General features: G+C 38.8%; 1 protein-coding gene across 1 annotated transcript; it reads left to right on the top strand.

Moving 5' to 3' along the window:
• The first annotated feature begins 40,319 nt into the window (after window positions 1-40,319).
• On the top strand, window positions 40,320-129,350 carry LOC142383555 (uncharacterized). Its single transcript, XM_075469191.1, has 4 exons — window positions 40,320-40,746; window positions 47,698-47,958; window positions 127,402-127,716; window positions 127,787-129,350. Exons 1-4 carry the CDS (start codon window positions 40,320-40,322, stop codon window positions 128,197-128,199), a joined length of 1,416 nt encoding a protein of 471 aa, XP_075325306.1. The 3' UTR covers window positions 128,200-129,350.
• Window positions 129,351-132,320: the final 2,970 nt, after the last annotated feature.

The following is a 132,320-nucleotide window of genomic DNA, read 5'->3' as shown; positions in this document are numbered from 1 at the left end:
GTAGAAATATTCCGTTTTTTTTGGATGAAAGGAGGAAGCCGGAGTACCCGAAGAGAGCCCAGACTTCACACAGATGGGCCCCAGCCAGGATTCAAACCAAGAACTGGTGATTTTTATATTATATGAAAAAAAACAAAAAAACACGGTAGGTATCTAAAACAACAATATTTCAATGAGTGTTTAAAGGAATTGCCTTGCTTAAAAGACAAAATGTCATGGTCTTTTGTGGCGTTTGTTTTTTCTCTATCAAAATTATTTTTGCCTGGGTCACGTGGAAACTTTGTATATTACATGCTGATGCAGACAAACGTCATATCATGTTTGATATTGATTCAAAACATTAGGCATGTGATGCAAGCAAATATTTCAAACTATGTGGCAACTGAAGTGTCCTATGTCATGTATCTCCTCCTATAACACAAGATACTGTTTGATTAGAAACTAACGATGACAGAGAAACCTGCTGAAAAGGACATCCTTTGTTTTTTTATCTTTTTGTTTGATGGACTTGAATTAGCTCATTAGCTACTTGTGACTACACCCTTCATCACACACTACCAGTTCTCTTTCACATTTAAGCCATTACTCTTACGGTAAGTGTTCAAGTGTTTCTCACCTAAAGCAGAATCCAGAGCAACCAAATAATGGCTCTCGACTGCTTCTGTGAAGGGACCAGCTCACATCAGTGGGGGAAAATGCTAGATGAAAAGGTCAATAAGCAGCACGGGAAACTTAATATGAAGTAGACATATGAATTCCATCACATGGATTAGTGCCCCAGGCAAAGTGCAAGACTGACTGACACTGCTGAATCAATTCATAAATATCCAATGTCTTGTGTGTAAGACACTTGAGTGCTAAGGGGACCTTTCACTAAATGCCACCCGGACTTTTAAAGCAGTTCCATTCACCCACTTTATCTCGAGTTATTGATCTTTTTTTCACTTTACATGTTTGTCATGAAGCTGTAGATTAGAGTATCTTAATTTGTTGTCTCTTTACTAGTTTCTCAAGATTATTTCCTAAATTGTATTTTTTTGTACATTCATTATGTCATTAGTTGGTAAAAATGCATTCACATTCTCATTTTTTTTAGTTCTTTTCTTTGTTCACATAAACACTCGAAAGCAAAGGATCCTGCTGAGCACCTTGAGTTTTGCCTGTAATTTGTTATATCGGGGACTAATGAGAATTGTTCTCCCAGTATAGAAAAGAAGAATAGATTATTCTAACAATCAATACAAAAAGGTATATTTTTTTACATTGTTGGCAGCTCGCCACAGAGGCCATCAAAGAAAAGATGTATTGGATGAAAGGAAAGACAGATAGCTTCATGCCTGGACAATAAAAACAGGAAACGCTTCTGACTAAATGGGAGGAGGGGACAGGAAGGTCAATATTAGGGTAACAGAATATGACTTTTGGGACAAACATCTTAATACTGAAGCAGTTTGTCCTTTAGCAGAGCTGCACTATTCATCCTTTGCTCTAATATCAATTAAGTTTGTCATTAATAACCAAGCTTTACCACACCATGATTTTAAAAATGTTCTTCAGGAAATATCCTGAGATATATATATATATATATATATATATATATATATATATATAAAAATGTAAAGTGGGGTTGCAAACATATCAGTACCCCCACACCCACCAATTACTTTGCTGCATGATGAATCCTGAATCACACTGAAAGGAAAAATAAATTAGTGGGACAAATCATTAAATTTACCTTTAATAGCTTGCGCTCTTATCTGCTATATTTGCTTACTTTGCTAGAATAAGAACACAAATGACATTTTCAAGCAATTATGTGATTCAGCACCAGGAGTGCAGGCTGTCTGTTTGGTATTTCTTATCAGCAGTGCTGCTGTCTTCAAACAGCTTGTGCTCGCTATGGTAGAGAAATGCACAAAACCCAACTGAATAGAGATGCATTCACATCCACATAGACATAGACTTGATGCTTTTATATTAGCAAAGTCTCACAAGAAAACTTGTAAAAGTTGTTTGTCCAAAAACATAGGAGTGTCAATAAAGGGTCAGTGACTGTAAAATAATACTAAGTTTTTACATTCCTGTATCTTTTTTTTGCGATGCTATCTTGCAACTATGTATTTTTTAATATGCCTCACCATAGTTTTTTTTTTTTTAAATCTTTCTTCTGTTTCAGTGTGTGTTTTGTTTTAATGTAACCAACCCTGATGAGCAACAAAGTTCTCAGACAGTATGTGTCAGGTGAGTCTTAAACTCGGATCTCTTGTGCAATCATCTGTAGCGTAAAACCACCCTCCAGGCCCTCCTACCTCTTCTGAGGCATTTTTGAAAATGTTATAGTTGTACAATAATTCTATGTGACAGTTACATGCATTGCCATGCCAATGTGGGCATTTAACAATTTGAAAAAGAAAACATAGGCATGTAATATTTTGGGAGGCTTGAGAATGTAGTAATTTTTCAATGTTTGAGCCTTTATATTAAAACTGCAAAATTTAGTAATGTGAACCAACATAGCAAATGCACCATTTGGTGTCAAAGGGTCTTTTTTTCCCCAATATTTCTATGATACATTTACTGTGTAACTAGATAGTTCCTCTTTCTGTCAACAGTATTGTGTTGGCGGCTTACTTAAAATTCTCTTGGATGAGGAATGCTTCTAGTCTAAACCACTTCACTCAGATGACTGAAAACTTTAGTCCTGAAAGTCAGTACACCAGAGAAAATCTGTAGACATTTGTCCACTGGCTCCTTTTCAAAGTCTCTGTTGTGGTCAAGCTACTGGCTTTAGCATGGTGCAGTATGTGCAACAATGGCTGCAGGCAACTTATGGTTGGATCAAAGCTCCGAGCCTCTGTCTTCCTCCCTTTGTTTTCAAAGTTGATGGAACTCCAGTATGAACACAGCAGTGGGTATAATGCAGGGATGTCGGCCCCTTTCTGAACTCAGAGACACAGCTGACAAAGGCGATTAAAGCCTCTGACAGCTTGCCTGCATATGATTAGACCATCCTTTGGAGCTTTGAACCCCTACCCCCACCCTCAACAATCCCGAACTTATCCACTGAAACGCAAGCGAAAAATGAATTACGCATCAATGACAAGTTAGACATGGAATGATCAAATACAAATCAGCAAGAGAAAACGAACAATAGCTTGCTAAATAATCAGAGTAACAGACAGAGGCCCTCTACTCAGCTAATGGCTACTGCAAATAAAATGGGCCTTGGGGGATTTAAAGGGTTGCAGCTGACAGTTAAAGCAGTCTAAAGCTGATCTACAAAGTGGGAACGTGATGCTTCTATACAGCACCAATGTCGGCAGGATGAAAAGGTGTAAATAACAGGCACTCCCCAGAGATGTGTGCCACATAACACAAAGACTCCCTGGTTTGGGTGTTTGATTTGTTTGAATGCTATCTGACATTTACTTAACTAACTGCTGGGAAATTACCATTTAGAATTCTCCATTTTGGATCAACAGTGGAAGTAGCTATCTACCTTTCTTTATTTGAGGCACTGGAACACATACTGTATCTGCTCAATCAGGATGTGGTACACATTATGCATTATGCTCTGATAAATTTTTTTTTTGCCTGTATTTGGATAGTTATACAGCTTTATATTGAAAGCAAATCTAACACTGAAACACTGCCTCAAGATAAGCATTTGAAGTCACAATTGAATCATACTAGTCCGAGGTCATCCAGAAAACAATAAGGAAAAAATACAATAATCTGTTTCCATTCATGCCTCTTTTTTTTCTTATCTGGTCAAACATCCCTGACATCACATCTCTGTTACCTTAATGGAAAACATTAGAGATGCCCTTCTAATGTTTCACTCTTCAGAAAAACTGCTCTCTTAGTCTCTGCCTCTCTTTGTCTCCCTCTTCCTCCGGACCACCCAGACATCCAGCTTGTGACGTGAGTGAGTAGCTATGCATGTGTTACACAACTGAGCTAGTATTACAGTTCACATCACAGCCCAGTGCACATCTGAACATCCCGGGCTCAAGTGCCCGTTGAGTGACAGAAGGACAGTGAGTTGATGTCTCAGATCCGCTGTGTGACACAATGTACCTGTCACCAGTGTACAATGAGGTGTCACATTGTACATCACGTTGTAAGGATATGAGCTCAGGCAAAAGAATCCAGCCAAATCATTTGTTTTGTGTTCAAATTTTTGTGTAAATCTCAATTGACTGATGCATCGATTTACTCATCAAATAACCGCTCAATAGATTATGCTATTGATAAGATGATTGATTTATTTTACAGCTTGATATAGCCCCAAGTTTCTTATTCCATGTTGGCTACTGAGATACATCCATATTTCATTAACAAAGAACAGGCATGTGCATTCATTAAAAATGAGAGACCAGAAACAAGAGAGCATAGGAAATGAATAGCTTGACATTACATTACTCTGTGTTTCGAACACATACCGTCTCCTACCAACTTAGCAAAAGTAATCTATCCCATAAGCCCATTACTACCAGAAGGAGGTGGAATTATATATCACCGAAGAGATAGAGTCAGTCCATAAAAATTTTAGCATTTGAAGGTTGATAGTGTGCAAAATCATAGCAGAGAAGTAAAGCCCACCAAGGATAGACAGTGCTGATCAGTTGAAACAGATCAAAAGAAAATATAAAGAAATATTTTCCTGAGAAATATGAATGTTCTAGGCAATTTCCAAGATTTTTACTTATTATTATATTCTACCAGAGGTTGTAATATGAAAGGAGCTCATGTAGAATTATTCTGGTGGAGTTACAGCTTGTCTAAAAAGGAAGCTCTATATCCACAACAATCATAAAAGAAAATCACACCTCAGAACATCTTGCCATATGTAAAAAAGCACACATATATTTCAAATACAACAACATGGCACAACAAGAAATGATCATTAAAATGATGTATGATGCTAAAAAAGCTTTAAAAAAAAAAACATATTTCACTTATCAGGTTTCACATTTATCATTTCCAAAGTCATTTGACATGCAAAAATTCTTCACAGGGCCAGATGGTTCAGCCCTGACGTACATGAACCGTTAAATTTCAAAGGTTGAGATGGTGCCATGGGTGGAAAAGCTGCATCTGGCATGTTACTGAGAGGCCTGTGTGGTATCTAGACCACATCCATTCCTGATGGCATCATCCAGCAACATAGGGGCACTCACTGATGCCCAATGACAACTCAGAGGATAAAGAGATTAACTGCGCAATTCCTGCAAAATGTCAAACAGAAGGATAAGTAACAAATGTTTCCTATGAATTCAAAATGTTGCAAGAAATGTCATAAAACCACTTGGGCTTGATTTTAGGTGTTATATGAGCGTGTCAGTGTGGACCTGCACAGCCAGATATCACAAATATATCTCTGTTAGACACAATGACACACCCAGCAACCTAAAATAATTTACACTGTCTGGAAAGCCATGCAGCTGTTACATTTTTTATAGATAAACTCCCAATTCCACAGACCTCCAATGTAATGGGTTGGTAGCATGATTCCTCCTGGCAGAGATCCCCAAACCTTGGCACCTACAATTCCAACTAGCTGCATGGCCAGAGCTTACTTTTAAAAGGTAGGGCATTGTGTTTATTTCTGATGTGGGTGTTCTGACATAAATTGCAGCTTTTACTGTACACCTGAGTGCCAATGAAGCATTTGTTTGGCACATTAAACAGAGTTCAAGAACTTTTCCTCAGAGAGCAGAGTGCACTCAACAGACAACTGCTTGTTGTCACACATAGGTTATGTAGGCCAGGATATGTAGACTGGCGAGTACAAAGGAGAGCACTCAGCGCCACCCCCTAAAAAACCGCTCATAAATACTGCAGGGTGACGCTTTGTCTTTCTGCTGCACTGAGCCTAACCTCACTTACAAGACAGCTGTGCTCGAGCAATGTGCTTCCCATTCGTACGCACAGCTCACAGTCTGACAGCCCCCATATATTCTGACGTATTGTTGTTAATGTTTAAATGCTTTTACTGCCATGCCAATACAAAACTCAGTAATGTACTTCCTCACAAACATGAGCTGTGGAAATGGAAAAATAAGATGTGTGAAACTTTTGGAGCTAGAAGTTGGGATGTGACTGATCAGACTCAACCGCCCTACAAATCTGACGTTACGTGTGAGGTGTCAGCCTTTACTGACATTATTTATCTAGTTTGCACAGCTGACAGCATAAAGCTTTGCATGTGTCGTAATGCTCTGTGGTGGAAGTGGGGATGTTGTGCTAAGCTCTTTAAGGTCATGGTGGTTTTCAACAGCAAAGAAGGTGAATCAAACACCAGACACACCTGATTAAAAACTTAAACCTCTTTGCGGTTGATGTTTCTTCGTTAGAAAAGGTGTAATTCTGAAAATATAAATCTGATCTTGACAGGTGAATGTTGGGGAGGTTTGCTTTTCAGCACGAAGCCTGACACTTGTTTACGTAGTAAATTCAAACCTGTCCAGCTTACAACTTGATGTAGCTGCTTACTTGCATGAAAAGCATCGCTATAAAAACCTTAATTTTTGCATAAAACCTTTGATTTAACACAGATGAATGCACAGGAGAAAGCAACAGCCGCTTTGTTGAGATTAGAAGAGTTTATTTGTCACATTAGTCAGAATTACCTGTGTTGGTGTCAGCTGTGTGCAACAGGAGCAGCACAGGAGGCTTTGTGAGAGGAAAGGTGAATAGAGGAGCAGAGCGAGGACTAGACACTGCAGGGTAGATACAAAAAAAAAAGAATATAGGAAGAAAGAGATGCATTCATTCGACACCTCATTGCCTCATAAGGTGCTCCCTCACCTTCTCCCACTGATAATAACTATCTTTGCACACTGCGAGCCACAGGAGAGAGGGAAAGCTCCCTTTGCTCCTGCTTCCTTCTTCCTGGGAGGGCTTGATGTGTTGCAGATGTCCCCGACAACTCTGTTAGACTGAACCTCTTCACCCCTCAGTGTGGTGGCTGGAAGGATGTCTACTATGACAGCTGGTGGCCTGTTGTGATGAAGAAGGGCTGTGGAGTTAGATAAACTACCCGCTGATGTCTGCTTTAGAAGACATTGGTGATGCTGGCGCCCATACAAAAACACTGAGCTCAACAGAAAGATAGGGAACGAGATTAAAGGGGCAGGATGGGTGACAGGATCATGTTGACCATATGCCATCTTGATGTTTGGTGTAACCTCTGCTCTGTGTTTGGATTATGTGTCTTACTGCTCTCTGTACCACAATCATAGAGGTCATCTAAAACCCACCATGTAAACAAATTGAACGGAAAGGAAGAGTGAGGGGGCACATAATCAACCAGTCAGCCTTAATTCTCATGTCATTCTTGCTGTTTTGTCCAGGAACAGATGCTAGAACAAATTCACAATATATGACATTGAAAAGGGTCAAGCTAGTTTGGCCCCTCTGCGAAATAACTTTTTGTGGCCAACATGGCTAGAAACCAATGTAGTGATTACTGTCATTTATTTATGTTCTTATTGACTGGGTGTTTTCTTTCTTTTCTGTATGAAGAACAGAAAAAAAAATCTTTTGGTCTTAACCTGGAACTAGGCTCACCCCTGAGTCCTCTCTTTATGCCACAAAAGTCCAATTTTCGCTTCCTGGTACTCACTGCTGTGTCATTATTACTCACTTCTTGCAGACAAAACCTTTTCCAGCACCTGTTTATTTTCACCTCTTCCGTCACGGTCATTTGGATATCCAAGCTCTGCTTACACAATATGAAGGTTTCATGATAATTTTCCATCTCTCCTTTTGCTGGACATGTTTTTGTTTGCCTCTGGCTTAGACCTTTGCCTAGTGTTGTGCAAAATAAGGAAGGCTAAACACTGCTAAGCTAATAAGGTTATGCACCATGCTGCTGATCGCACATGCTCACCCTACCTTCTCTCCATCCTATTTTGGTCGCCTTTTCATTTTCTTTGTCTTAGCTTCTCTCAGCTTGAAACCCCTCTTGCTCTTTTCACTCCTCTCCCAGCCCTCCCTCTCCTTTATTTCTTTTCCCCTCATTCAACTCTACAGCCTCATCTTGCTATGCTTCATGAATTGCAGTTCTTTACTGAAATTAGAGAAACATGCCGCCTCTTATCCAAATATAAGTATGTGGCAGGCCTCCGCATATAGTTGTCAGTCAAAACTACAAGCCTCCACTCATCGCAGTGTCATAGGTGTTGATGAGAAAAAGACTGTAACCTCTATTCTCATACACGCATTCTGCAACAGCTCGGCAGCTCCATCAATCCCTCCTCCATCAGCCTGACAGAACCGTAATAACACAAATCGCTATGACTTTCAAAATGCAAAATGAAGGCAAATCAGTAGTCTGCTCACATCTGCTGCCATTCTCACTCTGATACAAAATATTTTAAAAAAATCAGGCGCTGTGATGATCTGAATAACAAAATGTTCTTTTGTGGTTACAGCATAATATCCAAGAAGAGCTCAATGTTTTTTCTTTCAATGATTTTCTAAAGTTGACTTAATATGTGTTGATGTAACAACTACAGCAGGCAGCTTAAAGCTGGAGAGCCTGGAAACGACTCTGGATTTTACACTCTCTCTTTAGAGATGAAGAGTGGTATTCACGTAAATTTTTATCATCACTCCGCATCTGGCAAATATTCAGACAGAATTCTGTTTCTCTAACCTTGACCCACCACTGGAGTCAAATGTAGACAATCGTATTAGGAAACCCATCAAAGCTTGTTTTGAAAAGGTGTTTAAAGGCTGGATGCTGAGATTAGGTCATGCAGTGATGGTAGATGTAAGACAGATCTGCAACAGAGATCTATTTGTTGGCTCTGTCTCTCATTTGCTTGAAATTGAGTTTTTTTCACTCCCTTTTATGTCAATCACTGTATAATTTCCCACTGCAGCATCCTTTCATACCATCTTTCTTGTCATGAGGGGCCTTTTTTGGTCACTAAACTTAAACTTGAACAAGTTTTCAGCCATCCACAGTTTTCTGTTGTTCTCTTTATCCTTGTGTATGAGCATATGTGTGACAGATCCACCCCGGGGGGCTGTCCTTGGGTTATTTTATCAGTGCTGACTATCTTAAACTGATTCTATCAGTGCAATAGAAGCAGTCTCTCAAAATACTTTTTTTATACAGTTGATATTAACAGCACATATATACGGTATGAAGTAATAGAACTTCTCTACTCATAAAGTACCATCACTGCAAATTGCATGCAAAGAACCCGTGTTCTTTGTGATTGGTCTCTTACTCAAGACTTGACTGTAAACTCGAGTAAAATCCAGCTTTTTTTCAAACTAAACACACACTTTTACTAGGCTGCCATCCATCCAGACTGTAGCATTTACTACATGTTAGAATGAGCCAGGCAAAATGATCAGGGTTGAAGCTAGTTGAAAATGCTGCAGCTCAGCTCAAGAGTGATATGTAAGTATGAAAAAAAATCGGTTATTGTTACACTGGCTTCATATTCAGTATTTTGATTATGATAAGTTATATTCTTACTACATAAAAATGCTTGAATAAATTAGGTTAGACTTATTTGTCAGACCTGCTGCTAGGTTAAGTTGCTTTGTTAGGTCTGTGGACCCACAGGTTTAAGGAGTTTGGGTTGTCATGTTTGTGTTTTGTTTCGTTTTGCTTTTTTGTCAGTTATATATATATGCACTTCGTGTGTTGAAAACCTGTATCCTAGTGAGCATTTCAGTGAGATTTTCTCCTCTTTGCTTCACACCTGTATATTTAGCTGATCACCTCACACCACGTTCTGTTGGTCGTCACTCACCTAGCCAGATTGTTTTTATAGCAGCCATTTGTTCTCGTGTTCTCTTGTTGAGTGCAGTCTTTCACGGCTGTTGCCTTATCTTTTCTGACGTTATTTTTCATATGCTTTTGGATTGCACATTAGGTCAAAGACTTGAATATTTTATTTCTAATTCAAAATACACACAAAAAATACCCATGTCTCCAAGACAAGCTGTGAATCACAGAAGGGGCTGCATGGGCTACAATCACTTCCATGCTAGTGCATTCCTTAACTGGAGTAATGACTCCATCTTTCATTTTTATAGCATGATAATGTCACATAGCACAATGCTACAGCTGGTCAGGAATATGCCAACAAACATGACAAACTCTGCTTCCTTCTCAGTCAGCTGATCCCATTGAATAAGCAGCAGGCTGCATTTAGCAGGGATGCAGCCCCACAACTGTAGAAACATCAGGACCTTGGGCCCAGAGGCCACTCCTCTGGAATTTTCTTTTTAGCTGCAGAACACCTCAGATGATCCGAAAGCAGGAAAACAGAATAATGGATCTTTCTATGACATTAGCATGAAATGACAAAAACTGAGGATGATGGTAGTGTTTTGCTGACAAAAGATGAACTTTAAGATGCATCAGAACATGTTAGTTCATACAACAATGTACAAAATTAAGGTACTCAAACCTGGGCATACTCACCCTCATGATGTGGTTGGGGATCCAATCCCTCCTCTGTGTGCATACTCTGAAAAAGACTCAAATGGGCAAAGGCACTCCACATAGAAACCTGTGTGTATACATATATATGTATAATTTTTATTAATTTATTTGATTTTCTTTATTAAAGTAATACAATGTAACTTCTCAAAAAGCCCATTATGGAGCTCCCCCTACAGGCTTGGATAAGCTGTTTCGAGAGCAACTCTAGTGCGGCCTCTCTCTTTCTCTTCCTTGCTTCATCAGTCAACGTCTTCTTCTGTTTTTTCGGTGCCTCTGCCATGATGATCGTACTGACAATGTTGCGCTAGCTTAGCCTTATACCTGGGAGCGTGAGAGGGGTCTATTTGTTTTTGCGGTAGATGTGCCAGAAAGCAAGTCGAAGTACTTCCGCTCAGCTCCCGGGCCGGTCCAGCAAAGTTACATAGCACAGTTTTTCCAACTCAGACCCCCGAAGAGCATAGGAGACAGGCCAATCGTAATATTAAAACTCATTCTAGCCGCACAATTGTTTTCAAGCTGTTATTTTAAGGTAGAAATGTTACATAGTATTGCTTTAAGACTCACAGTGTGCAATCTAAGTTTCACATGATCTCATAGTATAATGCCTCTTAGTCTTGGTAAGTTAAACAAAAAGCAGATAAATAAATGTATGCTGTTTGTATGTATGAAAAACTCAGAATATCACCATTAATATGTAGCCCCATTAAATCCAATGTTAAAAAAAAATGTAAGAAAGGGTATGGCACCAAAACAAACCTGCCAAGAAAAGGCAGACATCCAAAACTCATGCATCATGCAAGAGGAGCATTAATCACAAACGTTACAAAGGAAAGTGCTCAAGGAAAACGCAAAATAGGTGAAATCTAAACAACTTTTATCAGCTCAGAAGCATGGGAGTGGCAGCATCATGTTTGTCTTGGGCCTGGGAAATTGGTCAGAGAATAATGGATGGTACAAAATCCAGACAAATAAAAAAAAAAAAATCACTTTCAGTCAAAAAGTTCTCCAGTTTAAATGACCATATAGATTGATTGTTCATACTCTTAAATATGACCTCTAATGGCATCTTGTGAAATAGAACCCCTACAAGTGGCCGGAGAGAAATATGACTCCAATGAACAGAGCACACATTATTCTCAAGTGTTTCCTTTAATAACTACATGTAAATATAATAATATTTATAGGAAAATATAATTTCCCTTTGGGAAAAATAAATGATTTTCTAACTTCATTTTCATTTAATTTCATTAAGAAGCAACAAAACCCTCATAAGGGATTAGGAAAAATTTAAGTTATTACGCTTAGCTTGGGTTTAAGATATAACATCACCTGGTTAAGGTTAGAATAAGATCAGGGTTAGGCCTAAGCCGTGTTTCAGTCTTCCGGAGACTTGGGAGGAAAAAGTTCAACTTTCAGTATCAAAAAGACCTGGGGCCTCATGTACAAAGGGTGCATACGCACCTTTTCACGTCAACGATCAGATATATCAAGAGCGAAAAGACTGCGACAACTTCAGGGCTGGCGTACGCACGTTTCTGCAGCTGTTGATTCTTTGGCGACACCAAAGGTGATGTTGGGGAACTGTTATAATAAATAAATGTGAAAACAATTAGTCCTCAGACAGTGATGTGCACATTTGAGATAGATGAACAATTAATACTGATAAACAATTAACACACCGATGTGTCTGCAATTACACGAGCGGATATAAAAGTATGCTCAAAGTGCTTTAGCGGTATTAGAAGACTTTGCAAATGGTGCGATTCGAAGAGAGCGTGTGTTCACTAGACAGAGAGGATGTGCTGGCATATGATGGTGACTGACTCATTAGCCGTTTTGAGGGAAATCCTCCTAGAACTGTGCGCAGAGCTGCGGCCGGCATTGGAGCGCAACACAGCGAGCAGCCATGCCTGTGCTCACAGGTGATGTGCACACTGGGGTTCCAACCGGGGCATTCCAGAGGCATTCTACCCTAAGCCGAGCCATGCCAGCCACATATATCAAATTCCCATAGCCTACAATGCAGTTGAACAGGCCAACATTAAAGTTCAATTTGAAGCGAGCCGGTTTTGTAATCGGAGCTATCGACTGCGCACACATTGCTATAAAAGCGCCATCACATGATGAATTTGTATGTTAACAGGAAACATTTTCATTCGATCGATGTACAGATCATATGTGATGTGTAAATGCAATTAACCAACATTGTGGCGAGTTGCCGTGGTTCAACGCACGATTCATACATTCTGAGTAACAGCATCGTTGGGAGCAGACTACAAGGTGGCACTGTGCGTGATGGTTGGCTTCTTGGTGAGTAACTTTATTGTGTAATTGTCCTAATATTATTCCCCGTGACGTGCATTGAGTATGTGCGCCCCCAATTTATATCCTGTCTTCACAGCATCATAGTCGGTGGTTAAAGTTAGTTTCTTGCTGTTTTTTGCTGGTTAAACTTCAGCTTAAGATCTTTCTAACAAGCCCCGTATCGTCTCTGTGGGCAAATGTTAATAACCCCGCGTTTAAAGTGTGAAATGTCTTAATCAGCCTCACCTTTACCCCGGCGCACTTCTTCACGTTACTGTATGAACACGTTGTTGTGAGTTACGCAAAAACATGGGTATTTAGCTTGGGGGTAATCAGTCACCCACATGAGCTCCCACCACCCCAGAGAGAGCAGTGTCACCCATAGATGCGCTGACTCTCTGTTCAAACAATCGGTCACCCCCTCACCCGCCTGTTTTGGCCACACTGCAGCGGTGGGCAGCCAGTCGCCGCTTCACATCCACGCTCTAGCATGGTTGCCGCGTCTGCTAGCGCGAGCGGTGTTGATGACGTCACGATTTCGTGCCCGCCATGTATAGTGGCACAAGTCGATGCGCCAGTAGTTGCAATTTTCTCCATCACAGAGGTGGCGCTGCTACGTGACGGTTACCTCTACTCTACAACCACGAAAGTGGAGAAGAAAACAATGCCGCTGTCAAGAGCAGGAACACTGTAATTAATGATACTGCTGCAGTTTTCGGATCATTTTAAGTTTTTAATTCAGTTAATAGAGGTGAAGGTTTGAAGCCCCCGGCATCAACAGAGTCTCTGTCCTCTTCTTTGCCTTCACGTATCTGTCCCGTAGCTTCTTCCACACATTCTTACAGAACTCTCCCTCTTTCACCAAAGTTCTGCCAATCTCTGTGCACGGGTTTTGGGAGTTTGTGTGCTCCCTGTGCTGTTTCCCTGCAGTTTCGTACAGCTGCCTGTACAAACGCACTTCCTCACTGAGCCGGTCTCACATCGGTCCATCCGGTTTTTCGTTGGTGGCGCCGCCAAGTTACAAAAATCGACTGGTGCACGACAACGCGCTGCGCCGTCTGTTCAAGGGAAGCGCCAGGCCTGAAACGTCATTTTGACGTCACGGTGCGACACTGCCATGACAGACGCGGCAACCATGCTAGCGCTTTTAATGTGGGACCACTTCTTCTTCACCTCTGCTTGTGTCCGCTTCTCTGACCCCACAGCATTGACAGCATTGACAGCCTCGCACAGGCTCTCCCACCCACTCCTCGCTTTCCGTGAAGTTCTTCTTTTTTCCCGTCTTATTCAGTCTTTTTCCTTTATGTTCTGATCGTGGAGAGAGGGGAATCACAGGTGCAGGGCTCATTTAAATATGATTTGCATATTTAAGTAGGGGCGTGGACAGGGAGGAGTCGGGTGTCCGACGTCCGCTCAATTCCACGTTGATTGGGATGTACAAACTAAATGTGCTTGGATTGATGCGTGCGCACAGATTCATACATCCGATGTTGGAGGGCATTTGGGTTTGAGCATACGCCATGTTTCAGTAGGAAATCCACGCAAGTCTTTGTACATGAGGCCCCTGGGCATTTAGCATTCTGCTAAAGTAACTCTTGGGTGGTTTAAAACCTGTGGTATGGTTTAGGAGAGGTGTAGGAGAGGCCATCCAGCCTAAAGGACCTGGAGCAGTTTTTGTTGTGGGGAATCGGTGTAAAATCCTAGTGTGTAGTTGTGCAAAGCTCATAGAGACATACCCAAAGAAAAATGCAGCTGTAATATGGTGAAAATTTCTGGAGTGATTACTTGCGCAAATTTAAGCTTAGTTTGTTTTCTGTCTTGCGTGTTTCACAATTCCAAATTTTGTGCATCATTGTACAAATTGCCTCCATTTTGTGTTGGTCAAACCCTGTAAAATTTTTTTTTAATTTCTGGTTGTAAAGGGGATAAAAGGCCGAAGGGGTATATTTCATGAACCTGCATGTGTATTTGACATTTTCATCACCTTGTACCATTTGCAGAGCTGTTACCAAAGCGTGTTTGGAAGACGAAACAAAGTGCAAGTCAATGTTAAAAGATTGTCTCCCATTTTTGTGTATTTTGTAGATACAGTGATACACATGTTGCATCATAAAACATCTGCCAGTAATACTGAGATAATCACTTAGGCTAAATATAGAAAGACCTGTGTTGCCAGTTTCTACCAGCAGAGAACTATCAGGGGAGAGAGGTGTTTAAGGGAAGTTTGCCAAATGTGATTTCAGATAGAAATACACCAGGCCAACAATTTAGATTTAGAGTGCACAAAAAACAGCAGCAGATGAATCAAATTGCATTAGCTTAATGGAATCACTGAGCTGTTCTTTATTTTGAAACACTTCCCTTTATTTGACATATTGTGTTTTCAAATCTATTATCAATGTACCATACCTCCTGTGTACCACATTGGTGGTAAATATCTGAATAACTAGATTTTCTCCCCTTATCTGTGCATGAAATTAAGACAGCAGAACAAACTGGGAATGCCACCTTGGACAGTTGTACTGGAAAATTATTGAAAAACACACGTTTAAAGTGTCTACCTTGCAATCATCTTGGGTCAAGAGAAACAGTGTGGCTTCCTTCTCTTATTCTTTGTTCTAAATCTAAACAAGTTATGTCACAGACGCATACATTCAAAGAGGCTATCTTTGGTAAACAAGAGCTGAAGCTTTAAAGCATATATGGTTTATTTTTTTCAGATATCCTTAAATGGATTTTGCCTTTGTTTGACACCATAAATGATCAATCAACCCTTGCAAATCAGCTATAAAATCAGAACACACATCATGACAAAGCATGTGAGTGTGCACGGAATAATTAACACCACAAGAGATCTGTTTTGAAGCAGACTTTGGAATATGCAAGGCCATTTTCTTCAACGTTATATTCGCTGGGCAACTTTATCTTCCAGATCTGCACAGATGTCCACAGTATAACTACCAGACCAGCAAACCCTGATGCTGGGTTTATTAGGAAAAAAAAATAAACTGGAAAAAAACATGTCCAGTACATTTTTATTTTGTATTTGTTATTTGGCTGCAAAGTCCATCCTCTTGTGAAAGTTACACCTCTTTCAAATGAAAAAAATGTTTGTTACTCTGTTGGTCAAGCTGGCAAACAGCCGATACAAAATTTCGCCAAATCAAAGACATCATTTTTTGGCATCTCTATTACCCGTCAACCGAGAGGTTGTTGATGTTTACAGGGTGCATTTGCCAAACTCATGAGCAAGAACAGCTTTAATATGTTTCAAAGTAATAGCATTTTTGCTTTAGATGTGTAAAGCAGCATATGGTGCAGGTACATATTCAAATGAATACTTGATCTAATCTACGGACAAACGCTCCAATAAGACAAAGACAGATTATTAACTGTTACATCTCATCCTTTAAAAGACACTTCATACTGGCTTTGGATGTTTAATTTTGCACTTTTGTTCATTGCAATATATCTTCAATAAATCTAGAACAAATCAATATATGGTGTGAACGCCCCTTGCTTTTGAAAGAACTAACCCTAACGCTGCCTCCTGTTGTGTTGAGTGAAATGGCTACTCTTCACAGTGAATGTGTTTACTTGCAAAGCATTCAATATTTATCTTTCATCCTTTGGCAAGAAATTGGCTCAATGTGTCTTTTATCTAGTGTCCATGTATATCACTGCATTTCAGGTGCTGTTCTACTTAAAACAAATATTTAGCACACGGACAATTAAAATTTTTTAAATTGATTGTATGAGAGACAGATATTTTGAATTCCACGACCAGTTAGCCAACAATAGTAGTTTCAATTCAACCTTAAAGAGGTATAAGACAATTAGACAAATACTTTGTAAACTATGTGCGGCTCTTTTTTTAATCAAATACCACACCATGCCAACACCTCTCTGTGAGAAGTGAGAACCTCCAGAAGCTATTCAAAGCATCCTGTACACATACAGTAACTGGCAAGAAAATACCAGCCTCATGCTGTTTTAAGGCCAAGGCAAAAGTATTAAGGTTATAGAATACAATGTTAATATAAATTTAACACAGAGAATAAATATAAAACAAGATAATATTGACATCAGTACAAAATCATGAAAATTGATTTGTAGAAGTCCCCCACCACTCTTTTGTACAGATTCTCTGCAAATACTACAGGTGCAAGTATTCCTTCATATATTACTTCTTCCGTACCATGCAAGCAATCAATAGAGCAGAGTAACATACAGGATATTGATCAGAGTCTGGTGAAAAAGCCCCCTGTCTGTCTTACACAATAAATGTTCAATTTAATGATAGCTACTTTAGAGCAGTGCAGTGTGAAAATCAAATGCACACAAAACACATTCGAAAATACACAGCAGTAAATCTGGACCTTTGGAAAAGGCAACATAACATAGCATATACAGTATAAGGTTTAACATCAGCCTGCAACAGCCAAGCAGGCTGGTGAATCTGGCCCCATCAGTCCAGTCCATCTTGTCCTGGGCTTGCCCAGTTAAATCAGTGTCTGTCTGGCCTTAGCAAGTACAGGCAGTTCCCATGGTCATCTAAGCAGATCAGTACTTTGGTTTCTATTATAGTTGTGAAATGTTGAGTTGTAATCCTTACATCTGTTTCTGAAAAACAATTTAAACTTTGCAACCCTCGATGAGCTTCCAGCTACATTAACCATCCCCTTTACGCCAACAGGCTGCATTCACTGTACAGCAGAGAACCTCAAATCAACAGGCCATCTGTGAATAGATAGAAGGGAGGGCTGGGATGGAGCGGCAATAATTCTCCATTCCAGATGTGACCTTGCGCCAAGCTTGGCAGGATGAGGGCATTGATTCAAGGGGAGGGATTGGAAGGTGATTGGGCTTGCATTGAATGGAGAAGGGCTGACGAGTTACATACACATGACTTACAAAAAGAGGGCCTGGAAGCATACAACGTCTGGTTTTACAGGCGATGTGGCAACACAATAAGGGCTCAAAGGCAGGCAATCGCTGGTTGAAAAAACAAACTTTGGAGACTGAGGTGGGAAGGCAGATGGGGCGGGAGCCAGGGCCAGCCAAGGACAGCCATATGTGAAAGGCAGCTGATGTGTGAAGTATTATACCCGGCAGTCGTCTTCTCTACACACTGCTGTGTGTGAGGGCACCTTGGCCCCCTCAGAGCCACAGAGATAAACACTATCCAAACCTCCTCATTTACAGCTTTTCATTAGTTTAAGTGGGGTGGAGTAGGAGAAAGAGAGCAAGCCTGCCCGTAACCCTGGCACTCCTATTGGAATGAATCAGTACGTTTTATATCGTGTTGTGTTTTAAGGTAATATTTTATTTCAGTATTTCCTTGGCCTCTACATTCTTAGTGGACAAATGCTTGGAAAGAGGATTTTAAGATAGACCTTTGAAATGTCCATCAGTCAGCCTCATTGTCATTCCTACTAAAAATACTGCAGAGGAACATTCAATTGTTCGCCCTTTGAAAAATGTCCTTGTGATTTTTCTATTCTCCAAACAATCTTCCAGACTGGCTGGGCAAACTTTCATTCTTTTATTGTCCTTTTTTGTTCTTTATTTAATAGCCCTTAAAATAGCACTTTAGAAAATTGTTCATCTTTATTTTCCGGGACCATATGTCAGCAACAGGCACTCACTGTGTTAAGAAAGGCTTCTCATACTCTCATGATTTATAAAAATCTGTGATAAACCTGAAACCTCTGTATTAGATGGAGGCTCTTTGCCCCGTCACAGCCGTCCCAGGTTCGAGTCCAGCCTGTGGCCCTTTTCTGCATATCTTCCCCCTCTCTCTCTCTCTCTATACCCTGTTTCCTGTCAAGCTACTTTCAAATAAAGGCCACTGGAGCCCAACCCCCACCTCCACCCCAAAAAAAACATCTGTATTAGATTTTAAACATTCAAATCCATCACAAAGTTAAATTAAAGGCTTTAATTTGCTAATATGCTCTAAGATATTTGATGTTTGTATGCCTAAGATTTACAAACTCTTTGCCAAATAGTTTCAGTCAAATAGATTAATAATTTGCAAATGTAATATAATTTAAAAGCTTTAATTTTGCAATCTGCATTTCTACATTTACTTACGCAGAAGAATCACAATTACTATAGGTTGTTAATGTCCTACTCCCTGTGAGAAGAACAGGTTTAACAAAGGTAAGTCATCAGCACTTATCTCCTGATTCCCATGTAACATCAAGGTATCGAGAATTGTTAGTTTTTTCAGTGTGTCCTTGCTTTATTATGTACACCAGTGCATGTATTGCTTTTAGCATTCCAGAAGCATAATAAAACTTGTTTTGATTCTACATGGGCCTTCTTTTTGAACAATTTAGTTGACAGTGCTACACCTTCAATGTGTTCAACACTGGACAAGGTTGTTCCTTTGAAAAATAAGGTAATCAGTCAGAAGAGGCTGGCTCCTTTGTTTAACCCACTGCTGCAAATTATAAAGCAGACTTTGGAAAAGCTGGAAAAAGTGTCCTGCTAATCTTAAAAGAATCTCAGTCTGGAAAATAGTCTAATAAGTGATAATAAAGTCTTTGAAAAAGCCAGAACTGCTTATTATTCATCATCGATAGAGGAGAACAAGAACAATCCCAGAGTCCTACTTCTGTTAATCAATGTGTTCTGACTTCATAACTTAACCTATACATTTAGAATCAACTTGGGAGCCTGATTGAGACTCCTGTGTTTGGACTCCCTTCGAGCTCCCTGAGTTAAAAACAGCAATAGCTTCACCATCACCCTGTATTTTAGATGCGGTCTAGGATGTTTTTCCATTAATTAACACTTCCACAAGTAATTTAATCAATCTATTTTTACTGACATGGTATGTACAACACACTTTTAAGGTTGCTGTATTTATACTCGTAAGGTTGAAACCTATTCATGATATAGTATTAGCCAATCATAAACCAATATCCAAACTCTATTTCTAGAATTTCATAAAACATTGTTGCTACTCAGCTATGTGATCATTTGCACAGAAATGATCAGTTTCAAGAGTCAGGATTCAGAGCACATCATAACACATAAACAGCAGTAGTGAAAGTTAGCAACGATCTCATCATGATCTCAGACATGAGATTCATGTCCAATATTGTCTTGTTCAACTTCAGCGCTGTGTTTGATACGAAATCAACATTTCATTAAAGGGATAGTTCGCCTCTTTTGACATGAAGCTGGATGACATCCCATATTAGCAATATCATTTATGAACATGTTCATAAATGATATTGCTAATATGGGATGTCATCCAGCTTCATGTCAAAAGAGGCGAACTATCCCTTTAAAGAAGCTTAAACATGGTATTGTGATTAAAGGAACCAGATTAGGCAGGTTTGGATATTCCAGTTTATTGATGCAAACAATGAGTCCTCTTCAATCACCAGAGCTAGTAAAGGAGTTCCTCCTGGTTCTGTTAGTGGACCATTTTCTTTCACTTTGTATGTGCTTCTGTTTGGATAAAGCATAGACTTCCATTGTTATGCAGATGGGACTCAGCTATACTTATCCATGAAGCCAGATAAAGTCATCTAGTTTTTGGACTGCAAACATGTGAAAAGACAAAAAGGACAGGATGACTCTTAACTTTCTGCTCCTGAATTTAGGTAAGACTTGTGTTCTGCTTCTGCTTTTAAATTCAAACAAACTTACTGTCTTTGAACCTGAGAGCCTCAGGAATGGACTTTCTAGCCACGTAATACCTCTGGGTGGCAGCACATTGGCTTTCTGATTTACTACGAGGAACCTTGGGAGATATTTTTGACCAATGCTTTAGCAAGAGGTTGGATGAGAACTATAGTATTTATAAATATTATATTTATAGTTCCTTATTTTCCAATAGAACACTTGGCTCTCTGACTGCAGGTAATTTGCTGTACCCAGAGTTTCCTATTTAGCTTCTGGTTAAATAGACAGACACTCTCTCTACCTTTAAGATCAGGCTTAAAACTTTCTGAGAAAGCTTATTGTAACAGCTAGTCTTGTGATCCTGAGCAACCCCTTTAGTTACACTGCTATTTGCTTAGACTGCTAGAGGACCTTCCATGAAGCACAAAGCACCTCTCCTCAATCTGCTCTCTTTACTCTCCATGTCCCATTATTGCTATAAAAAAAATATATGTTTTTCTTTATTGCTTCCTAAAGCAGATATCCCTGTCCTTGTGTTATGGTGTTTTTGTACCTCTCTGGACTTGTTTCCTTCATGGAATACATCCCGAGACCATTTTTGTTGTGAATCGTCTCCAAATAAATTAACTGAATCAGTCCCACACATTGTTTGGCAGCAAAGCCATTTTTCAGATGTGAGTGAGATGAGTGAAAGGATATAACAAACCATACAAAGCAGCAACTCACATGATTTTGAAATAATGTGTAGGGAATGCATACCATGCCTCTAATAAATAAAATAATCTCCTTTAAACAGGGACGTGCACAGGAATCTTGAAGGGCTGTTGCTCTAACCTCAAGAAAGGGTACCCCCAAAAAAAAAAAAACAGCAACAACAAAACAACCTCACAGGATTTTCACTATAAGCACACTGTCTTTATTGAAACATTAAGCAGTGTAACAGTAACCGTGTAGCGGTACGCAGTGTAAGGTGTTAACAGTGTAGCAGTGTACTTTAACACTAACAGTGTAAAAGTTCAAAAAAGGAGGCGCCTATTGGGAGCCATGTCAACAAAAATCTTCAGCACCTCGAATTGTCTGCATTTTAACACAACATTCAGGTGAATAATTCGAATTGTGCTTTATTTCCATCATTCATCTTGCTTGATCTTGCTTTGGTAGGCTACCACAAAACAACCTGAGCCATGTAAAACGTTCGCTGCAAGCTATTTTTTTTGCTACCTAAACGTGGCACAGTAGCTGTCAGATTACTTATGATCACTAAACGTCTTAAACTCGACATCGGATTTTTTGGACAAGTTGATTGTGATCATGTCTTGAAATACTGTGTAGGCTACATTTCAAGCTCACCTTTTCAGGAAATCAGAAATCATATTAGCCTAGGTCTATATTATTTTTCTGAGCCATGTAAAAAGTTGACTGCAAGCTAGCTGGCTGTTGGTGTTTTTTTTTTGCTACCTAAACGTGGCACAGTAGCTGGCTGTCAGATTATTTATGGTCACTAAACGTCCTAAACTCGACATTGGATTTTAGAGAAGTTGATTGTGATCATGTCTTGTAGCCTAGGCACTGTGTATACATTTCAAGCTCACCTTTTCAGGCCGTCAGGGCAGTCGCTCTACTCCCACGGCATCTTTAAATCCTGTGTCTCTGCTTGGCTCGCGTGCGCGCTTGTTTTTTTATTTTTCTAGTGAAGCGTGCTGCTTGCCCTCCGCGCCCCTCCCTTTTGCCTAAATCTCCAGGGGCCTCATGTACAAAGCGTGCGTACGCACAAAATAGTGGCGTACGCACCTTTTCACGTCAACGATCAGATGTATCAAGAACGAAAAGACCGTGGAAATCTGCGGTGCCTCACGGCAGCTTCAGGGCTGGCGTACGCACTTTTCTACAGCTGCTGATTCTTTGGCGACACCTAAGGTGATGTTGGGAAACTGTTTTAATAAATAAATGTGAAAACAATTTGTCCTCAGACAGTGATGTGCACATTTGAGATAGGTGAACAATTAATACTGATAAACAATTAATACACCCATGTGTCTCCATTTACACGAGTGGATATAAAAGCAGCGCAAAGTGGTGCAATGCATACCATTAAAAACAATGGCTGCTTTAAAAGTATTAGAAGACTTTGCAAATGGTGCAATTCGAAGAGAGCGTGTGTTCACTACAACAGAGAGGATTAGCTGGCATATGATGGCGACTGATTACTCATTAGCCGTTTTGAGGGAAACCCTCCTAGAACTGTGCGCAGAGCTGCGGCCAGCGTTGGAGCGCAACACAGCGAGGAGCCATGCGCTGCCTGTGCCACAGGTGATGTGCACACTGGGGTTCCAACCGGAGCATTCCAGGGGACTGTGCCAGTCTACCCTGAGCCGAGCCATGCCAGCCGAGTGGGACAGAATTATCCGCATCTCAGCCACGTATATGAAATTCCCAACAGGCCAACATTAAAGCTCAATTTGAAGCGAGAGCCGATTTTGTAATCGGAGTTATCGACTGCGCACACATTGCTATAAAAGCGCCATCACATGATGAATTTGTATGTTAACAGGGAACATTTTCATTCATCATATGTATTTTCATACATATTTTCATCAGATCATATGTGATGCGTAAATGCAATTAACCAACATTGTGGCGAGGTGCCCTGGTTCAACGCACGATTCATACATTCTGAGTAACAGCATCGTTGGGAACAGACATACAGGGTGGCACTGTGCGTGATGGCTGGCTTCTTGGTGAGTAACTTCATTCTTGTAATTGTCCTAATATTATTCCCCGTGACGCGCATTGAGTATGTGCGCCCCCAATTTCTATCCCATCTTCACAGCATCATTATTATGTTATATATATATATATATATTAGTCAGTGGTTAAAGTTAGTTCCTTGCTGTTTTTTGCTGGTTAAACTTCAGTTTAAGATCTTTCTAACAAGCTCCTGATGGTCTCTGTGGGCAAATGTTAATAACCCCGTGCGTAAAGTGTGATTTGTCTTAATCAGCCTCGACTTTTCCCCGGCGCACTTCTGCACGTTACTGTATGAACACGTTGTTGTGAGTTACACAAAAACATGGGTATTTAGCTTGGGGGTAATCAGAGTCACCGACATGAGCTCCCACCACCCCATGAGAGAGCAGTGTCACCCATTGTTGCCCCGACTCTCTGTTCAAACAGAGTCGGTCACCCCCCCCCCACCCGACTGTTTTGGCCACACTGCAGCGGTGGGCAGCCAGTCTCCGCTTCACATCCACCTTAATGTGGGACCACTTCTTCTTCACCTCTGCTTGTGAGGCTTCTCAGACCCCCCAGCATTGACAGCCTCAGGCTCTCCCACCCACTCCTCTTGCGTTTGCTGCTCATGCCGGAGGACAGCGTGCCAAAGAACAAATTTTTGCAGGCCTCCTCTTCAGAAAGTAGCACGGACATCTCGCTTTCCATGAAGTTCTTCTTTTTCCCGTCTTATTCAGTCTTTTTTCTTTATTTTCTGACCGTACACAGAGGGGAATCGCAGGTGCAGGGCTCATTTAAATAGGATTTGCGTATTTAAGTAGGGGCGTGGACAGGGAGGAGTCGGGTGTCCGACGTGCGCTCAATTCCACGTTGATTGGGATGTACAAACGAAATGTGCTTGGATTAATGCGTGCGCACAGATTCGTACATCCGACGTTGGAGGGCATTTGGGTTTGAGCGTACGCCATGTTTCAGTAGGAAATCCACGCAAGTGTTTGTACATGAGTCCCCAGGTGTCTGGTGAATCTGAATGATTGACTCTGAAGACTTTATTTTAGGAAACTTCAATCAAAATTACGAATTATACAGAAAATCATGTTGAAATATGAAATCATATTTGCCTATATTATTTTTTCCCCTCCCTCCGAAGGGCAGCATCAGCCAAGGACGGCAAAAAGGGCGGTTGCCCTAGCAACTTGGGCCATTTCCATGTGCACGTCACTGCCTTTAAAATAGAATAATATCATCAAGAGCAAGATTATCTTCATGCCATATCTGAAGATTTCAATATTCCTCTATTGTGAGCTTTTACATGACAGCTATTTTGCCAAATACCAAATGTATTTTTATATTTTTACATATACATATATATATAACTTTTTTTTTTACCATTTAACAGATTGATGCATAGGTCATGACACTCCCGACCTGACAGACTGTATGAGATGTAAAGACTATGTACTGATCATTTTTCCATGAACTTGACTGTGGCTTTGTTTCACCAAGCTACAAATAGTTTTTTCTCCTCAAATAACCTCTATTTTGCTAGTGCTCTGATAGCACACGTTCAATGTGGTATTGCCAGTAGTGTAGTGCCTCTTCACAGAGGTAAACAGTGTTTCATGCATTAGGAAACACCTCACCTTGGACCATATAAACAGGAGAACTGAATGTGTCAAGCACCAAGCTCATTAACTAAGTTACATTATATGCAGTCAGGATGTATCCACATGTATTGAGAAAAATGTCCGTAATGGAGTGTATTGCTTTTATTAGGCAATGAAAATAGGTGAGTTACCAGCCAAGGTTGATGTCAACCTCTACCCCGCTCACTGATTATATATTCATCCAAATCTCACCCTGTGAAAAGTTTTCCCTCTGGCCATGGAACTACAACACGCACAATGTGTGTCCCTGCCTGCACAATTTATGCAGAGCAGCGCAGCCCTGGGATGTTGGATTCTCAGGATAGTTGCACATTCAAACAAGCCAATCACTCATCACATGAGATCACCTTTTGACCTTGTCTGAACACAGTTCCGAAATATCTCAAGTCCCTTGAAGGATATACTGTTTCAAAGCACATGCAACCTGCACTGAAACTAATGAGACTACTTGTTACCTCTGATTATTGTTTCAAGCTCAAACCGCTGGTGTGTGGGTGATGATGTCGCTTTGTTTTGTTCAGGCTTTTTAGAGCTCAATGTATTTCAAAACTATAATCTCTCTCCCTCTCTGCAAATGAAGAGGCATGTATGACTGATAAAAAAAAATGTGGGTAATTTTGTGAGCCAAGGGAAGCATAGATTTGCAACACTGTTTAGAAGCAGTCTGTGGATAAATATAAAATACAGATGTAACATACGGCATGTGGATTCACTATGCTGCATAATGATGCAATATGTTATTCAAAGTCAAAAGGAAACACAACAAGGTGAATGGCTTGCACTACCCTATTGATGTTGGACAAAGCTGAGACTTGCAGTATCTAAATAGAGTTTCAAGCTATGAAGTACTGGGATCTACAACATAATTATTAAAGTTATGTACTGAAATGGCTATAATTAACATATACAGATGAACCATTGGATTAAAAACACCTGGCTCATATTATGTTAGTCATCCTCATGCTGCACGGCTCTAACTTGTTGGATATAGGACCTCTGGAGGTTTTTGGCACTGGAACTTTGACAGGAAATTTTTAGGATCCTGTTAGCTGTAGGGTGGGGTCTCCATGGATTTGTTTTTTTCCAACTCATCCCTCCAATGCTAAATCATACTGAGATCTGTCGAATTAAAGGCCGGGGGTTAGAGAATAGGGGGTGCTTACTCTGCAGCAGTGTGCAACATCCACATGAATGTCAAGACTTGCAGGTGTCTGATGAGGTTCCTGAGCTGAGCATTACACTGTAAGAATGCAACAATGTTGATGAAAAGACATTTGCACCGTTGTATTTGATGAAGATTAATTTGTAACTGTTATATTCACTGAATCATCTAATCTTATCCAGTACATACAAAACCACCACATGTATAGTTGCCACTGCTGCTAACCTGTAAACATGTACACTGCATGTGGCCTCCTGATTAATTTTCCTACCCATCAGTGTGCTGCTCAGTCAAGCAGCACATGTGTGAACTGACTTTGAATGAAACATGTGATTGGTTCAACTTCATATTTCCACTTTCATCAATTGATTTTGTGTCAGATGTGTAAGACATAAACAGCTCTGCGGGAGTTCACATCATTGATTAGCTCCAGACTCATGCTGTGCACTTTTACTTCAGTGACAGACAAGTGGCAGAAAAAACAAGCCTTTCTTACAGTGATTAAATACCTACATTATGAAAATAGACCTTGTCATAATCATTAAACTACAATCATTTAAATCCTGCAGAGTAAAAGCATCTGTAATACTTGTGACAAATCAAGGCACTCAAATAATGTCAGAGTCGTTCATTTACGAGGCAGCTTACATACTTGCCTCTGGATGGTCCACAAATAATGAAATATGTTTAAAATTAAACTCCTGGTGTTACTTTAAATATCACAATGCAATTCTTAAGTGTGTTACTGGATTGTGTCACAGCTTGAACAAATGACTTTTAATTAAGCAGCGTGAACAGAGAATGAACCTAAATGAAACCTTGTATATTTTTCGTCCTCCATTTCAGACCTCTGAAACTGTGTGAATGTGATGCCATTTAAAGAATTTATCTCAGCCCTTTTCCACTTAACAGGTCTTTACTCTCAGTCGTTACAACTCAACTTAAGTGTTTCTTAAAGCTAAAAATGCAAGGGAATGCACTGTTAGTAAAGATTCCGAAACAGACTGCAATCTCAGAGTCTACCCCTACTGAATCTGTACCCATTCATTCTCCTTGTTGCAACAGTATTCCCAGAACTATGCTGCTGATTGTGCCACACAGGCAGCAGGGTCTAGATGTACCTGCAGATGCAATTTAAACCGAGCTAATAAATCTATATCAGCTGCTTTCTGGCACTCTCAAGAGTGTCTTAAAGACATATATGTATCTCCTCTTGTCAGAGCCCTTGGTAAATCTGCTTTGGTCCAGTCAGAGCACAACGTCTCAGTAAGACATTAGAGCTTAATGACGTATGAATGTACCTAATGCACGTGCATGCTGAATTTATTGCTACTCTACTGGTTTGTGGATACAAACATTTAATCTTTTTAAATGTTGTATCCTTGACTTTAAAATTTTGTGTTATGGTCACAAACACAATTTAATAATTTGTTGTTCTCTACCAATACAGTCTAGTTGGCTACACTCTCAGATTATTGGGACAATTTCTAACAAATATCAGAATTATATGAAGAAGTGATTGACAATTCAGAGCATTTTCCCCAAAATTCAGGATTTGTTCTGACAAAGGGGAGGGGAGACATGAAGGCTGCATTATTTGCACGGCTTGACCTTGTTGTTCTGCCTGAGCAAAGGTTCTGTGGAACAAACATTTTCAGTTTGATCACTGCAGTTTCTCCCCCCCTGTCATTCAAGCTCTGCTCGTAAATGATTAACCTGAGATCATTCATACCTGCAAATAATCATGGCCAACATCATTAACCTGGTTGACCTCCCGTTCCCCGTCCAGCTCATTTTTCTCTCCTGCTGAGCCTGTTCTTCTGCCATTCATCACTCCACCTTGACATGATCTCTAAACACAATGAGAGGAGAACAGCGTGTCTTATTGATCTCCCGTCAATGCCCAGGATTGACCAAGAAAAGAGTGATATAACGCTCACACTTTGGTAATAAACATACAAGTGGAGAAGAGGAGGAGATGGCACTCTGTTACTGAAAATAAATGTTCACCTTAGCGATATTGAATAAAAATATATATCATGGTCCATTTATGTAACAAGTCACTTGCCTGTAATATTAAACCCCTTCCACAAAACTACACTATTCTGGTTTTAACACTAGCTCTAAAGTTACTTCTAAACATATAAGATAGAAAATGAACACAGGAGTCATGCTAATAGAGTTGGTGTAGTTTAAGCTTGAAAGAGAAGCTCATTTGTCCCTGGCAACATTTTGGAGGCTTGTTTCTTTGTCCCTTCTTTGCTTGGTTTTCTCTCACAAGAAGCTGGCCTACATTCTTTGTCCTGCCCATTACGAAACTGTCTCCTGCTTTTAACGAGAATAAAAGGAACCGATGTGATGAGCCATTACTTAAAATAAAGCTATACAATCTTAAAGCTTTATATCCTGATGATTCTGCCAGGGCTTTAGTTGTGCCGTGCTCAGCCAGATACACACAAAAAGTAATATAAAATTAAAAAAGAATGAAAGAAATCTGTATAAAAACAGAGGCACCAACCATATTATACTGTAGTGAGTTAGTTTATTCTTTTCTTTTTTAATGTAGCTAAAAAAAAAAGCATCTGAAATTGGACTGAATGTTCCAGAAATGTTTTAAGTTGATGTTTAAACCTTGATAAAAAGTAATATCATTAGTTTTATCGTTTGCAATTGGCAAAAACTAATTAAATGAAAATACCTGTGTTACACACAGGTATTTTCTGTATTAATACTTTGCGCAAGCTTTTCTCAATGAGTGCCTAGTCCACCCAGTCTCACGGCCAAACATCAAGTTGTCACGAAAATCTAATCTATTTATGTCAACATAAATTGTTTTCCTTCTGGACACAAAAATAATAATATAGAGAAACTTAGTATCAATGCATTTTGTGACATGATCATCAAAGAAGTATTGCATCACTTTTAACAAGTGAAAATGTGTGAATTTGGAGGTCAGAGGGGTTGGATGGTGGACTTGCTGAGCAGTGATGTTTGAAAGTAACATTGCTCTGTGATGGCATTTTTGTATTTACTTGTTGCTGTTTTACAATTTGAAAAATGACCTAATCAAGATTAGGAAAACATCGCTGCATTGAAACAGACAAGTAGAAACAAGTCACGTAAAAATATAATTTGTTTTTCTCTGTTACGTCCTTCCCCCTTAGCTACATAAAGTTAGTATGACGTGCATGCCATACTAAAATACATTACCTTGAAAGTCAAAATACAGATTTAGTATTCATCAACACAAATACAAAGTGTTATGTGCCATAACTATTTTGCCCCAGATGGAGCTGAATCAAAGCAAGATACAGCTCACACTTGTGGGGCTCCAATAACTGCTGTCAGTCAGAATGTGTATTAGAAAAAAACAACCACTTTACTCTACTGATAAAAGCAAGGTTAACTACATTTATAATCTGCTTTGTACAGAGGTATGTAGTATGAAACTATTAAGCTGACATATTCTGTAGCATTCCCCTTTGAAGAATTGCCCTACAGGAATTAAAAATAATTACATAATTAATGAAAAAGTGAACACATTTTTTACAAATGCAAAGCACCACATTGGCAAGTTCTTTGTTATATTAATTTTGTGCAAGAATGACACGAGCCATAAATGTAGTTCCCCTGATGCTCCTATATTGAAAGCACAACTTATTTTGGTCCTCCACTGACCACTTAAGGGTGATGCTGTCTAACAATTCCCAGTACAACCACATACATCTATGTATTGCATGTTGGCCAAAGCAGTTAAAAATCCTCCTCTATCTACTGGTTTTCAGCACATTTGTTAATGTTCTGCATTATGTTTGCATTGTATGTGATATATAATTTTATATATTTCTAATGATTTAAACTAATTTGCAGCTTTTCCATCCCCTTTCCTTTTTCTCTTGTTGAGTTTAACACACATGACATCATTTTAAGATTAAATGTATCGCTTTCTTCATATTTGTTCCACTGCGTAACACATGATTACCCTCCTCCTTGAAAGACAAACTTCAAACAGGACATCACACTTATCTCCATGCTCCGTGGTAATGCTGATGTTGATGTTTTAATTTCCTATGACAGCAAAAATAAAAATACACAAAAATAACACTTGGTACCATTTGTGGTAGACCAACACAGAACGAAGAATATTCTTCCAGGACTACTATTTCTGATGCATCTCAGTTGAAATAAGAACGTTATCTGTTGTCATACAGTGACAAGAAAAGGCAGATCTCTGTGGAACAGTGCTTCAAGATTTACATTACATCCTTCAAAACTTCACAAAAAGAACCGTTCGTCAAAAAATTAATTTGTCAGTGGTTGAGCTCTTTAGTGGACTGAAAAACTATGTAAATCCAAGTGTTAGCTGTGGTTCCAAATTGCGATGATAATGACATAATTCCACCTTAGCCTTTCAGAGGTTGAAAACCAGAACTGTGCCTTCTTCATTTGCATAAAATTCACAATAAAGCTGTCAACCTTTGTCACAGTTTACAATCTATTATCTATTTCTCCTTCACTCAAGTCTTCAAACAGAGCCTGCGTGGGAGTGAATGTTACAGAGAGTGAAATAAGGATTGTGTCATCAAGTCATTAGACTAGGGGGGCGATTGCTGTTCCTGGACATCAGTGTCTTGGGTTGAATTAAAACACGTTTTATGGCAGAGCCATTGTATGATATATATTAATTAGTACTTACTCATTGATGCCACCTGGCCATTGCATTCATTGCATCGTCCTGCATTATATTTGTCAATGTGAAGTACCTGTGGTACTGTACCACAGTAGAATTTCTTCTTTCGTTACAGATACTCAAACCTCAAAAACCTCATCTCTTTTTATATCATCAGACTGCTGTTTACTTTTCTTTAGACCCGTGCAGTCCTCTGCAACCTTGTCTCTCCATAATGTTTACCCTGGCATGTGCATGGCCAGTTTACAGTATATGTTTGGTCATGTGTATTTTCAGAAGCTTGCAAGCCCCCTCCAGAAAATTTGCCTGAACATTAACACTGATGAAAATAATTTTCACTTTAAGTTGCTGTGTATAGAATATGTCTCCGCTTGTGGACTAAGCCTTTGATGATTTGAGGATAATATCCACTGTATGTCTCTTGTTCTTTAACGCGGATCATGAACACATAGAATAAAAATCCAAGAAAATGAGATTGTGTACAGAGGAAGAAATGCAAAAGCATGTTTCCCTCTTGGAAAGAGTGTGTTTGTGGTCTATTTGTCAGGTTTTCATTGAGAATTACTTTTGTGTTTGAGGTCATTTCCCCGTTGTTTATCTGTACCCTGGTCACTTTTTAATTTTGGCTTTCTGTGATCTGACCACCCTCTGGGTCTTTCAAGCACCAGATGTGTGAACAAGTATTCACATAAAGACATTCAGAAGACGTATGATGTTCTGATTCTGTGAAATTGTTTTAAATAGTAAGAGGACACACAAGATATTGTCTTAAATAAAATTGCATTAAAAAGGTACATGTTTCAGCTCATTGAACAGGCAAGCTGGTATACCACAGCTGAGTGATTACATCTCGCAGGCAATCTGTTGAGCCTTTCCAGAAATGATTACATTTAAATGACTGTTTATCTTTTAAGGGTGCTTTTCACTTTTTAATGTCTTGAAAATAGTCAGCAACTTTAGGCAATTTTGGACGAATGAGATGCTAAAGCCAAAAGGGACACCTAGACAAGAGGCTCTTGAGAGAAATTGTAAATAGTAAATAGCACTTTCATATACTGGTAACCCACTTTCTCCAACAAGTATTAAGAAACAATTTGATCCTTGATCAAATATTTGATCCTCTTCGTGCAGGTCATCGCTTTTTAGTCAGACTGACAAGTTGCAAACATTTTTGTCAACGAGCCCACTGGTATTATGTTCACTTGCAACACGTTGATACTTTTGAAGCACCTGCAGAACTTGGCTAAAGCTTATATCCCAATTTAATACTTAAAAAAGTCTTTTACTGTTGAGATGAAGTATGTAATGATTTTGTTTTCATTTTAATATTCTGTTGTCTCCTATCTATTGGTATTGATACACCAATCCTTTGCTACAATAAAACCAGTGGTAAATCAAATGAACACAATGAATATCTCATGACATTTTGCCATGGATTAATTGGCCTGCAAAATAATGTGGATGTTCCACCTGCAAAAGGACAATGCTTTCTGTCACACGACAAAAAATGCTCAGTAACAGTTCGGGAAACGTAAAAAAAAAAAACACAATTAACCTGGTCCACAAAGTCCCTAAATACTTAGCTGCGTAAGGAAGCTGGATCCCAAGAGGCTGCAACCCCTGGGACCCAAGCGATCTGATGATAATGTCTCGTTGCCAGACACCACATGACAACCCAACAAGATGCTACACCCCTGGCTCAACAGGTCAAAACTGCTTTAGAGGCATAAAGGTACAAAATGGACCTAATCCATACTAATAAGGTGGTTTTAATGTTGCAGCTTCTTTTTGTATGTTTGTCATCCAACCAAACAACCTCTTACTGACTGACGCACTTCAGTAATGTAGACCTCAGTTTGTTCAAGGTCAGTTGCTGCTGCAGTGAGCTTGATTCATGTTTTCAAACAGAATTTTACAAAATAGAACAGAATGACCAGGAAGGTGGTCCACGAAGAAAGCTCAAGAAAGCTCAAGAAAGCCAGGCTGTATCAGGAAAGCCTCGCTTTCTCCCAATTAAGCCTCAAGTCGTTCCACTAAGACATTTCAGCTGCATCTAAGCGAGGCTTACTTAGCCTGGCCATGTGCTGGTGCACGAGGAATGTAGGAAGCCCTGACAAGTGGATGGTGGAAAAACGGAGATGGCAGAAAAGGAGAGCAAAACAAGAGCTGTTATTTTTTTGGAAGCTGAACAAAGAATGCTGATGGAGCTGTATGAAGATTTTAAAAGTGTCATCACCAGAAAAGGTAATACAGCTGTGATCAATAAAGCGAGGGAAACGGCATGGCAAACAAGTGCCGACATACTAAATGCGTAAGTTTCATACCATTGTCAATTGTTACACGTTGATTTCACTGTCCTCATGTATTTATGCTCTCCTCTTTGTGTTATAATTTGTTTACATAAAACTTGCTGAATTGTCTCTGTATGAGATATACTGCACACATATACTGACCCTGCTCAGTTTATTAATAACCCAATAATCAAAATGCACCATCATACTTTGTGACTATATTATTGTGAGTTTGTGACCCACATATTAATTTCCACTGTTACATCTCAACAGGAGCAATCTTAACAGCCAAAAGCGTACCTGGCAGCAGGTGAAAATAAAGGACAGAAACATATTTCACAGTGGTAAGTAGCCTTTGAAGAAATGTTTTTCCAATAAAGAGAGCACCAAACTAGATATGGAATACAAGAAACTGAAAATGAAAAAGATCACGTTAGAGATTATGAAACTGGAGAGGCATGTTAGTATAAATTCAGATAAAGGAGAAGGTCATGGTGTGAACTGTATTTAATTTTTTTTCTCTCCACAGCTTGAAAAACCTGAATAATTAAACAATTCAACACAACTTGAACTCAAACTTGTCATTATTGTACGGTTCATGCAAATTTGTTTATACATTTATATTCACAGTGGGGTGCCATGACCTGACGTTTTGAAAGTTATAAATGATCTCTGTCCATTTAGCCTTTTTACACTTGCTCTAACTTAAACTGCTACTGTGTCAATGCTAAATTATGAAAATAAGTTCTAACTCAAAGGTCACAACAATAAGGATCAAAGGAAATATGTGTCCCTGTATAGGTCCCTCACTGTGTCAGGAGAAACTGAGTCCTTTCAGGCACTGGAACCTGCAGGGACTCAAGCAAGAAAAGACTTGAGCCTGAAAAGTTGTCCACAAGACAAAATGTATAAAATATGAAGTATACTATTAATTTAAGATGGCTCTGTCAGAAGTCAGCCAGGTGCCTGAGAACTTTAAGCAATGAACCTGGATTTAATTTGGCCAAAGGTCATTTCTATCTGTGCCCTTGTGTGCATGGTGGAATGGCCTCTCCGCCCTTGTTCCTGGATCAGGATATGACGTGAGGAGGTACGGCCAGCATGCATAGCCTCTGTCCCCAAGCAGGACACCATTGAACTCTCCTGCAGAATAAGAGAAATGTTGGATGGATATACATGTGTTAAGACTTGGCAATTTGATATGTGCCTTATATGGCTTTCTATAATAAAGTATGATGAGCACTTTAAATTCCTTAAGATGACCTCTACACCTGACCTCTCATTAGATTCCCAAAATTATGCCTATGCTATTTACACCTTACTTAGATGTGATAAGGTATCAATTACTTTTAATGAATACCATGTTCTTTTTCAATTTGATTTCATGTTCACTACTTGCGTTTCTTTAATTGCAATGGCACTGATTGATTTTGATTTTCCGAGACAGTGAAAGTGGTGATATGATAACCACAATTTTTTTTGTTTTGTTTTTTATACAAGACATGAGTTGCAGGAACACGGAATTCTACCAGTTGGAAATTTCTTTCAGAAATCTGTTTCAGCCGGTCGGACAATCTTGGAAACACTGCAAAACGAAGCTTGAACGTTAGCCTGCCCAAGAGCAGTCTAGTTCAGTGGCATAAGTTACCATGGTTACTCAGCGGGCATTCAAATAAGCCACGTTGGTGGAACGGAACTCTCTCTTAGATTAGCCAGAACTATCGAGATAAACCAGGCTTTCCTTTAACCCTTTAGGCCCCAAGATTGTTTTTTGAAAATACTGGATTTTGACATTATTTCAAAAGCTGGTGGCTGAAAGGAGGTTAAAGATAGATGCCTACTGTACATTAGAAAAATGTTGCCCATGATCCATAGTTTATGTGGGGTATGAAATTATTGATCTAATTTGCATATTATGACGTCATCAGGTGGCAGCCATTTTGAATCTCATTATGTTCAGGAAATATTGGAATTGAGTGATTATGAACTTGCTTTTTTAAAACTTTTTTTTCTTTTTGTCTATTTATCATCATCTATAATGATCAGGGAACAGGGAAGCAACAATAAAACAGAATAATGTAGTAAAATATTACTATATCATCATTACCGTATAGTAGGAAAACACATGCAAAAAAGTTGCCTATATTTTTTCCGGAAATGGTGGATATTGACTTGATGTTTGAACTTATTTTCATTTTTCTGTCTTTTACCATCATTCATAAGGAGGAAACCAACAATAAAACAGGAGAAAGTGGTAAAATACTGTCATCATTAGGCTACCATAGGGTAGGAAAACACATGCAAGAAGTGAAAGACATTGAATTGATTTTTTTTTTTTTTAACCTGTTCAACCTTATTCATAATGATCAGGAATGAGGAATACAATAATAAAACAAGTGGTAAAATGTCAGGATCATTGCGCTGGGGGATAGGCGCGCCGCGGCACCGGGGGCTGGATGGAGAGAGCGCATGCTAAAGATACCAGACCCACTTCTCCCACCCCTGATTCCTCGACCAACACCTCTACGGACACTGCGACCGCGTTCCCCACTACCACCCACTCCATTGAGGTTGGATAAAGCCTGATTTATGCTTCAGGCGCAAAGCCTCTGACGCTCGGACGCAGAGCCTCTGCGAGCGTCAAAAAATATATATATATATATACATATATATACATATATATATATACATACACACATATATATATATATATACACATATATATATATATATATACACATATATATATATATATACACATATATATATATATACACACATATATATATATATACACATATATATATATATATATATATACATATACATATATATATATACACACACATATATATATATATATACACATATATATATATACACATATATACATATATATATACACATATATACATATATATATATATACACACATATATATATATATATACACATATATATATATATACACACACATATATATATATATATATACACACACATATATATATATATATATAGTAGTGGTGGGCATAGATTAATTTTTTTAATCTAGATTAATCTCACTGAAATCTTGAAATTAATCTAGATTAATCTAGATTAAAATGGCTCATTCAGGGGTCCGGCAATCCGCGGGGTTCGCGGAAACAGACGTGTAGGAACTTTGGTTCCTATCCAAACAATAGTCGTTTAATCCTGAGACTGTTGCAATTGCCGTGTCGAGTGCTTCAATACAATAGTGTAGTAACCCCACGCATACCTTTCTCACTGCAATTAAGTTTTATTTCTGATTTATTTCGGATTTTATTTTGAATTTAGTTTCTTTTTCACAGCTGCCTCTGCTATTCCTGCTCTTCTCAGGTGTACCTAATGTAGTTTTACATCATTTGTAATGTGATGTATATCTTGAATAACAAATTGTAAATAACAACACGTTTATTCGTGTCCCTGCTCTCTCTTTCCTCATGTTTTTTTCTCGCGGGGGTGCTGCACAGCCGCGGGGCCTTTAAGAATTTAACATTCTAAATGTGACGTCACGAGCTACCAAAGCTACCAAAGCAAATTCTCAAGTGAAGCTTCTCCAGCGAGGTCGCTCTTGGTGTACACGTAGCAGGCAGACCAGAGGTCCGTTTCACATAGCAGGTTTAGTGAAAACTCTGAGTTGGTTAACCCTGAAATGAGGGAAACCCTGAGTTTTCCGTTTCACAAAGGGAGGTAACTCAACCTCACGGTCAGTTACCATAGTAACAGACTCTCTGAACCTAACCTGGTCGGGACCAGGTTTTATTCAAGAAACCTCGAGTTTCTTTCTGTCTCCGCCCTCTTTCAGCCACACACGCCATTTGATTTCCTCATTCATTCAGTCAGCAGAGCAAATTCTTCTACTTCTATAAGTCCTTTAGGCACAGTAGGAGGCGACTTTTTTCACAAACATGGCATGTCCTTTTGACAACGGTCCCGTGGATGAAGGTGCAGCATTATTGCACAGAGAAATAAATATTCGTCGGAGATGGTTACCAGACCGCGCATAGATTTTTGCATTTACAGACAATTATCTTTTTGAGCGGCACTATCAGAATGTGTTGGGACAAAAGAAAAAAAAGACAAATAAATATTTGTATGAATATGCTTAAAAAAGACATATATAGGCCTATTATATTTTATAAAGGCACTTGTGTCTTGGGGGTGGATTCCCTCAGCCACTGCCCTCCCGTCAGAGTTGGTGGTGGGCACCACCCGATTTACGGGCATCTGCCTTCTTTCTGTTGGCTCAGTAGAAGTCTGTGTTAGTTTAAACAGGCTTAATTATTTAACAGAACATGATATAGATGATGACTCTAAATTTTCCTTAGGAGTAAGTGTGAGTGTGCATGGTTGTTTGTCTCGTTTGTCTCTATGTGGCCCTGTGATGGACTGGCGGCCTGCCCAGGGTGTACCCCGCCTCTTGCCCATTGACCGCTGGGATAGGCTCCAGTCCCCCCGCGACCCGACTGACGGATTCAGCGGTATAGATAATGGATGGATGGATGAAATAGATGAGAAGACATAGTTTATGTGTGTGAAAACAGCATTATGTTGGGAATAAAATAACTGCACAGTCAAATAGCCACTTAATATTTACTTTACAGTGTAAAACATGATCAAAATGAGCCTCCATGCCGAGGTCTCACCTGTTTGAACAAGGTTTTTATATTTCATCTTAAACTGCTGCCAAGTGCGCTTCTCCCCCGCGGGGGTTGCACCTAAATGAAATAAATGAATGGGCTACCATTCAAGCAGTTTCCCTGTAATATTATTGTGATTGCAAAGGACTACATTTAAACTTACAGTTTTGCTGCTGCAACGGTGTTGCACTTATTTCTAAAAACGTATTGAAACTCGCCGTATGAGCACATTAAGATTTCCAATTCGAGGTTGGTGAAAAACGTAGCCACTCCTCTTCCCCGTTGCCAAGGTGACTCGTCGAATCGGGGCTCCATTGATGCTGGCTTTTTAAAGTTGTGGTGCACGCGCTAAACTCAAGGTGAACCTACTCAGAGTTGATTAACCTCACTCAAATCAGCGTTTCTGGAACCGAAAACTCAGAGTAGATCAACTCAGAGATCAGGAATAGACTCAGAGTTGGTTGAACCTGCTTTGTGAAACGGACCCCAGCTTATTCACATGCATGGCTCCAGCAGTTTCTCTTGCTTCGCCAACTTCTCATATTCAGCACTTGTTGGGAGGGCCAGGTGGTGCTGCTGTTGCGTTGTGTGCAGTGCGTCTCTGTTGCGCCACACGCGCTTGATCATCTCGAGGGTGGAATTCCACCGTGTTGGAACATCTTGCACGAGCGGCTCCTGAACTTGCCCAAGGGAGGTTTGCTGGACTTTCAGCTCGTCTGCGTTGGCCGGACTGTGTTTGATATGTCCCACCAGTTGTCGACACTTGGCAAGTGCAGCATCAAAAACCCCTTCTCGCAGTGACATTACAATCGCTCTCTGTACAACATGTGCAACACACGGCAGATGCTCGAAGGGCAGTATCCTCCCTGCGGCCACCATATTAGGAGCGCTGTCTGTTCCAACAGAGCAGATTTTGTCAACTATCCCCCACAGATTAGCGACCTCCATAAACTGCCTAGCACAGGCTTCTGCAAAGTGGCGTTCTTATATGTATATATATATATATATATATGTATATATATATATATATATATATATATATGTATATATATATATATATGTGTATATATATATATATATATATATGTATATATATATATATATGTATATATAGATATATGTATATATATATATATGTATATATATATATATATACACATATATATATATATATATATATATATATATATAAATAATTAACAGGTTGTGTTGTATGTTTTCTTTACGTAATGTCGGTCAAACCAAACGAGAATTCACGAATGTAGCCATTTGAGACTGGTTAATAATTTTAACATTAATTTTAACATACCAGAATCGTAACATTCTGTCTTTTTCCTGAAGGTGGTGCCCATATATACAAGGTTAAATAAGGTTTATTTAGACAGTGAGAACTTCTTGTAAATCCTACTATTTTGTGAAATTACGCTACACAGAACATTTGACTTTATTTGTACAACAGAACATCAACACATCAAAGTCTAATCAAACTGGTTTTATTTCTATGTTGCCATCCAAAAATCCAAGTTTGATCTGAAAGGGCTTCAGTATCATGTGACGAAATGGAAAACTGGAAACCTGAATGTAAATTTTAACTTAACTGTTGAAAAGCAGACAATTGTAAGACATTGTTCCAGCTGACATCAGTGTTGTGATGGGCATCACTTCTGTTGTGATCGCCTTGTAAAGAGGTTATGCAAGACTGAAAATTCTAAGAGTAGAGAGATTGAACCTAAAGAGAGCCCAGTCTCACCAGTAACAGTGTGTTACGTACATTTTTCCACTTCTCCAAAAATGAAGTGATGTCACAGTCTGTGGCTATAAATCATGTGATTAAAAAGTATTTCTGGTCTGTTTTTATTTTTTTGGTTTGGGTGTTTGTGTCAGGCCATGTTCATGTGACATTATAGATTTCAACAATTCATATTTTCTCATTTGTGCGGTGGAAGAGTGTCACAAGGGAGAGTTAAGAAGGGGCATGTTTGTTTGTTCTATTTGTTCACATCTGTGCAGCTCATGTCTGTGAGTCACTCGCAGAGGTCATTGTTGTCTGCCAGTGGAGTGTCCAGGAGAGACCGAAGCAAACACGGCACATACATAAAGAGACCAACATGGTGCACAAAAAGAGTACACGTCTGGTACCTTCGCATTGTGCAGCTAGGTAGTGAAGTACTGTTACGTGCTGATATTATCTTTAAATGTGGTGCCCCAATTTCTCCTGTTGTCATATAGAGGAATTTATAGTATTATTTGGTATGGGTTTTATTTGTTTACTTTTACCATCTCATAATTCGATTATATCAACAACAACACACACGCGCACAAATATCTGACATGTGAAAATATTCCTGATATTTCTTTTAAAATATTCTACTTTTAGTTTTGATGTTGGGTTGTGTGAAACTAGCTTTCAGTTTTCTTCTGTTTTCTGAAAAGTTGCTCTGTTTGTAAAACAATTTCTAATTTTTCTTGTTGTATTATTGAATTGATAGATTGATTTTGTTTGTGTCGTTGGATTTTCTCTAGTATTGTTTTATCCAGATCGGGGCCACTGGAACTCTCATACTCATCTGCTGTGAGTGTTGTATATTGCACATATATTGAATTGAATTGAATCGAGTGGACGCTGGCGCGTTTTGCTGCCGCTGCTCATCACCGTACCTTTGACCTTTTGTGGATTTTTTGCCGCGATGTGGATTACTCACTCTTACATCTGGTTATGGCTTATATGGACTACTCTGTCACTCCTTGTTGGACCGGTTTCAGCCAGTCTACAATACTCATCTGCTGAGCTCCTCGGTCTGCGTTGGCACCTGCCTCCTCTCACGGTTAAGCTGCAACTTCATCCGGATGTCGCCTTCCTGCCCCGCCGGAGATACATTCACCGTGGGTCTCGACGGAGTTTCCAGATCGACAGGTCAAAACCCATCCATTCCATCTGGACTGATAACCGTCGACCTGCCAGGAAAGCTACCCGGACCGCAGATCTCAACATGCTAGCTAGCGTCGCCAGGTCAGCTAACCAGGATGCTAACTTCACCTCTGTCAACTTCGGACTGCTCAACATTCGTTCTCTCACGGACAAAGGGCAACTCATCCAGGATCTACTCACTGACCGTGAGTTTGACTTTCTCTGCCTGACAGAAACTTGGCAAATACTTATGGATTTTTCGCATCTTAACGACTCTACTCCATCTGGCTTTGTTTGCATCTGTCACCCCCGCGGCTCCGGTCGCGGGGGTGGACTCGCAATAATTCATCGCGACACCTGGAAAGTCTTGCGAGTGTGTGTGCCTACTGTCAGCTCATTTGAAAGCGTTGTATGTAAAGTTTCTGGACCAACCCCTACCATTATTGCTACAGTCTATCGCCCCCCTAAGCCCCACAAAGACTTTTTAAATGATTTCTCTACCTTCCTTAGCCATCTGTCTGCTCTCTCATCAAATGTTATTTTATTGGGTGATTTTAATATTCATATTGACAACACTAACCTCGCAATTACCAATGATTTTTTATCCTGCCTGGACAGTTCTGGTTTCAGTCAATTTGTTGATTTTACCACCCATGCTAAAGGTCATACCCTGGACTTGATTTGTTGTTCTGGAATCACCCCTGCTGGCTGTAAAGCTGATGAACTCTCCTTCTCTGACCACTTTCTCTTGTCGTTCAGAACTTCACTGTGTGTTTCACTAACCAAGACAGCCCGGCCCATCTACTTTCGGAACATCAAAGACATTAATATAGATTCTCTCTCCAGTACTGTTTGCTCCACTTTGAATTTTGAACATCTTATGACTCCTGATCAACTCACTGATCTGTACAATAGTCACCCAACCCATATTCTTAATTCCTTTGCTCCAGTGAAAACACGTTCTGTTACCTTTACTCACTCTGCCCCCTGGTTCACTCCTGAACTCCGGTCTATTAAAGCCAAATGTCGTCGATTAGAACGACTTCATAAAAAAAATCGGGTCTCACTGTCCACAAGGACATGTACATTTCTCTCACCACACACTATAAGACTTTCATTTCTCAAACTAAATCGGCTTACTTTTCTACCATCATCTCTTCGCATAAAGGAAATACCAAGATCTTGTTTTCACTGTTAAACAATATCTTTCATTCCCCCGATCCTCTACCCTCCCACTTCTATTCAGATGACACCTGCAATTCTCTTGTGTCCTTTTTTGATGATAAAATTAGGAAAATTCACCAGCAACTTTGTCCTGCATCTCCTACCACTTTTCTCTCTGATCCTCCTCTCCTCAATCAGCCTTTTTCTTCCTTTCTGCTTCCTCCAGTCTCTGAAATAGCCGACTTTATCCAGAAATCCAAACCCTCCACATGTTCATTAGATCCTTTTCCAACAGCTCTTGTAAAACATTGCCTTGACTTGCTTCTTCCAATTGTTTCTGCCATCATTCACTCCTCTCTTTCTTCTGGAATTGTACCTACTACCTTCAAAACTGCAGTTGTTACTCCTATCCTCAAAAAACCTGGATTGGATCCAAACAATTTCAATAATCTCTGCACGATTTCTAACCTTCCTTTCATCTCAAAAATTCTAGAAAAATCAGTGGCATCTCAACTCCATCTTCATTTAACAAAGAATAGTTTGTACGAACAGTTCCAGTCCGGTTTTCGTCCTGGTCACAGCACAGAATCTGCTCTCCTCAGAATCACCAATACCCTCCTCATGGCAGTAGACTCAGGTTTACTTTCTCTTCTCATTCTCCTCGATCTCAGTGCAGCCTTCGATACAATCTCTCATTCAATCCTGCTCCATAGACTTTCTTCCATTGGTATCACCCACACACCCCTCGCCTGGTTTCAGTCTTATCTCTCTGGCCGTACTCAGTTCATCCAGCTTAAATCATTCAAGTCTCATCTATCCTCTGTGGTTTCTGGTGTGCCCCAGGGCTTTGTCCTGGGACCCCTCCTTTTTATCATCTACCTTTTCCCCCTTGGTAATATTTTCCGTAAATTTAACATCCACTTTCATTCTTTTGCTGATGACACTCAGCTTTTCTTATCCACTGCACCTGACTCTTCGCTCCCTCCTTCCTCCCTCACTTCCTGCTTAGCAGAAATAAAGTCCTGGTTCACATCAAACTTCCTTAAATTAAACAGTGATAAAACTGAGTTTCTACTCATTGACACTAAATCAACTCTCTCTAAAGTCAATAACTTCTCCCTCACCGTTGACAGTTCTGTGGTCTCTCCAACCCCTCAGGTCAAAAGTCTAGGTGTCATTCTGGACAGCACTCTGTCTTTTACCTCTCATATTAATAATATTACCCGGTCTGCATATTTCCACCTTTGTAACATCAACCGACTTCGTCCATCTCTTTCCCTGCACTCTGCTTCCATCCTGGTCCACAGTCTGATCATTTCTTGAATCGATTATTGTAACTCTCTTCTTGTTTGTCTGCCTCTGAAATCCATCTGTAAACTTCAACTGGTTCAAAACTCTGCTGCTCGCATCGTTACTAAAACGGCCTCATTTCATCACATCACTCCAGTTCTTCAGCAACTTTATTGGCTTCCTGTCTCATTTAGAATTCAATATAAAATCCTCTTGTACACATTCAAGGCAATTCATAACCTCGCCCCTCCTTATCTGTCTGATCTTCTGCACATCCCAACCTATTCACGTTCCCTTCGCTCTTCCTCTTCCATCCAACTCAGTTTGCCTTTTGTCCGTCTCAGCACAATGGGGAAAAGAGCCTTTGGTCACTCTGCTCCCCAACTCTGGAACGCTCTTCCTCCCAACATCCGTAATATCGACTCTCTTCTCTTCTTCAAAACACAACTGAAAACTCATCTGTTCAAGTTAGCCTTCTCACTTTAAATTTTTTTTTTATTTGTGGTTTTATGTTTTTATTTTATTCTTTTTCCCAATGTTGTATTTGTGTTTTTAATGTTGTAAAGTGTCCTTGGGTGTTTTGAAAGGCGCTGTCAAATAAAATGCATCATCATCATCACTGTGATATGTAGCATATAACTGAAATAATCTTACCTTTTGAATCGTCTAATATTGGTATACTTAACTATAAAACACGAGGACACTTGTTCCAGAATACATTTGTTATCCAGTGTGTCTGCGTGTTTATCCCATACAGTCTGATAAAAAACTGCGGCAGTTATAAGTTGTGTACATTTTTTTAATCATCAGTAATTAAAAATCATTGAGGAATTCATGCTCCACTCCAAACCGTAAAGCTTTGTGAACACCGATATATTCAATCACATGCCAAGCTACAGGTAAAGTATAAAATGCACAACACAAGAAGAAACTAGGAACAAGTCAAAACATACAGTAAATACCACTTCTGAATATAAGTATGCTAAGTATATCTGATCAAATGACTGTACAACAAAATAACATTTATCTTTTAGCTATTTCATGGCTGTGGTTGCCAACTTATTAAAAAAACAGTGGACGTAAGGTGCTCTCATAAAAAGAATATATGCATGATATATGATGCATTGTCAATTAATTGATGTAAACCTGAAAAAAGTGGCATAATTTTAGATAACTTATGCCCACCGATGTACAATTAGTACAATTAATTCCTATAGGACTTTTTAAGCTGTGCCAGCACTTCCCAAGACTATTTTTTGAAAGCTTGATTCTCTGACAGCATGATGAATGCTACCCTGCTTTTCCCCTAAATCACTTCTTGCATCAAGACATCACAATAAGCCACGAGGAGATATTTAGCTGGTGATATTCCACGAGTTTAGATAACAGTCAAACCAGTGAGTTGTGCAGATTGCTGTGTGAAGCTAAACTATTTTGGCACAAAACTGTCTGCACATTCAGACAAAATTGATATTCTTTCAGCAGTAGCCTGGGACAGATAGCAAATTTGTCAGCATGATTAATCCTGTTGATTCACTGTTTTGTGTCTTCTGCTTTTTTTCTTTTCTTTTTTTCCCCCATATATGTGCAGAAAGTCTGTCTAAATGGTCTACACTTACAAAAAAAAATTGCTAATAAAATGTGCTTCTCCTTCCCACATCACTTCTAATTTTTCAAATGCAGCACATTTTCCACAAATTACACACAACACAGTGAGCACATTATGCATAATTCGGGTGATATTTTATTGGCTAGCCCAACAACTAACCGGGCATCAAACCTTCAACAGTGCGATTGGTGGACAACCACCACAACACCTGGGCCACAGCTGTTCATTTAATTAATGACAATGCCAGCCTTATTACATAAGATACCATTCAAATATAATATTAACTGTCACATACCTCGTCTTGCAGAAATTGTGGAATTATAACACTTAGAGGATGTTCATTCAGTTTTTTTTATTTTGTGAAAGAAATAATATATATGTATATATGCAGTCCTGTGTGTGTGTATGTATTTAGATAGTGAAGTAGATAATCTTATTAGACAGCATGGCATAAATGTCCATTGCTATGCTGATGATACTCAGCTATACCCATCTATGAAACCAGATGTAATCAATCAGTTGGTCAGACTACAAGCATGCCTAAAAGACAAAGACCTGAATGATTCAGAATTTTCTGCTTCTAAATTCAGACAAAACCGAAGTTGTTGCTTTTGGACCTGCATGCTTTGGGGAGAAAACTGTTTAGTCTTGTTACTCCATATGACATTTCCTCAGCTTCTAGTGCTACAGTGAGGAACTTTGGAGTTTTACCATAAATCTATCATTTGATGCACATAAAGAACAGGTTTCCAGGACTGCCTTCTTTCACTTTCATAATATTGCCAAAATTAGGAACATCCTCAGAGTGATGCTGAAAAACTGGTCCATGCATTTGCTACTTAAGATTGGACTACTGTAATTCTATATTATTGGGCTACCCCACAAATTCTCTGAAAAGCCTCCAGCTGATCCAAAATGCTGCAGTCAGAGTTCCAGAGTGGGTACCAGTACCAGAGTGCAACGGGAGAGATTGTCACAATTACGGCTGGCTATGGTTTTTGGGTGTTCTGAGTTGCAGGTTGGGTCAAGCAGGAGTTTTTCCTCTGGAAGTCTGGATGGCGCCTGCAAACACACCTGTTTTCCATCTACCCTCGCTATGAGACCTTCTTAAGGACCTGCAGGAGCAGCCAGCCTTTGCTGGATTATCTGCATATTCCATGTGGTTATTAGGTCTTCTCTGAGTTTCTTTTGTGGTTCATTTAAAAAACATTTCTCACGTGTGAATCATGCTAGTCAGATAGTCATATAATCATTCTAGTGTCCCCTGCTTCCTGGTCTAGTTCACCTCCCATGGTTTGACTTGCTTCTACCTCCTTGAGTTAGTTTCCTGACAATTACCTGCATTAGATTTACTTACCCCTGCAACCACCTGCCTGCTCACTGTACTCCCCCTCCAGCCTTCCCATCATAGCCAGGGCCTGCCCCAAAGACTCCACCTTCATTAAATCTCAATGACTCAACATCCAGTTTGGATTCTCTGTCTAGAGTGCCTTGCGAAAGTATTCGCCCCCCTTGAACTTTTCAACCTTTTGCCACATTTCAGGCTTCAAACATAAAGATATAAAATTTAGACAACAAGTGGGACACAATCGTGAAGTGGAATGAAATTTATTGGATGTGTCAAACTTTTTTAACAAATAAAAAACTGAAAAGTGGGGCGTGCAATATTATTCGGCCCCCTTGCGTTAATACTTTGTAGCGCCGCCTTTTGCTGCAATTACAGCTGCAAGTCGCTTGGGGTATGTCTCTATCAGTTTTGCACATCGAGAGACTGAAATTCTTGCCCATTCTTCCTTGCAAAACAGCTCGAGCTCAGTGAGGTTGGATGGCGAGCGTTTGTGAACAGCAATCTTCAGCTCTTTCCACAGATTCTATTGGATTCAGGTCTGGACTTTGACTTGGCCGTTCCAACACCTGGATACGTTTATTTGTGAACTATTCCATTGTAGATTTGGTTTTATGTTTTGGATCATTGGGCCTCATGCAAGAACTGTTCGTACGCACAGATTTGTTCTTAAATTGTCCGTACGAGTGATTTAAGAGAATTTGCGCATTCACCAATCTTTTCGTATTTTACGTTTTCTTTCAGGTACGAACAGAATTTACGAGTGATCCAGAGCTGTCGTAGCAGTTTCGTCAAATAGTCCGCTGTTATTCAAATCAAGTTTGCTTGGCTAATGGATTGTATATTTTATTACTTTGAAGAAAACATAAATAAATATACGTTATACCCAGGGCTCTAAATTAACACCCGCCAACCCGCCAAATGCGGGTGAAAGTTATTTTTGGCGTGTTTTAAAAAAAACTCACTAGCCGGCTTGGCCGATGATAAATGAGGAACTTTACCATCTATTTCGCAGGACGCAAAATTATTATAAAGGCCTACAGTCTATGCGCGGGATGCGCAAGCGCAGTTTCCATGGGAACGCATCAGCCGAGGCTGCCGTTCTAGGGGAGTGGGTGTGTGTCACTCTTGGAAATACGATAAACGCCGGTACAAATACCTATACAGACGCAAACACTTAAAAAATGTGGCGATGGTTGGGACAGCCGGCCGTGAAGAGAAAAGAAATGCCTGCCAAAGGAGGGTGGGAGGATGATAATGAACCTCGCGAAACAATAAAACAAAAAAAAGGAAATACAACTCTAAATGGCTAACTGGTCGTGGTCGACATGGACCAGGTTATTAGTCACTTCCGACCCCTTCTACTGACAGCTGGAGTGGATATCGACTTGATACCAGATCAATGGACCATTCTGAAAACACATCTTTACACTGCAGGGTTCAGCCAAGGTACTGTTGAATGAAGTTTAAGAAAATGAAGTTTAAGAAAAACATCTGATGATCCTTAAAGGGCATGTGATGACCTTAGGTGACCAATAGGGCTATGGGTCAATTTACAGCGGAATTACTCTTTAACAATAGTCTTGAGTCTTTGAGTAGGTAATTTGTTAAAAGGTACAATCCAAAAGGTGATGCCATCGTTTACTAACTAAAGTTGCATTTGAAAAATTGTTTTCCATGTGCTTGAAAGTCATTAAAAGTGCATACCGTAACATCTCATTTTGTGTTGTCTATCTGACCCTGCAACAGGGACCTTTAAGAAGACGTGGCCTACAGTCAACAGAATGCTGCGCCATGAGTGTCCTGACGTCCTAGATCTGTTTGATGCCCTCCTCACCATTCCAACAAGTACAGCTGACTGTGAGAGGGGGTTTAGTGTTATGAAGCAGGTAAAGAGTGACTGGCGCTCAAGCCTGAAAGGGGAGACACTTGCTGACCTCTTGAAAACAGAATTGTGCTCACCAGACATCAAAGACTTCGACCCACGCACAGCCATAGAAATCTGGCATGGTGACAGTTTGCGCACACGCCGGCCACACTTTGTAAGAAAAGGGAAAAATGGAAATAATTTAGATGCGTCCGAAGACAGTTCAGAGAGCTCGGACGATCTTTAAGCATTTCACAGTCCCCTCATAATTAGTCTCTGCACATAGTTTGTGTTTAATTTTGTGCATTATCTGCACTAAAACATGATTAGAAAGTTGTAAAATATTTCCATTTTTGTAGATTCAGGGTTCACATGAATATAAATCAGTTTTAAAGTTATTTTTTTATATACAAAACATGTGACCATGTTACTAGCCACATTGGCTGGTGATCAAAAAAGTTAATTTAGAGCCCTGATTATACCCCATAATTATGCTGACATTATTCTGTTTGACTTAAATTATGCACTAATTGAAAGTTCATTTGAATCTGTATATAACAAGGTGAATGGGAAGCGTAACCAGCGGCTGTCTTGCTACTTTTGGATGCCTTAGCGCGTCAGGCTCTTGGAAGAGACCGTGTGGAGACAGACGAATGGTTGACAGTGCGATTTAGTTTTAATTCCACCACACGTCCAGGTCCTCACAACCCTTGGATTTTTGGCCACTGGAACCTTTCAGAGCAAGATTGGAGACAGATCGGGGGTGTCCCAGTCCTCTGTGAGTTGTGCGCTCCCCTTGATCATCAAAACTCTCATCAGTTTATCCCCCATGGTACATCAAATTTCCATACGCCGCTGTCCAACAAGTACAAATTAAGAGGGACTTTCATGCCGTGGCTGGACTGCCAATCATAATTGGAGCACGAGACACATATACGCATCAAAACACCCGTGCTGTTGTGGAGCGCACTGAGCTGAAGGCCAGGTGGGTGTGTCTCGATACAGCGCAAACTGCTCTATAGCCCAGAGAAGGCATGCCAGATTTGCGCAATATTGCCATGAACGAGGGTCTCCTACAACCTGAACCAGCACAGGCAGACCAGAAGGTGTGGTGGCAGGAGACCCCCTCATTAACCGCCCCATCAAAGTGCCATCATGATGATGCAACAACTGATTGCACGGCTTTAGTTGCAGTCATCGAGCGCCTGCCCAGGGCGAGACTTTTTTTTTTAAGCCATTTTCATATCAAACCATTTATTTTTTATTTCGGTGACATTACGAACTACAGGTGACATGGTATTAACAGCACTCGTAATTGCTTCCCATTTCTTCGCTTTAGCAGGTCCCGTAATTCCACCGCTGACACTGCTAAAAATGACAGATTTTCCTTTTTGGATCTCTGAAAGCAGAACTTCAATCTCAGAGCCTGTAAAGTTGTTCTTTTTGCGCCTTGATGCCATTCTCATGACTCAACATTCTTAATATGGCTCTTAATATGGTATAATTTTGGGCGTGGAGTATGCAAATCTACTATCCTCGTGCATGTGCACTTAGATACGCCCCACTTTTCAGTTTTTTATTTGTTAAAAAAGTTTGACACATCCAATAAATTTCATTCCACTTCATGATTGTGTCCCACTTGTTGTTGATTCTTCACAAAAAAATCAAATTGTATATATTTATGTTTGAAGCCTGAAATGTGGCAAAAGGTTGAAAAGTTCAAGGGGGCCGAATACTTTCGCAAGGCACTGTATGTTTGAACACCTTCAGAATGACTGGAAATCCTAATTTGCAGCTCATACAATACAAAATTCTTCACAGAACACATTATACAGGACAAAGGATGTTCAGAATGGGTCTTACACACTGAAATATCTGCTCACATTGCACAGATAACACACCTGATGATTATGCACAAGCTTTATGGTTTTGTGCGCCTGTCCAAAAGTTTTGGCTTGAGGTCTGTGAGGACCTATCAACTGAGCTGGTTAAGACCTTCAGTGCAGACAGTTCAGTTGATTGAATGAAACAAGTCAGCTGTGCTGCTGTAGGGTTGGAACAAAAACCTGCTGCCACACCGGCCCTTTCAAGGATCAGTTTGAGAACACTGTCCTAATTTGTTATTAATTTCTTTTTCATTTAATTTCATTTTTTAATTTCAAGGCATATTACTTTGAGTTGCCGGTCCTTCCTTGGTTGACCAATATGTTTCCCTTTTACAACCTTCCCATTTTGTTTGTACCTTGGCGCTCCAAATTTTAGACAGCTTACAGAGAACAACCAACATATTTTGCCACGCTCCACGTTGAATCACCTTCTTGAAGGAGTTTTCTATTTTTCCACTGATAGCTTTCTAGTTCAAGCCATATTTCTTGTCAGTAAGCAAGGGGCAACAGCTTGTTAAGCTTTGTAAGCACTCTTTTAACCTCAGATTAATTTGAATATTTAGACTTAGGCACGTAAAAAAGAATTGCTTATTTTAGCAAACATTTTTACAGATACACGATAAAACTAAGATCTCATAGTTTGATGTCATATGTGGTGTTTTTAAAAATAGAATAAATAAATAATCCATCCATTTTCTATACCGCTGAATCCGTCGGTCGGGTCGCGGGGGGGCTAGAGCCTATCCCAGCAGTCAATGGGCGAGAGGCGGGGTACAACCTGGACAGGTCGCCAGTCTAAATAAATAATTTATTACAAAATAAAAATAAATTGAATTAACATCCTGATAGTTGTACTGTCGAACAATGCACACACTAAACACCTATATTTATATGTACTAAATTGATGCATGTCCATCTCTAGGTCTATGTACTAATTCTAATTAGGATGTGGAGAAAGCATTTTCTACTCTATTATTGAAAGCAGTAATATTGAGCAGGGGTCAAGCCAAAATGATAATTGGATGATAAAATTGATTCTCACTTCTTTTTTTATTTGCCTTAGGCCTAGCTTGTCCTATTTCTATTTCTTTGTCTCTCCATCCAATTTCCCTGCATCTGTAGTGGAAGCTGGCCACCATCAGAGTGTGGAGGAAGTTATTGAGCAATGGTGTAACCGCTCAGACGTGAGGCAATAAGCAGGGCGCACAGAGCTATTTTGGTTGAACTCCTCTGTATCTAGGTCTACGTGATTACAAGAGTGGCTAACGCCTATAATCTTCCCATTGAGGGGTTTTAAATTGTTGCTTGACATTTATCACTGTCCTCTACCAAACTGAGAGAGAACTATTTTCACTCAAATTAAGGTTGTTTTTTTTTCTTCTGTCTGTGACACTGGCAAATTGTTATTTATTATTAGGTATTCTTTTTATCTTTTTCAGTTGGTACCAAATGCATAGTACAAATGCCACAGTGACTCTCATGGGCTTCCACATCTAACCCAAATCCTTCTTTTAACTTGAAAAATTGCTCACTGTGTTAACCACAAGGGACCAACAAGAGAAATGCCGAGTCTGCCCACCACTGCTGTATTAGGTTACTTATTGACTGTAACATATCTCTTCATTCTGCCTTACTTCATTTTCCTTCTCTCACTACTGGAGTCCTTCTTCCTCCACTCCTTTCATTTCAACCACCCCTCAACCCCCGAGACCTGACCACCATACAGGCAGGCCAGCTCCATGCCTTTTTGTTCTTCACAGTCAACACTGTGAAGAGGTTAGTTATGGAGGCCCAGTTAAAGTATGAGCACTGGGGCAAAGCCTAGTGGGGCTCGGCTGAATGGATGAGCTGTCAGGCAGCCAGTTCTGTGATGAGAGACCCAGACTTAATGCAGGCGCGGATGAGGATGATACCGGTTCCCATCAACACCCAAGCAAGAGAGTCCTATGCCAGATCTACTCTGAAGATGGGTTTGAAAGTAGGATGGGTGTGAGTCTTCATCTTTGATTTCAAGTCTGACACATATTTCAAATGCAAAAAGACACACACAAACACACACAAGCATAAACAGTGTGCATATCTTTAATTGGCTATTTCTTCTAGGTTTAATTAGAAGCGTATTGGAGATGCAGTCCTGTATCTACTACCGATTGAACTGCTCCAACTATATTTTATTTTCAATGCAGTACTCTTGATACTTCTGTGTCTATATTCATTTGAACTCTGTCCATATTACAATTATGTGTCTAGAATGTTTCTCCCTAGATCTACCACTGGGAGCACAAAAAGTGACAAGTTACTCCAGGGAAAGAAAGAAAACATAGAAGGGGAGGATAGTAGAGGAGGATGTAAAGGGAATAAGGAGACAAACAGGGTTCCCAAGAGAAATGAGATGACAATAATGTCTGAAAGCTCGACGCAGAGTGACAATACAGAGAAGCATTAGTCGAATAAGAGAAATGAGGATGATGAAGAAAGTTAAAAATAAGGAGAAAAACTGACAGTGGGGACCAAAGAGATGCCATTTTCTGTCTCTTTATTAAGAAGTAAACGTCTCAGATTTGTCATTACACGTGTGGTATATACTGTATAATGTAAAGATTTATCATTTTCTGCATTTTTTTGGCCTCATAATGGCAGTGAGTTTGCTTCTTCATGATTTTAAAATCTCCTTTCTAGAGAAGAAATTTCTACTTTCAATAACAGTTTATTTATCGGAAGCAGATGTTTGCTTTGGTTAGGTTGTGTTCGACTATAAATTGCTTGCAAAAAAGAAAAAACACAAAGTATTTTACATGTTTGAGGTTAACTGAATATCAATACAACAAATGAGATTGGATTGTGGATGAACAGAAAGCTCTGGGAAATATTAATGTAAGAATAGATTGCATCGGCTTTTGGAGTTAATACATGAATGCATATCATTTTTGGATCATGGTTTGAGGAGATTAGTGACGACAGATAGATGTAAAACTAATTCTCACTCTGACTTGATAAATTAAACTTCCCTTGCAAAGGCAAAAATAAATGCAGCAAAGAAAGAAAAAATGTTTTTGTGTTCTAGATAAATATAATGAAGCAGTGTATTCTAAACTCAACTATGATATTGTCCTAAACCTAACCAAGTAGTTTTAGTTCCTAAACTGAACCGGGTACATCAGTGCCTTAATTTAATCCAGAAATGTGTTGCCAAGCCAAAACGAGGTGAAAGAACAAGTGAAACCAAAAGTAAACAGTAAGCAAAAGAAAACAAGAAAGCAAAAATAAAGCTGAGCTAACGTGGTGTGAAACTTTATCTTCTCGTTGCTTGCGCGTAAGTAAATGCTTCAGACTGATGCTCATTGCTTGTCTGATACATTTAGGAAGACATTTTTTTGGATATCTAGTTTTTAAAAAAGCAGGATTTATCAGATTTGTGAACTTGAATAATTGTGTAAATATACATTAAAGAACCCGAGGGGTTGTAAGGTACCTGAGTTGAAATTTTTTTAAATAGGCCCTTTTCTTTGACTATTTGCTATATATTTCTTTTCTCATGTGTCTATGCATGAAATCTGCACAGTATCTTTTAACTTATCTTGACTGTTGCTTGTTTTTAAATTCATTTAAATGATTTATTTTTGTTTCTCTTTATATTATTTTATGTATTTTAATGCTTCTTCCACTCCCTGCTGCAATGATTTTATTTTATGTAAAGCACTTTGAATTGTTTGTACATGAAATGTGCTATATAAATAAATTTGGTTTGATTTGATATACTATAACTATATTAGTTTGATTAAGATAGGGAGACAAGTGAAAGCATACAAATACAAAAAGTCAGGAAAAAAGTAATGAAAAAAATAAAGAATTTCTTGTAGTTTGAAATGAGCAGTTTAACTCAGCCAAATCAGATGGTGATATCTTTAAAACCTAGTATCTCTTGAATCTGGGAATAGATATATTCACAACTGAGCTATAAATGTATAGCTCAGTTGTGAATATATCTATTCCCAGATTCATTGCATTAGTTCGGTCGAGAGAACATTAGACAGCGAAACAGTGTAAAAAGAGTAAACACAAACAAAACAAAAGGATTTTTTTCTCAAAGAAGCACAAAAAGACAAGACACACTGAGAAACTGTACCATGGTTGAAGACAGACAACAGAGAAAAGTAGAATTGGCATAGTCGAGAGGAGAGAGAGCAGCAAAACATCAGTGGATAACTCATCACAATGCAGTGCAGCAGAGCAGCTCCCGGTCTGCTCCACAGGAATCCCATCTTCAGGGCTCAGAGCAGGTAATAGGAATGCTCCAGCCATTAATGCTGTGAGAGGAGGAACAGGAAAAACCCTGTGTTCTCTGTCGAAGCCATAGCCTTTCCATTGCTCACCTCTGATTCAGCAGCAATCCACACCAGCACACCAAAAAGAGATAGATTAAAAGTAGTCCACAACCTATACGGTAGCTTACTTAAATGTAATGCTCTGTGCAAAATAAGACTGTGAAAAACAGATTATTTTGTTTTTTTCAGCTATAAGTGTAAACATGGGAACTCAATTTTCTCAGTGCTATGCCAATTAATTTGCTTTTAATGGTAATAGATTAAAATGGAACAATAAGTGGAAAAGCATATTTCAAATTAACCCAGATCATGATCGGCATAAATTTGGGTTGCCATTATTAAAGAGTTTGTTCAGCAGTTTTCCTCAAATGCATCACTAACAAACAATTTATCAAAGTAAAATTTCCAGATCATTTTATTTCAAGGAACCTGGCTAAATAAGCTCCCTCAAGTTCTCTGAAGCCTCTGAAATGTTTTTTTTTTTTTAGAAAGTCACCAATGGATATACTGAAACAGGTGTGTGTAGTTAAAAAAAAATGCATTTAACTGATTTGCTTCATCTATCGCCAAATCGTAATGTAAGCAAAGACGAGATAAGAAAAATCTAAAAATATTCTAAACAGCAAAACACTGTCTCCAGAACAATTTAGTTTCCCCCCAGGGAAGGGTGTGCTGCAGTGAGTGTGAGCACACTATCACAAAAGACTACTGATGTAAGTGATTGAATCCATCATAAAAAAGAAAGTAGGCCAACTTTGCTCAAACGACTTTTCTCTTCTCTGTTTGTAACACGTGTTCACCAAGTGTTTTACAATAGATTTATAGCGATTGTTAAATGCCAAACTGAACTGTTCATTGGATTGTTTATCCCTGAAATGGATAAAATGGTTATTTTGGAAATCAAGACCATAGTGAAGTTTGTTAATTTCATCCTTTTTTTTTCATTGAAGCCCTGAAATAAATCTATTATAAAATATTAGATTAAATGTGTCATATTTGTTTATCTATAATAGAAATTAAATTACATTGTTTTTTGACGATTTGACTGTTATTTTGACTATTACAAAGTTACTTTCATAGTTCTCTTCCCATTTTATTTTCTTTGGTATCTAGACAAAGTCAAGTACTTTTTGTGTTGTTGTTTTTTGTTTCTTGGATTGTTTTTGTATTTACGGCGCCTTATTTAGTGTCACTTAATCAACCTTATCTCAAAGACTGAGGTGAAAAGGCACATCCTGTTTAACGATCCGAACATCCGATACATGGTGGTTGGATGTAATGTGTTGCCATGCAGATTTACAACTAAACATGTAATATGTATCATGGTCCAAGTGCAAAATATTGCAATTTCAAAACAAAGGTTCACAAATTGTACATTGAATATTTTCAATATCCACTTCCCTACTGTGATGCTGTCAAAAGGGTCTGACAGAGCTTTGGTTCGATACTGTATGTTTTTCACTTTTGTTTCGTTTATCTAACCACCCCACATATGTCCTTATCAGAAGTACTGTATGTTATTACCATATATACATCTACATATATGTAGATGTATATATGTATGTGTGCGTGGGTGTGGATGTATATGCTGTTACCACCCTGAGAGCTCACATGCTACACAACTAATTCACCCTAAACAAGAGGTCTATCTGAAAAGATTCCATTACTTAAAAAAAAAAAAATAAATTGTTGTGTGGAAGTTACTGTCAATACTTTGGTCAGTACTGTACAGTACAGTAAGTTTTCAAGCAAGAAGGCATAATGTGAAAAAATTTGGAAACTAAAAAGTATTTAAAAGATAGTTCTGTCAGACCCACTCTCGTCAAAACGAGACGAGAAACAGAGATGAATTTCAGAAGCTTATTCTGAATGCATACATTTGTGTTTGGCGGTATGGCTCTGTTTGGAGAAAGTTCCCGACTTTTCCATGAGCTCCATGGAAGCCAAGACAGGGAACAGCAGCATCCTCAGGTGGAGTGCCTTCCATTTGCTGTAAAGGCAACAAACCCCCTAGAACAGAGCAAGCAACAATGAACAACAGTATGACATTGTTTGGCAATGAGAAGTCGGTGGAGCAGGGGAGGTGGTGGGTGCAAGCAGAGAGCAAAAAGAGCAGTGACAGCAAACCAAGTTTAAATGAAGTGCCCCAAATGCCAGCATCCAATTGCGAGCAGCAGCTGATTACCCATTGAGCGCAGCTGGTGCGGACAGCCATAAGGGTTGGGTCGGCGTCAGCCATAGGCAAAGGGCGCGTTGACTACGTGGTCTGCCAGAACTAACGCGGTGCTACATTAAAGTAAAACAACAACAGTCATAAATGGATTTCATGAATACTTTTTTACTTCATCTGAGCAAAGCTTCACATTTGTCAAGGAAATGAGTCAGTTGTTCAGAAGGGTAGGAATGTCTTTGCCCAATGCTGTCATTGCTGCTCGTTTTTCTTCCTGCAAATATAATCAGCATCATAATCAGCTGAACCTGCTGGTCACCTGCTACCGGTGGAATTGATGCCACACTTGCCAGCTTTTCTAGATGGCACTCATCATCGCATTGAATCCACATCAATTGGTACTCTCCCGACATCTCTCGTTGCATTCCTGCATTCGTCACACCCTGGAAAGGATTCAGTTTCTCTCATGCCCCCGGTCAAGTGGTCATAAAGTCATAATCAGATTTATAATATCTTTTTCTTTCTTGAATATTGGCTCTTTGAAAAGGATAGTGTTACCCTCTGGCTCAAAAGCTTCTCTGTGTTCTTTTTGTTAACTTTAGGAGAATGTGTGCTGTTCTGATCCTGGAATCATCTGTTTATTTTTCCTCTCTACTTTGCTTCTTCCGCTCACAGACACCAATATGCAACAACCATGTCCCTGCAAATAAAGGACAATCATAGCATGACTAAACAAGATTTCACAGAGACAATAGTTATTTGGCCATGACAGTGGCTCAAAATCGACAACAAGCACCAATCTTTTTTTCTTATGAAGCAAGTGCCCCATTCTGCTGTACATTTTGGGTTCCGAAAAGATATTCATCTACAGCTTTGAAAGATTAGAAAGCCAACTGCTTTGCTATGTCTTATGATAATGAGGGGTTGTTTTTAATAAGCTGTCTTTCTTGCAGGTGTGGGAGTAATATCTCAGTCTAAGTAAGGGGGGGTCACTCAGGTCAAATCCAGATGAAATTGCTGCTTACTTTTAATTCTGAAATCTTCACTATCTATTGAAACATGAAGGAAAATCATTTTATTAATCTATTCTGTAGAATTACAGTGCCAAGGTAATGAATATTATGAAACACACTTTTTGTTGAAATTGAACCTGTGTTAGGTTTAAATATTGACTTTTAACACTTTGCAAAGGTTTGTTAAAGAGTTTCTATTAAGAAAAAAAATTAACAAAAGACTATACAAACCTGAAAGTTCCAAATGTTACATGACCTAAGACTGCTAAATATTACTTGCATCGTAGCACTATCAGATAAGATGAAAGATCAATCTCCCCTACCACCTTAGAAACGAGAGCTCTTCAAATACTTCTTTAATTGGCAGATGTGACTTATGAAATATCTATTTGAGACTATTAAAACAGTATTTGCATGTGTTAATTGATCAAAGTGCACGAAATCTAAAGTTACTCTTAAAATGTTCACACCATATCTTCATGAGCAGCCCAATTCCACACAGATAGGTAGTGGATACAGAAATAATAAGTTTTAAAGTGAGCATAGACTTGCTTGTGAGGTTGTTGAAAACTGAAATGACTCTTCTAAAGCTCTTACACCACTCACATGTTGAGGGTTATGCTCGGCATGGCAGAGGGAAGTCACATCTGCCCTGTACGTTCCTCCCTTACCCCTCAGAGGTCCATCCCATCCATTTCCAAAATTAAGCAAGTATGTAAAAGGGACCCCAGATCGATGAGCACTCATCAGCCTCGCCATCTGGCCCCAGTTTGTTTTCTTAGCAAATGAAGCTGATTATTGAGGGTGGCTAATGGAATTCAAATCTACTGGGCTGCCTCTGGTTTACTTGGCCATCTGAATTTAGCAAAGAATTTTGCATGAAAGCAGGTATTGAAATAGCTTCAGATGCAACCCATTTAGCACGCAAGCATCCTGGCATAATGGCTGTTAATACTTGCAGGTGTTTTCAATCAACTTTTAATGCCTTTGACATCATTGATTTGGGTGTGGCCTGAGGTGGAACATTCTTGAAGTTTTGAAACCACTGAGAGGAGTATAGCTGCAGTTTTTTCAGAGTCATCATCATTTCCTGTATCACTGCAAGCAGGGAAGTAACTTGCATAGATGCTACTAAAACCAAGACCTTTCCTGGTAGTGTAGTTCAATCCATGTCTGTTTCATCAAAAAGTGGAATATAGTGCAATAAATGGCTTTTTCTGTTCTATGTCTGAGCATTTTAGAAATACACAAAGTTTTAAGAGTTTCACTCTGAAACACATTGGATGACAGACTTGCAGTATCTGCTGTCATTTTCATCATGGATTACTTCAGTCAGATAAGTGCCGATGCCTTACACAGTGAAAACACACAAGCTTTTATATGGTTTCTTAAGAAAAGCTCTAAAGAGGAACAACACTCTGGATTTTTTATGTTTTTCTTTTTTCTCTCCTTTGAACTGTACCTAAAACACAAACTGCTGGGTTTTCTTAGGATATGATTTTGATACAAGACTTTTTGTCAAAAATGTTCAAAAAAATGTTGAAATGTTCAAAAAAAAGTTCATACATTGTTTTTCTTCTTTGACAGATGCCAAGATGAAAAAGTACCTGATGCTTTGCCATTCCTGTTATACTGGCATATGCTTATTCAGGAGCTATGGTCATCCATTACACTTTGATGATGTATTGCAGATTGCAGACTCTATTGTCTGAGAGGTGCAGCTGACCACTGTGGAATCAGCATGTCACTATATCAGAAGGTGCCTTTTAGATCATGCTACTGCTGCTTTTCTCTATTGATAATTTATAATCCATTTGTGGGATTTTTTTTTTCTAAAGATGGAAAACATGGATAGGATATGTCTCAGTTGGCACCACTCAGTTTTCCCAGTGTACCCTGATCCTAAGGCCCCAGCTCTGACACTGATTCATTGCATCTTGTGAAAATGAGAAAAAGGTTTCGAGCCAAACATGTTCTATTATTACTTTTTGAATGCTGTACCTATAGCTCAGTGATTTGGTTATTTTCAAGCTTAAATTGAAAAGATGCCCATAAAGACACAAGTTGAATTGAAATTAAAATTATGGGTGAGGTCAAATATTTCATAATTTGAAGTACATCTAATCTGCACACCTTGGCCATTCATTCTATCTCTCTAACCACACAAGCTGCCTTGCATCTGGTTTAATAAAATACTTTTACTGTGTGACTCAGTATTCTACACCGCTTCCATGTGGTTAATTGCTAATCAAAAGGGCAGTGAACACTGTTCATACATTTTCATTCAAGATAGTGAAAGGCATTTTAGTGTATTTCCCACTGTTTTCACTCTTCTTTTGAAGTGTTCTTTACTCCTGTAATGCAGAGGGAGTATACAACGATGTGCCTTCTCTGATATGCTCTGAACTGCCAACTGTTTCATTTTTCTTGCAGCAAGACCCTTCGCTTGGAGTGCATAACATCCTCTGATGTTATTTTCCTCTCCAGCTCATGCACCTAAAGCAACCAGTACAAATAGCCAGTGTCAGACTGGGACTAAAAGAGTGGTCCTGGACATTTTCACTTGGACCAACCCTTACAGCAAACCTGCACACACTCCACCTCCCTGATACATCAGTGTCATTATCAACATACTCTTTGGGGTTTCTTTCCTTAGTACTGAATTGTGGTAAATAAAAACAAGCATTAAGCTGTAACTGTTGTACACCAATTCACATTTTTGACCTGCTGCTTAGGTAAATGCCGTACTTCCTGGTTAAATGCTGCCATTCCGACATGGGCCTCTAATTGTCGGAATGGCGACACTTAATTTTCTATCCAACGTCCCGCCATTCCGACACTTTTTTCCTCCCATTGTCGGAATGGCGGGATGTCGGAATGGCGGGATGTCGGAATGGCGGGATGTCGGAATGGTGGGATGTCGGAATGGGTGGTGAAACCCGTTCTTCCTGGCCTGGTTATTTCTTGGCCCAACCTGGATGTGCAGAATCAGAGACAAATCAGCTGTCTTTGCTCCAAGAAAATATCATTTTTCAACAGAATGATTTTCCAACAGTTTAATCATAATTATAATAATAACTTTTATTTGTATAGCACCTTTAAAAACTGTGTTTGCAAAGTGCTTTCACAGACATCAAAACAACAGAGGGCCAGTCAGGACACATGAAAAAAATTCTTGATGGAAGTCTTAATAAAAAATGAGGGGTTTTGTCAATGTAGTCATGAGTGGGCTTTTATTTTGAGACACATATTGGCATTTTTGGTTTCATACAAAGTATGTCAGTATTTAAACAAATAAATCCTTATATAATATCTTAGAATACACAAACCCTGTTTCCAGAAATGTTTTGTTACAGCAAAAACTTACATCTAAAATTGTTTAATATGTTTGAATCTTTATGCAACAGACACCAAAGCACCAAAGGAAAAAGAAAAAAGCCTCCCAGTCTTCATTGGCCAACATCATTGTATTTAAATGGTTGAACCAAAATTTTATTAAAACATTTAAAGAGGAACTAAACAGCTACATGAGCTTCATGTGGAAAACTAAGCCTCCTCTGCATGTAGTTTTGTGACCTGAAATTCTAAGTACTGTTAAATGCACAGCAGACTAGGCTACAGGTACAGCCCATCTTGGCCAGTTAATTGGACCACCATCCTTGGCCCAGGATACATGCAAAGGATAGGAATTGAGTTAAGATTTTGGTTAGGTTTTTCATGTATTTTAGGATACTTTTAAAACCGATCGTGTTTTTTTCTCAAACATGCTTTGCGTTACTCTAGGCAAACGTCAACTCTGCACAGAAACAAAGCAGTGTTCTCTGGGCACAAGCTCATCTCGGGAAGAGCGGAGAGACGTGGACACATATTCTTTGGTTAGAGGGATTCACATTTTAATTTGCTTTTGAGGAAAAGTAGACATTGGGTTTCACGTGCTGAAGATGTGCAAGACCATCCTGTTGTAAGCAAAAGATGCAAGAGCCAGCATTTGTGATGGTGGTCCATCAGTGCACATGGCCTTTCTCACAAGGTCCTTGGTTACTTTAAGAGTACAATATGTGTCTCCTTTTGGAAATGTCTGGAAAATCATGAAGAGGTGAATCAGATTGTGGCAAAACTCAATTTCAATTTCAATTCCTGAGCAATTAAAAAGTGTAATTAGAAGTAAAGATTATGTAACACAATGATAAACATGCCTCTATCCTAACTTTTTTTGTTGGGATAGAGGTTGAGAGTTTTTTGTTTATATTTTCTGAATACAATGAAGTTTGATTTAAAATAAAGAAGATGCTGAGCATTTCTTTATATTTGTTAAATCGATGTTCAAAAAATGTATTTATACAGATTTAAGTCTTTGTTGCATTTTAGAAACTTCTGGAAATGGGGTTTGCACAAACATAAAGGACTGAGAAACATACCTGCTTCAAATAGAGGCCTATTACCTATACTGTAGAGGGAAATAATAATTCAGCATCTGAGGAAACTGTCTATTTTGTAGCGTATTGAGAAATGGATGGAGTTCCCATGATGCTTTGCAGGTTGTCCTGCAATAACCGTCTTTGATTACATTGTAAAATGCTATAACTTGGTGTTAGTTCAGTACAGCAATCATAGTTCTTCAGTTCTTGCTTCTTTTAGTGAGATAACTTTTTGTTAGATATTTTTGACATTGTGTGGAGTCATATTCCTTTTCATCACTGCGTTGATTCAGTGAAATAATGTATTTGGCCAATTCATTCTTTTGACAGAGCACTTTTTCTCAGAGAGCACTTACCAGAATTTCTTCATTGTAAGTCTCCACCTGAACTGGCTACAATATAAATTGGCACAAATTTAGAAAGTCTTGCACTTTCAAATCAGTGAGGGAAGGTTAAAACTAAATACTGCACACCCAGTGATTGATCCTACATTATTGTAACTACGAATTTGTGGAATTTTCCGTATCTGATGTAAAACCTTAAATTAACACATGCTGGCACCTGGATTTCTGTGTGGCCGTGCAAATCACTAGTGCAAAGATAATGACACAGTACCACGGAACCCTCACAACTTTGAGCACCTTTACTTATGCCTGATAAATTTCATGATGAAATGTACTAAATTCAAGTATGATAATATTTTTTTAAACATTTTGATACATACATCTTGCTACTGCACCAGCTCTACACCCCTTTTACACCCATTTGAAAGTAACCTTTCTAATCAAGAACAATAAACACCCTCATGGCAGGGAAACTCCAGGATGTGTACGGGTTGATGGTAGGTCTGGACTCCTGGACTCCTCACTCACTCATCCCAAAATTACAACACAGTTACATGTGGCTATGTTAGAAAATAAAAACGATGTCGACAAATCTTGCTTAAACCTCTGTCTTTAAATATTGCTGAGGTGGTTGCTTTGCTTGGTGAATTATGTGCCCGAATGTTGCCTAGCAATTCAACCAGCCAATTAAAACAGTGGCAAGCACTCTTTGCTGCAATAACAAGGCTCTACAATGTGACTCCGCCTGTGGAGAGGATTGTTCTTTTTACCAAGATTTAAAAATTGCTGCTCAACTGAAGAATTTTTAGTAATACCAAAAGGGAAGAGGAAGAAAAAAAGCTATATTCTGACTATTTTATGGTCCTGATGGAAAAGATATTTACCTCATTCTGCACAAATGCCTACTCTCCAAATACGTGCCTTTTTTGGAACTCAACCCACAGACAAAGGAAGTATAGCTATTTGTATCTTGTATGAGTCTTTAGGTCACTGCAGAAACATACAGACAGCCTGTAGTTGCATTATGTCAGTCTGATTCAATGGGCCTTCCTATTGCACTTCCTATGAACGGTGCTATATTAAGATTGTAGCAAGACCTTGTATTTGTTCAAGGGATTGTTGAATTATTGTCCAAAAAATTATATCTAAGTTTAGAAATAATTAAAGAGATACATTTCACTACTTTTTATTTAGTCATGAATATCAAATGTTGCAAAATTCTTTTAGAAAACCTAAGTCGTTTTCACACATCAGACAAAAGATGTTTTTCTAGTGGAACAGTTTGGTTTTCTACAGTGTCTTATCATACATGGACTTCACAGGAAAGGCTTTCTGCTTGAGAGGCGATCTCACAGCTGGAAATACAAAGGAGGGACTGTGGGTGAGTATCTGTATAAAGTGAAGAGGAAGCTAATCTGCGAAAAGTAAACTTTGAACATCTTTGTGTTTTCTTTCTGACTGTTCAAAATAGCAAGAGAGGTTCCGTGTTGACCGCTGTTGTGTTTATATCAGTACTATGTATCGTGTCTGAATATATTCACAATGGCAAGGAGTAAGCCAAGGGCAGCAAACAGCTCAGTAGACTTCTCACCAGCCTGCATATTCAACTCAACTCGCTCATAAGCAGCAAATGCTCCAGAATATTTGCTGTGACATTTGCATGTCATCTCATCTGCTGATGTTCCAGATATTTTACTGGGGGGGCAAGGTAGAAGATCTTTGGAAATCTAGAGAGCAAATACTGGGGACATTTGCTTTTGCACAAGCCACAGGTCCCTAACACTTGTTGAACATTTCAGGAATTTTGTCAATGTGTAAAAGTGACTAAATACTTAAAGTGTTCTATAAGAACAGAGATTTACACAGAAAACAACACACTACATGTCACATTATTTTGTGATTGAATTGAATGTTTTTTTTATTTATTAATCCATTAATTTGATCAACATATGGAAGAGGAGTGATGAAAAACCATGAAAAACCACACCACCAGGTTGAGTGTGTTATTAATTTTCAGAAAGAATACCTTTCTCCAATTCACTGTGGTAATTTTTTTGAATTTCCCCCATTGGGGGATAAATAAAGTATTTTTCTATTTCTATTTCTATTCTAATTCAAATTCCAGTGTTCACAATACCATTTCCAAAATGTCCTCAGCCCTGTGCTGTCACTTTCCAACTGCAGCTCCAATAGTTCAGAACTTTACCCTCTAACTAAAATATATTTCAACACACAACCCTCTTCTTAAAAAAGTCCTCATGGCAACCCTTGAAAAACTGATTAGCATTAAAAATCTGATGGTAGACTCTGCAGATCCCTCAGTAAGTCTAATGTCTTGACCACCATCCTTTGGCTTGTGTCTGTGTTTGTTTGAAGCACACTGCAGAGACCAACACCTCCCATTCAGAGATTGCTTTCATGAGCTTCCTCAATACCCAACCACTTTTTTTTACTGCTGTTTAGCCCAGCTGTCTGCCTTTTGGAACTACCCACACAATTTCTATGGAGGAATTCAAAAATAACAGCCTTGACCATTTCTGAACACAATAACAAGAAAGAGACTTTCAAATGACAATTTGATTTTCAATTGCAAACAGGCTGCTTTAGTCAAATTACAGATGCTTCTATACACACACACGTATAAATATATGTGTGTGCGTATATATTTATATATGTGTGTATGTGTGTGCGTGTGTGCATCTTTCTATGCTATTTTTCATGTTTCAATATAAACATTTAAAGCACAGTCAAGGGTTTTGTTGTGAGAAAAAGAAAAGGGGGAAAACACAGAAAAAACTCAGCCAGTTGGTCTGATTGGCTAAAACCCTTTAAAGTGCCATGATGTGATAGGTGGAAATGAAAGCACCCCTTTCCTGTTTTTGTTTAAATGATGCAACTGCCAGATGCCAGGGTCACTGGGGCACGCTCAAAGCAGATGAATATCAAGGAAATCTCTTCATCCGTTAAAATGCCGCGAGGCTCTGTAATTCAAGATCAATAGCTCTGAGACAGGATGTGATGTAGTTTTTCTGGTCAGCTGATGCATACTGTGTGAGTGAACAATAGCAACAATACAGAGCACACGTGCTCCATTGTTGCAGTGAAACTGAGACATAAGGCCTTTCCCTTGGGACTTCCTTCTGCCTCCCATCTGTCTTTGTTGTCTTTGATTTGTAGACAGCATGTGGCTCCAACGGTAATAGAACAATGTCAGGACCATTGGTACTGTTATGTTTTAAAAATACACAAACATGTGTAATGTTTTTACACACATGACTATCTTTTACTTCGATAATTAAAAAAAAAAAAAAGGATTTTGATTGCCTTGAAGAAGACCTTTACTAGTATCATTCCAATACGTAGAGCAAAGCAGAGGGTAAAGAGTTGACGGTTGTGACTGATTTAAGGCCAATATTGTATTTCTACAGAGCTAAATTTGTCAATTGAAACTGTTTTGTTCTGTATTGAAAAACCAATTAATTGTTTCATTTTATATTAATATGAGCTTAACAAGCAGTAAAGCTGCTGAGTTTGACAAAGTTGTCTCTACTCAGCAACCAAACAAAAAGCAACTGATGAGTGAGGGAGCAGCAACTGTAAGAGGTTTAACTGTGAGCTTTAGTGTTTGCTACTGCGTGTCAGGGGACACAAAAGATACCCTTTCACACTTCCTATTCAAGACAAGATTGATTAGTTTTGTTGCTCCTCGCTGTCCTGTTTGTAATTATAGAAGTGGATGAAAGGAGGGGTCAGAGTTGATGTGTTGCCTATAAACCACTGAGCATGCAATAGAAGTAATCACAGCGTCGAACTGGCGTGTAAGGAAACTATAACTAACTATGGTGCCGTCACTCAGCTGATTACACTGTGCCACCTAGTTGTTTGTAAGGACACACTGATGGGGCACCAACCTACTTAGGTTTGGTTTGTATAAACGACCAACATGGAACAGCAAAGGACACGTCTATTTAGCTGATATAGCTGTGCAAAAAGAACTGTGTGCAACAGTTTGGGCAAGGATACCATCATAGCCAAAATAAATACAACAATAAAGATATTTGAAAATAGATAAATAATGATAGATATCGAACCTCTGCATATACTAGGCCTTTTAAATAAGTTGTTTCCTGGCTGCCATCACCAGCATTTAAAAGTCAGATGGCAGAAGGGGTTGAGTATCTATTTGTTTTATGTCATGGGGCAAGATAGCGCCTTCCAGAGGTCATATGTTGAAACTTCAGTGGCAGAGCCTGATCGGGTCGATCAATAATGCATTTTGCTTTCTCAACAACTTGTTTGATTTACAAGGCCCCTAAATCTGTCAGCTGGACACCAGTGAGCTTTGAACACATTTTAACAATGTAGCTCAGGCTGTTTTTGTCTCTGACAGACGTCCCCACAAAACCAACCAGTAAAAGAAAAAGTCAAAAGACTCAATAAAAGAATAATGAAAGTTGCATACTTTTTTCTCAGAAATGTTAAAAGAAAGAAAAAGGTGAAAACATTATCATCAGAAATCACATGTTCCATTGAGTCCAGCATTTGATCAATCTAGAAGATCAACACACAACACTTCTACTTAAGGTAAAATGACTTTCTTAAGAAAGCAAAATGTTGCAGAGCAGATAATCTGTAATGTAAACTGTATCTATATATGCACTCCTTTAGGGTGTGTGAATGCAATATGTAGTTCATTGATAAGTTACACAATTGTAAATTGAATGTTTGAAACCTCATGCTTAAAGAACACACTTTTTTCAGTGAAGCATATTGTGTCCAGCAACTTGTTGCCAGGTGGAGCTGATGTTGGGAGCAGCTGGTCTGACCGGACATGTGGGTACCAGTCCTCCCTCAGTCTGTCCTTTTTATTCTTGGGGACCAGTGAAACATCATCAGATGGGAGTGTTGTTTCTCTTTACCGGCAGCTACAGTCATATAACCAGACGTGCTGTTGCTCTGCCTGTTTTATCTAAGATGCTTTGAAGACTGCTAAAATTCAATGATAAGTGGGTGGGCAGGAGGTGCTAATCAGGAGTGTTGCGTGACTGTATGGCTGCAGTCTGGAGAGACTTCCAGCTTGCAGACATGAATCAAGAACACAATTCTGCCATCAAGATAAATAGAGCAACAAAAATATGATAACATTTTAAGGTGGCAGGGCAAGATATTTCTCTTTTGTATGAAATTGACATTTAAGCAGACAATATCTGGTTTGTCTAGAGAGAAAAGATCTAGGACAGTCTAATACTGGCTCCCAGAGAAGCCTTTAAAACAGACAGCTGTCGTAAAAGACGAGACGAAAAACTGTGTGCTACTCTTAGTTTAGGTGGCCCCTTATGTCTCCGTTGATGTTGCCATTGCAGAGATCCCATTCCAGTCCACAGCCTACATCACTGCAACAGAGACAAAGAACTACAGTAATTTTTACCATCTCTGATGCTTTGTTGATACAAGTTAGTTTTTATGTAGGTGTATTTTTATGAGGCTTGCTGTTATATGCTCATTATATGCTAATATTTTGCCACCTCTTTGAGCTGTGATATTTTTTCAGGTCAGCTAGTAAACATTTAGTTTTAGTAGCGACTTTCAAAGTGTGTAAAACCTGATTAGAAAACAGCTTGATGTGAAGACTGACCTGCTAAGAAGCTGCAATGTCCAGCTGGTCATCGCTGCCATCATCCATGGGCTGGGAGGTCTTATCTCAGCAAGCCTTTCCGTAATTTAAGGCCACCCCTGTTGTTTGTAACATTTTGATGTGCGGTTGATGAGTTCTCACAATTACATTTTTCCCCCATTATACGATCAAATCTTTCAATTCCAAACTGTATAAAATTTGAATTTGACTGATTTGGACAGAACAGGGCAAAAACGTATTGCTAATAGAGCTTTATGTGGTTTTATGTCTTCATGAGCTGTAATCCCTCCAGGAGAAGAAAATAAAAGGGTACTGGTCTGTGTTAATTTGTCCTCCAGGGATGGGAGCAGCATGTTGAGCTATGTAAGCGAGCTGACTGTTCCTGCTGTCTTCTGTGTGCTAATGCCAACTGTTAAGAAAATTAAATGGGTACATTTGATATAGAGAAGCCCACTGCTTTGGAGAAATCCTTCCTTAGAGTGGTGTTAAGTGCTGATGGACTGCCTTTATAAGGTACATATGGTATCAATACATTTGGATTGTTTTTATTTTGTATCTGGCAACTTGTAGATGTAATATTATGTATCCAAATATGAGAGTTATAGAGCTAGAGAGAATTGAAGAGCTGCTTATGCATTTGTGCACGGTCGTAGCTGGAGGACATCCCACAAGGAATTTGCTCTACAGCTGCTGGGATTTGACCATACCTTCTTTATGGTCTGTTTTTGTTGCGGTAAATATTAATATGGGGTTAATCGTGTTTTGTCTGCAGGCAGTGAGCTGCTGTTCGTGTGTTTTTTTTTTCTTCTGGGAAGTCTAGATAGACTTTTGTTTTTTTTCCTAAGGTCTATCCATGAATCTGTAACAAACTGTCTAAAGATAGTGCTTATTTAACCATTTTCTTTGGATGATATACTATGTACCTGTCAGCACTGTTTCTCACACTAATGAGGGTAGCTACTCAGGTTGATGTGCTGCTTTATCTCATTAACCTGATAAAAATGTCAGATGTGTGAGAATGATTTTCTTTTTTTTAAAGTGTAAGACATATCCTGGTAATTTGAGACTCTCGTGCTCCCAGAAATTACCCCAAGAATCAATTGCTCATGAGTGAACAAAGTAATGTATAGTCCTGAATATGCAGCATCTGGAGATTTTGAGAAAAACAGCTTTTGAGGTTACAAAATGGCATCCACAAAGATGACAAAAAGCAGAAACAATGTCACAAATTAGCGAGACGTGGAAAGTACACACCAAATGATCTTGGCTTACACATTTTGATACTCATGCATTGCAGTTCTCTTCATTTCACCTGGATCCAGCAAAAGGAAAAAAAAAAAAAAAAAAAAAAACAATAGACGTATGTATGCATGTATTAAATGAATTTTTGGTGAGACTGGATAAGTAAAAAGCGTTTGGAAAATTAGAAAGTACAACATTTTGTGACTTTAATCCCCTCGCTTCCAGCTCTTGTTTTGGAAACCGAGTGGTTTGTTATTAGGTTAACACTCTTGAATGACTTTTAATATTACTACTGTGTGTGAGGCAACCAATACCAAAGCCACCTCATGCATATTTCAGCAGGTCTTTTCACATATCACTTCTAAGCCAAGACTAATGTGTCTATGTAATGCATCTGTATCATGTGTAAAAGTACAGAGGCGGCATGGGAGGGTTGAAGTTAATCAGCCACTGACATGCCTCTGATCTGTTAAGGAAGGCAAAACCGATTACATATATAAGGGCAAGGCAGCATTGTGGATATGCAACTCTGACCAACGACGCTGATGACATCACTCAGCAACATGAGTTGATGTGTGTATCGAGTAGATCGAGGCGTAAGTTGACTCTGTTTGGCATGTGTGACAAACAAAAGAGGAACAATGGTTAAGTAGGACGTTTTTTCTCGTCAATAAGGTGTAACTGAGTTCTGAAAAGGGTCAGTGACACCAAGGGCTTTGACAGGACAGCAGTATTTGATGCCCTGTGAACAACGAGGGGTTGTCGACTCAGTTTTTTTTATATTAGAATTATATTTATATTAGAAGAATGAATTAACTAATTTCTCCAATTCTTTGAATTTCTGTAAGCGACAATATCTCCTTTTTCTGACTTGTCCTGTTCCTCATTCATACTACTGAGCACATGCGAGCTTGCAAGACACTCACCAGCAACAAACTTGGTGGTTTTGTAAGCGTGTTAATGTTAAGATGCTGCGAAGATACATCAAGCAGCCCTGTAAGGTGTTTTAACTCAAATGTAGTGAAAAGGGACGGCACCGTTTGTCTGCACTGAAAGGGTCATACTATGAATAGTAGTAATGAAGCATGTTAGGTCATTTTAGTCTAATAGAATGTGCTTCAACTTTATCGATGGCAAAGCTTTGATTCATTTTGTATTCTGCACTCACAGTGGAGTTTTCTGAAATGTTGATCAATTGGCTATATGTGTCAAATACTTAGATTAATGGTCTCATAATAACACTTCTGTTTGAACTAATGTCAAAGGGTCATACTTGTTCTCATACTGGGAATATGTTACAGTTCTAGTAAGCTGTCATACAATCTCACATTTGAAATTGTTTCACTGTGATTTGGCAAAGGCTGAAGATGCCTGCTGTGGATGTCTGCTTTTACTGGAACCACAATCGCAAAATAAAGAGAAATAGCCTTTCAGGAGTTGCCACCCAGAATTCAGTCAGTTTTTTGTATATTACAAAGTTAAAAGTTCTCTGATTCCAGATATATATTTCCATGGGATATAACCAACCTTTTTTAGGTTTTAGTAAGTGCTTTCCCTGAGGAGCTTTTGTGTCTCTATGCATCACATCCTGTTGTTCAGAGAAACAGATTCTAAAACTCTGTACAAAAAAGCTGTACGGTACCCTGTAAAATATCATCCTATTTAAACACAACTTGGGTTGGACCACATAAAGATGAAAAACTGGTCATAACACTTCTGAGAGTTCCCAAAAGTCAGCCACCATTTAAATTCTATTACTATATTATGTGCCAGTATATCATTGCATGGGTGTATGGTTAGTGAGTGTGTGTATGTGTTCAAATATATAGTGTCCATAAAAAAGTGTTTTGGAATAAAAGAGTTAAGTTACCCACATAATACCCCATTTTGTCACACATTTGGCTCTTTTATGTGGTTGTTTGTTTTCAGTTTATTCTGATATCCTTTCATTTCAGGTTGAAGTCTCGACTGCCACCAAGTCTTCTTTGAAATTCATATTTTTTCCAAGCTAATATTACCTTTCTCATCCCAAAATGCAGAAGCAATAATGAGCAGAGGCATCAATCCTACTTTCTGACATTTTACGCTTGAAGAAGAATTTTCATGTCAGGCAATAACTGCTAGTGAGCCTCAGTGGCACAAGCTCTGGGCTTGCGCCTACACCAAAGCCTAATGGGATAAATCAGCTCTTGCATAACTAGGGGCAATCACTCACTCCGTCTCCTCCATGACAGGACTCTGTTATGGCTTCTGGGTAATATCATTTCTGTTATCTTAAGATATCAAATTTCTGTCTTTATTGGCAAAGACCTCAACAAATGGAAGATAGTTTGCTCGCCTTGGCAAGACAGGATGAAAAATGAAAGCGTATTTATCCACCTCAAAAGCCCCGTTTAGGATGGAGAGCTTAGGACTTTGGTGACATGTTCAGGGGATCAGAAATGTCTCACAAACTTCAGTGACATTGAGCTCTTATTAAGGCATAATACAGTACCCTCCCTGGATATGATAGAACTTTTCTCAAGACTAGCTCTAATCTGCGATGTATTTTATTACCTATCAAAGTGTAAAAGGTCTTTATAAAGCATATTTATTCGTGATTTGGTAGCAGTGTATACACACCATCATAAATGAATCAATGTCGATCTGCCCCAGCAGCGTTATAATACAGCTGCAGACACACAGCGGTGGAATAATACACATATATTTGTCTATCTAAATTTTTCCTGCTTAGCCAAGCCTAAAGAAGTCCAGTGGCTCTGACCCTCCGTGCATTGGTGGAGACAGTTGAGATATATTTGAATCAATGCAGTTTCATTTTAAGTCAATTAGATGGCTGCTGACTTTATATCACTGTGGCCAGCAAGCCAAAGAGCACTTTTTTTAAATTTTCGCATTCTAACTGGCTTGCCAGTGTTTTCTATTTCTATCATAGATATAAAATGTCCTTACGTGGATTTTAGTTATTTGTAAACAATGCTGTGCAACACAATAAGGAAATATATGGAGGGAGTACTAAGCAGACTGCATGCTGGTGCTGTTGTCATACAGTGAAGTAATACAGAGCTTCAGGATGAAATGGTACTCATTTTAGGGCATTTTTATGTCTGCAAAAAAAGTTGCTTGCAAACACTTTGTGTGCCTTTGCCGAGTCAAATCTTTTATTTTTATAAATAAAATCAGCAGTGTTAACTGTGAAAACAATCTCTCCAGCGCGGGGCTGCAGAACAACTGCAAAACTGCCCATGTTTCAGCAACACACACACAAAAAATGAATGCCCATAAGAATTAAATGCATTAGCAGTGTTTAAAAAAAATCCTCTTTGAAAAGGGATGGGCCTTTCATCTTAAAGTGAAGTCCTTTCACTACAGCAAAACAAAATAACAAATACCTAAAACAGAAGTGGAGTGAAGTGAAGTGGAGTAATAAGCTGATTATGCTTGTTGAATTGGCTATTGCTAGCTAGTCGTGATGTTAAGGTGCTTATACCAGCACCTTAAATTAGAATAATTTGCTGCAGTCATCATTCTAAACAGCGGGTGTCACTGCTGAAAAAAGAACACAAGAGCTCAAGAAAAAGTCGTTCAGGGAGTAAATATATGCTGCCCTCAGTATATGTGCTGTGATACACCTTGGCAGTTAGACAAACTCCTTCCTAACATCACGACTCTGGAGACAGTTGTCCCTTGTCCACAGGTTTAATGACGTAAGAAAGAGTAAAACTAAAACACACAAAGACATAATGAATACAAATAAAATTGCTTCCTCTTTATACTTACACACACACCATGTAAATATACTGATTCTTAAATCAACTAAAGTGCTTGTTTTTAACTGTTACCTTTCATGTATTTATTACCTTTTTACCTGCAAAACCATTGTATTTTAACATATTTTAACGTATAATCAACTATTTATTCACATTTCTTCCCTTACATGAATTTTAACAACAGTAACAGTAACTATAATGACTCAATAGACTTTCTGCATAAACTTCTCAAAAACATTGACACAAAAATAATCTGTGAATCTGCAATCATTAATAACAATAAAACTACTTGATACATACCAACGATGCCATCAAAGAGCATAAGATGCAGCCAGATTCAACATGGTAGAAAGAACTAACAAATACAACAACTCTGCAGCATGCTTCTCCTCACTTCCTGTTTACAAGCAAGGAAATGAGTCACCTGAAATTCGACATGCATTTCCTGTTTCAAAATAAAAGATTTACCGACTGTAACAAAACAAAATAATTCACATAGAAATTTAACTGCACAGTTTCAACTTATTTGTTTAACTTTGAAGTTGTATTTTATGTTTTAATAACATTTGAAATAACTATATCTTCATAGATTTTGAAAGGTTGTAACTGTAGGCCTATAAAGACTAATCTAGTCCCTATTTCCTCCAGCTCTTTAAAAATGTGTCACATTTGCACATCGTTTCAGATTTAAAAAAACAGGTGTATGATCGGACAAAACAACACCAAAAGGCCTACACACCAAGTTCTGTTACATCAATTTTCTAGAATGCTGTCATTCAAGATCAAGAAAGGCATTCATAGACTTGGTTTAATGGGATTGTGGTTTCAGATGAAAGAGTCCCTTTAAAAAGACACACAGAATTGTCATTTCAACTACAGTAGTTGATTATTTGTTAGAATACAGCACATGAGATTGTGTCAGTGTCTCTATCTCATCTGATCAAATGAGACTAACAACAGTGGGAGAGAACCAGCTCAGAAATTAGTTGCATGAGTTGGTGAAGTCTCAGCCATTGGCTCACAGGTTGGACATGAGGATTTCTTAACTTGATAAGATGAGGGGAAAATACATCTGCTGGAGTTGGAAGAGGTCTAACGTCTTGCCAGTGATTAACTCTGTTAGGCCTGGGAGACGAGACTGACCCTTGTTTCACTGTTGCAGGCTTACGCTGGCTACTGAGCCTTGATGTTTTCCTTGTGTAAAATGTTATTAAAGCTTACACCACACTATTTTACTCTTCAGGCTGACCCTCAGTCGAGTAACACAGTTAATGGAAAATTACAGTTCTTAACATCCATCAATCAGATCCTGTGCTTCATGGTGCTGATATTGTACTATGTCACCTGGTGGAGAATCAGCAGTTTCAACCAGCAGACTTCATTGGCCGCACAGTGTGTCTAATCAGCTTTAGCTTGACAATTTCACTCTGGTACCCTGACATCCCTGCGGTGTCCTGTCTCTTTACAGGCCTTAAACACTGATGATGACTGTTCCATAATCTGCCACACAACTCAAATTGAATCCATTTTTTACTTTTAGCCTTTGTGACCTGATATTGAGAAATTTCATGGGAAAATGATAACCAGTAGATAACCAGTAGTAACTTTCAGAACATAGTCCTTAAGTGTGCATGTTTGGCTCGATAACCTATCCACTGAAGAAACCAACAAAGAAACATAATTTCTATAACTAAAACTCCAAAATGTAGGTGTTGCTATTGCTCCTGTCTCACACATTCTTATCAAGGATCATTTTACAGAGGGCTACATGGTGGTGTGGTGGTTAGCACCATTGTCTCACAGCAAGAGGGTTCCTGGATCAAATCCTGGCTGGGGCCTTTTTGTGTGGAGTTTGCATGTTCAACCTGTGTATATGTGGCTTCTCTCCAGGTACTCCAGCTTTCTCCCACTACCCAGAAACACACATGTCAGGTTAATTGGTGACTCCGAACTGTCCCTAGGAGTTAGCATTAGTGTGGATGGTTGTTTGTCTCCATGTGGCCTAGTGACAGCTGAGAAAGGGGCCCCCCCCCCCCAACACTGAGTTCGATTAAACGGGTATAGAAGATGGATACATTAATTTTTTTAGATGTGTAATATTTTCAGGTCAGGTCTACTTTACATAATCTAATGTACATTTGCCCATTTCTTCTCATAAAGTGAAGTCTATTACCCTGATTATACTTAATGATATCAGAGATTGTGGAAGAGAATAAAATTAGGGTCCCCAAAGGTGTAACCTACCAAACAAATGCGCAATCATCACAATTAAGGCAAAATCATCACCACATTTTTAAGTATGCGGGAAATCAGCACACTGTTCTACAAGTCTGTGTTACATCATGCCAGGTCATGAGCAGAATCCTCTCCTCAGAGGCTAATTTGATAACCCACTATGGCTAATTACATGCCGACAAAAACACAGCTGGCAGAAATGTGTTAGGGGAAATTAATGCTCTACTGTAGAGCCAGGCATCTGTAGATAACAATGGAATGACGTGTAAATTAGATCGTTCTTTGAAACTGTGACGCCATCGTGAAAGGCATGTTACATATGCATATTTCATGACGAATGTTTGATGTCTCCACATTCTTTATACGACAAGTTACATGCAGACATTACATTGGATATCAATACTTACAGAAAAATAACAGCAATTTCAGAATACATTTTTTCATATACAACGAGAGAATGTGTAGAATCAGTGATCTCAGTATTTATTAGATCTGTTTACCGATCTTATATTAGTGCTTGAAAAGGTTGGAGATCTTTCTGTGGGCTGACACCCTTTGATGTCTCCCTGGTTGTTATTTAGGCCTAAATACCTTGAACTCCTCCAGGGATAAATAAGTTCCCCAATCCTCCCTTCTCTTGCTGCCACAGAGGATACATTTTATACAGATCTAGTTCTACTTCCCCTCATCATAATAATATGCTTTGCATGGCTTTTCCACTTCATCTAGAATCACAGTAATCCCTGTGCTTCTGTGTAATTATATCTCCTCTAGGCTGATCTCAGTGCTCCTCACCTGCTCAGCCTAGTCACATTAGCTCCTCACTTTTATCTATGACTCTTAAAGCTGGTGCCAAGGGTCCTCTTAACTCACCCCACAACTTTTCCCTTTGCCTCCTCCTCCCCAACACACACTCTCTCTATTTCCCTCTCTCGTATTCCCCTTGTTTCTGACTCTAACCTACAAGAGGAGTGTGATTAGTGGAAGAAGAAAAAATAATTTGTGTTGCAGATATATCCCTCATTAATTTTCCAACCATTCTAATAAGTGGAATGAAAAGAAAATAATGGAAATATAATTTGCGAAATTGACAAGGAGTCAATGGTTACCTAGGGGAACAGAGGCAGTTCTCCTGTGTGAGGCATATTATTATACAATTCTGGCCTTTTGTTATAGTTGAAACTCACTTTTCAAAGACAAGGTTTCTTCTATTTTCAACTTCTTCATTCAAATTATCTTTCATCCAATGAAATAGAACGACACCTAGTTTACATCTTGTTTTACGCAAATGCATGATTCAAAGCTGTCGAAAAGATATAACAACACAGAGGGCTTACCGTCAAAGAATAAAACACTAATTTAAGTCATAATTGCCTATTTAAATTAGAAAATGTCCTTTCTAACATTTTAAACACACACAAACGCCCAAACACAAAATCTAAATCGTAAATTAATTCAGTCAATGTTAAGCAGAAAAACAATGTACATACAAAAGCCTTAACTTCAAGGGATTTCAAAAGGTTCAAGATATAAAGTGGGTAGACTGCAAATGATTTATATCTTATCAAAATGTTTAGCATTGTTAGAGGATGGCACGGTTGAGCCTCCAAAAGTGCAAAATTTAATCTAATGGCCTTCAGGGGTATCTTTCTTTCCTTGGTATTTAAATACTACATCATTCTGAAAGGTGACTAAAAGTGCCAGGGGAATTAAGTCAGCATTGATCGGCTGGACTAGAGGAGGAGAGTTTCCAGATGGAGATGGAGTCTAAACTTGGACCCCTCTCAATCATTTTCCATATTGATAAGTACATACCTTTTTTTTTTTACCAAATGTAAGTGAACTGCAATGTAATTTAATTTATGTTTTGACAGGAAACTATAACAATAAAACAATATGGTGAAAAGGAAAAAAGAAAAAGAAAAAATAGAGATACCATTTGTTCTATTTAAAAACCAAAAAGAAATGTCAATATTCACTGGAACACAATCCATCCATCCATCCATCCATTTTTTATATCCGTTTAATCCGTCAAGTCAGGTCGCGGGGGGGCTGAAGCCCATCACCAGAGGCGGGGTACACCCTGAACAGGATCGCCAGTCCATCACAGGGCCACACAGAGACGAACCAGACAAACAACCACACACGCTCACACTCACTCCTAAAGACAATTTCTTTAGAGACACCAATTAAGCTAACATGCATGCAGTGGGAGGAAGCCAGAGTACCCGGAGAGAACCCACGCATACACGGAGAGAACATACAAACTTGGTTGCAACTGTCTGCAATCTGTTTTTCAGTTGGACAATACTATGTTGTTTAATCCTGACAAGTGACTCCCAAACATGGCACAGCAAACTGCTGCAGACACTGTGCGGTGGAATATACACATATACATATATTTGTCTATCTAAATTTCCCCTGCTTAGCCAAGCCTAAAGAAGGCCAGTGGCTCTGACGCTTCATGCATTGGTGGAGACAGTTGAGAAACATTTCATATTGCAATCATTTTATTGTCCTGTACCACACAAGTTTTGGGAATGGTCAAAGGTTTTTTTCAGCTCACCTGATTATTAAGCCCTGTTCAGCTTGAAGCAAAGATTTCTTTTGTAAATCGGTACAACACATTTGTCGAAAAACCCATATCCTGATTCAGACATTTCCCTTGGTAAGCAAGTTTAAATATCTAGTTATTTTTTCCAAGGCAAAAAACAGATGCATTCTGCAAAGCTGTAGGCTTATCTGCAGATTTTGTGTTTTTGTCGTCTAGTCAGAGTGGAACCAGTCGCAACAGAAGTGACAACGAGATAAATCACTTTAACAACAAAGAATGACAAAGATCACAAGAGCCTCCGTAGTGATGAACTTTGTAAATGACAACACTTTTGCCCAGGAGACTGTTTGACTCCCAGTGATTTTATGCTTAGTTTAGCTCTTGGGAGCTGTGACTCTCCTGTGAGTCTTGTGTGGGGTGACTGCTCCTCATTAGTTCTGTTTTGGTTGAATTTAAGTATCGAAACTAACTAGTTTGTCTTTGGACAGGATCATGGTTTGGGTTCAAATTCAACTTCACATGACTTTTAAAAGATGCTAAAGGATACCCGGTGTGTCACAGCATTGCTGCGAAGTCCTGACCAAGCATCCATATATAATGCCTTAGACAACTCATAAGAACTTCAGTTTTGAATGAATATAAAGTGGTCTGTGTTTTCAAATTACAAAACAGAATACTTAATCAGTTAAAAAAAGAACAATAAAATAAATTGAAACTGAATTGAACCCAAACAACACAGATGTTTCTCAGCCTATACTTGTTTATTCTTGACAAATGTTAAAGCCTAATGTTCAATTTACGTTATTCTAAATTGATGGAAGAACAAGATCCATCACTGCATTTTAGTCCTTATCCAATTCATGTTGATTATGATTTTATTTTAAAGCAAATTTTGCCGTGTGAAGCATTAAAGAACAAGAGGCAACTCACTGATTGGACCATTGATGGCATCTCTTTAAAATGACTGCTAATAGTTCAGTCTACACTTTATAGTCTCGCCTCTGTATAAAGGAAAACTAATGAGCTTATGAAGAAGTAAATGATTATATGCAGTATCTTTACTGAGACGACGACGATAGCAGGTTTTTAATAATGTCAAACACATACAAACTGTATGTCGGTATGACAAAAATTGAGTCTCTAGAAATATTCTGGGATAATTGCTCTGCGTTTTTGATGGAACTCATTTCCTGGCAATACAAAAAAAGTATACTAACATAACACACAGAAACATTGCAAAACATTAGGTCGATTTGTTAATAATGTCTAATTTTTTTTATGAGATTTTAGTTTAAAAATGCATTTAAAGTTATGTTTTGCTTTCGGTCCATGACCAAGCTGCATGTCTACTTGGACCTCGACTGGGACCTGATTTGTAAATTATCTCTGTGAGGTTGGTAAGTATCTGGTGTTTGATTAGAAGCTTTCACACCTCCCACATCAACCCCACAAATTGGGAAGATGAAGCAGAGGTTGTCTTAACTGCACCAAAGAGATTAGGTCTAACAACATCCTTTTTAAATTGGTAAAGAAACTGCTTTCACCGGAATTCTCCAGAATGCATTCACATGCACCTGTTCCATTTTCGACTGCTATTTTTAAACATCTAATATTCAAGGCTTGTGTATCTCTAATGTATCTGTTGTTGCATCCATGTGTGCCTGTGCATATTTTGATCCAGCTGTGTGAAAGTTTTCATCACAAGTTACTCACCTCTGTGGTTTAGAAGGTCTCTCCATAGGGACAACACAAAGGGCAGAGGTGTTAATTATTCTACAGATCAGCGATGTCAGCACACCTCTCTCATTGCACCTAATTGTCCCTTTGGGGGTGCTCAGGTCCTCATTATGAGAGCACTTTGTAATCTACAGTTGTTATTGTGCTGGGGCGTTTTAGACACATTTAAGATGTTTTCATGTGCTTTTCAAAGAATCTCATTTTGCTTATTCTGTTTGATTTAGAAGTTATTTGTTAAAATACACATCTAACAAAGCCCTTTTTATTTTGTTCGCTGAAATTGTTAAGTAAAGCAGCGTGAGGAAAGACATCACAAAACAATAGCCTGCCTGTCTAATGAATTCAGTGGAGACTGGGCTGAATTATTCTTGTCAGATCTCTCATGTAAAGAGGACTAGATGATTGAATGTTCTTCTCCGCTTCCAAGTAAAGAGGGCGAGGCTCAAGTGCCCTGAGACTGATGGGCCTGCTGTTCAGATCTCACTCACACAAATTGGAAGCTCGAACCTACTTGGGGGCACGGGGGCATCGGGGGCCATCTGAACTCATGACTGAGCACAATTCATGTAAAATCTGTATCATATTTTTTGCATGTTCATGCACACACACGTTCATTCACGCAGTCACATGCTTATCATACAGCTGCTGTGTCATCCTGTGGTTTTCGACCATCCGTATCCACAGTTATGTTATATGTACTTGCTCCTTGTGTTTTTTCTATCTGTTTGTCTACTTGGAGATGTTCCTGATGGTTCTCCATCTGGTTTCCCCACAAAGGCTGGATGTTCTCTGTTTAGTTTCTACAGACACAGCAGCTAGTTGTTTAGTTTCATCTTGTTTTTCCTGTCCTGTCCCCCTGTCAGGTTCAGCACAATTATATGTAAAGTATTGTAACAAAAAATAAATAAATAAGCAGTGCTTGGGAATCATGGGGAGCTTTACATTCATAAAGCTTCTCGTGGCAAAGCAAATATGTTTGGCATACAATGGTATTCAGATTATAATTCTGCTGCTATAATGCTGGACAGGACAATGGGGAGAAAAAAACTAAACAAACAAAAAAGATAAATAAATTGGAAACGCCATCTTCTCAAAGCGCTAAACTTCACAAAGCCGTATTTTCTTACTCTTAGACATATTTGATCATTTCAGTTCAATTAAAGCTTTTTGCCTTTCTATGCCTCTTTTTTTTTTTTTTTTACAATTTCCCAGAAAATTCACAGAAGTGTTAGGACCACTTTGTCAGCATTGTAAAAGACATAGATTATGCTGCAGTGGTCTGGTGACTTATCCTGGTGTACCCTAGTTATCCCCAGTGGCTGCTGGTAAAGACTCCAGCCCCCTGTATCCCTGAACAGGATAAAGCTGGTATGGAAAATCAATTAATAAATCAAAGGTTATGAAGACTAGACTAAGAAAATAAATAAGAATACCCTGACTGCAGATATTAGTGCCTGTGTTTGATGCTTAGATGCTGAAGCTGTTGAGATGTTGCGGTAAAGAATACCCAGAGGTTGTGATACATTTTGCAGACAGTGTTTTGTGTTTGGTGCGTGACAGTTGTCCTGACTTTTCAGTAGTCCATTGCGCTTGATTAACTCGATGACAACAACATCATGTTATCAACCACACTTATATAAAATTGACATTTACTTCTCTCAATATGCCATGTGTGCAGTTCTGAAAATTTGACAAAGAAGTATGAAATGTACAAAAAATGACAGATTGTATCAATTCAGATGTCAATTTCCATGCTGAAAATGTTCTGTTCTTAGAAAAGGAAACGGTTTCACACAAAAGTGGCTGACAGAAACAGGATTTTGTTATTGTAATTTGTCAACAGCTGAACACTCTATCAATCGACTTGTCAGAAATAATTATTCTGCTGCCATCATGTGCTAGATTCTAACAAACTGTTCACATTCTAAATTACTGACAGGGTGTTTTTTCCTGTTTCAGCAACACTGGATTTGGCTGGCTTCGTCATATTTTCCCTTTGATGCATATCTACAGTTTCAAAGGCATTCTTCGCAAACCATGCATTTGACAGAATTGTTTGTTAAAATGTATGATTGCTTGGTTCGTCCTGCATTGAAATTACTCTCATTTCTCATCCAGATAGTAAACATCAAGATGATGTGAAAAGTAAACGTCAAAAGCCACTTGCTATGAAAGCAAAACAGACTGCACCACATTAATCTTAAATAAAACCAGTTGATGCATACTAAAGGTTACTTTCCCCTTTGAGGTCATTAGGCAGAAAACATCTTAGAGCCAGTAGAAGAGTGATGCTAGAGTCAACAAAAATGAAAATTACATTTTAGATATGCAGAATAGTTTGAATTCAAACGAGGATAAAAGCTGGTATTTTCCCAAGGGTTGACCAGTGAAATCTGGTAAAATACCAATTGACTTGGGTTCTTCAAGAAAACGATCTCTCGATTGGTATAATCCTATTAATACAAATTATCACTTGCAAAATAAAACATCAGCGAAGTATGATAGCTGAATGCACATTTTTATTAATTTAGAACTCTCTGCTTATTAGGAACTGATGCCTCAACAATACGAAAAAAAAAATAATTAAAAAATAAACAGATCTGAATCTGAACCTTAAAGGTCACCTTTCTCTGCCCGTTTGTACAACCATCAAGAATAAGGTAGACAATTTTTAAAAGACAAATGATTCTCTTGGTATGTTGTGTTTGGTCAACCGTTGGTTCAATGCGACGCAAAATGATTTTAGCTTTTAATGCTTTAGGATCTTCGTAGTTAAGGTTACAATCATGAACCTTAAAAAAGCAGCATTGTGTGTTCAAGCTCAAAGTTCTATTCACTAACGCATCCACTCTGGCAGACTCCTAACATACTGGAGACTTTAAAGCAACACTATAGAAGTTTGTGAACCTTAAAATTATGTGCTTTTGAAGTACACCGACCTTTGTCATGCACATTCCAGAGCCTGGAATGGCCCCAGTGTACCCGGTGCCGGAAATAATGCAGTTCACAACTACAGTTTCCAGCCCGACTCGACACTGTTTGGCTTTACAGTAGCACACAACACACCAGTAACTAGATAACACACACTTTTGGAAAAAAAAAAAAAAATCAAAAGACACTGCCACCATTAGAAATAAAGTTACATTCTTAAAATTTCATTAAAAAAGTGTACAACCAAGACAACAATAAACATCAGATTGGAATTGGCCTCTTAGTTGCTATCAGTAAGAAAAACTTGATCTGCCCCATTTGCTTTTCTTGGCACTGTCAGTTCAGTTGCTGATGTACAGGTTTATAATCCTGATCATTTCTCTCTGTCTGTGTTTGCTGTAAATAAGAGGAAACTGGAGCTGTGCTTGATTCCTATGATAAATCTAATGAAACATGTTTATATACTCCAGAATCTGACTTTAGTGCTCTGTATCATGACAAATGGGACATACTAATGGGAAAATCCGCCAAATACTCTAATGATTCTTTAAAAGGAGCAGTGTGCAGGGTGAGAGACATTTGGGAGCGAAGTTGCAGATTACAACCAACCGAACATGCCTAACCTTGCCCTCCCCTTCCAAGCATGCACAACAAACTTTGGTGTTCTTTATGTGTAATTTATTTTCATTTAAGCTTTTCATCTGTAGTTATACACTATTAAAATGATTTGCCAAATATTTGAAGTTCAGTAAAAGAACAAGACAGCGTGCCACCCTGTCACCATATGTAACATAGAAAGATATCAACAAAAGTATGGATAGTTATAACATATGATGTAACTGAGCATGGAATCAGGCTGCAGACTCAAATCACTTCACAGTACATAGTGTGCAATGACAAGCTGCAAACGAGTTTGAGAACCACTGCATTACATATGGAGAGGGAAAACCTTGTTTATGTAAAAACATTGGGCTTGTGACATTGAAGATTAATGCCATTATCTCCTTTGTTTATATCAGTTGTTTCCTACAGTCAATCAAATTTTACTCCCAGCTCATCACATACTAACAACTGGTGACATTCTTAACACAGGGTATCACTTGCCTGAACTGTAACGTAACACTGATGGGAAGCTTTGCTTACTTTGTCACAGTAAAATCTATTCGATGGTGTATTTGAAGACAAAACCACAATGCTTTTTCTAACCTCAGCCAGATTTTTCATTGCCTAACATTAATCAAGTTGCAAGTATTTATTGCTTCACAAAGAAGTACAGCAGTTAAGCAAGAGAGAATCAATTAAAGGCATAAAAGCCCCAAAAAATAACAAAAAAAAAAGTAAAGCAAGAGAGTCCAAAACAATACCAAAAGTCAAAATAAATACAAAAAAGCAGCATGTTTAAAGTTGGTCTTAAAACTAGTTGTACATTTTGTGAGGCAGGTGCCCCCCCCCCCCTGTTTTACTTTTTCATAACCGAGTTTTTATGACTGGACAAGTCAGTCCTATTGTTGAACAATAACTGGTCATGTGCAACTGAACAGCAGTTCCCAGTGCATCTCTGTGAAACTGAAATGAAGGGCTTTTGACCAAGTGGCTGTAAGTTATGAATGACAATGTCTTGCTCTGGTGGCAGCAGTTCTTGGCACTAAATGAGGAATTACATTAATATTGTTGGAATAAAACAAGATATCCTTGAATATGATTTGTTTTGTTTAGTAGATACTTTATCTCTACCTTGTACAAATATCCCATATACTACTGTTTATTCACCTATTCTGATCTTTAGATTGGCATACTTTTTCTCAGTTTAACTAGTAGGAGGAGTTGTTTATTTTAATACATGTGTGTTTCATGGACTTAAAAAGGAAGTATAAACCGTGTACGGTAGCAACTAAGTGAGGAGAAAAGACATTAAGTATTTATAGCATTTATCTACCAAAGGGTTATTTTTATCCCTATTGCCAGGACAAAGGGGATCCCATTGCTATGTAGACATCCTTTTCAACTTTTATTACAATAGAGGGTAATCAAGTGGGTTATTAACATAGACTACACAAACAATCCATCTCCTTTGAGTTCATAGGCAGCTTTGTGAGAGTGCATTGTTGCCCACTGAACAATTCAATGTATGCAAACAGCTGAAGGACAACAGCGGAGATGTCAGCCAATGGCATGGGGTAGTATGGATAAACCCGTTTCACATAAGATGTACAACATGTTTTTGTACCTAAGATAACAATAACTCTTTTTATATGCTTCATGTACTTAGCTTTAGGTGTGTACGTCATCTGACCAGCCTGCTAGTGTTCAAAGTCAATATCAAGATTCACATTATTGTTGAGATTTTATCAGCTATCATTATACAGAATTTATATCTCTAAGCAATGATGTCTTTATCTAACTTTAAAAACACTGACAGTAAATGTCAAGAATATAATATAAAAACTATAAAGCAGTTTTACAGATGCTGCCAGTGTCATGATTAGGCCTGGCTGTGGTGTTGTTGTGCGATCTGAGCCTGAGGTTGGGGCTGAGCAGGCTGCAGTAGTTGTCCTGGGCAGTCTGGCCGGCTCCTGCACGCACACCTGTGCCTCATTCTACTTCATCAGGAGCAGCCAGTCTTCGCCAGATTGTCAACGTCCTTCTCATGGTAATGAGGTCTCTTTCATGACTAAATCCAGAATCCAAATTGAATCCTTGCGTTACCTGCGCTTCCTTTTGTTCCTCAGCTTCCTCCGTGGAACCCTATGCTGATTCTCATTAGCGGTTCAGTCCTGCCAGTTTCCCTTCTGCTTATTCGCTTATTGTTGAATGCAGCGTGGACAACCTCAGCTGAAGTAGTGAAGAAGTGAGAAGGTGTCATTAAATGCAAATGCTGATCAGTCCAACACAGTTTGAAGTCTCCTTATGCTATATTTCTCACACACAGATCATTCTTGTCACTTGGGTAGAAATGAGCCACTGTTGCTTACGTACTCCCTGTGTCGATGTTAATTGCATCTACTGTGGTGGTTGTTCTTCATTTGGCAATATAAAGAGAAAAAAAATAGAGAAAGTTTTGTTGAACTCTACATCACAACACTTCCAACAATTACTGTACATAACATCTGTAATGCAAAAAATAGATACTATAAATAAGCTGCATTTCTACAGAGAAAGGCCAAATCTACACCATAAATTGGTGTTCTCACACATATCTTTGTTTAACAAAACTATATAATAGAACTGCAAAAAATATCACCTCGGGTACAGTCTTTCGCTTCCGAAATTTATTTTGATAGGGAGAAGAATTGCTGTTCAATATGTTTTACGTGTTAGGAGCTGACTTGACCCCCCCCCCACCCCCGAAAAAAAAATACAATGCAATACTGAATAATAAAACATACAGTCTCTGTTATAGAAGTTATATAATATAATGGAGTAAATGTATTATAAAGTATTTATAAATGTCATTCATTTGACAGGAGTTCTGTGACCACCTCACTTTCACTGTTACCTGATCGCACACATATCACACACACCAGTCTGTAGACTTCGAAATCCCTCCGCTCTCTTCAAACTCTGAAAGCACATTAAAACTTACAGCAGAGCAGTCAAGTTTAAGCCGGCCTCCATTCGCCTATTTTTTTTCTTCTGTCGTGTTGTCTTCTGGAATGCCTCGAAGTAAGGACATTTATCAGATGTCTTGATGTTTTCAGTCACTGCTCAGCCTGGATTCACAAAAGAGTGTAGTTATTGCACACCAGGTCATGTCATGTGTTATTAGTGGGGTTTTTCTATCGGTTCTGTCTTTTATTCCACACTATGTACATTGCAAGGATGACAGCCTGCCTTGAATGTTACCCTAACCCTGACCGTTTGATGTGTTATTCACACGGTGTAAAATTACAAGTCAGATGTTTGTTTGACTTGTTCATTTCCAAGCGAACATGTTATACTTCTCTGTTGTCACCTGGCGTGTTGGAAAGAGAGACAACACCTAATCAAATGTAATGTATGTGGGAAAAAAAAAAATGTTAATTAATTAATCATACTCTTTATTCCTTATCACTCTTGATCACATAATTGTACTGTATGGATGGACAAGAGACAAATCAAATTAAACTCGAATCTAATTTTAGTCAGATGTGGCAAACTGGAAAGGTTTCTATTATCTTTTTTCTTCTTGTTTCCAAGATGTGACGTCCTACTTTTCAACTACTTTTTCATTATAACATAACCACTTTCCAAAATTTTTTCACCTCTGAAAATCTCTTTCAATCAAAAAACCTTTCTCCACCATTTAACATAACCTCTCCCTCTACTTCAGTCCACTCTACAGTAAGGAGCATCTAGGAAGAAAACGAAAACCACAGTCAGCCACTCTCTTCTTTTCAAACCCATTGAAACATCGGTCATCTGTCTGCCCAGAAAATAAGCTGTCAGGATGGAGAATGCCACTTGTCTAAGGATCATATTTATGTAAGAGTTGTGTCTGCTTCCAATTTCACGTAGATGCAACATCTTTCACCTTCACCCTCCACTCCAGAAAATTCATGTATTTTCTCCATGTGATTGCAAATTGCTCCTGCACTCGACGTCCCTCACTCTTATTTCTGCTGCGTCTGATGGATCAGGTCTCTGCTCCTACATTTCCCATATGGATCAATGACGGTGTATGCACTGCTGATCACAGATGACTATGAATATTTGATGCTTCCATTTAATTTTGTTCAGAACACATAAATCTTAAGTAATCGACACTCATACAGTTTTTTTTCTCAAGCCTTGTCTAGTGCTAAAAGGAAGGAAGCAAGTAGGCAGAAAGAAGATAGTTGCACAGCAGGTTGCTGCATGTTATACTACCAAGGTGGATTAAATAGCCTCTGGTTTGACTCTCACAGCCTATACAAGCAAAACTTCAGTTAAATATCACTGAGAGTGATCAACAAAGATCTTCATGAACTCACAACTTCCTTCCTTGCAAAGTCTTCACAGTGTAGTAAATAGCCCATACAGAAAAATGTGGATATACAATGCTAGATTCAAAATTTTACATTAAATTGATTTAGATTCCCACTTTGACATCCTTTTTTGAAGATAAGTCTTGAAATTAGAAAAAAAAGACTCTTTATTCGCAATGTGTCTTCTTTGAGGTGAACTGTGACAGACGTATGTTTAATCAGCCCATATGAGAGACTTCTTGCTTTGTCATGTCCATGCACAACTGGTTCCAGGATCATGGATGAAACATCTGATAAGAGGAGACTTCTGGATGAAGTATCATAGCATTTGCAGAGAGACACTATTGTATGCTGCTTGTGTTTGGCTTTAAATTAAAGATGATTGTTTCTTAAATTAATCACTTTTTATTTGAAATTAGTGCAGTAGAAATTGGTAATAAGGTAAGATACTAATCATTACAATCCTTCCTACGTAGCACCTTTATTTGTTTGTTGACATAGAAATGTATTTATAGTAGGGCTGGGCAACGATTAAAATTTTTAACCTAATTAATCACATGATTTCCCTGATTAATCACAATTAAAAGGTGGGGTATGAGATGTTTTCTGGAGCATTTTTTATCATATTGTCTGAAAACCTCCTCACGACCCCATTGCACCCACTAAAATAGAATGTTTGGAAAAAAAAATAATATTTTAGTCCATTGTAGAGGGTGAAGCAAGAGGAAATGTCTGACCAATAGAAGTAATGATGAGAGTTACTTCTATTGGATTCTGACACGCCAATCAACCGTCAGCCCCCCTCACCCCTCCCCCCTGCGCGTTCACAGACTCGTGACTCGTTCATGTGTTTTGAAGGCGTGGTTTCGAGGGGTTGGCTGAAGGGAGAGGCAAGGTTGTGTATTTTCAAAAATATAGCTTGCAGGAACCGTTTTTCCAAGATCTCATACCCCACCTTTAATCGCATTTGTAAGCAAAATCTGCTTTTAGCATTTAGTTTTATTTTAAATGTACTAACATATGAATGAAAGTGCAATAACATTTGTTGTGCAAACACACTTTTAACATCAGCATTTTTATGTAGGTTTTATGTAGAAGCCTCGCTCCACTGTCTGTTTCGTTGAATGACTTGCTGGTATCAATTGTGTGTTTTGCCTTGAAGTGATATTTTAGACTGGAACTACTACGGTGATAAGACAATTCAACTTGGCAGTGTTTACAGATGACTTTGGTTCTGTCGACTCTGCTATCTGGAGGAACTTTAAAATGAAAATGGCCAAATAAAAGTTCCGTACCCTTCACTCTTTAAAGAGGAATCAACTTACCCGTTGAAGTTTTAGTTCAATGTTTATTCATAATAATGGTAATTATTTCATAGCACTTATTTGCTTAGTTCAAATAGGTGCTATGAAAATACCTAATGGATGAATAGAGTATTCAAAAGTAAGACTACACGGCTTCCTGTGTAGATGTAGCAACAATGCCGAAACCAAACAAAGCTGACATAAATCTTTCCCTGTTTGTGACTTACTTTTTGTGCCAGCAGATTGACAGAAAATGTATTTCCCATCATGCAACCCTTTAACAAACTGCCAACACTTTACCTAACTTACTCCAGCCATATTAGTTTCCACCTTTGATCCAACAACTGGCATTACCCATATATTTTATGAAGGTAAGGGGCCCCTTTTCTTTATAGGAAATAAAGAGTGGTTGTCATCTAACCCTTCAACTGAGTTATGAGGTGCCACATCAGGAATGTAAAACAACATTGTTCACCATTTGGTGTTTGTTCACACAGGCATAAATGGCTAATAATTATCATACAATGTGCGACTTAAAGAGGTTGTGAGAGAAGCTGCATAGAATAGGTAAAAATTGCACCCATGAAGGTACTATCGTGCTGTTAAAAGCCCCAACCATGATTGTTTTTTAACCCTAACCAAGTAACGTTATTTTGTAAACCGAACCAGGAAGTGACAAAAGTGTTTTAGTAAAATGTTTTAATGTTATTGTTGGAACACAATTTGATCTCTACCTCACGTCTCACAAAGGCCCTTAGTTGGACTTATTTGTGGATAGTTCATGGTCCCCGTCAGTTGCCTCTATTAAGTTGAATTTTGTGAACACATGATCTATATGACTGTTTCAGTTGGAGGATTTGTTGGAAAAAAATGGAGTAGTAAAGTGGTAGGGTCAAAGGGAAGAAATGGGACCCAAATCTTAACGTAGCCTTGTTTCCCTCTGTCCACCATAGTTTGGGTTCAAAACAAGAGTTTGGTTTTCATTGTTGCATTAAGAAAAAAAAAAAATCCCACTTGATCAAGGTTTACAGACACTTAGAATTAAAACCGTCGCTTCAAAACAGTTTGAAATGGAAAATTAACACTGATCAAACACTGTAGATGCCAATGCTTATCAACGCATGTTCCTACACTGTTCAGTCTATCTTCCTTTGGGGATTAATAATAAGATTGTTTCACTATCCCATTTTGTCTTCCATCAGAATTACTACCGGCACTATCAAAGGATTTCAGTGACCTGTTTTTTTTTTTTTTTTTTCTTTCAGTGTAATGTTTTTTGGTAAGACGGTGTCCTTGTCAGGGATGGTGAGGATGGAGGACACGGATGCGGACTTCAAAAAGAAAACTGGATTTATTTACAGGAATCAAAAAACAAAGTGCAAACCAAAGGTGCGGCCGAACTGGATATCAAAAAAAACTTAACTGGGGATAATACTTGGAAACAAAACAAAGGACTTAACATGGCATGGATGGATATGGCATGGATGGATAAATAAATACTTAGCTTAGACGTGGTGACGAGTAACATGGAAAACACAGGTAGTATGGGTAAGTAGATACGTAGGGTACAAAACGAAAAGATCCGATAAACAGACAGGGGAGACAGGAGACTAAATAGAGGGCTGGGAGTGATTGGAGAGGGAGTGCAGCTGGTGACAATGACATACAGGTGAGGGGAATGAACTAATTAACAGAGTGAGGGGAAAACCAATGGCAGGACTAAAACTCAAAATGAAGACATGAACTGAACACAAAAACGTAACTTAAAACGTGAAACTAAAAACATAAGTCCATGGGCGTGACAGTCCTGCAGGCACTTGAACACAAAGGTTTTTTGTTTTTAATCTTTGTTTAAATGAAGGCAATTTCAAATTTGACTCAATACACAGATGTTATCTATTTGTCTTAGAATAGGAATTTAATAGAGTTTAATAGAAGAAGCTTGATATTTGAGAAGCAAAAAGTGTAATAGCAGCACTTAACCAAGACATTCGCTGGAGTAATATTGCAACAGATAGCTTAGCTTAGTTTATGCCAATATATCATCTTTGTTCTGCACTGCCCATTGATAACAGCAAATAAGCAGAAAAATCAACTCACAAGGGTTCCTAGTGACCTAGATGCAAAGCAGCTACTCTGTGGGAGTTTAATAAGGAAACATATCACATTGGACTTAAAAGAAAATATGCAAACACTGTGTGTGAGCAGTGCATGTGCGAATGAGAGAGGAAACCACTGGGTCATATGCAAGTAACTGTACTGCTACCACACTTTGATGTAGTATTTTGTCACACCCCCCCTCCCCTCCAGTCCCATGCCTCCTTCCCTCTTTTTTGCTTGTGATGAACGTAAGCTGTCTCTATCAAAGCAGCTCAGCGTGACACTGTTCCGTGTGTCCACTGGGAAAGTAAAAGCTTTTGATGGTGTGAATGGTGGACCTAGAGTGGGAAAGGCTGGTGTGTTACAGCGCAGGATGAGATGCCGGGCAGTTTGGCAGTGCAAACCTCGCATTCCTGAAAATTATATGACCGTGTCCAAGAGCTGAACAAGTATTGAAGATAGTGCTATTCGAAAGGTACAATGGACCTCATACAAGAACATTTTCGTATTTTTATTCTAAATTTCTCTTACTTTTTTCGTACAGTCTCGTATGAACACGCCACGTCAGATTCAACAAACGCTCTTAACTTCGGAAAAAGTGTTTAAACGACCTGCGTAAATGATGAATCCCACCCGTGCTTATTTAAGGGGCACGTGCACGAGGATAGTAAATTTGCATACTCCACGCCCAGAATTATACCGGCTGTGCTTCCTCTCTCCTGTGCCATGAAAAGTTGAGTGTTGAGTCATGAGAATGGCATCAAGGCGCAAAAAGAACAACTTTATGGGCTCTGAGATTGAAGTTCTGCTTTCAGAGATCCAGAAAGGAAAATCTGTCAATTTTAGCAGTGTCAGCAATGGAATTACGGGACCTGCTAAAGCGAAGAAATGGGAAGCAATTAGGAGTGCTGTTAATTCATTGTCACCTGTAGTTCTTAATGTCGCCGAAATAAAAAAAAAAAAGGTTTAATATGAAAATAGCTTAAAAAAAAAAAACGTCTCGCCATGGGCAGGCGCTCGGTGACTGCAACTAAAGCCGTGCAATCAGTTGTTGCCTCATTGTGATGGCACTTGGATGGGGCGGTTAATGAGGGGGTCTTCTGGCACCACGCCTTCTGGTCTGCCTGGGCTGGTTCAGGTTGTAGGAGACCCTCGTTCATGGCAATATTGTGCAAATCTGGCATTCGTTCTCTGGGCTATAGAGCAGTTTGCCCCCTGCTGTATCGAGACACACCCACCTGGCCTTCAGCTCAGTGCGCTCCACAACGGCAAGGGTGTTTTGATGCATATATGTGTCTCGTGCTCCGATTATGATTGGCAGTCCAGCCACGGCATGAAAGTCCCTCTTAATTTGTACTTGTTGGACAGCAGTGTATGGGAATTTGATGTACCATGGGTGATAAACTGATGAGAGCTTTGATGACCAAGGGGAACGCACGACTCACAGAGGACTCGGACACCCCCGATCTGTCTCCAGTCTCCCTCTGAAAGGTTCCAGTGGCCAAAAATCCAAGGGTGGTGAGGACTTGGACGTGTGGTGGAATTTGGTTTGATCGCCGTGTTTCTCTCTGGAGTTGTGGCTCTAGCAAGCTGCATATTTGCAGCAGCACAGTCCTTGGCAGTCTTAATCGCGATGTCTGCCATTCGTCTGTCTCCACAAAGATATCTACACACTCTTCAAGAGCCTGACGTGCTAAGGCATCCAAAAGTAACAAGTCAGCCGCTGGTTACGCTTCCCATTGACCCTGTAATGTACAGATTCAAATTAACCTTCAATTAGTGCGCAATTTATGTGCACAGCAAACTTGATTGGAATAACAGCGGACTATTTTACGAAACAAGTCTGGATCACTCGTAAATTCTGTTCGTACCTGAAAAAAATTGAAAATACGAAAAGATTTGTGAATGCGCAAATTTTCTTAAATCACTCGTACGCACGGTTTAAGAACAAATCTGTGCATACGAACGGTTCTTGCATGAGGCCCAATGTTTCCATGTATTATATACAGGGCTTTTATCATTTGTTTTTGTACTAATTTTCTTCCTTATTTGGTCCAAAAAATAGGTAAATAGAAATATATGTGTGTGTGTGTGTGTGTGTGTGTGTGTGTGTGTGTGTGTGTGTGTGTGTGTGTGTGTGTGTATTATGTAACTTTTACAGGCATAATAACCCTGTCTCATTATATTTCAGAGCAAGATCTTGTCTTGCTTGTGATGGCAACAGGAATTCCCCCAGTGTGCACCCAGTGCATTTTCACAAAAAGTTCAGATAACTGTCTGATCTTTGAGTATATAATGGGACATTTCTAAATGATGTAGGAGTCAAATGATAGCCGTTTTTCTCTCTATGACAAAAGCAAGCTCAGAAACTTTGATCATGTAATACATTTGAAAGAAATAACTGCAAAGCCTTTTTGTTAATATATGGAAGATAATACAAATGGAAAATGCAGAATAAGAGTAGCTAACCTTATTCTAGATCATATTCCTCAGTACTGAGAGAGCCTGCCCAGTAAATGCTGGTCTTAAGAAACTGAACTACTCTCTTCTTTGTCTCAGTTTAACACCACTGCAACATGTACATGAGCACTGTGGGATAGAGACAAGCTGACGCGTGAAGACAGACGGAGGCCATGGGACAGAGATTAGAAACAGGACAGCAAAGACAGATGCAGTTGGGGGGGGGGTTAATCCTGTCTGTGAGTGAGTGATCATGTCCATCCATCCAGCTGTGGCGCCATCAGGGGCCACGGGGCTTGCTTGAAGTCTGATGAGGCGTCACCGCCGTCTGCTGCTGGAGAGATCTTTCACTCGGCAGTTCCTGTCACTGGGACAGCCAACCAGGTGGGAGGGAGAATAGGGGGAAAAGAGAGAGACAGTCAGCAGGATAGAGTTAGAAGGAAGACATATTTTTTCAGTCACATGTTCGGGGATTATTGTGAAAATGTCTTCACCTTTCATTTTGTGCTCTCCATGGATATGTTTTTTTTTCTTTGTCTGTGAAAAGCACAGTGAAGAATTAATTGGCTTTCATGATGAGATAATTAAGGCTAGTTTGATTAATTGCAGGTTGAGGATATCTGCAAGGTCCCTACATAAGAACTAATGAGAGACTCTCTCAGTGGGATATAACAAGTATGTCACCTTTTACCTGCCCAGAAGAGTTAGAAAAAGAGCTCAGGAGTGGTTTTTTTTATTTTTTATTCTTCCTTTGATTTCCTTAGTTTCCTTAGTTTTCATATCAGTTACCAGTAAAGTCAATCATGTTTCATTTTACTTTATCTATGACATCCCTCACTCTCACGGTGACCTTTGATGTTCATTCAAATAACCTTCCTCGCAGGTCTGACCAAAGGTATGTGCCATATAGGCTGAATATCATGTGACACTCATGTAAAAGCAGGTGATGACGAAGCAACCAGGGTTCCATTTCTGTCAGCTGGTCAGAAGCAAACTGTAAATGACCTCTGTAGATAACCTATGTGCAATTCATTCATATTCAACTCATGAGTATCAAAATAAAACACAATTTATCATTCCGGGCACTCAAAGCTATTATTGCTTTCTTTGCCCAGGGGATAACTTTTTCATTTCTCATGAGAAAATGAGTCATATTCTTATTTTGTAATTACTGAATTCTGAGTTCTTTGTCCCAGCCCTCCACCTCATCCTCGAACTCCCAATGGAAAAATAAGAAGCAAAAGCAGAGAAATCTATCATAGTCAAATGATTCAGGCGTAAAGAGAAAAGGAGGAGGAGCTGGAGATGAAAGAGAGAAAACCATCACTGATAGTTAAGGCAGGGGAATTGAATCTAGTCTGAGGGACGATGGGCAGCTGTTTAGTCTGTTCACTACCTGTACTGTTCAGTGCTGATGAGATTAATGTTTATGGAACAGATTCAGACAGATGACAAATTAAAGGAAAAACTTGAACCCTTGACCCCAACAGCGGGGGCATCAGGTGACTGTTATTCTGAGGGAGTATCTTGCTCGCATGGTTTGGGTCCACCTGTCCGCTCAAAAGGAAGTGACACTGTAAATCAATACAACATTGCTTTGGGTAATCCGTTTTATCCAGTGATGAAACATTTGAACGCTGATGGGGGCTCTCCCCTTCAGGATGGCAATGCCTTTAAACATACAGGGCACAAGAGGTTGCTTAGTGATTTTATAAGCATGAAATTTAAGTAAATCATAAGCAGTACCTTTTTCAGTCACCAGATCTCCACCAAATCATTTCACCTAACGGACATTTAACACTCGTGTTTTAGACAGTTCTCTTCCGCACCATCATCAAAACATCAAATAGGTGAATGTCATCTAATTTGAAGGGTGTTCTAATCCTCCAGTAGCTTTCTAGAGACTTGTGTCAAGGTGAGCCGAAGCCAGCGGCCCCTCTTGCATAGATCAAGAAGCCGCTTGTACCTGCTAACATTTTGCCCTAATTGGTTCTAATGTGAATGTAACGTCACAGTTTTCCAGGTTTTCTGGTGGTCTTTCAGGTTTTCATTGGATACTGGTTGCTTTTTCACTCATTTTTAGTCTAATTATTGCACTTGACCGCCATCAGAGCAATTTGTCATATTTTTGTTTGCATCAAAAAGACACATAACTAAAGGGATGAACCTGTGTTGTGTCAACCCATCACATAAAACTTAAAAAACTCATTTTAAATAATTTCTTCAGGCATATTGTTACTGTAACAGAGATACATAATTTGTTTTTTATATCTTAACCTACATCTGTGACAATATCAGATAAGACAGGTTAACAAAAATAAAGTAGTATTTTTAGACCAACAAGATGATTCCCAAAGAGTTATCAGCCAAACATGTTGCATATCTCAGCATTGTGGTCAGTGTGTCCTTAAAAATATATAGAGGAATCTGGACAAGTGGACGATAAAAGTGGCAGGCCGAAAAAATGTCTATAGCAGATAAACAATATCTGAAAGGAATGCCCTTAGGAAATTGGAAGTAATCCTGCACATTAATTGTTCACTGAAGCCTCATCAGAAATGGTCTCCATGGAAGGGTAACTATCAAGAAGGCATTCTTAAGTAAGAGAATTAGGGGAAATAGGCTGCCAAATGACTCAAGAACTGGTCTTATGGAATAACAAATCCTCCCCAGAGCCTTGACCTCAACATTATTGAGCAGCGTGGGATCATCTTGACAGAGAACAGAACAAAAGGCAGCCGACATTCAAAGAAGAGCTTTGGGATGTCCTTCAAGAATCCTGGGGAACTATTCCTGAAGACTACTTAAAGAAATAACAAGAAAAGCCTCTCTAAGACGGTTCAGGCTGTGTTAAAAAATAAAGTTGTTTGAACCAAATATTCACTTTCAAGCTTGTTAAAAATTGTATACACTTTTGCCTCATATACTGGATTTTTATTTATATTTCGACAAGTTCTAATAAATGCACCTATTTCCCATTGCGCTGGTAAACTAGTTTTACGCAATAGACATTTGGTTATAGTTATCTTGATAAGACCAAAATAATAAATAGCAAGCTTCATATAAATGTGAGGTTGAAACTGAAGTCAGGCATCAAAGTCAGGTACAGATTATTACTGCTGCCCTCAACAAATGTATTGGATAAAAAATCTGTTGAATCAATATTTGTCTCTGGTATCTACTCAAAGGCATTCCTTTTAATACTTGTCTAACTTGCTTAATCTATTTTGACATGAATTGTTACTTTTCTTTTTTAAATGTAATATTTTATCATTTCGTAACTACGAACTGTTATTCTGTCATGTCTCCACTGTTCTCATATTCTATCTCTCCTGTCTAATCATTTAACCATCTTTTCTGAAGCTGAAGAGCTCCAGTTCCATGTGTGCCGGAAGATCTTTCTGCTAGTTTTCCCTAACATATCCTGAAAATGTACACATAAATGCCATCAGCGCCCGCACGCAGCCAGATTGCCCCTGTCAAGGAAACACACCCGGTCCAGACACTCTCACTTACTGGATATAAAGCAGACTTGAAAAGTGAAACGATTCAGAGGAATTGCAACCCATCAGACACACCGCTTCATGAAATTTTAAAAGGAGATGTGTTATAATCTTTTGGAGGATAGCATTTAAGTTGCAACCCTTAGAAAGCTGTTGTATTTTTTATTATGCATTCACTTTTATACACAAAAAATGTATCAGGATTGAGGCTTTTCTTTCTTTTCTGAGCTTTGCAGACCTTAAGTTACCAGTGTAAGAGTAATGGACATGCATGTCACTAAACAGAGTTGTGTAGTTGCTTTATTTTATTTATCATCAAAGCCAAATGGTTTATATAACCAAACAGCTCTTTGCATTGCACATTTCTGTATTGAATATATTAAATATGTCACAATGAAATTAATATATTTATACGACCACGTATACTTACTAAAGTATATGTGGTTATTATGGTTTTCCCCTCCCTGCACAGGTCAGTGGTTATACTGTTATGTACTTACATACAAATTAAATTCGACTAATAGTTCCATGCTTAATCAGCATACAAAATAAATGCATAAACAGATCATTAGTTTTCTTCTGTCTCACTTTCTACCACAATATTCTTCCTTCAGGTCTTCCTTCACAGCTCACTGAGATTGGGCCATCCTACAGACATGTGTCTCTTCTTCATTAATAACATGTGATAGCACCTTTCTCCACAAGATCAATCACTGTGTCTAATACAGTCATTGACCTAAGACCCTCTGTTACTGCACCTCCCACCAATCCTCTCAAACAGAGAAGATGTCTGGCTGTCAGAAACACAGTACCTACCTTTCCACTGGGAGATGAGATCATATTGGCACAAACCAATAGGCAGCTATAAAGAGGGCAGATTGCAGATGGCAGGCCATTGTGTCTTCAGTGACACAAATAGAAATCTACCTCATTAGTCCAGCTCTTCACCATGTCTCTGTTCAATTCAAGTGGCTGTAACTTCTCCTCACATTTTCCTCACTGTTCAACAGCCAATTTCATCCTCCTATTCCCTCTGCTGACTGTCATCTGTTTATTAAGCCAGATATGAGTGAATTCTAAACGATAAAGATAATCTATGGTTTTATTTATCATCCCTTCACCTTAGCTCTATCCAAACCCCCACCTCCACCACTGTTCCATTTTAAATCACAAACTCAGATTCCTTTAAATTTTCCATGTTTTTCCGCTGCTCAACTAAAGCACGCACATCAACTCATTTTTTGTAGGTCCAGTATGAGGACAAGCAAAATAGAAATTATTATTGAGAATGCAAAAATGTAACAGTTCCTCTCCTGTAAGGTTTTAGCAGTGCCTTCAAGTTAGGAGATGAATACTTCAGTAATACTTGAAATACTAAATGTTGTATAACATAATAGTTTTTTCTTTTAGTCTCTCTTTCTTTCTTGAAGTCCTTGTGATCTTCTCTTTCCCTCTTTGTATCCCTCACAATCTGTTCTCATGCGAAGATGACATAGCCAAGTGGACATGTTGAGTTATTGTGCTGGAGGCGGTAGTACTCTGCTGTGCTTCGCAGATGATCATTTCCCAATTCCACAGCCGAGGAGTGCAGGCCTGCAGTAATTGCTGCAATGCATCCAGCAGCCAGTGCTTATCTGATGCTGTGACACGAATAGGCCCCATTTTATTGGTCTCACACCCTATGTAATTACAGTAGAGCTTGCATCATTTCCTGCCGAGGAGATGACCATGATGGTGTCACCCTAGGGTGCTTGATGCTGATTGGATGCACGGTGTGGCCCTGAGCAAATAAATCACTTTTCCTCTGTTGAGAGTAGAAACATAAGCCCTATGGGTGACCATCCACTCTTGTCACTGACACATACACACAACTCGCCTTGCACAAACAATTACTGCCTTGATTCCCTAAGCACTAATCAGAGCCAACACAAGACACATGCAGCATACTGTTGAGATCATAATTAAAACCTCTCTCTTGGCATATTATGCGGTACATCCCAGAAGGACGACTCTGTGACTGTAAATATACATCGCAATAAACCATCACAACAACAGTAACAGTGCCACTATTCATACTAGCAGGCAATGTTTTTGACTATAGGAATCCAAGGAAACATAAAATACCACAACAACATGGGATTAAATGCTTACAGTAGGCCATAGAATTACTCACTTAAAAGTACTTAATGTTTTTTTGTTCACAATTTGCCAACGTCTATTACTTGAAAGAAAAAGTCTAATGATAGCCTTCAAATATACAAAACCGAAGCAAAGTAGGTTTCTTCCATAGTCTTTTGAATGTCTTGGATTAAACAGAACCAACATAGAGTCGGACCTAACGTGTAGAGCTAATTTCAGTAACTGAATAAAGCTGTTTCTCAAATGCTTTTTCAACATCTTTTGTAATTATGATAATGTCATGAGGCCCATGGTTAATAATCTCATAAAAGTCTCATTTGATATTTTTTAAAATGTGAACATGTATTGAAACTCTAAGGAGCAGTGATTATTTGACCACTCGCTAATTTAACAATTCGTTCCTTTTGTTTCATCATTTGTGAGTGAGAATGTGTCATAGAAATACTCTTCGTGGCTGATTGGTATATTATTATTAACAACTAATGTACTCTTTTGAAATACTTAAAGTATTTTTTGCTGTGAATGTCTTTTTTGATTGACATAGTAAACAGTTATCAAGCAACAAACAAGCAAGTTTTAGGGGGTCAGAGAGAGTTAAAGACCCTGCTTTTTCCTGAAATAGCCAACTCTGTTGAAACTGTTGTAGTCCTTTTCCTTTTTTTTTTTTTGCCTTGGAGTCATCTTTATGCGAATGATAATAATTTGTAATCTGTTGCCAACTATCTTCAATCAGCTCTAAGACACCAGAACAGGAACAATATTTTATTGATTTTAAGCCCAAATTTGTAAACGCATACACAATGTCATCCATGAGCATACCTAAAGCAGGGCGGAGCGTATACTCTCTTTCAAAAGGAAGCATCTCTGCAATGTGTTCTGAAACGTACCCAGTCTGTTAACAGGTGCCTTTATGATAAGAATTGCTAAAGGGGTCTGGGAACGTAATCATGCAACACTGTCACCATGTTGACTTTAAGTGTCTGCAGGAATGAAACAAGAATCCTTGTAAATCATGTTTTTCTACAGCTTAGACCAAGACAGGAGGGTTTCACACATACATTTATCAAAAGTTTAACTCTGGGAGACACTAATATTACTGAATCAATGTGCCTCAGATAACTCAACAACTATGGAAAATTGTAGAGATTTCAGGTTGTCAAATATAGGTAAATTAATCAAATTACAATTTCAATGAGTTTATGGAACATCTGGTATACTTGGAGGGCAGTTGATATACCTAGGCTTTCCAAACAAGTATAGTCGGTGTGCAAAACTCTGACAGTTTACAGAATTTAACTTAGTGTATTTTCACACGGACACAAAAACAAGCTCTGTGAATTCATTTACTTCAGAAATCAACGAATGTTTATCTAGTTTTGATTTCACCATGCTCAAAAAGCAGGGCCAACATTCCTTTCCTTAAAATCCATAAATCTCACAGAAAGTCTAAAACAAAAACAAATAATATCTCACAAAAAAACAAATCATCTCTGTATCCAGGCTTAACTTGTCTTGAACGTGTCTGTTGCACTTGGCGATGTCCTGGCAACACGGAACATTTGAGCACTGCAGATTATTGAGAAACAGCTTCACAGACTAAAAACGGAGATCTCTTTGATCGTCTCTGGTGCGCCATTCCTTCTATAAACAGCTTTCTTTTTCTTTGCTATTTTCTTTATTCATTTTCTTTATTCATTTTCTTCAAAAGTGCTTCGTGCCAGGCCGTAAAATTGATTGTTATCAACAGTTTTTTGGTGCTGTTTCAAAATAAACAAAAGTGTCCTTATTTTTTGTGACAAGAAATATGTTAATCAGCATATCAACATGAAGAGCTTGGAGTTGAGTCTTGTGTTTTTTAAATTTCTTTTTTTTTACCAACACATGCGCCACACTTGTTAGGAACAGTCATTAATCACTGCTTGGATTCACCTCTAACAGTTAAAATAGATCACTCTTCACTCCAAATTACAAACCCAGACAAAAAAGACTGGATTTTGGTGACTGTGAGGGAAGTGCAGGTGAAATCTTCAAGGTGCTTTCATCTTAGACTGTGTTGTCACCTAAGCCTGAGGCAACAGTGAAGGAAAAGCGAATAAGGAAAATGGTCACCAGAAAATTGAACTTAAGAAAGGACAATATCTTCTTAAAAATATATATAATTTCAACCCGGATTTTTACAAAAATCTCAAGACAGTCTTTGTCTATCAAGAGCACTTGTTATTGTCCTTGATAAAGCTACATTTGACAGAGCTAGATGGAGAAAACATAATCAGACAAACAGTTCGATTCAACACAGTTTATTTATAGGGACCCAAGCCACTTCAAAGAGAAACTAAACAATGAGGATTGAATTAAATCCAATTAATTATAACTGTATTTATGAAAACCAACAAGCCCCCCAACTGAGATATTCTTATAAGTAGTTTGTTCAAACCTCCCACAACAGCTTCCTGTAAAATGCCCCCCTACAAGCAGCAGAAGGAAAACACAATTTATGAGCATTTCCACATCAGAACAGTGCTATTCTCAATGGGTTTAAGAGTGTGTGATGTGAGATTGAGACAAACATCAGAATGTTAATTGATTTCAGTTCATCAATAAAACAACAACACAGTTCTTAAACACTTTTTTCATGTCATGGTTGGGTTTAAACAATAACGTCCCTTGGTTAGGGTAATAAAATGTTCTTTCATTTTTGGTCGTATCGGCCTGCATGAACAAAGACCACATGGGCACAATTTGGGAAAAGAGGGCAGTGTCTCTAAACCCAATTCATGAAAATTTGTCGAGCCAAAGAAACAAAGGATCACATCTTTAACAATGCAATGGAGCTTGGTTATTAGGAACTGTGTATGTGAGAGAAAGAATTCAAAAGTCTAAGCTGGGTTGTACAATAAACTAGTTCTCTACAAAACTCTTACTGAAGTATTGTGGATCAGCTGGAGGCCTTTTGAGGAATTATTTCGAGACAGCCTAATAATAAGGAATTTTAGTGGCAAATTCTTTAGGTAAAACTTTGCCAGTTGCACTCTTTGTTGTTCCAACTACGTTGTTTTTTTATTAAGCCAGTGCAAACAATGCTTGAGTGGACTCTCTTATTATCTTGGCTACAGCAGAGCAGCAGATCCTAATAACCACTCTGTAGTTTTCAAACTGTTATATTTGTCTTGTCAGTCATGAACATATACTGTACCTCACCTTCAGTCTATTCAATATTCACAATGCAATGTTGTCAAGTCTTTTGGGATTACTGTAAGCCTAAAATGTGCTTATGTTTTCAAAGTAATCTTATGATAATCTTCTCATCTGAAAATCATTTAACTTAACTATTCTCTCTGTAATATCAGACATACCACAGATAGACTGAAAATAAAAAGGCCTTCGTGTTTTTAATCCTGTCCTCATTTTTAAAAACATATGACTCTTAAAGTGACATTTCCAACTGATTTACCGTATATGACTATTCATACGCTTATGCATAGCTACTTTTGCTATGCATTTATAATTACTAACAATCAGTGAACAAATGTCCACAGGTATTGTGTTAATCCGTGTAATTGCTGTTAACACAAGTTAATGGAGGCATTTAACAGTCGAGGTCTCAAGTTTAAACAAGTTAAAAATCAGATTTTGGAACAGAAGGCAAAAAGGGACTAAGTGATAAATAGATAGGTAATAGAAGTCAAATCAGTTGCTGCTCTCTTTATACCTGCACTTTACAGTCTTTGATGAGCAGTTTTTTTGTAGTCATGGTAATGTGATTACAGAGGAAAGCTTTATATGTTTTATCAGTTCCCAGTGTATGTGCAGTTTATGAATACTGTAGAGGGAAATAGAAGAGCAATAGAAAGAGAACATACCAGTAGTTGAACAGCTGCCCAAAAGCACCTAAAGGATTAGGCTGCTCTCTTTTGATGCCTCTCTCACAACATGCACTGTACCAACATTAAAATACCTTTCTGTTGGATCGGTTTAGGTTTTATCAGTGAATTCTCCTTGTTAATGTTTTTTTTTTTTTATCTGATTGAAAGAGATTATCCCTGTATCTGAAAGGCTTATCGTGGTTAGCAAGTGACTAAAACCAAAACAAAACATAAAACAAAACCAACAAGGCCAATTCCAAATGCATCCCATAACAAGATATGAACATGGAATTAACTGAAACAAACTTAATAGATTGTAAGATTAAATAGTAGCTGTTTATTGGTTTTCTTTTAATATACAGTGCTATGCTCTTTGGTGTTTAAAAAGAAAGAAATGTAGAAAAAAAAGCTTTTTTTCTGAAAAATAATATAGCTTTTTGCTAATAGATAGTTTTTTACCCTCACAGCCTGTGCTACAGTGACATGTAGTTTGACGAAAGCTCTGACACTCTACTGTGTACAGCACTTGGGATTTATACTTAGCAAATAGAACAATAACAGCCTTTATTTCATTCATACACAACCCATTTTCTACTGCCTACTCTGGTCTGTTCCAGCTGCTGTAATGCCTTTTCTGCACATGCCCTCCAGCTCTTCCTGAAGATTCCAAGATATTCCAAGATACATTGCCCATGCCAGCTGGGATAAATAATCCCTCCAGGACTGCTTTTGGGTTAAACATAGTTGGATGTGCCTCAAAATATCCCCAGAGAGACGCATCATATCAGATGATTGAAGCACCTCAGCTGGTTTCATTCTGTGTATCTTTATTTCATTCAACCATCTCATCCTCCCTTAGAGTGCTACTGCAGCCGCTGCCACCTGCATTGTTTTGACTGTAAAAACAGACGCATTACATTTAGCTGCTCCCTTTAAAAAGCACAGGATTCTTAGCCACTGTATCATGCTGCCAAGGTGTGTGTTTCCACTGCAAACTTATTTTGGTTCTAATTCTCCTGCTGGTGAGATTTTTTTTTTTTTTTTGGCTCAGTTCCTTCTATTCCCCTAAACATATATCAATCAGCTAGAGTGAGGATAATATTCTGATTTTTGTTCATTATTCTGTTATAGCTGACCATGCTCTCTTTTCTTTAATGACTTTGTCTAAAGTTTCTCATCTGTTAGTATTTTTTGTGCTGATGTTGACAAAAGAGAAAGCCTTCAGGATGATCTGAAAAAAAAAGAGACAGCTCTTTTTTATGCATTGATGTATGGTCAAGCTTATAGAGTCTGTTAAATGACTGTGCTGTATACCACAGTGCATAAACCTATTTTCTATGTATTTTACCTATGCTCATTAGAGTAATCTTTGCCTGAGTTTTAAGGGAGAAATTTGTAAAGTATATGCATAATGTCTAAGGCTGTAATCCTGTTTAGTGCACAGTCTGGATTAGAGAAAGGGAGAGGGAAAAAAGGGACAGAAAAAGAAGCAGTTGTCTGTTTATAAATGCTTTTCAAATAAGTTACAAGTCACAAATAAATTTCCTATATGAGACTTGTTGCTTGAAACATGAAATCAGCATTTATCACATGTGGCTGCATCTACTGGAACATGCAGCCGCCGAGAGCCACACCTTGAAGCTGGTTATTAGTGTTTATGACACGCAAATCCAAATGGATTCCAATGACACGCTTTCCTTTAGTAAACAAAACAAAACTTGCATTTCTTACTTACAATGCTTGTATCCACGCTGCTGATCACTTTCTTTTATACACTCTGATCCTTCCTCTAATTGTTAAGATTCTTCTTTTGCAGTCCTGGTTGTTGAGCAATAGGCTGCATCAAAGTCCTAATTACTGTGATCTATCCCAAAGGAGCAATGGAGATGCGCATAAGGGCAGGACACTTATTAAAAATGGTAGATTAGCTTAATCAGGATCTTTTTGGCACGGACATCGACACAAAAGACGTTCATTTGTTTTTTTGCTGCTCAGCCTTGCCCTCGCTATTTAAGCCAGGAAGGATGGACCAAGGTTTAATAGAAAAGAATAGAATAGAAACATACGTTATTCATCCCCCAGTGGGGGAAATTCAAAAACTCAATAATATGGACTTTGTCATATTTAAAAATATGTGTCTCTGTGAGGATATGCTGTAAAGTTAGGTCAAGTTTGGTCAAGATAATCTAAGCGATAGAGTTTTAACCGCTTGGCAGCAATACTTGAGTCTGTTCAGGAAATTTCACAGGTATCTGAAGCTTTGAAACCTTGTCAGAATTGCCCTAAGACAAAATTTTCGTGTCCTCTGACCCACTGATCTTTCTCTCACTAAGAATTAGCAAGCACATACTAATACTGCCCACATGTGTGGCTCAAGAACAGAGGCGTTAGACCCTTTTTGGTGGCCCCCAATACATACCTAACTTCTCATGTAAGAGCTGCCCAGACTTTTGGTAGTTTTAAATCACTGCCAAAAAACATTTTCTTCATTGGCTTATAGTCATGCTTGAGCAGGATTTATTTGATTATGTTTTATTAGTAATTTTAGTTGATATATCTGGCTGATTTATTTATTCTTGATTATATTTATCTACACTAAAATGACGTTTATAGCACTTTGGTCAACTGAACTCGTTTAAAATGTGCTATAGTAATAAACCTTCACTTGACTTGTCTACGGTACCTGCCATTATGCTCACTTGGCCACATAGAGGTGAGAGATGCATGAGGGTAAGATCATTAGTCATTTGATCTTCTTGAATTTGTCAAACAATTTGCATGCTTCCCCTTTCCCTGTTTATTGACATGTACTGTGAGGAGTTGCTATTGAGGCTTGACAAAATGATAATAAAGATGAGAAATGCTGTAAAGGAAAGACAATTAGACAAAAAAACAAAAAGAAGATCAAATGACAGATGTTACACTGTTCTCAGTCATCAGTGGGTGAAGAAAAATAATCCCCAAGGCATCACTGAGCCTGTGTCAAGCAGTCTCTTCCATCACTATCATCCAAGATGTTGCTTTCCTGTCTTCTCTATAAAGATTTCATGAAGAGGGAGGGAAACAGTGTGTCTCAGTGAAAATGGAGAGAGAGGACCTGCAAAAGAAATACCAGACGGATCAAATGTCGAGCTGGGGTAAGGGAAACAGACAAGAGACTTTGAAAATAAAGATAAAGGAAAAGATAAAGTTTGAAATAGAAGGAGTTAAAGGGGGGAGCATGAAATTCTCATTTACTGATCGGAATTGACTTTTTCTACTTCTCTCCCATTCGCTAATGGTTACAGTTAGTAGTTAAAAGTACCTGGTCGTTTTTACATATTGAAAATTAAATTGTTGGGGTTAGAAAAATATACATTTCATGGACTACAAGGTTTTATACACTTCGAATGTAGTTTCTGTCACTGTCGCTTACTGAAAATGATTATCTACAAAATGTTGTCATCTCAAAATTTTGAAACCTGGATTATGAAATTATGAGTATTTAATGTGTTGACAAATGTTCGTATTTTACAATTTCTGGTGAGACTGGGACAGTCAATTGAACTGAAAAGTCTGTTTAGTTTACCTGTAGTTGTTGGGTCTAAAAGTTAACCCAGCTGGAGCACAGTTCACTCAAGACAACCCCAGTGATAAACAAAACACACAGTGCACAAGATTGTATTTTTACTTGCAAGGGGAGCCGGACGGAGTGACAGAACTTACTCCTTCACCCGTGCTCAAACGACTCCATCCGACTTTCCCCGTGTAGTTCTTTTTATTACACAGCTTAGTTACAATCAGCATACGTAAAACAATTATGTGAGCAAGATGCAACAAATGTTTTACTGGGACATCTAGTTCCTCACGTGTTGAGTGGCTGCACATTCTCCTACATGGGAAGACCAGAGCACCCTGTTTCTCACAGTTCCCTTGAATTACTTTGTATCACACTAAGCAAAGTTCACACACTACATGTCTGTCTATAAAATGTTGTTTACTCAAAATTAAATTTTATATACAGTTTTCCAACAGTAGGCTAGTCTATTTTTGTTGGTAATATCATTCCAGAATGTAATATAATAAACATCCTAAGATGAACTGTGAGCAAAATGTCTTTCAAAATTTACAAATCATCACTATTGATTTGAATTTCCTTCGGTAAAATTTGTAGATATATATTTTTGCGTGGGATGTTTGTATAACACGGTGAAGGAAAAAGACAAGTCCAAGCTACACAGACCAGAAACAAAAAATAAACCTCATCTGTTTCAATACTGTAGAAAGCTCCCAGGGTTATACCTCCCCAATACCCTTCACAGAGGCTGCAAATAGATAAAAATGACACACCTTTTAAGTTCCCCATGGATAAATGCTTGGTTAAATGTTCTCTCAACCATATTGTTCGCTGGTAAAAAAGAATTGTTTGATATTAAAAAAAAAGAGAAAGAAAAACAATTTACACTATAAGTTTTCTTGTTACAAGTAAGACAGGGTAGCCTAGTTCCTGTTATCAATTTGTTTTTTATTAAGTTACAGCTACTGCCCATTTTAGGCCAGAGGAGAAAAAAAAAAAGCATGACACACTTTCTTGTGTCGTCCTCTGCTGAGCTGCGCCTCCAGCGTTCTGTCACATGTGGTACATGAGTTAGCCAATGCACTTGCCCGATAATGTTAATTAGTCCATTTTTCAGTATTTCTGACATATAGTATATTTGTTTTATCCATGGGCTGTTTGCCACTTCACTGACTTGATGTTATTTTTGGGCAAAATTTTCTAAATACACTATGGTGTTGTTGATACGCTCAGTTTATAAAACAGTTCATGCCATAAAATGCAGTAAACATCCTTCAGTTCAAATCTGTAGCAAACTGAATACTACAGAAATGTTGAAAAATAGAATTTTGAATGAAATCTGACAAATTGCAGGTCGACAAATGTTTAACTGCTTAAAATTGACAATTTTTCAAAACCCCATTGTGTTTTTTTTTATGTATAGACGACACAAAAACTGTTGATCTATCTTTGACAGATCTGTGATAACACGCTAGAGCTCTCTGTGCTCAATACAGTAGTTGTACAGAAACACATGTCTCGTGGTCACATCTGTCAGCATATACAATTTAGCTGCACTAATCAATGTATTTATTCTACAGTGTTTTTTCTTCTTTCTTCTTTACACAAGGGCAGTTTTTCTACCCTTTATCAGCCAAGCTTTTTTCAGCAGTGGTATTATGTTAAAAAAAAAAAACAAAGAGAAAAGCCAATAACTACAAGATTTGTTATTTCTTCTTGCTGTGCAATATTGAAGTTGTGATTAAAGATATATTCTGTACTCAAACTTTTAAGGACACGATGAAAAAATTGGACTTTTGATGGCAAAATGTTACCAGACATTGAGAGCACAAATAAACGCAGCTGGTGTGTAAGTTAAAAATGTAACAAATTCAGTTCAAATGAAGGCATTTCACAGCTGGAGCAGTTGCCACAATATTGGAGCTTGACTGACTTTGTAAGCAAATAGCCATAACAGTTCCTGTGTTGCAAAAACTTCCTTTATTATTGCAAAGGAACTGTATTGCTTGTATTGAGTGGAGTCTTCAATATCATGGCCAAGTTCATTGTAATTGATTGTTTTGAAACTGCATTGTTAAAAAAGAATAGATTTTTCAAAGAGCAATAACTTTATGTTTAACCACTCAAGCATAATCAAATTTCAAAAGCCTGTCTATCAAACATTCGATCGTGTTTGCAAATAAGTCCAGAACAGTCTGAATATCTATGACATGGAATAAAAATCCAAAGCAGTCTGCTTCCAATGAAATAATTTAGCAACTAAGACTTTATTTTACAGGCAAGTGTATATTAAGCAATAAAAATGGTTCTGATCTCAAAGTGACTTATTCTGAGTTACACACTCCATCTAATTGGCTAAAACAAAGACCCATTAGTGACATTGCAAAAGCCCATACCATGGACTCAGCTTTATGAAATCAGTTGGTTCAAAATTTATGTTTTTTTTTTTTTTTTGCGTCATGATGATTACATTGAATCTATACTAAAATAATTACAGTTAAAGTTCATTTAAAGTTCATTATAAAGTTAAAGTCAAATGAATGAAATACAAACAGATACATGGTGCACTCAAGAGGGATGCAACCAAGATACTGAACCACATAAACCCCCCAAAGGGTCCGGTGGAATTGTCAAGAAATTACACCATTTAATTTTTCCAAAAAAATATCACGGTGTTTAGAAATGATGGTAGGAGAAATTCTAAAAGACCTGCAAAAAAGATGACCTCACTGCAATGAGAATCCAACCACACTAACACGAGGCTGAGATGTGGGTCTGCAGCACTGAAACTGCAGATGCTCCAAAAACATTCTACAAAAAGTCTTTTAGGCACTTCATCTCATGCAGTTTTCTTAGCACGTGGTCACACTGAGGCTAAATCATATATATACGAATAATAAGACATAATAAAACATAATAAAACAATTTTTGTCAAGGCTGATAGTCCAAAAAGAAGATAAAGCAACTTAAAAGTGAAAGATATTGCCGTTAAAGGCTGACCCTCCTGTCCTCAAATGTGTCCACAGAAAATACAAGTTGATAAATCTAATCAAGAGTGACTTTGAAAGTTGCAGTTGCAAAAAATTGTGGGATGAAATTATTCAATTTTATACATAAAGGATGCTCCAGTTTTTCCTATGCAAAAAGAGATAACAAAAGATGCATTGAGGTTTCTTTCCTTCGAATTTAGATAATTTGAACTGCTCTTTTCATGGCTACCACTTCCGGGTCACTCAATAAGAAACATCCCTTAACAAAAAAGACCATTCGATCTGAACCAAAGAGCCTTGCACAGCTATTGAAGGCCGGTAGGGATGCAGAGGGCATAACAAAAGAGAATTCTGTAATATCGTTGTGTGATGAAAGATATTGCTGTGCTGTCAGGCTGTAGCTCCTTCTGTATTCCTTGCCAAATGGCAACAAAGTGAACAGGCTGAGGTGGGAGTGTGTTATGTTTTCTATAATCCTGTGGGCTCTGTGGAGACACTACATCTCACAGGTGTAACCAACAACCAACATAACTACTCACAGTTTGGTTTCAAAAGTAATTTTGTTGGCACTTCATGGTCAAGGTGTATACAGCAGTTGCATATTACTTTAATAATACTTTATATTGTATGGTTTGTCCCAGTGGAACATTCAATTTGTAAAAATTCCACCAAAGTGTCAGTTTTGCCCTACGTTTATTTTTTGTTTATTTTGTTAAACGGTGTCATACACCAAAAAGGTGCCCAGCCCGCATGGGCTTACAAGACACACCATAAGTAATAAAAAGCAATAGTCAAACCCTATGAAACCAAGAGAGGATTGTTACTCTAACACAGTAATAGGCAACACACACCCACATGCACACCCTTACTTAAAACCCACTGTGGGTTGATGTGTAATTGAATATTAATAATGACTAACCGGTTCAGTCGTGCATTTTCTTGTGTGCCTAATAGGAGTAGCAACATGGATGACACGCACTAGATGGTAAATGTGGTGAATCATTAATATTCAGCATTAATACTGGATGGACCCTTCGTCCACTTAAGTGCTACTCAAGACTTAGACTTCTGGTGTTTTATCAGGATGTCTTTCTATCCTCAGATACTGCTGTCACTTTCTCCGCTATGGGAACATATTACAAATTTTTCAGTAATACAAAAGTGACCATAAATGCTGCAGAGAGTTGTCCATCTTGATAGTCTTGTCCCTAAATGTGGACACATTTTCATCTTTTATAGACTGAAGGCAAATAAACCTCTTCTGCTCTTAACATTGCAAGTTTTTTTGTATTGAAGGCAGAGAATCTGTTCCTAAAACAATTTATCTCATTTACTTCTTAGGGAGGTTTATCATTAATATTCTGTCTTTAACTCTTACTTAGTCCTCATGACTTTGATTAACACTAACATTAGCCAGAGGATGTTAATAAGAAAAATCAACAAATTAATCAACTCAGGAGGGATGCATGGGTGGTGGGTGGTAGCTGTTGTCTATCAGCACGGTCTTTGCTGTACATTTGGCTAGACAAGAAAATCCCCATGGTAACACACTGGAAAAGGGCAGGATGCAGCAGATGGCTACCACCTCACTCTCTTCACTAGTGCTTGCCAGAAAGTCAATGCAACAGGTGCGACAAGATGTCCAAGCTGGATCAAGTCCCAGTCCCAGGTGTTAACCCCTTACATGATCTTTGGTCCCTGTCTGCATCTTTCTTCCAGTTCAACCTCTTTCTCCTTCCCTTCCTCGACTTTTTCTCTTTTATTTTCTGTCCTCTCAGTTCCTTTTCTCCTTGATTACCTCAAGCCAAAGATCAGTTGGCCACATTCACAGGACAGGTGAGGGGGAGTCAACTGCAGCCAAGGAGAAAGCTGACATATCTGTTAGCCTGAGGGGCCTGTCCAGGTGACTGCCATCGTCGGTGACATCCAGTTGCTGACATCCAGTTGCTGACAGGAAGCATGCCAAAAGACGTGTGGCTTTGATGCATTTCCATGCCTGTATTACATCTGCCAGGTACATAGATATTTCCATTGTAAAAAAAAACAGAATAAAGTTTGTTAAATGTGGAAATTATCTATTTTATCACCAAATCAACACAACTATCAAAAGAAAAAAAACACTATGATTTAGGTGTTTTCATTGAACAAGAACTCAAGGTCTTACCAGCATTTGTTGTATTTTTTTTCCTATCATTTTGTATGTAGGCTAGTACAGTTCACACAAAGAAGTCTTCATATGCGAGATGAAAGTAAACTTGATTCAATTGGAATGACATTGTGAAAATTTTCAGGCTACCTTGTGTGCAGAACATTGTCCCATGAAATGCCTTCGGGCTGATTTTCATGCTGGTGCAAATAAATGGCAGTGACCCTGGATGGGGACGAAGCCATTTCAGAGGCTGAAAGAAAATATTTCTCAAGCCTTGAGTCTTGTGACTTTATACATCTGTTCACTCCAACATAAGAATGGCAGACATTTGCTTTTAAGAAGAAAGAATGCAAATTACTTTACATATGTAAAATTGTTTCTATAAGAGAGAATGTTAATAGAATCCTTCCCACTATTATCAGTAATGGATCATCCAGTACAGTAGATTTAGAAGTATCTTTAGAACCTGATTTGCATTGAGATGGCTTCTGTCTAGTCAATCTCTCTGAGCAATAGTTTCTTCTAAACCATCAACTTGTATTTTAGACCAAATCCCAACCAGACTGTTCAAGGAGGTTTTTCCCCTTAATCGACACTTCCATACTGGATTTGATCAATCTGTCTTTGTTGACAGGATATGTACGGTACCTCAGGCTTTTAAGGTTGCTGTAATAAAATCTTTACTTAAAAAACCTACTCTTGGTTCAGAATTGTTAGCTAATTACGACCTATATCCAATCTTCCTTTTTCGTCTAAAGTTCATGAAAAAATGGTTGAAACTCAACTTTGTGATCATTTACACAGAAATAATCAATTTGAACAGTTTCAGTCAGGATTCAGAATGCATCATAGCACAGAAACAGCGATTCAGACAAAATCTCATCGTTAGATATTTTCCCAGCAAAACACTTTGCTCTCAAACTACAGGTTTACTTGTGGTTCACAGAGTTTACAGGTAGCAGACACTCTCTCTAACTTTAAGACTAGGCTTAAAACTTTTCTTTTTCATAAAGCCTAAAGTTAGGTATGGCTCAGGTGACCCTGAAACATCCCATAGTTTAGTTGCTATAGGCCTAGCGGGGGGTCCCTTTTGCCAGATCCTCACCGTCACTGTTAAAGTCACAGCCGCTCCATGTCAAGTCAGCTTTGTCCTTTCCTTTGTCTTTTTCACATTCCTAGTCAGGTTTTGTTTTTTCAATTTTTGTTTTGTCATAGTTAGGTTTTTTTATGGTTACCGGCTCGGCTGCGCTTTTTGTTTGGATTGTTTAAATAAATCAAGTTTTACTTTGAAATATCTTTATCAGGGTCCTCCTTCACGACCACGCTACCAATGTGACACTTTCCTTACTTAGCTCTCTTTCTTTCTTTTTTTTTCCCCCTCTCATATGACATTATGTACATTTGGCATCATCATTGTCATTAACTTGTCGCCTCATGCATGCTCAGGACGGGAGATTGGACAGAACAGAAATTCCAGTGCAATCTGTTGGTGTTCTTAGCTTGGAAATGGTTTTTGAATTGCATCTGTATGCATGAATTGGACTAATTTTGAATTTAATTAATTTGATTTCATTCAATTATGATTACAATGAACAGGACTCTAATTGGACTGTATTATTGAAGTGCCTTGACATTACATTTGTTGTAATTTGGTGCTATATAAATAAAACTGAATTGAATTGCAAGTTTGTGGCTAGTTACATTTTTCATTTATTCATTGTTTTGTGTAAGTTAAAACATTGCCTTTCATAGAGTAAGGAACAGAATACACCTTTAGTAGGTCTTATTACAATTTTGATATTCCTGGAGCTGGTGTTGCTTAAATTTGACAAAAAATTGTTTTTCTATGACCCATACACCATTGGGCACCACTTTCGGCTACATAGATTATGGACGAGTGGAGAAGTAAAATGTTATGGATGAGTAAAATGTGTGTGTAAGGCAAGGCAAGGCAAGGCAAGGCAAGGCATCTTTATTTATATAGCGCATTTCATACCACAGGCAACTCAATGTGCTTTACATAAAGACAAGGAAAAGAACAGCATAAAGCAGCATTAAAACAATTCAATTCAATTCAATTCAATTCATTTTTATTTATATAGCGCCAAATACAACAAATGTCATCTCAAGGCACTTAGATAGTAAGTCCAATTCAAGCCAATTGGAATTCAATTAATTAATAATAATCATAATTCATAAAATAATCCAAAACAAGCAATTTAAAGAAAAAAAAGTATGTATGTATGTGTAGTATGCACACAAGGAATTAGCTATACTTACTACAGACAATTTTTACTTAAACTTTAGATGTATTTAGACTGAGAGCTGACCACAGAGTAATTCTATATTATACATTTAACGTTTGAGTGTGTGAGACAGAAATGAGAAAAGGGACTGAACAAATCAGATAGACTTGCATAAAGAGATGGCTGCAAGAATGATTCAGAATAGGTAAAAAAAATAATTATATAGGATCCATGTGGGAAAGTCATTGGTTCATTTTATTAACTACAGGCACAGTTGTTGTTCGCCAAACTGCATGTGCATATCACCTCAGGGAAGAATATAGTACTCAGTTATCTAACTTCAGGAATTCAGCACTGCAATGATTTTTGCCTTCTCTGGATAGATTAAGCAAATTACCATTTTGTCTCCAGCCAGCAAAGACTGAAATACCACCATGGCCACTCTTAAGCACAGCAGGTGTTGAAACCCTTCCAGGCTCTGTTCAAAAAAAAAAAGGAAGACAGACACATACAGAACCCAAGAGCACTAAGTGGTACTTCAAATAGCAACCATAGCTAACAAGGCTGAACAACATAACAGTAGTTGGTCCGTAATGGAGCTTAAAGCCCAAGCAATGATTTATATTGAAATTTAATCAGCTGTAGTTGTGCATTACAGGCCTGTGTGTAAAGGTTTCTTAGGTCTATATCTTTTCTCCAAAGTTCAGCAAAAAGACACATTTGACAATCTAAGAGTGTAATAACAACAGTACCTGCTTACACAGTCTCTACATGGGAAGTTTAATTGACATAGTTTGTCGAGACCTTTAGTAACAAAAAATAAAAACTAAATTTTTTTTTTTTACAAAGGAAAATTATGATGGACATACATGACTGGATGTTTTCAAAAACTAACTCTGATGTTGATCTAAAAAGAATCAGAGCTTCATATCACAGGGATTTACCAACCACTTCCTTTCAAATGCCAAATGATTCCTAAAGGCGGAAGTCAGTTTTATTACAAGAACCCAAACTCCTCTACACATATATTTCAGTAGGTTCCTTAGCCACAGACTGTGAAAACTGATGGTTGCTTGAACCAAACTGAAATAACTACTAAAAGACTACTAAAAACTACTAAAAACCTTTTTTAGTTTTTTTCTCTTCCTGATGGGTAAGTTTGCATTCTCCTTTTTGAACTCCTTTCAATCAAACCAAAAAGAGAAACCTGTAAGTATTCAGAATCTTCAAAACAGTATGCTGTCTTTGTTAGCAAATGAGTATGTTTTTTGTAAAATGTATTATAAAGAATGCACTTTTTTATCCTTACCTTTGGTAAAATAGTGTCATCTGGCAATATTGGAATGATATTCCAATATCATCTACATACAATTCTCAGATTTTGACATTATTGTTTGATACTTTGCCAAGACACAATCATTTCTAATCTTATATTTAAATCACAAAGAGGAAGAAGTGTGAAAAAGGTAAAGAATAAAGAATCATGGATGAAAACCACAGACATTATGTGCACTGGAAGATATTTTTATTAACACACCAAAATGCAGACCTTTGTCTGCTTTGGATTCTGTTTTTTTTTCACAGCAGAGCAAAGCTGTAGTGTTCACATCCAGTTGCTCGGGATTTTTGGGGGGGATAATCCCCAAGTGACAGCAGAGTGTTCCAGCAGGTAGATGTATGTTGGCAAGGCTATGCATGCAAAACTTTATCAGGAGCCTTAGTGGTTGTGACAAGGCTTCTGGCAAAGTCCTTGTAAATATTCAGAAGACTAACCAGTCTCCAGCTCACGTTCAGGGAAATTCGATCCGTTGGGCACACAAACAAACCACTTTTATCATATTAAATTGTGTGCACCAAAAATCCCCATATTTTCATTACCCTTTGTTTAAAAGTCAAACACCGCATATGTTGCACTAAGTGTTGGGGTGCACAGTGTGCACTCAGAGAAATGTTTTATTTTACATGTTCTTCACAGAAAATGGGCCAAGGCCAGTGAGTCTCAGGTGAAAACAGTAATTCATTGCATGCTTTTTCTTTTTAACAAACATTGTAAACGTGTCCCAAACACCAAAGCAATGCACAAAGGTTAAAAGAGGCTTCAGGCAACAGCAGGACCATTGTCTCTGTGAAGAAGGTAGACCCTGAGTAAAACTGAAGTGAATCAGTTGCATGAGGAAGTGGACTTAAAAGACACGTATAAAACGCCCTCTTCAGCTTTAAGAACATGATATTTACATTAAAATCCAAAGGGAAAGACATTAAGCTAAATACATTAAGCCCATTTCTGCATGTTTGTATTTAATTGTTGCAAGACAGCAGTCATTTTGAGGCAGAAATACAGAGAGAAAAAAGGAAGTGGTGAAAGTACATCTTAGTCAGGAATTTTTAGCAACCAGCATTGAAAAAAAACAGAAGCTTCTATGATTATTATGACAAAAAAAATTAAGATTGACCCAATCACCCTTTAAGTGGTTAGATAAAGATGGAAAGAAGTTTCTTCGGAGCCTCCCAACTTTTAATGTGAGATAAAAACTAGGTAGTGTTTTGCCCTCATAATTCTTCAGTCATACAGCTCTGCTACAGACAGATTTCTATTTATAACACAATCAGAGGCTGCTCCAAAGTAACTGTAAACCGAATGCATACATTCACAAAGCTTTTGTAATGATATTATATTGTTTCTCCATTCATTAATGTGAGGCTTGTTGTATTGCAATTATTTAAGTGCTTGTAAATTAAAGCCACTTTAATTGTGAAGCAGCTTTGATTTAGTGATACGATTTTCTTTGGTGTCTAAAGAAAAGTTGAATCACATTCAGTAAACAAGGTCAAAATGTTAGAATTGCAATGTGACCATACTATCATGGACACCATTTTTCAGACTTTACATGCAGTTGCTCTGACATGTTTTTCTAATGCATGTATAGGTCTTTAAAGGATAAAAGCACAATAAACGTCCGTTTTCAAAATAATCAACTCACCCGAGTGGTTACTGGTGTGCACTGGTAATCCATATCAAATTTCGTGGCGAAAAGTTGCTTCTGTCGTGTTTTATTTGGCAGCTCGTTCATGCTCGCACTATTTTCTTAGCGGTGGCGGAGTAATATCAACGAACATCCAGTACAAAATGTCAAGTTGTCAAGAGTTGATTATTTTGAAAACGGACGTTTATTGTGCTTTTACGGACCTTTCTAGACATGCGCATGACTTGCCATTCTGAAGCAGGTTGAGAAGAATCAAAATTAGGCAAATACCGGAGACAGCAGTAAACATCAAAAAAGCGGTGAGGGGGGTTCTAAAACATTGCAGACGACTCAGAAAAGAGGCTTAATGTTGAAAATACCGCAGTTCCCCTTTAAGCCTGCTGTACAAGCAGGCTCTTTCCATACATTTATTAGGCATATTTTAAACCGCATGTTTTGGGGACAGTCTCTTACAGAAGTATGTAACATGTACTATAAACATAGGTGATATTCTCACTGGTTCAGTGAAAACAACATTAAGTCACCAATGATTTTTGCATGTAATGTGGGTATCAGCAGTTTAAATTAGACAGCAGGGATTTAAGGCATGATTTTAAATTACAATCAAATTTACAAGGAAAAAGTTCATCATTTGGAAGGAGTTCGACCAAAACTAAATTTAGCAGCAGCCAGTTTACAGTTTCAAAGATGAGGGGAAGCTGAGGTATTGTGTTGTGACCACAGGATACACAGTAATGGACTAGTAGAGCTGAGACAGTTTGGCACACTATTTTCATTTCGCAAACAAAAGTGAAGATGTTTCTATGATTATTGTCATGAATGTTTTTATTCATAACTTATGTTGACAGAAATAATAAATTATGTTGTTGTGTTACCTAACTTTGCCTTAAAAACAACACCAATTATTATTGCTACACTGAAATAGAGTTGAGTTGACTGTTTCAACATTTTAGAGAACTTGTTACAGCTTCCTTGTAGATTTACCTGTTTCCTCAGAATCTCTGTAAACTCAGATGGAATTTAGGATGTCATGTTTAAGGCTCCTTGAGGGGCATGTCATCATTTGCAGGACTTGCTGCAGAAGTTACCACTGAAGATAGTTTTTGAATCTGCCACAATGGAAAATGCGGCGAGATTTTCATTTTGTGATAGAGGTCATAATATAAAGTATTACGCCTTTTAGAGGCCAGAAATAGCTATCACAGTGGGAGTAGATAGCTTCTTGCTGTACTGTCAGGTTGTCTGCTCATTTTTACATTAAAAGCTGTAATCTAAAGAAGGATGGAACATTCTTATCATTATCCCTTTACACACACGTTGCAATTTTGCTACAACAGAGTATTTTGAGTATTCTTAGTACCTGGAAAAAAAATTGGTATGTTGTCTTTATGTGTTGTAATATGATTTTCCTCAGCCGAGAACCTTGTTGTTTCTGTTAACCTGTCGTGTTTTCTGAGAATTTCTGTGTTCTGACTTCACAAGATTTTCCATAACAGATAACAATCTCTATACATACCTAAAACATTAGCACAGTTCTCTAGATTGAATAAAACTGTGATGTTTTTTTAAATTGTGGACTGCTTTTCTTCAAAGCACAAGTCAGTACATAACACATCAGTAATTCATTCTTGTAGGTTTGACGTAGGTAGGTCGATAACTAAAATCTAATTGGATAATTGTTATTTTTTTTACACAGTCATAATCATTTTTCACACATTACTTACTTACTTATTTATGAGTGGAGATGATAATTGTGTTTACAACTGGGGCAATTTAACAGAAATGTCATATTCCCACATGGTTTTACACTGTTTGACAGAGTCTGCCATCTTTCCCCTGTCCTCTGCTGTAGACATGGCAAATATGCCATGTGCAATTTCTTTGTTTATAAAGTCTAAAAGCCAAAAATAAATACATTTTTTATTGATATTCCAGTTATCACTGCCAGTAATAGGATGTTAATCTTCATATGGTGTGTGTTATTTATTTAATTTTCACCAGTCTTATACTGTATTAGTGTCATAAAAATGAACAGACAGTGGATTGTTGATTACAATTATCTGTTTGACCAATGATTACTTTTCATATTCATTAGAATTAATTCTAAAAACATTTGAACTGTTTCTCTCAGACATTCCCAAAGCCTCTGTTTGAAAATACAATCGTGCCTTAATTCCCCACTTCTAATCACAACAAATGAGATTTGAGATAGTTGGATCCCAGGCAGGAGGTAAGATTCTGACTATAAGCACTAAGTAATGAGAGTGTACAGATTCGATAGGCCTTGTTTTAAATCAAAGGTTATACTATCTAATGAGGAGCACGAGGCCATGTTAGAGACAACTGCAGTACTCAGATTTTCACTGAGACAGTATGGTTAAAAGGTTGAAGTAAGCATGGGTGGGCAGGGACTGAAGTGCTGCAAAGTTGTAACTACATCGAAGACCTTTATCCCATTATCTTTTTTTTCCTGTCTCCCCTATTACAGTGTCAAATGCACTCCTTAACTTCTTCTGTGGTCCTCTATGAAAAGGTGTATATATAATTTGATATAACATTATTTACAAAACCAAACATATTGATTGAAGAATTGATAGTATATAATTATGGTTTCATAATGTAGCAAGTCAGTTTGCTTGTTAGTAATCATTTAAATTTCATGGAAAATCCTATTCTTATTTAATGTCTATCTATTTGATATAAGATACCAGCTTCTTTTTTTAAAATAATTTTAAATAACAATATCAAGGTTAAGTTAAACACAACATCTTTCTGAAAAAGATCAAGAAAAAAATGTAATCATTGAAATGTTGGCAAAAAAAAGACGTTGAAGATGACTGTGTTTCAACCATGTGATTATTTGTTAAGGCGAGGCAAATAATTGGGTCCTTGGTTGGTTGAATACAAACTTAACAGCAATTTATGTATGTCTAAAAAACATCTACAACATATAATCAGAGCCTGAGATGTCCCCGAGGGAAGCATGCACATATAATGATAACAAAACAAAAAATACATATGCACTTTACTGTATGTAAAAGCCCTGTGATAGACATCCTCTAATTGTGAAGCGGCTGCATCAAAAACACTGGTGTGAGCCCAAAGGTCAGACCTTTAAGGTTTGATGTTCTGTCCTGAATACATTAGCCACAAACACAGTGATGTCTGAGCCTTCACTAGAGGCAGACACAGATAGATATTACCTTGGATTCATTACAAGCCTCTGGAACCTTCCACAGGAAAAAGGGACAAGTGCAGCTTGCCCTAATTGAATATTCATAAATGTCACGTTAGTGAAGCAAATACATCGCTCTTTGTTACACAAACAGGCACAGACAATAAACAAAAAATTATAACATGGGATTGTAAACCCGAAATTTTCAAATGGACAAAATATGATGTGATGAAATTCACACCATTTATACACTCTCACAACCACAGGATTCAGTAGACATGAAGAAACTTACCAATGTTTTGTCTTGTCTTTTTTTCTCTCTCCAATAATTAAACAGAACATGATTTCAGGATTTATTTCTCACATCTCGTCACTTCCATTTGGGCAAATTGGATTCAATGGTTCCACTGAGCTAACAGCAGATAGCATTTGACATTTATTTAGGGGCATTGCAGTGTGAAGGTTATCGTTGGAATTTTTTAGGCTTGTGCCATATCTGATGACTTTCTCTCTAGTAATCCTCGCATTTGAGTTGAAAGGTATGTTCCTTCTTGTAGTTATATATCAGCTTCTTTCTGTTTCACTGGACTGGCAAATGGTTTTAAGGCTGCACACAATATGTCACAGAGTGACATTACTGTTATTTGATGATTTATCTTTACAAGTTACATCTTGGTTATCTGTTAGGTAAGCATCACCATCATTTCATTAATTAAACAGTGCAACCATAAATACAACCAATAACTGACATTGGTGTAATGCTGAGTCATAACAGCTCACTCACTATCCATTTCATTCTGACTGGAGCATTTTTGTATTGCAATTTTGTGAGTTGAATTGAGAATTTGGAGAAAAAAATTGACTAATTCAATTAAAATACACTCCCTTTAGCTTTAGAAGTAGTCTCAACTTAAATATTAATGGAAATATCTGGCTTTTTTGCTGCTTAATGTTACACAACATACACTTGCTAGCTGTTGACATGAGTCTTCTTTGATGCTGAGGAAGTAGGGTACAGTAGCCCAAAACAGCTACCAGCAGATAAGAGTTCCAAACATCATGGAAATAAATAGATGAAAATATTACAACCAAACAGTAATTCTATTGTCTTTACTACTTCATCCAAACATTGTAGTTTGGATAGTACAACAGGATTATAGCTTGTTGGAAAGGTTATCTTCATAACGAACATCAGTCAGTGGTGGCAGGATAATTAGGCTTGGGTTATTTTTGGGACTGAGTGTGATGAATACATACCCAGCAGTAATAGCAGGAGCGTTATTCATAAAAACGGTAACAGGACATCCAGATATATCGAGTGTCTTAAACCCGATGTAAATTACTTGTATAAATTCTCCAGATCTATTGCAAAGAGTGGTTAAGCGTTCTACATGAAGCACTAGCACACAAATAATGTGGTGGTGAATAACAATGCATAATAAAAGTATATTCATTAGCTTCTCGCTGAAAAGTGCTGCTAAAAAACTGTCAATGGTTTCCGTAGAAATGAGGTTCATCATCATAGATCTAAAACTAAATTGTAAATGAAGTGTTAAAACATTCAGAATTACAAGGAATAAAATGAATGCAGCAAACATACTGATATGTCAGTTATCAAAGAAGGGGATGAGAATGGGATGAAAGCAAAAGCAGGGAAATTGAATCAGCATGCAGTTATCTGTCTTGCTATTCATTTCATGCCTTTCTTTTTGCTGTTGGTGCTGACCCTGAAATTCTGACTCTTATTTGCATCAAGTAATGACTGTAACAGAGAGGTTGACGCAGGTCACTTGCAACTCCCTCATAAGTTGAGTTTTTTGTCCCTCTTCTGCACATCACTGACTCCCACTCTTTAGCTTCCTACTGAATGAGACAACTTTGATGGTCAGGCTGATCTCTTTCATTGGTCTTTTGCTCAGTGTTCATGCTTGGTGATCTCCACCTAAATCAGTTCATGACGTGGTGCAATTGATTTGTCAAGATCTGCTGCTTAGTATTTTTCAACCTTCTCTTTGATCTAGTGAAGAGTGAATGGTGCACAGAACAGCAAAAATGACAAATGCATCCAACAGACTGAAAATGCTGAAGCCCCATTTATTTTTCCATCAATTCATCATTCATCATATGTCCCATCAAAATACACCAAGTAACCAATGCGATGATTTTTTGAAATTTTTGCACATCAATCTAAATTTCATATAAAAATACACAAATTGTTATTTTTCATTTTTATTTATTATGTTACAATTGAAAGAAGTAACAGAAGTGTAAAAAGAGATTATTAACATACGTTAATTTACATTTTGCACAACCTGAATTTGGTCAGTCTGTCCCATTCCTAATAACACAAACTATCCAAACTATCATGCTTTATCAGATTAAATGTGAAACATGTCTTCACAAACAACAAACTGATACCACAAAAAGAGCTGAAATGACCATAAACTCTATCACAGTCAGTTAGCTGTTTTTTTTTTGAGGACACACAAATTCCTCTATTGTGCTTCCTACAAAAGATTTCTTGATGTAGAGGACAAGTGATTTTTCTTTGTCAACTGATGTTGAATAAATACTGGTAAAAGACCACTCTTAAAGCCAGGATGGAACCGAACTGCTGTAGCACTTAAAAATATGAGACAGCATTCTTATTCCTTTATTGCAACTGATGTTCCATTTTCTTATTTTTAATTGTCTTGCAGGTTAATTTTCTGTTATTTTCATCCTGTTTGCTGACGTTTAAGCACCAAAACTACTAGTTTATGGTCAGAGATAGACTGGGACAAAAAACTGCCCTGGCATTTCGGCCAGAACGACCCATCGCATATGATCATGTACACCATCCATGTTGGTGCACCCTTGAATATGTATATCAGCCGTGCAACTCCTCAAAACTACTGCGATGAGTTAGCAGGTATCAGTGAGAGTGTATGTGTGTTTGATGAATTATTCTAAATATTCAGTTCAGACTTGAAAGAATCATATGACAACTGTTAGATTGCAATAAATATTTTCTCAATCATTTCAAGAACTTCCTCTTACCTTATTTCCCTACAAGAGCAGCTTTCTAAATAATTCCCTCTTCTCAGCCCCCCTATCTATGACTGTGTCTGTGTCCAGTACCATGAGGGTGTCTTCCTCAGTGGCCATCAACAGAAATGCCTCCAGCTTGTTTGCTGACATGTGGCTCCCAAGTCTGCTTTTGATTAATTTGAGTGTTGAGAATGTTCTTTCACAGGCCACCTTGGTTAGGAAAAGGATCAGTAAGAACTTATATACAAGCCCGACGAGATGATTCTGACGGATGCCTGCGTTCAGGTTACATCCCACCATTCCGACATGGGCCTCCAATTGTCAGAATGGCGACACTTAATTTTCTATCAAACGTCCCGCCATTCCGACACTTTTTTTCTCCCATTGTCGGAATGGCGGAATGTTTTATTTTTTTTGCCATTCCGACAATTCCTTTAATAGCCTATTAAAGCCTTTTTTTTTTTTTTTAGAGGAACTCCACAACCTCGCAAACCAAACAGAGCATCGCCTTGTGAAAATTAGATTTTTCATCTCATTATTGCCTAACCCCACTGAAGCTAGTCGCAATATCGCAAGTGTAGGGTGGATAATACATACAATCTCCCAAATTGCTAAGTTTCCATAAACATTACTGCAAGTAAAAAAAGAAAAGAATAAAATTTATGAAACTACAGCAGGGTATCATTGGAGTATAATTTCTGCCCCTGAATGGAAAAGACAACATTCTACAAGATCACCCAATCCACTTGTTGTCATACAATTCTATAGATTTTATTAGTGTATATTTTTGCCACATATACTACAGTCATGTAAAAAAGAAAGTAAACTGTCTTTCAATTCTGAGATCTTATATATCAGGGCATAATTAAAATGAAAAAAAATCTAATCTGGTCTGGTCTTTAGTTAAGATAAACACAACCTCAGAAAAACAATGACATGGTCATGTGTAATTGTTTTTTCAACAACAACAACAAAGCCGAATTGGGACATTTTTGGCGTTAACCATAGAAATTTCAACAAAGGCTAAAAGTGTTAGAATTCATAGGAACCAGTCGGCACAGCAGGCAACGTCACAAAGTGATGTGTGGAGGAAGAGGAACAATATGCAGAATCCACAGGAGGCATTCAGATAGAAAACAAAAGTCTTTAATTACTTACAAAACAGAACAAAATGTAAAGTGCCGCAGGGGCAGGTACGCCAGAGAGAGCAAATTCAACAAGAGTAAAATAATGATTAAAAAAAACAGGAACTAGCATGCCAAGAACAGACCATGAAAGGAGACTAACACAAAGATCTGGCAAAGAAGAAAGAAACCCAAGCGATACACACACTGGAGGTTATTTCTAATACAAAACAGCTAAGAGATGGGTGGCAATTAGTGATTTAAACCTGTGCTGTGTTCCAAATGTCCACTATATATTATTTACTCTCAACTGGACTCAGTAGTAGTTAGAGCTGCAAAGATGGCGATGCATTTCAGGCACTACTTTTATGTCACAGAATGCCATAATCATGTTACATGTCACATAAATGAACGCCGGATATGCACACACCAAATCTGAAAGTTAAAGAGAGCACAATGTACTCACAGCTGTAAACGACATCTGTTAGTATAACACTGACATAAAACTTTCTGACAGATAAAATGTACGATTATAATCTTTTCTAATTCTATCGAATTGATCTACACAAGCACTAACAGTGGCTGTAACTGAGGTTGTTTTAATAATATTATTTATTCATCCAGAAACAAGTGTTATTACAATCAAGGTTTATACAAAATCAACTGTAAAAAGAGTTAATAAAGAGAGGGACAGGCTTTAACTTGCGGCATTGATATATGGCAGTTGATAGAAATGCTGACAAATGCATGCTTTTTTTCTTTGCACATCTTGTTTTTTTTGTTTGTTTTTTTACAGCATGATTTGAGGGTTTTGCAATTTCAAAATAATTCATTCTGTGTGTTTTTTTATGGGAGAATGTTTGTGTTTTTGTCTGTGTTTTCATTTTTGGGTGGTTGTAATAGTTTTTAGCAGTTTTTAGCAGTGTTTGCAGTGTGAGTTTTTCTGACTGCCACTGAAGGCCAGAGTCACTGGCTCCCCAGACAGCAGTTAGAGAAATAAACAACAAGTGCGGACTGCTGGGAAGGAATAAATGGGATACATAGGGGAGCAACAAGAGGAGAGAAGAGAGATGGAAGACTGACAGATGAGAGCATAAGCTGGAGAGGAGTCCCGCAAGAGCTGGAGGGTATTTTTCCTGCTGGGCCCAAGACTGGACAGGGGGTTGTGTGGAGTGGGAAGATGAGGGTACAGAGGGGCCAAAGAGCAGGTCCAGCCTGAAGCAGCAGTTGAGGTCCAGTGTGAATCAGGTGACAATATTCCGTTCCTTCAGATAAGGAGGACAGCTGCTGTGATTTGAACAAGGCTGAATAGTGGATGAAGGAGTCCCCCACTGAGAGGAAAGCATTGTCTGACCCAACTCGAAGAGGGGACCACAGAAAGCCTGAAGCACAGCGCCTGGGTCAGGAACAGGGGTTGCCAGGCCATTGTGAGTGGCCTGTTAGCAGTCTGTAACAAAGAGCAACCCACAGCCTTTTTAAAGGCCTGCTCTGGCTATTCTAAGATACCTTACAAAGAACATCTTGGTTTTAGTGACTATTTTATTCTCTTTGCAATTCTTTTAACACTGAACCTGTATTGTGACTTTCATTCTGCTCACCCCTGAGTTTTATGAAAGTACTTTAACTATAAGGCACGGCCACACAAATAAAATCAATTAACATAAGAAAGACAAAACTAATCTAACTAGTTGAGATCTAAACAGAACATGACATCAATGGCAGAAACCAAAAGGTAAAATCCAAACCGAAAGCCATCGACCATGTCGAGCACCTTCATACGGAATATACGAATGGCAAGATTCTGCACTGATAACTTCAATAGTATAACCTTCATATCAATCAAGATGTTGTAGGTTGCTCCATTTTCAAATGCAATGTAATTATTGATGTTTCTCTGTAACTGTGGGTTGGGGAATGGAATTTCATTCATGTGGATTACATTGTAGGCAAGAACCTAGGTCTTTTACAGAATGCTCTGAACATATCAGTCTGCACTTGATACTCGTATGAAAATACTCTGAAAAATACAAACCAATTGTTTTTCTCTGATTGCAATTCTTCAACTCGAGTCAACAACAGTTTTGCAAATTTGCCATGATAAGCACCCAAAATCACCACACGTTTGCTGCCAGGAAATTCCCAGCTCATTACAATGTAGGCTTGTGGCGAAAAATGAAAAACTACATTTGTGAGTTTCAGGCATCCTGTTCATGCCTTCACCAGTCAACTGCAAGTAGATATCCAAAGTTTGGGTCATTTGATCTCTAAGCATTCATATATAAAGTCTAACTAAAACTACTCAAACCCATAAAATAAATGGAGCAATTTAGAATATCGTGATGGTGTCTCAGAGACCAGGATCATATGTAAATATGTAATTACATTAATTAGGTAGATACTGTGGAGCAGGTGTCACTTGTATTCTGACAAGCAATAGTTAAAACTTCTTAAGTTAGTGTTGAGCTCCAATCAACACAGCAGAATAGTGCCACATTATTAGCATTTCAATATTAACAGGGGAAGTATAATCCACCCAGTGTAATGCCACGCTCATTAACCCAAGAAAATACTGTAAAACCCCCACTCCAAACTTGGGAATGACAATTAATTCAGTCATTAAATCTAAGTGATTAGGAGTGGTTAGACAGAAAAGACTACTGTCTGTCAGAGAAAATATTGAATTCAAAGTTAAAATGAGGGATGCTGTGAGACGTATTTGAAAACAAAACAACAACAACAACCAAAATCATGAAAGCTAAAGAAATTGTTACTGTCAAATTAATACATTGTATAATTTGAATGAATTGGCAAGAATGTTTTTGAAATTGCTTCTTGTTTTTTCAGCAAGAACAAATAAAGGGATCTCTTTGTAAAGCCTGAGTCTGCCTTATGGTAAACAGGATGTTTCATCTGAGAGAAAAGCAGGAAGGTTTTAGAGGAGATGGAAATTTGTTTGCATAAGAATTTGTTATTTTAGTTACAAAAACAGAGCCTTCTAATGGTATAATGACAGAAAAAAGTCCAATAAAAACAGTCTTTCAGAACTGATGCAAGTTTGAAGAAGTTGTCTTTGTGCCATCATATCAAAAGACTGGTATTGCTGCCTCAGGGAAGATGCTGGTTTTAATTTGTCAGACTGATGGTTGTTTTTTTTTTCTTCTTTCTCCATGTGTTAATTCAAAATTTCTTCAATTTATAACTGAGGGATATATAATATATATATTTTCTTCTAAACCATCAACTTGTATTTAGACCCAATCCCAACCAGACTATTAAGGAGGTTTTCCCTTTAATCAACACTTCCATATTGGAATTGATCAATCTGTCTTTGTTGACAGGATATGTACTCAGAACTTTCTGCTTCTACATTCAGACAAAACAGAGGTCATTGCCTTTGGACCTGAGCCCTTCAGAGAAAAACTATTTAGCTATTTAGTTAGTCTAGATGGTATTTCCTTGGCTTCTAGTACTACGGTGAGGAGCCTCAGAGTTATTTTTGACCAGAATTTATCATTTGACGCACCTATTAAACAGGTTTCTAGGACTGCCTTCTTTCACCTTCATAATATTGCCAAAATTAGGAACATCCTTTGTCAGAGTGATGCAGAAAAACTTGTCCATGCATTTGTTACTTCAAGATTGGATGACTGATGAAGGCTAGCCGCAAATTCAACATGGCAGACTCACCAGGTGTTGGCAATCGCTCATCAACCACCAGGTGTTGGCAATCGCTCATCAACCATCCAGATCCACATATAAGGCGCTCCTTCCTGGGCTCTACCTTTTCGTCAGCAAGCTGCATGGTTCGCAAGCCAAATCGCAGCCCGGAAACCAGGCAGCCCGGTAAGCAGCCCGGTAAGCAGCCCGGTAAGCAGCCCGGTAAGCAGCCCGGTAAGCAGCCCGGTAAGCAGCCCGGTAAATATAAAGAGACGCTCTCGCAACCTACATCTAGCCCGACATAGCAGCCGTCGCGCAGCCTCCGAGCCGACTTCTTTGGTTCAAGCCGAACCAGCTGGCTTCTCAGCTCTTCCTAAGGAGCGTTTTCCCTCGCCTACGCCCGCCCGGCCATCGCAGGGTAAGTTATGGTACTCTGTCTCATTGGTTTAATATGTTTTCCCGGTCTCACGCTAGCTTCTCTCGCCTAGGCCAGCCGTATGTGCCCGCTCACGCTCATGTCTCGCTTCGTCTTCGCTCCAAGGATCCTGCAGGGGCAACATATCAACTTGGTCTCCCTGGTTGCTTCCCTCTCCCGTGGTCGACCGGCAGGTCGCTCCCTCTTCTGATTTCACGGCTGTGTTCCGCTCGGCCGATCCCCGCCTCTTTCCATCGGCGAGTTTGTAGCTGCATTCGGGGTCCACAGGGACGTTATTGCTCTGTTTATCCCGAGCGCCGAGTCGAGCTGGACTCAAAAGCCGCCTCTGTTCTGTCACAGTCGGGTGTTCGCCTGGACTGGTCCGTCCTGGACACCGAGCTCCTGGTTATGTTGGCTCACGCAACCCATGCTTCTCCTGCCAAGCCGTCGGCCACAGTAGCGCCCTCTGTCCCTACATTCCGTTAAGCCGGCTCCCTCCGCTCCTCCAGTGATCACCGTACAGGTAACAGTCCGGCTAGCTCAGTCGGTAGAGCATGAGACTGATAATCTCAGGGTCGTGGGTTCGAGCCTACGTTAGCAGTTGATAATCAACAGATGTTCGATCCAGCACTTAAAGTCAAAGTCAGCTTGTTACCACCATCACAGCATCCTCAGTGGTGCCTCTTTGAATGATCACAAACCATGATGTCTTGCTAACCAGGACCATTTATTTCTTAGCCTAACGAAATGATGTCGCAGCCCAAAGCCAGCCAAGAACTGACCAAACTGTTTGGGTAAGGCGTTGTTAACACATGATCAGCATGTAAAGATGTTGGTGACGCCATGTTTCATAAAGTGTTGCAGCTCAACTATGATAGACTATTAACTGGTAATGATATTGACTAAATCAGACCAGGAAGTGACCGAAATATCGATAACGATGGAACTGACTATGATGTTGACTCTGATGTGAAATCGTGCGTGTATTAAGTGAGAAATGCAGGCGTATTTTCTCATGCTGTCTGGAAGGCAGAACTTTACAATTGGAGGACATGTTCTCATTACCTTAAACGGTATTCACATTGCATCTCCCACAAGGGAAGTCAGGGCTGTGCTGTGACACAATATGTTTGGTATGCGGATATGTTGCAGACCACATAAAGAGTCCTTCAGCGTGGCTGCATGTACACAAGATACACCACTGCAAAAAAAAAAAAAAAAAAAAAAAAAGCGCTCGCTCAGCTTATAGGTAAGCTCTCGCAACTACTGGTGGTGGAGTCCTTCAGCTCTAATTGTCGATTTTCTCTCTCTCTCTGGCAGCACTATCTCTTGGCAGCAAAAGGGGGCTTTCTATCTCTATGGCAAATCAAGCGAGCTCAGTCTCCCCGTTCTCTCACTTTCCTTGCAGCCCAGGCGGGCTCACTGTTCCTGCAGCCCAGGCGGGCTCACTGTTCCCGCAGCCCAGGCGGGCCCACTGTTCCGGCAGCCAAGGCGAGCTCACTGTTCTGCAGCCCAGGCGGGCTCACTGTTTCTGCAGCCCAGGCGGGCTCACTGTTTCTGCAGCCCAGGCGGGCTCACTGTTTCTGCAGCCCAGGCGGGCTCACTGTTCCTGCAGCCCAGGCGGGCTCACTGTTCCTGCAGCCCAGGCGGGCTCACTGTTCCTGCAGCCCAGGCGGGCTCACTGTTCCTGCAGCCCAGGCGGGCTCACTGTTCCTGCAGCCCAGGCGGGCTCACTGTTCCTGCAGCCCAGGCGGGCTCACTGTTCCGGCAACCCAGGCGGGCTCACTGTTCCGGCAACCCAGGCGGGCTCACTGTTCCGGCAACCCAGGCGGGCTCACTGTTCCGGCAACCCAGGCGGGCTCACTGTTCCGGCAACCCAGGTGGGCTCACTGTTCCGGCAACCCAGGTGGGCTCACTCTCACTGTCTCTCTCTCTGCAGGCAGCCCAGGCGGGCTCAATCCGCTGCTGCCAGGCGGGCTCACACTCACTTTCTCTCTCTCCGCAGGCAGCCCAGGCGGGCTCAATCCACGGCAGCCAGACAGGCTCACTCTCCCTTTCTCTCTCTCTCCGCAGGCAGCCCAGGCGGGCTCAATCCACGGCAGCCAAGCGTGCTAACTCTCCCTTTCTCTCGCTCTGCAGGCAGCCAGGCGGGCTCACACTCACTTTCTCTCTCTCCGCAGGCAGCCCAGGCAGGCTCAATCCGCTGCAACCAGGCGGGCTCACTCTCACTTTCTCTCTCTCTCTCCGCAGGCAGCCCAGGCGGGCTCAATCCACGGCAGCCAAGCGTGCTAACTCCCTTTCTCTCTCTCTGCAGGCAGCCCAGGCGGGCTCACTCCTCTTTTTGGGGGGGGGCAACCTTCTCACAGGCACCTTCCAGCCAGTCCCTCACCAGCTCGGCCCCGGCTCAGTTTTTGGGGGGAAGATATTCAGCATCTATCTCCCTATGCCGGACTTGCAAGCTCACAGCGGTTCAGCTTGCATGTCCTCCGCCGGGGCCCGAGCGCCAAAGAATATTGACAATAAACCTTGCTTGCAATTGTCTCCCTATCTCTCCGTGTGAGTCTCTCCAGGTTGAAATGAAGGCTAGCCGCAAATTCAACATGGCAGACTCACCAGGTGTTGGCAATCGCTCATCAACCACCAGGTGTTGGCAATCGCTCATCAACCATCCAGATCCACATATAAGGCGCTCCTTCCTGGGCTCTACCTTTTCGTCAGCAAGCTGCATCCCACCACCTCCCCATCTCCACCCGATGTCTCAAGTCCTCGACATCTGCTTCCTTCGTATGACTCCGCCACCAGGTTCGGGTCCCAAGGGGGGAAGATATTCAGCATCTATCTCCCTATGCCGGACTTGCAAGCTCACAGCGGTTCAGCTTGCATGTCCTCCGCCGGGGCCCGAGCGCCAAAGAATATTGACAATAAACCTTGCTTGCAATTGTCTCCCTATCTCTCCGTGTGAGTCTCTCCAGGTTGAATTATTCTTTATTATTGGGCTGTCCCACAAATTCTCTGATAAGCCTCCAGCTGATCCAAAATGCTGCAGCCAGAGTTCTAATGAGAACAAACAGGAGAGATCACATTTCTCCAGTTTTAGCTTCTCTTCATTGGTTCCCTGTTAAATTCAGACTAACTTTAAGAGCAGGCTTAAAACTTTATTTTTTGATAAAGCTTATAGTTGGGGATGTTCAGGTGATCCCAAAACATCCCATAGTTAAGCTGCTATAGGCCTAGACTCCTGGGGGGGTCTCTTATGTCACCCCTTTCCTCACTTTGCTACCTTTTTTCCCTCTTTTATTTCGTCACATGACATTCTGTACATTTGGCGTTATTGTTGTCATTAACTTGTGTTTCTTGTGTCTCAGCAGGGGGGTATTCCTAGAAGCTGGCTTAGCGGAAAGCCTGGCTTATTTTGCTACTTCTGGCTAAATTTAGCGTGAGTTCCGTTCCATCATAAACGTGGCTTATTTGAACGCCCGCTGAGTAACCATGGTAGTTTATGCTGCTGAACTAGCCTGGTCTCGGGCAGGCTAAAGTTGAAGCTTAGCTTAGCTGCAACTCAAAAAATGTCCGAACGGCTGAAACGGACTCCGGAAAGAAATGTTCACCTAGAATTCTGCGCTCCCGCAACTCATGTCTTGTCTAAAAAACAAAGCAAAAACTGTGGTTATCATATCACCACTTTCACTGTCTCGAAAAATCAATGAGTCGGTGCCAGTGCAACTAAAGAAACGCAACTATACACACGTGAGCATGAAATTAAATGAGAGAGAACATGGTATTCATTAAAACTAATCAATACCTAACAAACATCCGATCTACACCCACGTAGGACCCGACTCAGAAAAATGGGGGACACGTAATAATGTTAATGATACAAATTATTTGTACAGTCAAGGACTGTACAAACAAGATATTAGATAAAACGCAGGAATTAAAACATCTTACCATATTAAAAATATGACCTCTGTCCTTTCAGGCTGCTGCTCCACATTTACAGTAGCCGATAATGTAAAACAACCTACTGGCTGAAGTATTTGCATTAAGTTCATCACCTCCCTCAGGCTTCCCTAATGTTATCGGTGCACTACACTGTACCCATGTACGCATCCAAGGCAAGGCAATTTGTAGAGCACAATTCGTACACAAGGCAATTCAAAGTGCTTTACAGCTACATAAAACCACAAGAAGGCAATAAAATCATTCCAAAAAACAAAAAAATCATTAATTAATTAATTTAAAAGTGAAGAGTGCAGATAAAATACTTTCAGGTGTCATATGCACATCTAAATAGAATTGTTTTCAGTCTGGATTTAAACATTGTCACATTGTCCAGGCCCCTGCTGGACCCGTGGAGGCTGACTATGTAAACCGAACATTTTTCCATATCCTAAATGTACAGGTACACTTGGGGATAATTGTCCATAGACTCTGAACTGGATTTCTCATTTTGAAAAACACAACATCAACCCCTTTGAGTAATGCTGAGCAATGTTACATTTATGCCCTGTGAAAGCTCATCATTGACTCCTATCCTCCGTGCGTACAGATGATCTGTGATGGAGGTCATTTCATTTCCAACATTGAGGCTAAATGGCCGGGATCAG

Source organism: Odontesthes bonariensis, chromosome 1 (assembly GCF_027942865.1).
Source record: "Odontesthes bonariensis isolate fOdoBon6 chromosome 1, fOdoBon6.hap1, whole genome shotgun sequence".
NCBI lineage: Eukaryota > Metazoa > Chordata > Actinopteri > Atheriniformes > Atherinopsidae > Odontesthes > Odontesthes bonariensis.
The sequence above is the reverse complement of the archived record's forward strand: the minus strand, read 5'-3'. Positions and strand labels throughout refer to the sequence as shown.

Coding starts and splice junctions, on each gene's coding strand:
- LOC142383555 (XM_075469191.1), top strand. CDS start 40,320: ATGTGGATTACTCACTCTTACATCTGGTTATGGCTTATATGGACTACT. Junction 40,747..47,697: donor CCAGGATCTACTCACTGACC/GTGAGTTTGACT, acceptor ACCCTGCAACAG/GGACCTTTAAGAAGACGTGG. Junction 47,959..127,401: donor AGCCATAGAAATCTGGCATG/GTGACAGTTTGC, acceptor TCCACATATAAG/GCGCTCCTTCCTGGGCTCTA.